We start from the raw sequence: 144,179 nt of genomic DNA, 5'->3' as shown, positions 1-144,179 counted from the left end.
TACCGAAAACGTAACTGACCCCGAAATTTGATTCGAATTCTGCACCCATTTCCGGGCCTAGTGTGAACGCGGCTTAACATTACTCAGAGGCCTCTCTACCTGGTGACTCGTCGGAAATAACACACATTTGAGTATGGCTTCAATTATTCCGGTTTCAAAAAGTAGAGAAGACACTGAATTTGGCCACGGTAACCTCTTAATTTGATTGGATTAGGCTATAAAATTCTAACAAGCTAGGTAATTTCTACTGCTCCATTGATAATGTGTTTATAGCTGTATTGCAGGCAGAAAGAAATAGAATTGTATCGTCTGTAATCTAAAGCACTATTCTTCCTCTGTTTTCTGTGTTTAATGCTATCTGAGAGTTTTGGCGGCACCCAGCTCGCTGCTTTGTCTCATGCTTTAGGGCAGAACCTACAGACGTCAGGAACATCGGACTACCGACAGGCATGGGCTGTAAACAATGTGTCGTGGTAAACTGATCCAGTGTTTTAAGCAATTACGTTATCGATTTACAAGATTCTACGCCATAAATGGTTGTAACTAGATGTATGTATGTGCTAGAAGGAGTTCATCTAAGAACTGAATGGTCTGACTGGCTAAACACAAAATTGTCTTTAAGTGCTTTTAGTTAGGTTAGGAAGCATTCCTTTCACCATTTGATTGCCAACACTAAAGTACAGTATTATTTCATAAGGGCACATTACGCTTCATAGCTCATCACCAAAAAACTTCCAGTTTACTGTTCCCCTCAAAAAATATAATCGAATGTTCAAAGTTGAACTTAAAAAAAGCAACAAAAAATAGCTTTAGGACTCCCTAGGGCTCCGAAATAAGCACTCCATTTGCGCTAGAAATCAGTACGCTTTCCCGCATCAGGTAGCAAAGATGATTACAAAAACTTATAATTAATGTATATCGTAAAAAATGTACTTTTTTTATGTAAAAGCTTCTTCCTGATATTTATCATAATTAGATGAGTTATAATTCGGCTTGTAAATTCATGGATCTTTCAAATTGGTGTTGCCAGCTTATTCAACGAATTCAACGTTCAGACTTCCCAAACACTCAGAATCAATCTAAAAGCGATGAATCAGTAACGTTTGACAGCTTAAAAGCAAAAACGATTCAATGAGAAATAGTTTTCATTCACCCGTTTCCAAAACCCTCGAGAAAAACGACCTGAGGGAATTGAATTTTGAAAGTGATTTTGGAGAAGAGTTAGCCGATTAAAATTAATTAAACTTCTCCAGAGAAAAACGAAGAAATTTAATCCTAATTACTGACAAGGAAAAACTTGAGAATTAACGACTTGCTACTTGTAACTGAGCTGGCGTCGAGGTAAAGCCAGGGGTGGTGGTGTAATTTCTGCATTTGCGCAGTTAGTCAAATTGTGAAGAAATTATACAATCTGCAGAAAAGCCTGGTGAATTAACGCCCTGCCAATACAGAATGGCTAAACACAAAACGCCCTTGTCGATTTACTTGGCACTGTATTTTCTTATAACTAGAAGAGAAGACATTATGGAAGACATTTTTCATGCAACATCAATGAAAAGATGAAAGAATGAAAAAAGATGAAGAAGAATGAAAGATTATTCTTTTTACACTTCTAGTGGAATACTTTATCGATGCACGTATAAATTTGGATTAGTGTTTTCTTTTCATTAAATCAAACAGCGAGTCTTTTACAGTCGTGCGTTAAACGCACAACAGCTGACATTTCGGTAAAGAACCCTTTTCCGTCGAATGACACATGTATAAGGCATGTACAGTACAATGTGGAAAGTCTTTGAGTTATGTCTTACCCTGAGGACGAAATGATGAAGGCAACGTGTGCCTTGTCAGGGAACTCCTGGCCACGATGAATGTGTCAGCAGTTTAGGCCTTTCTCAGGTCACGCCAGAAAATAACACAAAACAGGAAAGAATCCTGTAGGCATACATGTATGAGAGTTTAGACAAAGAGAATATTGGCTGTTTTCAGAGTATATAATGTCGCGTTAGTTAAACCAAGTCAGATTATACTAACTTTTGACATCGTATTTCCAAAACCGAGAAACAATCCAATAGAAAGCAGCATTGAAATGTGAACTTTGATATGGAATTCATGCCTGGAATATTCATTGTCTGCCCGCATCATTGAAAACTGATGACCGCTTCTCTCTTGTGTGTTACCGGCTTTATTTCTTATTTGTATAATTTCTTACATACCTTTGTATTCGGGAGTTAGTGTTAAACGTCGTTGTGGAAATGCAACTTGCGATTATCGACTTGGAACGCCCTTTACGGACTACGAATGGTATACGAATGTCGGACTTATACGCTTATATTGATACTGTTTAACAATGCCTTTGACATGGAGTTATTTTTTAAAACATGACATTGAAATAAATTATTTCTTTCTTTGATCCGATTTTTGTCTTGCTGTTCCCGTGCCAGTCTTCTTCAGATTTCTGTGATATTTCGCCATCTATAAAATAGTATGTGTGGACATGGCCATCCACTGTGGTGGCATTACCATTCACTGTGGTGATATTACCACCCACCGTGGTGACATTGCCATCCACCCGGTTGCCATTACCATCCACCGTGGTGACATTACCATCCACCGTGGTGAAATGGCCATCCACTGTGGTGACATTACCATCCATCGTGGTGATATTACCACCCACCGTGGTGACATTGCCATCCACCCGGTTGCCATTACCATCCACCGTGGTGACATTATCCCCCACCTGGGCGAATCACCACCCACCGTTGTGAGAGTGCTATCCACGGTGAGACATTGCCATCAACCGTGGTGTCTTCGCCGCCCTTTTTTTCCAATTTGCCAATAACCTTGTAATTTTCGGTCGCCAATCTAGAAATTTATTTCAACTATTTTACTAATCTGTTCACTACTAACTTTACTGACCCCATTGCTCTGAAGGTATATTAGCAAAACGACCGGCAAACTTGATGGGATGACTCGTCCTCAGTACAGCCAGCTGATTTGAAAAGTTCTAACGCAAACTTCTGTGACATATTCCCATATATAAATCATGACGATTGGAAGGATAGATATCCCATTTAAATTTGCGCGAATGTGTTCCAAACGTCACTCACGACAACTCAACGTAGACTTCGCTGTCCCATATTGTCTCTTTGCCATCCACAATGGTAATTTCTAATCCCCAATCCTCTAATCCCAGATTATGCAACTTGTAATTTGCTAACCGTTTTTCGTGTGCTTTTGAAGCGGTTCTAGCGAACTGACAGACATCCTTGTGCGAAATCCAGCTGCTTTTAACAGTTCTGACCTAAAAGATCGATCGTTATAGAAATCTAGCACGTAAGTTCTCCCAGACATCCGAGAGACCATAACGCAATAATGCCAGCCATGTTTAAATGGAAAATGATACCTCAAAATAGTACCTAGACATAAATATAGTGGTACGGAAAAAGCACTCTGTATTAAAGTCCGTACGAATTTCCTTGCGAAGGCTTGTCTTCTAGACGTATTAATTCCAGAGTACCAATGGACATGCAAAATGAATTTCAACAAAACTTACAACATTAGCAGAGGGATTCCACATAGATTGTACACATAAAACCCTTTATACATTTCTTCAGAAGACGTTTGTACTGAAAGTCGGTGATATATAAGGCTCCATCCATAACGTATGTTGGCTCAATGGTGTAAACTTCATCTTTCCAAGGATTCAATTTTCCCGAGAGCCCGCATTTAAGATGTCACGAGCATAATTCTAGACTTTTCCAAAATCTATCTGATATGACATGTGGATTTGATTACTGTTCTATCAAAGATAAACTCTTCTCCGAGATTATGTTATGCTTGGCAGACCTCAAGCGCTCTGTCTCCAGAATTATGACAGTGGTTCTTTGAATGGAATTCATGGCCTATAAAGGTCAATATTTACTCTGATTTGAGGTTATATTCCAGGTTATGTCACTGTGAAGTTTTGGCAGACATGTTACCGTGGTAATTCCAAATCGGTCCAAGTTGTTCGTAACGGTTGATTTTATCTGTGTAGGGTACGCTGGAAAAGGGTAAGAAATATCCAGAAAGGCCTTTAAACTCTTGGGAATTATATTCTTAGTTGCCGTTAGTTTTGATTTTATCCTGCGTGCGTGTCCCTCAAATGTTTGAAGCGCATAGCGTCTCCTTTTCATTCCATGATCTGAATTTACAGTATATTTTTGCATGAGGGGTGTTTTTTCCTTCTGGAAAACAGCTTTGGTTGTGTTGTTAGCCCTGTGCTATTGGTAGTGTATCTAAAAAAATTTTGATGGTATGTTGGTGAGTTTATAGCCTGAATCAGCCTATACTTGTTTGCTACCTGCTTTTTTCGTGCTGTTTTCTTGTTGTTTACTTTAGTTTCTAAGCCTGAAGCGGTTCGCATTTTCCCACTGTATACAACGTGCATAAGTAGGCAAGTAGGGACGTGTACAGAAAATAAAATGACACGGTGGGAGTAAATTTACAAACAGTTTGTTTTATTCTCAGTATATCTAACATTACATGATTGTACAAAAAGAGGAATGGCAGCGACATTAGGAGTACCAATATTAGCTTCACATATCATTTCAAACAAGATACCAACACTAAGTTTGTAGAATGAAAATGGGTACAAAGAATTTCCCTCGGATTGTCACAATCCTGTTCTTTATAGTTTTTTTTCTGTTACAACGATATTGATAAGAATGACATAGGTTTAGATCAAAGGACAACTTTAATCATTCGCGTCGACTACCGTCGTGTAACTGACTTTTGTGCCAATGGTGTAAAACAGGTTAGTTGTATAACAAAGGACTACAAATGTTGTGCTGTATATGAGGTGTTAAATGCTGATGTATATTTTGCCTTTATAAAATGCAAGCAATGGAAGAATTTAATTCAATCTTGAACAAAATATTTCATCTCGCCCATTTCGACTTATTTTATCTGATCACTCTATGTAGACTACACCGATGTAAGGCGAAAATAAAACCGTTCTGACGCCGAATACAAAACTAACGGGAATGTACATGGACATGCATAGTATTTATTTATTTATTTATTTGATTGGTGTTTTACGCCGTACTCAAGAATTTCACTTATAGGACGGCGGCCAGCATTATGGTGGGTGGAAACCGGGTAGACCCCAGGGGAAACCCACGACCATCCGTAAACCTTCCCACGTACGTTTAGAGAGGAAGCCAGCATGAGCTGGACTTGAACTCACTGCGATCGCATTGGTGAGAGACTCCTGGGTCATTACACTGCGCTAGCGCTCTAACCAACTCAGCCACGGAGGCCCTGACATGCATAGCATATATATTAGGTTTATGCATATAGCTGAAGGTCCTCCAGCAAGCTGCGGATGGTTGTGGGTTTCCCCGGTGCTTTGCAATGTTTCCTCCCACCATAATGCTGGCTGCCGTCGTATAAGTGAAATATTCGTTAATGTGATGTAAAACCCAATCAAATAAATGAATAAATACATTCTTAAAGCTCCATGGAGATTTGTCTAACCAGAAACATAATTCAAGTCATATTTTATGGACGCTTAGTACAAAATTTTTCATCTGAAATGTATGAAGAGTGTGTCTAACCAGAAAGAGATTTGTCCAACCAGAAACATAATTCAAGTCATATTTTATGGACGCTTAGTACAAAATTTTTCATCTGAAATGTATGAAGAGTGTGTACAATTGATGTGGAATTCCTCTGCTAATTTTGTCAATTCAGTTTATGTTTCCATCGGTGCCCTGAAATATAGACGTCTGGAAGACAAGCCTTCGCAAAGAAATGAGCTGTAAGCTGTTTCAGTGTCTGTAAATTGATGAAGTGCTTTGAGCAATTACATACTTAACCACAGATCGATTTTGAGCTGGTGCCAAGCCGCGGCTGGATAGTTTTGATTTACTGGCAAAGTTTCTATGAGGCCTGATAGAAAATGTTTGCATTGAAGGGGAAATGCCACGTAGAGGAATTTCAAAGTTTTATGCTGCTTTACTTGCCCAAGTAATATTTTCATTAGAGTCTAACATACATGTTAAACCCTATTTTGTTTAAAATGGCAGAAATTCATCTTATAAGGATACTACAAATCCGCTTGATATTCCAGGCCAAGCTGCAAGCAAATGTTTCCCTTGGCAAATGACTCACATTTACCTTGCCTTCTGGGTTTTTGGAAGAACATACCTCTGCCGAAATATCGTCACTATACTTAGTATATCAGTATGTCGCATCGGCCTTATCTCTCATACATAGTGTCCAGTAGCGAACTACATGTACATAGTGTCCAGTAGTGAACTACATGTACATAATGTCCAGCACCAAACTATGCCCATCATGAGATTACATGTACATAGTGTCCAGTAACAAACTATATGTACACAGTGTCCAGTAGCGAACTACATGTACATAGTGTCCAGTGGCGAACTACATGTACATAGTGTCCAGTAGCAAACTACATGTACATAGTGTCCAGTAGCAAACTACATACACGTGGTGTCGAGTGGAAAACTACATACACATAGTGTCCAGTAGCGAACTACATGTAATAGTGTCTGCTAGCTGTCTCTACAGTTGAACGATGCCAGCAACCTGCGGATGGTGGTGGATTTCCCCCAGGCTCTGCCCGGTTTCCTCCCACCATAGTGCTTGCGGCCGTCGTATAAGTGAAATATTCTTGAGTATGGCGTAGAACACCAACACAGTTGTACGACACGATGTGCAAGTCTGCCTATCTTAAACCGACAGAAAATGAATGGAGGGAATAAAATGATTGACGGTTGTATGAAAACGTCCAAATAAATAACTCATGGTTATGAGCAGAAGTTACACGCTCGGTTAAGGACGTTTTAAAATACGTACCTCTATATACATCTATAAAATACATTTTCTTAAAGGAGAAGAAAATATATAAAAAAATGATGCCAAAATCCGAAGAATATTAATATTTTTTTCGATTTTTTTTTCGGGACAAAAGGGTATGTGAACATATTTTATATGGTGGGTATCTTTGGTATTTATCGCCGTAATGCTAATGCCCTAACTGATACGTTCTAAACTGTGGTGCTTGTCTAAAATATTTATTTGATTGAAAATTTACTAGTTATATTCAAACATATTTATTTAATCTGAATTGTGATAATATTTATGAAAATATTAAAAAATTAAGACGAAAATTCTAAGGCAAATATATTTATTACACAATTACACAAAGACTATATATAACAAAAGTTGGTCATAAATACCTATCATACAAAAATAAGTTTCAAGTCTCTTTTTCTCTTTAAAGAAAAATGGAAAAAATATGGAAGGCCACATTTACGACTAATTTTTCACACCCTTTCTCTGAAGTTTATGAACTGTTATTCTTCCTCCACGTTTAACAGCTTTTCTTGTGATTAACTAACCTACTATTCCAGTAAATAGTAATTGCCAACCAGACTTTTCGAATATTTTTTTTTTTATAATTTCTTATCCCAGAGGTTATTTAAACCCAATATTTTTAATATGAGAAGATCTGTATATGTATTTGTATAAATGATTCTACACACATTCTAATTCTTATGTCTGAAATTATATTTTATATGTGTTTTAGTCGTGACCATAAAAAAATCATTGGTGTATTGTGTTATAAAATAAAGCACGGAATTGTGAATTAAAACAGAGCACTAGATTTTATCTCGTCTGAAAGGATGTTTGCGTGTGGTGACGTCACAGAGTATGCAGGATAGACAGTATTGAAGGACTAACATCGCACAGGTGTCATTTTGAGCCCAGAAGAACTAACATCGCACAGGTGTCATTTTGATCCCAGAAGGACTAACATCGCACAAGTGTCATTTTGAGCCCAGAAGGACTAATATTGCAAAGGTGTCATTTTGATCCCAGAAGGACTAACATCGCACAGGTGTCATTTTAAGCCCAGAAGGACTAACATCGGACAAGTGTCATTTTGAGCCCAGAAGGAGTAACATCGCACAGGTGTCATTTTGATTCCAGAAGCACTAATATCGCACAGGTGTCATTTTGATCCCAGAAGGACTAACATCGCACAGGTGTCATTTTGATCCCAGAAGGACTAACATCGCACAGGTGTCATTTTGATCGCTGAAGGACTAATATCGCACAGGTGTCCATTTTGAGACCAGAAGAACTAATATTGCACAAGTGTCATTTTGATTCCAGAAGGAGTAACATTGCACGAGTGTCATTTTGATCCCAGAAGGAGTAACATCGCACAGGTGTCATTTTGAGGCCAGAAGGAGTTACATCGCACAGGTGTCATTTTGAGCCCAGAAGGACTAACATTGCAGAAGTGTCATTTTGATCCAGAAAGAGTAAACCATTGCACGAGTGTCGTTTTGAGCCCAGAAAGTCTAAAATCGCATGAGTGTCATTTTGAGCCCAGAAGAACTAACATCGATAAGTCTTTGTTAGTCCGTTTGTGTCTGTGAGTTGGTAAACGTCTGTATGTAGGCCAGAGATCCCATATGAGGAAACACGACTCATGAATATTCATCAGTCTCCTTCGACTCACTTGCGACCTTGGACTGAACTTTTGTACCCACATTCTTCAAGCAAATAGTGATCCCGTCATATAGGCCTAAATTTCTAAGTCTATTCCTGATTGTTCCAGTAGATTGATAGCTTGTTGGGTCAAACATTCCATGTTACGTAAAATATTCCATATGGCATGGAGGAACAGGAATAATATTTATTCACTGGCGATCTTTTTCACCAAGGAATTTCAGGATTTAGCATCACATTTTTACCAAAATTAAACCTCTTGACTACATACAGTAATGCGATTACAGCTTCAAATATTTTGCTATGCTTTTCGAATATTTTTTGGACTTTAGCCCAGACTGGCTTTGTGAAACACATCCTTGAGACATGTCCTGCGGTGAACATAACTGCTGACCTTCAACTCACCTTATAAACTCCAACACGCATTTGGAGAATTCAGTTAGATATATACATTGCGTGAGTTATTTTACGGCTATGAACTATTTATGAAGTATTACGAGCGAGGAAGTCCGAGTTGTCACGAAAAGAACCGTTCATTCACGTTCATTTCTCTCAGGTCACATCAATGTTGATCTTTAGTCCATACCAGGGATCTCAGAGAAATCTCAATGCTATGATGCTTTGCTTGACCTTAAGGTTCACTTCACTGCGAGTTCTTAGTCACAAGCAAATCATCTCTAGATATATACCTCACTATTATAAAATATTGTTGAACATAGCCTACAACTTAGATCAAATGAACAATTCTTATAAATAATTTCCAAGTTATTTTATGTACTGCAGTTGCACACAAAATCAAAAAATGCACTACATTCCTAATGTTTTTCTTAATTAAGAATGAATGTTTGTAAACTACTAGAAACTGTACCAGGAGATTAACAACGAAAAAGGGCAATTCTATATCCCCTTCCCCCGCCCCGCCACGTTCATAATCTTATATGGCAGTCGGGGGTATCTGTTATTTATTTATTTATGTATTTATTTATTTATTTATTTATTTATTTGGTGTTTACCTTCCTCAAGAATTTTTTATTCTGTTTAGAGGAGGAAACCCACAACCATCCGCAGAGGAAGCCAGTGTGAGCGGGACTTGAACTAACAGCGGTCGCACTTTTGGGACTCTACTGGGTCATTGCGCCACTCTGGCGTGCTAACCATCTCCGCCAGAGTATGTGTTATTGATTTAGCGCGTGGTACATGCATCGTTAATCTGATCAGTCTGTCGAGAAAATGAATAGATAGAGTGTCCTGTGTGTAGATATCCACACTTACATTTCCCTCACTTTCCCCACGTCTCTCATGTGTATAGTTTCAACCTTGGTACAAAAGTCTGGGCATTTTTGATGACCGTTTGAATCCTTTTCATTACTCGTATGGTTGGCCAAACACTAATACAAGACATTATCACAAAGATACTAATTTTCCCGCGTGTAATTTTGTTCTACGGCACAAGGTCTATTTATGTATTTATTTATTTGGTGGGTGTCTTACGCCGTGCTCAAACGGGGGTCAGCAATATGGTGGGAAGAAACCTGGCAGTGCCCATGGGAAACCCACGACCATGCGCGGTTTGCTGCAGACCTTCCCATTAGAAAAAATGGCATGCATTGTTCAGGTTAAATAAACTACTAACATGCATTTAACGTACAAAACCTGCAGAAATTCCAGTAAAATCGCCAACCAAGACACACAAAACAAACTGTGTCTTTTTTATTTGAGAATGAAGAGTTGGTTACTTCTCGGAAATCTTCGACGTCTACCCATTTCTCCAGCACAATATGGTATAAAGCCTGCGATAAGGTACACTGTGGGTGTACAGTGAAAGACACGTTTGGCACTCAACATGAACAGGATCCGTATCATGTGACTGTATAGGTTGTCATGCCTGGCGTCACTTTATGGGGCTGGAAATGGTGTCATATTTGTCATATCTGGTATCACTATACCGGACTGGAAATGGTGTCGTATTTGTCATATCTGGCATCACTATACCGGACTGGAAATGGTGTCGTATCTGTCATATCTGTCATCACTATACCGGACTGGAAATGGTGTCGTATTTGTCATATCTGGCATCACTATACCGGACTGGAAATGGTGTCGTATCTGTCATATCTGTCATCACTATACCGGACTGGAAATGGTGTCGTATCTGTCATATCTGGCATCACTATACCGGACTGGAAATGGTGTCGTATCTGTCATATCTGGTATCACTATACCGGACCGGGAATGGTGTCGTATTTGTCATATCTGTCATCACAATACCGGACTGGAAATGGTGTCGTATCTGTCATATCTGGCATCACTATACCGGACTGGAAACGGTGTCGTATCTATCATATCTGGCATCACTATACCGGACTGGAAATGGTGTCGTATCTGTCATATCTGGCATCACTATACCGGACTGGAAATGGTGTCGTATTTGTCATATCTGGCATCACTATACCGGACTGGAAATGGTGTCGTATCTATCATATCTGACATCACTATACCGGACTGGAAATGGTGTTATATCTGCTGTAGCTAAATTAGGACTGGTGTCCCTGGTGTTACAATCCTGTGACTGGTTGGAATGTCAGGTGTGAAAGCCTTGCAATAATAAATACTTACGCGTTCACAAAGTCGAGAAATATAATGAAAAAAAATAAAAACAAAATCATATCTGAAAGTATTTTTCATTCATCCGAATACCCCTCTTATCAATTACTTTGGATAGAACTTCATTCGTTGTGAAATATTCCTTGTTTCTTCTCACTGTTGAAGCTACATGTAATAAATGGTAAAGCCAGCGACTTCAGCACTTTCCAAAAGATGACACAAATGCCACCGGCAGTGTTATTATTCTACCGTATGTCATCACCAAAGTTTTAGCCGACATAATATTTTGACAGGCTCTTGCCTCAGGTCGAAGATGGCCTTGTTATGAAAACTTGTTATGTAACCAGAGTTATAACGGATATGGCGCCGGCCATATCGACATAACCCACTCCCGCCCCATCGATCACAACAACATTCAATATCCAGGAAAAATATTACTTTCTTATGCTGGACAAAAAGTCTAAGTGCAGTGTTGAGTACATTTTTTAAACGTTTGTTACAGGACCTGATGTTGTCTTGTCACAGTGGCAATATTGTTACTACAGGGATCCAATGTTCGAGTACTGTAGATCCGGTGAGCTAACTGCACTAGAGATAATGAGCTGTTAACCGCAATGCAGTTCAGCTTCTAAACGCTGTGCGGTTGTGCAGCAACTATGTGACTTCATTTGTTCCACTCTTCTCACGAATATTAGAGGCCGAGGGGTCTCTCGATCAATCTCTGTAAAATTTCACAAACAAATCTTTGTAAAACTTCACAACCAAATTCTACGTTTAGATTATTGATATTAAGAGCAGGACAAAAAGGATGCAGTCGTTTACATAAACATGTTTAACGGCTATTTTGGATATGGCACATTCGACATATCACACTGCCTAAGGTCACGTACAAACCCGGGTCCTTGTTGCTGCCTTGCATGGCGCTCAACACTGAGAGATTAAAGCAAGGAAAGAAGACTTGTTAGCCTGGTGTCAGTATAATGTAACTGGATGGAGTGTCATGTTTGGTGTCTTCGACGTGATACTAGATTGGCCCAAACTGGCCTAAACCCGGTGACCCTCGTTGTCATATGACTGAAAAATTGTTAAAGAGAAGACTTCTAAACATCAAATTCGGCATCACTAAAAAGGCCACCTAAAACTATGCATACATTTATTTTTATTTATTTCGTTAGATTTTAGTGAAGAGAGTTTTTTTGAAAATTCCTTCCCTGCTGAACATCAGGAAAGAAAGGTGATGTGACGAGTCCCTAGATACCGTCAGTATGACTCATAAAACCCACCATATTATTCAAATATTTGAATGCCTTTCAACACTCTTTAAAAAATCTGAAAAAATAAATGAAAGTATATTTACGCATAGTTTTCTGTTGTCTGTGTGATGAACCTTACTTCACAGTTTAGCTTTCTTTTACTTTAAGTACAATGTTTCTTGCAAACGAACAACCTCAAGGAAAATTCAGACGAACTATCTTTATGATTTTGTAAACGGTTTTATTCCCTAAAACCACAGAAGCGTTACACTAATAAATTTCATCATTCTACCAAATGTAGAGATACATCCTCTGTATTACACAGCCAGTAATGCTACAGGTGAAGAAACTAAACTGTGCTAATCGTTGTAAAGGACCTGGTATGGTAAGGCGAGGAATCGGCCCCAGTACGAGAAACTGTGCACCACAAGTAGCGAAACTGACTATAACTGTAATTGACACTCGTAAGGCTACTTCTTTTTTCAGTTCTGTTGTACTAGTCTTTTTCTGTTGTATAACAAGCATACGATTTGTAAAGGTCCAAACATGCACTGAAACGATGTATTAATCATAAAATCGAAAAATTGTAGCCATCTCGAGTCACACTGAAATATCTTTTATTTTGCATTAGACTTTATAGAATTGTGACAATCACTGCGCCACAAATGTAACTTTCTGAAAAGTTCTTGAGCACTCAACTATGCACGAATGATTTATATAAATTTTCAGCCTTTCAGGCTTACACTTTCGCTATGCATGTTAATGTTAATGATAGCTGGAGGACCGCACGTGCTCTGAACCAGAATTCACGTATGACTTCGCTATAGTTGTTAAATGTTAAGTAATACCAGGGCTTAACCATTCTATTTCATGATAACACTTATTCGATGCAAGATAACCTTTATCTTTACCTGCAGAAAATCATGTTTTAAAGAAGAATAAAAAAGGGAGGCCGTAAAGATTCGAACATTTCCTCGAGGTGCAATCTGTTCTCAACAGCAACTTCTGGAGTCCAATGTAATATGGGGATTGCCTCACAGACTTAATACTAATAAAAATAAAATACTAATTTTATACTTGCCAAAATACAACAAAACTGATCACACATAAAGTTTATGTTTTACATGTTAAAACAAACGTTAACCAAAACAAAATTTTGACAGCGCCTAGAAATACCCACATGAAAGTTTCAGTAAATGTATTTTTCTGGGTAATATTGATCTTCATTCTGTAAATTATAAACACAATGTTTAGTTTGAACGAAAAATTTATTAAGTAAGTTATTTATTAAGTAAACATTCCTTTTATGGCCATATAACTTTTATGGTTGTTTCGACCAACATTTATACTTCTGATGTGGAAATTTACAGAATTGTTCTAGAACTTTAAAATTTTTATTACAACGAAGTACCAAAACAAAATACATGCAGAAAATATTTCCATCCTTGTGTGGAATTGAAACGAAAATCATATGTAACGACGTTATGTAACTTTCAGTTTTAGTTCCCTAGTTTTAATTATGTAATATAAAATAACCAAAATACAAGAAATTTTCCCTGACATCAAGCAAGAGCATAAACCATAATATAATACTAATATCTGGCTATTTTTTGAAAAATTTAATCATACAAATATATTTGAAGTTAACATGTGACATCTGAAGCGTCGCCACCAACGGTACATTGGCGTACGTGTATAATCCACGTTGCCATAACAGGGGTGTTCATGAGGCTTTAAACAGGAGAGGCTATTGATTTTTGTTCTGCCTTACACAGGCTATACAAACAGCAATACTTCTGCTACTTCTTCTGTAACACTGAAGCGTGAACTGTTACAAATCCCCGAGCCCGCTTCATAGCACGCTTACCTTTGTTCCCATTCAGTCTGAAACGTCCTCCTTTTGAAACCATATTTTTGTGGAGCTTTAATTAACTTTTTCATCTAACTTCTATTTTAAATGTCTTTGAGCTTGATATCCCTCGGGACCACCGGAATAGCTTTGAACCAGTATAATTTTATCTCTGTAGACGGCCCCGCTTGTAATGTATTAAGTTGGCGTCCAGTAACGGTTGCACAAAAACCTTTCTGTTTAGCAGACAGAGCATCTCTTCTGAGATTTAAATCAGCGAACTACGAAAGAGAAGGGCTCAGTGCGTCCTACTAGGGGCACATAACTCAAACAATGAACTCTCACATATATGTTTGGGAGAGTTAAAACTGAGCAGATTTAACCGACACTAACCCTAAATATTTGACATAAATGATAATATATCACAAGAGAGTGTCGCGGTACACGACACTTAACATGGATGAAATTTGGCTTTAGCGCGTAAAGCTCGTTGTTATGAGAGAAATATGTTATCTGCCAAAGAGATTTTTTGGTTACAACTGCGTATAGAATACCAGATGAATTTACAGTAACCATACAGTGTAAGGACTCCTGCATTAAAATTAAAATTAGTTTTCCACATATGTTTCATCTTAATAAAAATATTACTTGCGTAGATAAAGAACTTCCATTTCATGTACTATCCCTTTTGCTATCGTGCATGACAAAACTGTGTCAGTGAATCAACGCTACATATCGATCAAGCCGTTGTTTGATACCAAGCACTTTGATAATTTACAGACAATGAAACATCTTACAAACCATTTCTTTCCGAAGATCTGCCTACCAGACATTTAAACTCGGAAGTGCTACAGGACACGCAAGATGAATCAAACAAAACTGTCAGTGAACATCTGGTTTGTACTAGCCCATTTTAGATGTGTTGATGTTTTACTTTTTATTCATTCATTTATTTATTTATTGCCCTGCTCAGGAATACATGTTTTTCTCTTATGCGGTGGAAGGTTGCTGGATAACAAAGTATTATTGTTAACCACCGCATTCCTTGTTTTAACTCAGTAGGGCTGTTTGGAGATCGAACTCCTATATCGTTAAAGGTAAAAAAGCCCAGCTGTATCGCGTGACTTATAAAAATTCGAGGCAACTTTTGTTAACATTAATTTAACGATCACCTGTGTCGACATATTCTGGGGGCACAAATGACACTAGAAATTTATTACTCATCTCCTCAGTGTTTTTATGTGACTTGCCCGAAGTAGAAATTTGCATGGTTACTTGATTGTAGTTTTCAAGGGGAATGGAGCTTGGAAGAGTAAAAGTCCTTGAGTTTTCGTGAGCTCAAGCTAATAATCTGCGACAGAATTTCTTTCTTATGTGAATCAGTGCAACAAGCCAGAATTTTAAGAGACAGTCCATCCAGTTCTAGATTATTTCCTTGCAGGGCATACCATTAGTAGGAACCGGATGTGGCGTGGAACTTATAGCTTGACAAGGTATCTAACTGTGCACTTAAATTGTTTATAGCCCATTTCTGTCGGAAGTCTTAAGTTTCAGACGTCTAGGTTCTGTCCGGACGTAAGAGACACGCAAAATAACTGCCGCCAAAACTGCCCGCGGGTATGAGATAAAGAAATCAATGACAGTTTTATGTTGGAGTTTTGCAGATAATAACAATATAGTCTGTCTTTCTCCATATTGCCATTGTAATCATTTCAAAGACCGTGTTACCTCTCTAAAGGCCACAGAAGAAGCAAATAACGCAATCCAAACGTATTAAGGGGTTGTGATGGCTAGTTAGCTTCAGCTTAAGAAACTGGATCTAACAAGAATTAAAAACTCTACATGGTACAATTATATTTATGTTCTTCGAGCTTACTTACCACAAACGAGAATTTTGTTAAGCATTGTTAAACATTAATCATTAAGCAGAAAATATCCTTAGGCTGGAAGCTTTACTTTAGTTATTCAAAGTTTCGTTGACTGTGTTTTCTTGTCATTGTATCTTGAACGTACCTGCCAGTAATGTGGATGGCGTAGTGCTAAAACCCTAGGCAGGATTTAAAAAAAGACAAAAAAGGTGATTGACAGTGGACGAATTAGGAGTACGTTGAGATGAGTTACATTACAATAAAATGCTAATATACTCTGGTCAAGTATATACAGAGTGTCAGAGGTTAGGTTTGAAGAACTGATGCTGACTCAACCTGACATATTTGAAGGATTTCTTCCTCAAACAAGGATAAATATTCCACGTCATTGAACATATCCTTGTTTCCTCGAAAGTCGTCTTGTGACAGTCAAGTCGTTTCTGTCCATCCAGCTTAATCCTTTGACAGAACACGAAACCTTTCCAAATGTCTGAGATAATATTTTTGGACAAAATTTTAATGAAGCCCGCAATATCCGATGGTCATCATCAAGCAGTTTATCCGTCTAGCAAATGGGCTGCGGTTCAGATCTGGAACCTGTCGTTTTGTATTTTGGTTTCTGTAAACTGTTAGTATGACTGGAACAGACTGCATTTGGAACGCAAACGACTTTGGGCAACATTACGCCTTTTGTGTTCAAGTTTAAATCTGAAGCCTTTAGTTTCAAATGTTGTGACTCTTCAGCGTTCGACACACACAAAACGCAAAATCTGTTTTCCAAAGAGTTTTGCGAATGAAATTTTACCCTTGAATATCTCCACGGGATGTCGTGATATGGGGAAATTCCAGCAACAAAACGCCACAGTGAAGGCGCCACTTTGGATGATGGATGGATTTACCAAATTCAACACAGGCTCATCCCTAAGCCAAGATTTATAAGGCGGTCTATTTTTTAATTTCGGGAAATAATCTCACACCGAATGTACATTAGAAAACGCCTGCACAGTGATATTTTATTGACCGCATGTTTTGACAGTTACGATTTTTTATTACCCGGTAGTCTCTTAGCTGGAATTTATTTCCCATTAAAGACTGTCAGCGGAACACCGTCACGAAATTGTGATCAATCTTTTGTTCAGTAGCGATTCACAAAAGGTGCAAATAAATTCATTTAATACCAGCTATGTCATCGCGAAATTTATGAAAATGATTATTTTTTTTTCTTAATTCTTTCATGACGGCGTTATAATTGATTTATCGAAAACTGTTCACAGTTCTCTAAAATGCATTCTTACTTTCATGACGAAGTGTGTATGTATAGCTGTTCTTGAAAGGTAACAGAAAATAGCTATACTGATAGCACAGCTGTAGTCAATGTTGGTTAAAATTTGTATAGTTTTAAAACCTTCTGTATATATGGATTTTTAATTACAAACCTCTTTACTTACATCAAATACAGTCTACATTTAAAAGAAAAGAACGTTCAAAAAACGATCGCTGACAATGACAATGTATCTCGAAACATCTCCCATATCTTGAAAATATCTTTGGTTCATTAGAAAAAAAAGTACAGGAACATACGTGAATATCTTAAAACTGGGTTTTGTTCAACAAATTGATGATTTTGAGTACGATGACTTTCCATTGAAAATGTTTTCAATTGCGTATGTACCTACAAAAACTCATTTTTGAATGACCTTTGTCTTTAATCTTTAATGTTTCAAAGGCTGCATATAGGTTTCAGAATACTAATTTATTTGCCTAACACCAAAAAGAAAAAGAAAGTATTGTGTGTCTTGCGAAAAATAATTTAATCAAAAGTATACCAAGAAACCCAGTGTGAAGAAAGCACCCCAAATTTTGGTAACACCAATTTGGCAAAATCTTCACAGAGTGCATTAAGAAAAACAAGATTGTTGGGGTCGAAAAAACTTTTCACCTTATTCTTTTCTTCTGACGAATTTGTCAGAAAATCCACCCTCATAATCCATGCGCGGTTCAGCATGTAATCGCTCGTAGCAATTTATCAAGCTGCAGACATTGGAATTCTTTACAAGCCTATTTACTTGCAACTGATTTTTTTCCAAATACCGATGTCTCAAAGTACTTAAAACCAGAATAAAGCGCATAATAAATGTTATGTAAGTTTTAGTCGTTTACCCCAAAATAAGCCTAGGCAACTGATTGACGGACAAATGATAGGCAATTTCAAAAGAAGGTTAAAATTGTTCGTTGTACGAGTTGTAATGTGTGGCAGAAGGCATTCTTTACATGGTGGTGTATCGGAATGACTGGCAGGGAACTGGGCGTTTGACATATATTGATTTTACAGAATTGCTAAAACCTGTTCAGATATCTCCCATCAGCGGGCTTAAGCCTTGCTCTCAGGACTAGAATCGTGTTGCGACAGCCAAGCCATTTGTGGCCGACAAGCATAAGACAGGAATAGACAAGAGTTTATTATTGACTGAAAACTAATGACATCATCCGTCTGAGATGATGTTTGTGATAAACTTGTGGATGATGTTCGTGATTTGTGGCTTAAGATAATCAGGGAATCTAGCAAATAAACTTAGTCTAATATCGCAGAAACTGTGACGTTATCTGCGAACATCATCTGTTGAAGTTCGAATCCGAGACCGGCTGTTTCGTATTTAGGGTCCTGAGAGCATTTTGTCGAACTTCTTGTCCAAGGAACTCTCCGGATACGCTCCTGTCATGCTTTTAGAATTTCAAACTGCTGCATCAAGGACACACCAAAAGTGTCTTTTGTAATAAACCAAGTCCGCTTTATTCAGTTATACATATTAAGTCCAGTGTCACAGAGATTATGGAATCCCCGAGGTATAAGATCATTTGACATGCGGGCGATAAGCTGCGATTATGGAGAAAAAGTCGGTACAAAACACTCCTAACATGAAACGCTGGATGAAAATAAAGAAAGAGAAAAAGTCGAGGCAAGATGTTTTGATCTTTGCTGTCTTCGTTTAGATTTGCAGTTGGAAAACTGCTTATCTGCTCATTTTACAGAGACAGAAGACAAACGTATGGCGGTTTCAGTGGAAAATCAGTTTACATAACGAATAACATAAAAAATCCCCCGAAAACGAGAAAAAGTTGCTTTTTATTACCTAATCTCCATGTTTTTTTATGCCATACAAGAAGAAAATCTCCCAACAAAAACCAACATGCATTAGCTTTGTCATGTTTTTGAATTCCACACATACCTCACCAAGTTTTGCTGATTGTATGGGAAACTAACATTCAAATGGTTATCACTTCCACAAGTTGTACCTTTCCCGGAAGATATATTATGAGTGCAAATGGACGAGATTGGCTACCCCTTGTCCGCAGCAGCCATTAAAGTCCATTGGAGGAATGTGTATGTCTATTAAAAATATCAAAACATTATCAGATATAAGACTGTCATAATTATTCTTTTTTGTCTGTGTGTGTTTTTTTTTCTTTTTTCTTGTTTTCTTCATCTTTTTTGGAGCTTTATGACAATTAAGACTGTCATAATTATTTTTTTTTCCTGTTTTTTTTCTTGTTTTCTTCATCTTTTTGGAGCTTTATGACAATTAAGACTGTCATAATTATTCTTTTTTCTGTGTGATTTTTTTCTTTTTTCTTGTTTTCTTCATCTTTTTGGAGCTTTATGACAATTAAGACTGTCATAATTATTCTTTTTTCCTATTTTTTTTTTCTCTTTTTTTTCTTCATCTTTTTGGAGCTTTACGTTATTCCCTGGAAAGGATAACTCAAGTGCCTTTGTGTTCACGTCTGACTGAATTACTGTGCTCTTATTACTACTGTCTACCTGCGGATGGTCGTGTGTTTTCCCTGTCCGAGCTCCTCCCACCATAATGCTGGCCGCGTCGTATAAGTAAAATATTCTTGAGTACGGCGTAAAACACCAATCGAAATAAATAATTAAATATTTCTACAGTTATACCAATTGCACCAGAAACTGAAAACTTAATATAGCCAGTAGGGAAGTAGAGCACTTTATGCCAGACCCTCTCTTACGGAATTGCGATTTTTCTGATTTTCCTGGAAGAAATTGAAGACCAAATCTGATGTGACCTGTGAGACATGCACAAGCCGCTAAAACAACTGGTTATTTTTCTTGACAATTGTGTCTTCCCTGCGATCGTACGACCTTGTATACATATGAGGTAATCCGGCAGTCATCAGTTGTGCGAGTAGAATGAGACCTCTTTTATGAATATTCATGTATCATTTATCCCAATATGGAATCTCTGATCTAAACGACACCTCATAAACATGTTTAGCAACACAATCTTAAAGAAACGGGTTCATTTTCGGCTGACGGATCAATAATGCCATGAAGTGTGTAGCAAAATATTGTTTGATCAGAGAGTCTGTGTACAGTTCCTGTAAGGTCATCACGAACAAGCCTCATTTTCACTAATGCCAATTATGATTGACATAATCAAGATGCAGAACCCAGATTCTATTACATTTTTCGTATTTGTTTTAAAAGTAATTTTCCTGCCTTCTTAGGTACCACTCACAAACATACATCCTTTCCATAAATTATCAACACTCATTTGGACCTCCACATATATACAGACCATATGACATTAGCAGTGTCAATGTTTAAACCGAACTGCTTGGCAATTATTGTTCGCTTCAGTTTTACAGCATTTAATCTCGGAAACACGTTTAGAGTAAAAAAAAATAATCTAAAATCTCTTTTACTATGACAACAAAGTACGTATTTAAGCTACATGTGTCCAAACTAAAAATATTGAAAAACAAAACCACACCTGACACATTCCTCGCATGGGAAATTTGTATAAATTATTTACTTCACCGACTTTTTATAAGATGCAAATTTGACAATCAACCAACATTTTCTCATCTACACGTCATTTTAATAGATCAGTATATCTCTGCTTAATCTCTGGCATGTTAACTTTCACAATTATCAAACTGGGAGTATCACGATTTCAACGGGACATTGAAAAATTGCTGTGAACGACCTAAAACCCTTTCCTACATACATTTATAGACAATGCATATAGAAGGCAGATATGGTGATGCGAATTAAGTTGTCTGTTTTATGAAAGACGTTGCTGGCCCTAATCACGAAATTTGGCGCATGATGCCGACGAATTGACGCCATATCTAATTCTCTTCTTCTTGACAACAAAAACCTGGTACATTTCTAGAATATGTACCGTGGGTAAGCAGGAGAGAAAATGGAAGATTTATATTCTCTATAGCAAGCATGCTTAAGCTGTGCGAAGTTCTTTCGTTGGTGTGTTAGTTAAAGTCACAAATGTGATTTTTTTTAGCGCAAGGGACGACTTTATCGTCTATAAAGATCCTGGGTGTTTTTCGACTGGATTGATTGAAGTTAAGCGATGTGTGTGATAATCAATCTACCCCGACTTAATGAAAGCGCCACTCTCATGTTCCAATGTACGTTGTCAGGTATAGTAATGCTGTTCTCTTCGTCAGGTCTCATTTTCTCTTAATCTTCTTTTGGAAGCAAAGAAAGATCACTCACAAAAACTGCTTGTGCATACTTGTTTACTAAACCAATCGTTTGACATGAAGACGCTTCCTAAATTGAATGTAATATGTCTTGATGGATCGATGAATTCCACAGTGTTTTGTAACACACATCGATTTTTTTTCGACAGCTGACAGTTAATGGCAAGAACTTAACATACCGTCTCTTAACTTAGCAGCCGCGGTGGGTTAGAAGGCTTTCCTTATACGTCTCATATAACACTTTTACTGATTTTATGGTAAATGGATGACAATTATTGATTAATAGCTTTGCTATTGATTAACTGATTGGTTTCAAACACATTGACATCACCATTTTGACATCACCATTACCGACCGCATTTCTGACACAAATCAAAGACATGCACAATCGAAGGCTTAAAAATCAACATGAGTCAATTAGTTTGAATTCACACGTTTCTCAGGAAGGAAAACCCCATAATGCTACAGAAAGTATCGTCTTAACTTTGCTCCTGTATCACGAGTAAGATGTAATGAGCTTTCAAAGTAGAGCACAACAGTAAATCCCCTGAATCTATAGCCACAGTTAACTATAGGTCGTTAGTCTGCGCGTGTCAGCTTCCTCAGTGTTTATGATCTGATGACGAACCCGTGTTAGGTGCTTGGGGACGCCTGATTGTACATCACGGGGAACACCACACCTTCCGTGATTTACACATAGACATGTAATTCCCCTGATTTATGCTTCACCCACGGCGGACCCCCATATTTCAACCGTAGTCTGGTAGTGTAAAGACGTGTACAATCACAAATAAGCACTTATTAATAAGCACGTTTTATGTTCCAGACCAGGAATTATTTATTGTTTTAATTTTGCTCTCGGTGTTCTCTGGTGTATGACTTGGTCGTACATATTACAAATCCGCCATGACAATATCCGACAGCTGCGCACACTACAAGTACCTATATTTGTATGTGAAGCCCATGTTAATGTAAAGACCATGTCCAATGTATTTCACAGTTTCCCCGGAATCCCTTTTGACTTCGACCAGATGGCACTTCCTCAAATCCCTGTTTACAACGTGAATCAGTGCCAAGTAAATGTCGTATACATGAATTTACTTGTTTTATTGACACAAGTACTCAGGTTTAATTCTTTCTTTACACGTTGCAGGGCAGCTTTATAGGTGCATTACAGGATTGCCTGGAGTGCGCCATAAACATTTCGGTCTGAGACCTGTCTACTACAGTGAAATACCGGTACCTGCCATGGTGTCGTAGGGTATAGGCTCCACCTCTTAAGAAATGTAACGGTAATTACGGGGTTCAGTTCCGTATGCAGTCATACGTAAGGCCTTGCCATCGGTAATCTTGGCACTATTTGGCTTGGCACTCAGAATTAAAGATGAACTATGCACTGGTCTGATCGGTGTCAGTTTAATGTGACTGAGTGAAACGCCGTGTCTGTCGTGTTCGGCATGTCCTTCAAGTGAGGCAGCACTATAAGTATACAATGGGCCCGACCTGCTACACATTTACAGATGATGAGTTTCTACAACCAAAGAACGTCTAGGAATGCCTAGCGTCAAGGGGTCTAAATCCGATAGCAGACTTGGGGTTAAGAGTCCATCCTCATTGTGTAATAAAACATTTTATTTGTGAGTTTACCACACCAGACTTTACATGTGCTCACATTAGTTCCAAGTCGAAGCCACAGGAAATTACACATAAAAACAGGAAAAAGGCTGCTTTTATTTGTCCCAGCCACGCATTGCCCACCCTGTGGATGCACATACGCACTGATCTACGACTCGAAACAGCAATGGGGCTTATGGCGAATATAACATGTAAAAAGGAGGGGGGGGGGGGGGAATTTGTAATGGCATTTTGCGCCCCAATGGGGCGATGCACGCCAGCCAGCACTTTGAGTTCATTATCTTCGATTCAAATAAAAATACATTTCATAAAAAGGTGTTCCATACAATATGTGGCCATAATCGTTTATGTCCTTTCCTTAGAGCATAACACGTAAAACAAGTCGGTGTAAGGTTTTTAACTCGTAATACGTCACTATTTCTGTATAGTTTTGCTCGTGAAATTCACAAGCGGTAGAGAAAAATACGTTTTTTCACAGTTTAGGGGGACCTTTGTAGAAGGGAAATGTTGAAGTGAAGTTGGTTCACACGTCCTGATGGATGAAAATAGAACTTCGATAAGCCTGTAATATTCACGGAGAATATCTACGTCCGCTTTTCTTGCAGATAAAACACCCGCGTTTTTTCGAAGTCTTACAAATTCAGACGGAAACCACATGCCATATACAATTTAATGTGTACAGAAAGTATTCTATATCTTCTAGAAAGGTATCTGGGACACATGTGGCTTTTTATGCCCTTCACGAGTTTCAGATAAGAACAAAGCAAAGGCTGTATACCTCGGGGATTCTTAGACTATTCCTGCATTGACACTACATAAATCTAAAAGTCGATTCAACGTTGATAATTCTTGCCAATTCCTTGAAGCGGAAATTATCGCACAGACTTTTTGCTTAAAATGTCTTCAGTTTGTTATTCGTTAAGCAGGGATGGTGACTTCAAAGAAAACGTTTCCATTCTGAGACAGTCGGTTACATTACACGAACCTAACACTATATCATATTGATAAACTAATACCATCTGTCAAAACAAACTCACCGTGACAACCACTGAACTCGTATAACATGTCATATATCAGCGCTTGTCACAGACATCACTCAGTCGAGTTTTGGCACCAGTTATCAGCATGTAACTGTTATCAGCATGTAACTGTTCGTAGCAATTTATCAAGTTACAGACAGTGGAATTCTTTACAAGACCATTTGTTTGAAATTGCTCTTATTTCTGCCGATTTCTACCGAAGTAGGCAAAGAAACATGGTGTGATTCTCACTTATTTACCCAAGATAAGCGCTGTCAACCGAGTAACGATGAGATAAGAGGCAATCTAAAACGAGGGCTAAAACATCGTTCTTTGTATCGATTTAGAAACCCGACAAGAGTTGTATTGCATGGCATCTCGGTCAGAAAATATTCCTTACATAGTAGAGTATCAGAGTAACTGACAGAAAAATGGACGCTAGCAGATCCTGACATATATTGACTTTACCGAACTTCTAAAACCAGATCAAATATCCGCTGTCAGTGGGTTTAAATCTGTCTCCAGTGACTAGAGTCGTGTTAGGACAGACAAGCCGTTTGTGGCCGGTCTGCCCAATCTATGAGCCAAAGACATGAGTTTGTTTTTGACAGGACACTCGTAACATCTACCTGTCTGAGATGATATTTGTTGTAAAAGTTTGGATGAAACCCACTAATGTCTTGTATATGGATGAAGTTCGTGATCTGTGGTTTACTATAGTAAAATAAGCGTGCACATGTACTTAGCCTAACCTCATAGCAACTGCGACTTTATGTGGGGAACGGATGTGAAGTTTCAAATCCTAGACAGGCTGTTTTGATTTTGAGTCATGTGGAACGTGAATATTTTTATGGCCTTGTTGTTACAACACCTTTGCAACATCCTAACATGACAATATGGATGAAGAGTGGATTTGCTTATTTTAAGACAAAATCAAGACACAAATTTCGTCTTTAACTGGAAAAAAATACGTCACAGAATGTACGCAGATAACTCTGGTACATGGCGGTATATTTTGCGGCAGCGTCTCTAATGAAGTAACGATATTTGTCTTCCGTGGAATTTGAAGTGGTTAATAGATTCGCCTGTAAGCTTGTTCACACACCATCGTTACGGTGGCGAATAAGGCCTCGGAGAAGCATGGCAAACTGGAAGTCAGAGATAGTGGAGAACACGTGACAATGGCAGAAGGGTTGGTCTCCTTGAGATAACGCCCATTAGCTCGTTAATCTTCGATGAGACTAACCGGCATTTAGATGGCAGTTCCCTTTCCTCTACGGCAAAACGCAATTTAAAGTCATCCGAGTATTCTAAATATGTAAAAAACCTTTGTAAAAAAGGGTTAAAACACGTTCTTAAAAGAGATTCCACAAAATAATGACCAAAATAATCAACAAGTCAGTTTTCAAGATATACAATAATGCCTAATACATTACACTTGTCGAATCAGCTTTTGTGTAAAACAGATTTACAGAAAATATTAAATCAGTGTATTTCCAATTAAACTGTTATTATTGCTGTTAATATTCACTTTTAAAACTGAAATGAATTTTAAGCTAAACCCACTATCACGTTGATCTCTGATCTTTATTCCTGTAACTGATGACCCAGACTGATGCGATTTACGCTGTAAGCAACTCATCCGTCAAAACCCTCTAAAAACACTCGTTTATATCTCAGGGCATTGTGTCTTCCCCGAAAACACTTCGTTATGAATAATTCAACATTGCCTTCTGGCTGACGCAATGAATCTGTCCAACTGAACTGCCCTAGTGTGACCTTTATAGGCTAGGTCATCCTGAGGTCACCAGTTGCGTGGACCGAATGAGATGTCACTGATAAATATTCATGAACTGTGTTTCCCCCGTGTGGACCCTCTGATCTGCACGACCCTGTAGCAAACTGATGATTGATCGGACAGTCTCTGCACGTTCTTTGACGTCCTCACGAACAAGCCTCATTTTCAATTGTCAAATACTCTTAACACAGGCAAGGCTTAGTGCACTGTTTTTATTAAAATTCACAAAACATATATCTCTTTCATAATTTATAAAAAAAAGTAATTCAAAATTCTCAACAGTCCTTTGTACCTTGACTTTCTCAAATTAGCAATGCTGGGCAATGTTTGAAAAAAAAACTGACAGGTATCTGCTATTCACTTCAGAATTACCGTGTTTAATCACGGGAACACCCTTAGAGTAAAATAATTTCGAATTCTTCTTACTATGACAACAATATACGTCTACTCTCAGCATTGTTATAGCTACGTGGGTCCAAACCAAAATATTTAAGTCCCCAACCACACTTGCCACTTTACTCGCATAAGAATGCTCTGTGAATTATTTACTTCCACGACGTAACATGCTAATTAAACAATCATGCCACATGTTCCCTTCCACTACGTGATTTTAATAGCTCAACGCACCTCTGCTTAAGCTCTCGCCTGTTTACTTTCGCAGTTATTAAACGTGGAATGTCATCCATGATGAAAAAATACCCTGGCATTAAACCACGCTTGTCTGGAGAAAGAGCGGGCTGGAAAACCTGCTCGGCAAAGCACCGGATACATTCCACTGTCAGTTCTGAGCCTTGTTTGGGGAGGATACAAACACATACCTCCTCCAGCAATCTCACATCAGGGACGCCCACTGCATACACTTCCTCTACATCTGGGTGATCACGAAGAGGATTTTCCACGGCTGCTGGATAAACTATGAAAGTACCTCTTTTGATAATCTCCTTTCTTCTACCACTAATCGTTAGGTGGCCGCATTTTGTCAATCTTCCCATATCACCTGTGTGGTACCATCCTTTCGAGTCCAACAGTGGCGATATATCCTTGCCGAAATACTCTCTTGACAAAGAGAAACTTCTTATACAGATTTCTCCCTCTGTACCCACATGAACCACGTTGTCAGAGTCATCGACAATCTTCACTTGTATCCCTTCACAAGGCAAATATGTAAGTTCTTCCTTAGGCAGGATGTTCTCGCCAGGCTTAGTGGTGAAATACCCGAAAAGTTCAGACATACCGTAAATGCAAACAGGTTTTTCTGCAAAACGATGCAACGTCTCAAACATCTGTCGCTGTAGCACTTGGCCTCCTAGCATCACTTTCCGAAGTTTTGAACACTTCTCATCGCTTCGACTATCCAACCTGGCCAGGTCGAACAGCAGATATGGTGGGAAGAAACCACTTGTTGCCTGTTCCTCTTTGAGCGCTGACATCAGAAACTCTACACTTTCCGTTGAAGGTATTGGCATGGTTTGCACAAACAGCATTGTTATCCCAACTGAGAACACATAACTGGGAAACCCACCAGAATATCCCATAGCTCTATCCGTGAAGAACACATCCCCCGGGCTCAAACCTACCCTATCAGCAACCGCCTTGGAACCGTTGATGATGGCAAAATGAGAATGAAGCATATATTTGCTCTTCCCAGTTGTCCCAGACGTGGGGAACATCAGGCAGATGCCATCCGGATCGAGGAGAGGCAGTGTCACTTGACCCGCTGTGTCGTCTGTTCTTTTAACCAAGTCACTAAAACCCATAAAACGCCGTGATTTCGGTGAATTCTGCACTAAAATGATTGCCTTGGTGTCAAAGTTATGGGTATTGCACTGCGCCTGAATGTCATCATCCAGCAAGTGAGGATCTTGGAGCCTCTGTGCCTCGCGGATGTCCAGGATGATGAACCTACAATTCACCTCTGTCGCTGCCCGGACACAAGTGCCCGGATGGTATGACATGGCCGTAACAGCGACTCCCCCCGCCATTACAACCCCACAAAATCCCACCATCCATTCCGCGCTGTTCCGTACGTAAAGGGCCACATTTTCACCAGGTCTAAGACCCACACGCACCAAGCTCTCCGCGAATACTCTGGCATCTCGTGCTAACTGTTGAAATGTGAGAAGTTGCCTCGGTTTCCCCAAATCTCTGACAACGACAGCAGCCGTGTTAGGACGAAGATCTGCCCAGTTCTGCACCGCATCCGGAATTGTTCGGTACACGTACGGAGTCTTGTGCGGATTACTGAAGTAGCTCGGCGTGTTTTTCTGTAATTCCTTGGCAGACATTCTTTCTCTGTCGTGTTATCTGCGAAGCTCTTGGCATGTTTTCTGTTGATGACTACAAATTTAACTCAAGAAGAGTTTTGAGCATGACAATGCATATAAAAGACAGATACTGTAATGTGAAATAAGTTGTCCTAGTTTTATCTAAATCACGAAATCTAGCACAAAATGATGACGAAATGACAATACCGTTTACATGCTAAGTCTGGCTGAGGTAAACTCTTCGTGTTAGTTTTCACATAGTTTTCCTTATATTTAAGCATGGTCTATCTTTTTGGTATGACTACAGCCATTATGTGTTAAACGTGCACATGGATATGCTTATCGGTAATAACTACTGTGGTAATAAACAGCCATAAACAGGGTCGAAGGCTTAGTAATACTTCATCTTGTCCATGTACGAAATAAGCTCATTACTGCAAGTTAATTTCACAGAAATTTATTGTCATTCATTTCATTCACACGACGGCGGCCAACATTATGTTGGTAGGAAACCGGACAGAGCACGAGGAAAACCCACGGTCATCTGGAGGTAACTGATAATTGGCACAATGACGATGTACGGTAGCGTATAATGCTGTACAAAGCCTGCGATTCTACTGAACAGAAGTTTGGAAACGCCGGGGAAAAATTCGGAAAACAATACATGTACCTTGATGAAATCATACTGCTACGGACTGTTTCTAGCTGCCTTCTCCGAGTAAAAACATCAATTATTAGTAGAATCAGAGATATGACGGTAGATTCATATCCTGTGCCAACATAATGCTTACCAAGCAGGAATAAGCCTTGGGACGCTCTGTCGTAGTTCTTTACCTAAATTAACAAATGGGAATTTGGAGGGCGTCTGGGTCGGCTTCATCTTCCATAATGGTTTCGGGGGTTTTGTCTGGAAAGTTATGTGTGTTATGGTGTAAAACCCTCTCACAGTTAATGAAACTCTACTCTGATATTAACTCCAGTGCATGTTGTCAGGTAAAGTAAGGTGACACATTTTCTTACCCTTCTTTGAAAAAAAGATCACTCACAAAAACTGATTTACATACGTATAGCTGTCCACCCACCCAAACGTTTAGCTTGCAGACGGCTGGTAAATTGCGTGTAATAAGTCTTTAAAGATCGATACATTCCCCATTTTTTTTGTTTTTTTCTTTGCACGCCTAATTTTCCCACCAGATGAAAAGCTTAATATTTTGTCTCTTAAATGATCAGCCGCGGTGGGCCACAGGTGAACGTTACACGCAATTAAAGGATTTCATGAACAGGTTTTCTTCAGACGTGAAAATAACACTTTTATTGATTGTGTGGTAGACAAATGACCTGTGTTGATTAATAACTTTAGTTATTGATTAACTGATTGATTTAGAACATACTGACATCTCCTATACCGATCGCATTCCTGAGGCAGAACAACAAAGGCATGGGCAAATCTAAGCTTAAAGAGCAGAGCATTGGGCTGAAAAAGGAATATCAACCAATTAGTTTGAAATTATGGCCTTAACTTTGCTCCTTTATCACGAGTTAGATGTAATGAGCTTTCGAAGTAGAGCACAACAGTAAATCTCCTGAATCTATAGCCACAGTTAACTATGGGGCGTCAGTCTGCGCATGTCAACTTCCTCAGTGTTTATGATCTGTTGACGAACCCGTGTCAGGTGTTTGAGGGCGCCTGATTGTACATCACGGGGTACACTCACACCTCATGTGATTTACACACAGACATGTAATGGTTATTCCCTTGATTTACACTGATGAAAATGTTTCACTCACGGTGGACGACCATATTTTACAAATAACAGGAGTGTCTTGTCGTGTACGGTCATAAATAAGTAACTATTAATAAGCACGTTGTCTGTTCCATAAATTCTACATCATATTAATCATGCTCTCGACGTTCTCTGATCTATTATAAATACATCATCACAATGTTTCTAAGCTGTACAAGATTACCGTTACCTGAACGTGGAACCCACGTTAGAACAGATGACTCTTCGTCAGATCTTATTTGGGAATGTGAATCATGACCAAGTGTTCAAAATTTACTTGTTTAATGACAGAAGAAATTGGGTTTAATGTTTTCTTTATACACTGGAGATCAGATTTTAGGTGTATAATACCAACATACCTGGAGTACATTTTTGGGTATAGCGTTTTTCTTTTCTGTCAGACGTACATCAATGTACTGAACTACTGATCTCTTGGCTCTCCAGGAAAGCTTGCGCTTTCAGCAACAGATGACATGACTGCGGACCGAGTGAACCCTTAAGACGGGGTAATGCCACGTGATTCATCGAACACACGCGCTGTGGTTGTTTCTCTGATTATATAAGTAGAGATATATTTAGGCTAAATGATATAGGCTACACTCCGTTATACTGTAAACATCTTATGTGTTATAGGTCTTTTGAAGCGTACGTCTTACTTCACGTAAGACGTACACAGATCGTTCAATTCCTCTATGAGTTTTGAATGTATGTATGTATGCTTGGGGTTTAACTTCGTTGTTCGCCACTGAAGAATCATGCCGAGGACACCAGACAAGACATCTCATAAGTCATATTATACTGACACCGGGTCAACCAGTGCTGTTTCCTTTCCCGAACCTTTAAGTGCTGAGTACGAAGCGACGCAGCAACAAGTACCATTTTTAAAGTCTTTGGCATGACCCGACACTGGGTTGGATCCCGGGTCTCTCGGCTTCTGTGTGGGTTATGCCTCTATAAGACATTCAAGTCGATAACATAATTACTTCTCGGATATACTTTTATCTTATAGGCCAAGTACAGTCGGACTTGTGACAGCATAATTTGACAGTATAATAATATGACTAGGTAGGAGCGACCTGCAGCTGACTTCAGTGCATTGTTCCAGTGAGGCAGCACTGTCCGCATTGGATCTGCCCGCTGCAAAAGACCTATAACACATAAGATGTTTACAGTATAACGGAGTGTATATCATTTAGCCTAAATATATCTCTGCTTATATAATCAGAGAAACAACCACAGCGCGTGTGTTCGATGAATCACGTGGCATTACCCCGTCTTAAGGGTTCACTCGGTCCGCAGTCATGTCATCTGTTGCTGAAAGCGCAAGCTTTCCTGAGCCAAGAGATCAGTAGTTCAGTACATTGATGTACGTCTGACAGAAAAGAAAAACATTGCAGAAACCCATTCATTTAGCTCAGAAACTACATTTATTTATTTACTTGCTTAATTGGTGTTTTACGCCATACTCGATAATATTCCCCTTACACGACGGTGGCCAGCATTAAGATGGAACAGGTAGAGCCCGGGGGAAACCCACGGCCATCCGCGGCCAGATCGTGGGAACGTACGTCCGGACAGGAAGCCAGCATGAGATGGACATGAACTCACGGCGACCGTATTGGCGACAGCCTCCTGGGTCATTGGGCCATAAAACTGTACACATTAAAATGTGCAAAACATCACTAAACATAAATGATAAACTGGTGGTTTTAGCTGTGACGATCTGTGCTATGGTTGTTGCTTCATGTTCAAAGGCTTGTGCAATCCACAGTCGCTAGCTGCAACGTAACAGTAGAGGGTTCTGTGTTTTAACACAGATTGGATCCAGCGTGTTTAGGGGAGAAATTTTAATGTGATCCTGGCTCAGGCGTCCACACTGGTGTCAGTGACCACATGAAGCAGGACCTCCGGTAAGCATACATCGTATACGGGGAATATCTGCTTCTACTTTTTCCTGCAGATAGGACATGCAACTTAGGAAGTCTTACAATACATCTTACAATGACGAAAACCAAACGCATTCATGATAAATACAGTAGCTCACGTCCTCATCCAAGAAAAACGGCTTTAAAACTAAAGGAAACATCATGTCCATTGACAAATATGATCATATTAAGCATTTAATCTTTTATGGTTTCACGTCTATACCTGCATAGACTGCAAGATTATTGCTGCTTGAGAATTTCTTTGGCGATCATTTTCGTCCATGCTGGTGAGAAAATTTGCAAGTTAGGTTGTAGATATTCCTCCATCAAACGCTTCCTTTTTCGGGCTTCTCCGGTATGGAATGATTCTCTAACGCTGTTTACAGTTCAGGAAGGGTACATGTATGACGTAAGTGACGTGTAAAAATTGTTCACCTATTCTAAAAAAAATAAGTTCTCGGTTTATCGGCGGAACTATAAAATCATGTTAAATAGAGCCGTGGAAATGAAGGATAAAAACAAAGGTTGAGACGACGTTTTTTTTTTCTAACATCATTCTTGCCTTCATTTGTCTACAGAATGTCGAACAGAGAGTTTTTGTTGCTACATCCAAATTTTAAAAATCGGGATTTATCTCTCACGATGCAAGGTAATTTCGTTGTGCAAGGTAAGGACGGCCCCGTGCGTCATAATAGAAAGCATGTTGCTGACTAATTGCAGCTGACGAATATTTCGAGTAAAGTAGCCTCCCTTTGCTCGCTAAAAAAAATTTGCCAATACCATTGCCAAATTGGTCTTCCCATCTACGCTACATGGACACCGTGACTACATTGGTGTGTTAAATTTTCCAATCTGAATTTATGAAATGCATATAAGTACTTGTGACCCAGTGTCATACGGCCAAGAGCTGGCTTAAACATATCAAATATTCAACCTGAATCATCTCCCAGCTATCACATTGTCCCCACTGCACTGTTTTTACTCTCGTGACACAGTGTCATACGGCTAAATGCTGGTTTAAACATATCAAATATTCAACCTGTATCATCTCCCAACTATCACACTGTCGCCACTGCACTGTTTTTACTCTCGTGACGCAGTGTCATACGGCTAAGTGCTGGTTTAAACATATCAAATATTCAACCTGTATCATCTCCCAACTATCACACTGTCCCCACTGCACTGTTTTTACTCTCGTGACGCAGTGTCATTCGACCAAGTGCTGGCTTAAACATATCAAATATTCAACCTGTATCATCTCCCAACTATCACACTGTCCCCACTGCACTGTTTTTACTCTCGTAACACAGTGTCATACGGCCAAGAGCTGGCCTAAACATATCAAATATTCAACCTGTATCATCTCCCAACTATCACACTGTCCCCACTGCACTGTTTTTACCCTCGTGACACAGTGTCATTCGACCAAGTGCTGGCTTAAACATATCAAATATTCAACCTGTATCATCTCCCAACTATCACACTGTCCCCACTGCACTGTTTTTACTCTCGTGACACAGTGTCATTCGACCAAGTGCTGGTTTAAACATATCAAATATTCAGCCTCTGGCATCTACCAACAATCACACTGTCGCCACTGTCGTTTTTACTCTCGTGACACAGTGTCATTCGACCAAGTGCTGGCTTAAACATATCAAATATTCAGCCTCTGGCATCTACCAACAATCACACTGTCGCCACTGTCGTTTTTACTCTACATGCCGTAGCCGTATTTCACCGGTTACGTGGGACCATATGCCAACTATCACACTGTCGTCACAGCTCTGGTTTTACTCTACATGCTGTAGCCATACTTTACCAGTTACGTGTGACCATATGCCACCCATCACACTGTCGTTGTTGCTCTGTTTACACTCTTCGTGATGTTGTCATTATATCCTATTACAAGATCCATTAGTCATTAATCATTAACCATTATAACACACGCATATTATTATTATTGTTGTTATTACCTCGGATAAAATGGTCCGTTTGTAATCTCAGAAAATTCATTCAAAAGCGGCCATTACATCAATAATCGTAACCGTGAATAGAGCGTATTTTCTACATTATCGTATAATAATAGGCTTAAGAGCTCTTTCCCCAAGCCTGTTTCAACTTAATAATGGTTTTCATCTCAACCCCCTTCAGCACACCTCCTCCCGGGGCTTCCGGTGGAACCATACACTTATCTTTCATCACATCATTTTTCCGTTCCTCTTAAAAACATCAAAAGTCATATGCCCAGAGACCCGCCATCGTGTAGAAGTGGTAATCGCGGGTATTGTTTCGGGATGTAATACTTTTAGCCAATAAACATTGGTCCCTGAAATTGGTAACGGGGGGCTTCGTCCCCATTGTGAGTAATAAATCCTCAACGTTCCAACAAGAAGCGTTTTGGTTCCATTATTTGTGCTGTTTTCAGATAATTATATTTTTAATGGGCCAATCTTAAATGCACGTGAAGATAACCATGAGGTTTTAATAAACCATCCCATATTATCATTAATATTCTTGAACAAGCACTCATTTTATCCGCTCCAAGTTGAAATACCTATATACTCTAAACAACTGTGTATGTTTGCCAAAGAAAAAAAAAAGACGTTCTCTTAAGTAATTTGTTTTTGACCTCAGCAAAATGTAGTTTGCGTATTTAAGTATATTCTTCTTTAAATACTCCTAGGTATCCTTGACAGAGATAGTCAGTTCGTCTGGAATGTACCTAATTCTGATTAGGTCATGATGTTTGTGGAAGTGTACGTTGATACTCGTGTATACCTAATTCTTCACAGGCCATGGTGTTAGTGGAAGTGTACGTGGCTACTCGTGTATACCTCATTCTGATTAGGTCTTGGTATTAGTGGATGTGTACATTGCTACTCGTATATACCTGAGTTTAATTAGGTCTTGGTGTTAGTGGGTGTGTACATTGTTACTCGTGTATACCTGATTAAGTCTAGGTATTAGTGGGTGTGTACATTGCAACTCTTATATACCCGATCCTGATTAGGTCATGGTATTAGTGGATGTGTACATTGCTACTCGTGTATACTTACTTCTGATTAGGTCTTGGTATTAGCGGGTGTGTACATTACTACTCGTGTATACCTTATTAAGTCTTGGTATTAGTGGGTGTGTACATTGCAACTCTTATATACCCGATCCTGATTAGGTCATGGTATTAGTGGATGTGTACATTGCTACTCGTGTATACTTACTTCTGATTAGGTCTTGGTATTAGCGGGTGTGTACATTACTACTCGTGTATACCTGATTCTGATTAGGTCATGGGATTAGTGGAAGTTTACGTTGCTATCAGTGTATACCTAATTCTGAAAAGGTCTTGGTATAAGTGTGTGTGTACATTGCTACTCGTGTATACCTACTTCTTATTAGGTCTTGGTACAAGTGGAAGTGTACATTGCTACTCGTGTATACCTAATTCTGAATAGGTCACGGTGCTAGTTGAAGTGTACGTTGCTACTTGTGTATACCTATATCTGATTAGGTCATGGATTTTGTGGAAGTGTACATTGCTAATTGTGGATGGGTACATTGCTAATTGTGGATGTGTACATTGCAAATTGTGGATGGGTACATTGCTAATTGTGAATGTGTACATTGCAAATTGTGGACGTGTACGTTGCAAATAGTGGATATGTACATTGCTAATTGTGGACGTGTACGTTGCTAATTGTGAATGTGTACGTTGCTAATTGTGGGTGTGTACATTGCCAATTTTAAGCATTTTCAAGAACGGTTAAAATAATACCCGAACTGGTTTAAACTGGCCAGAGACCGGGTTTCATCGTGTGGCCATTTCACTCACCACTTCCGTCGCTGCTCTGGCTTTGCTCTGTATGCAGTAGCCTTTTATAGAATAGGTCCTCTATGTGGTGTCAGTCCTCTAGATCAATGGACAACAGTGGAAAGTAAAAACAACTTGAGGTCAATCATATAAGCTCCAATCCGACACAATGGACAATGTTATGTTTGCCAAATCTTGGTATGGGCCTCGATCGCCAGACAAAGCCCGTCTGCCTAAGAGCCTCGTTAACTGTTCCAGCTGAGACTATAGTTATAACTTGAGATGTCTGGGTCATCCCGATAAATCTCAAGCGGACAACGTTTATGCTAAGGGTTACCACAGGTTCTGGTGATTTTCTCTTCCCCTAGTTACACATCCTAAATCTATGTCGTGGAACCGACAATTGTGTGAAAGAGGTAGTTGTGTGGAAGTGGTAATCGTATATATCGTTCCTAGATGTGATACCTTCAGCTCATAATATACTGGTCCATCCAATTATTCACATTGGATAATTTATGGGATTGGTCAAATTATGTGTAATAAATCTTCAACGAACCGACAGGAAGCGTATGCCTCCATTTGTTCCATTGCATTAAGTAAACCGAGGACTGTGCCAATCATTTATCATCAGCGCGTGCTGCTTTCAAGTAATTGTGCCTTCTAACGACGCTAGCTAGAGTTGTTTAAGCGGATAGCCAGAGTTTAATATAGATACACTATCTCACAATCGTATATTCCCCTAGCAGTAGTGAATAGACATTATTTCATATCCACCGTGTGTTAGACTTTACATATATTTGTGTGTGTGTGTGTGTGTGTGTGCAAAGAATAACTTTATGTTTGACAGAAACAAATGCCCATCCTGTTGTATAAAAAAATTCATCTTAGTAAAATTAGTATGCACATTTAAGTATGTTCGGCGGCTAAAGAAATAACCCTGACAAAGACACCAGTAGTGAATTAATTCAGGACAAAGATACTAGTAGTGAATTAATCCAGGACAGATACTAGTAGTCAATTAATCCAGCACAAAGATACTAGTAGTCAATTAATCGAGGAGAAAGCTTAATGCGCCAGAGTTTCATTTCTGCTTTCGAATATGATTGGAATCAGGAGAGATGGCATAGGCCACGATGACAGTGTATGTATCGTCAAATACTGGTCAGTCCCACTCGTCTTTCTTTCTCTATGCTCTTCCTTGGCAGTAGACAATCTTGGCCATTGAACGCCAGTGGAATCCACTCAGAGTATGGTAGCTTCATTAAGCTGACGTCAATCATTCGATCCAATCCGACACGTTGAACAAATGTTATGTTGTCACTGTTCGCCAATTCAAGTAATGGACATAGATTATGTTAGACTTCCTTAGAAGTTCACTAAATGTTCCAACTGAGACTGTTATCGCTAGCGACGTCTGGGTCATGTCCCCTATAAATTCCAGTTGGACAAGATTTACGTTCACGTAGGTGTTACCACGGAGTCTCTCATTTGTGTTACCAGAAACAAAACAGTCTACAGTTGTCACAGGTGAGGATGGTTGCGAATATAATCGGAGGCCTCCGGGGCCGGGGTGGTTAACGTGGCAAATTGCATAATGACTCAGGAGTCTCTCACCAATGCGGCCGCTGTGAGTTGAAGTCCTGTTCATGCTTTGCCTCCTCTCCGGCCGTACATGGGAAATTCTGCCAGCGAGTTGACGACGGTCGTGGGTTTCCTCCGAAGTCAGCCCGGATTCCTCCCACCATAAAGCTGGTCGCCGTTGTATAAGTGAAATATTCTTGAGTACGGCGTAAAACACCAATCAAATGAATAAATAAATAATTACGCAGAACAAACGTTTTTAAAGATTGGGAAACATATGGGATACACATGCTGACATTAAAATTTATATTAAACAAAGCATGGCTTTACAAAGCATTCATTTAGATTAAAAGTTGATCGTCACCATAAAGCTGGTCGCCGTTGTATAAGTGAAATATTCTGAGTACGGCGTAAAACACCAATCAAATGAATAAATATACTCTAAGGCAGTCACTTTTCCAACTACAGCATTTTCATATACTTCTGCAAACTGCCTTTGTTTGCTGTGTTTTGTTTCACTGAAATTTTACGTGACACTTTGCTGTTCTCTATGTTCTCTTGAAATTCGTCTATATACCAGATCATCACAGTAGAATTGCGCACATAACCACAGAGAGTATAAAATACGTATACAAAACCCAATGTTATTCCAATGGAATGTGTTGACATTCTGTCAACTGTTTCTGTCCTCCATGATAATATGTGACTCAAAGCGGCCCTCGTTTGGGAAATGGCGAACGCATGGTATTTATAACTAATGGCAGAGTGGGCGTTTAAAGATCTTTTCCATTATGTAATAAATGTACATAAATAATGATTTATAGTGATTTGCTCATTTGCTTCCGCAACACTCAATGGGACATTGGGCGATTTTGTGCCAGTTCTGTATAGTGAAGGTGCAGCTATGGCAGAAGACTTCGATAAAAACAATAATGTATCATAACTGAGCCTAAAAAGACAAAATATTGCATAATTTTCTTTGTGATCCACTATTTGCATTCCATAGACCATTTATATTTAAAGACGCACAGCACAGAGAGTAAAACAGGAGGGGCGCAGACAGCGTGATAGTTGGTAAATGGTCATAAGAAACCGGTGAAATACGGTCAAAAAATGTGCTGTGCTGCTTGGTTGTTATATGCTTGTTGGTTCCCTTACGGGGTCAATAATGTTTCTATTGAGCGTGCATGCTGAATACAAACACTAAACATATGGTACCTGGATATGGCATTGCCTCTGGAGAAGTCTGCCAAAGGCGAGGTACATAACCTTATTAAAAGTCCAGTCGAATTGCTTTTCCATTTGAATGTGACGGTAATAAATCTAAAAATACCAACAAAGTGTGCTATGCCCCCATTTGTTCTATGGCTTCACCCATACCGTGAACCAGTTACCCCCAGGTTCTGGACCATTTTCTCCCACCATCATCTGGCCGCCGAAATATAAGTAAAATATTCTTGAGCACGGCGTTAGACACATATCGAATCAGTAAATACCCGTGAATAAGAATTACATCCAACTTCCCAAGACCAAAGATCTTTCCGAAGCGCCAGTAATTTGGGAGATGCGATCGCATGGAAGTCGTGATTATGTGAATTGTTCCCAGATGTTATACCTTTTAGCCGATAACACGTTGGTCCATCAAATTGGTTAACGGGGGATTCTTTCCCACTGTGTATGATAAATCTTCAACATGCCGACAAGAAGCGCTTTGCTTTCATTTGCTCCAATGCATCAGGTACGTCAGGCTGATCATTTATCACCATCGCGTGACGCAGATTAAAGTAATTATGTTTTTAGGAGGGACGAACGTGTGGTTGTTTAAGAGAATTGCCATTCTTAAAAGAGACAGCCCTCAAATCTCATTCTCTTCAAATCGGGCGTAGTGACAGGACGTAAAAAAAAATTGCCACATTTATTGCAACCGTCCCGCTGGTTAAAATAGTAAAGACCTTTAATATGTCCAAACCCTATATTATTGTATCTAGTAGGATATTAATTTACATACCTAGCAAAGACTATTTGACTTTCACAACCGCAGTGAATTTTATGGGAGCAGGAAAAGGATAGAGCCTAGAGAAAATCCCCGCCTTCGGTCAGGCCTGATAACTTTTGCAAATTATCACTGTAAAATATACATGGTGCGTCATTTGTACATTCTGCGAAATATGAAAGATGCTTGATATACACACATAGCTATAGTTTTTCATTCCACTTCAGGATACAGACTGGAAACCATTGGAGATTGCATAAGCCAAGGAAAGTATATGTTATCTGAGAAAGCTTGCAAATACAATTCGTACTAGGATAGATATCCATACTCCATGAGATCAGTTGCCATTAGTTGATTAACGTGCCAGCGCGGTACATTGACTCAGAGGCATCTCACCAATGTGACCCCTGCGAGTCCAACCATGTTAGCCTCCTCTTCGGTTGAGAAGGTCTTGCAACAACCTGCTGATGATCGTGGGTTTCATCCAGGCTCTGCCCGGTTTCCTCCCACCATAATACTGGCCACGGTCGTATAAGTGAAATATTCTAGAGTGCCCTACGTCGTAAAACACTTATCAAACAAACAAGTAAATCTGCGAAATCTACTGATCTTGCTGAATACACATACTTATGGCGCTTCCGTAACCTTATACCTACCCACCAAAACGGCCCTATTTAAATGTTTTTACAGTGGGTTGTTCTTATAGAAATATCTTTTATATGTTCTTTTGTAGGGCAATTTGCATGTAGATGCGAAATTTATTGAATGGCCTAAAAATCCCAACACGTCTATCTCAATTTTTCATACAGTCTTGGATTAATTACGTAGCTCATGCTGGCTTCCTCTCCGGTCATTCGTGGGAAGGTCTTCAACAACCTGCGGATGGTCGTGGGTTTCCACCGGGCTCAGCCCGTTTTCCTCCCACCATATTGTTGGTCGCCGCCATATAAGTGAAATGTTCTTGAGTATGGCGTAAAACACCAATCAAATAAATAAATAAATAATTACGCAGAACAAACGTTTTTAAAGATTGGGAAACATATGGGATATGGGACTTTCAAATTTATATTATACAAGGCATGGCTTTATAAAGCACTCATTTAGATTAAAAGTTGATCGTCTCATGTATATATAAAGTCACATCATTAGAATAGTCCCTGCCACTTGGTCAAGCGTGTTTGGTGACCTCTTATCATTGCAGTGATAAATGCTTTGTGGAAAGGTTCATGTTGTTACAACGTTTTGGTTCTTGGTTATATATAGAAACATTCATACAGTTTTCACCTACGCTGATTTGTCGAATAATTCTATACCAACTACACTGGGAAATCTGATTTCGAATTAGACAGATAAAGCATGTCGGCGAGAACTTGATATGAATTGAAAATCGATGCTTCTATGACAGGTTAAATGACAGACTAAAAGCTTTGAATGGGACGGGCAAACATTCAGAGGACAAAGTGCGAACAGGCAAACAGGTTGTGCTTAGTCACAAGAACGATTTCTTCTTCTGAAAGAGAATTTCAGTATATCCAGTTTCGAGAGAATAAAGTTACCCGATCTCCCGCAAAAAAATAGCGTGGAACGTTCTATCACTTCACGTTTGCATCTGTATTTCACAATGAGCTTCCGTGCTGATGCTGGCTTCTCTCTCTCTCGTACATGGGAGGGTCTGTCGGAAACCTGCGAATGATCGAATCCCCCACCCCTGCCCTACGCCAGGTTTCTTCCCAGCATATAACGCTTGTGATTGTCGTATGTAAGTGAAATATTCTTCAGTGCGGCGTGAAACACCAATCAAATACATAAACATAGTTTACAAGCACTCGACAATGAACTTTCCCTTTTAAGACTCAAAGATGGGAGATTCACCACGATTGTATACAATCTACGTATTATAAAATGTATAAATCTTCCCTCACTAGTCTCGCTGGACCACTGGTCACCATGCAGTGGGAACATTGCATCCAGTGGACATGGAGAATGGAGAATTTATTTATTTATTTATTTGATTTGTTTTTTATGCCGTACTCAAGAATATTTTCACTTATACGACGGCGGCCAGCATTATGGTGGGAGGAAACCGGGCATAGCCCGGGGGAAACCCAAAACCATCCGCAGGTTGCTGCAAGACCTTCCCACGTACGGCCGGAGAGGACGCCAGCATGAGCTGGGTTGAACTTACAGCGACCCCATTGCTGAGAGGCTCCTGGGTCATTAAGCTGCGCTAGCGCGCTTTCCAACCTGGCCACGGAGGCCCCGAGAATGAATAATAACAGCGACATTAAATGTTCCAACTGAGACCGTCATAGTTTGGAATGTCTGGGTCAGGACCTCGATAAATCCTAATCAGACAAGATTTAAGACAGCTGTTCTCCTGTGTGTGTGATGTATATTAACTACTGCTGCTGTACTCACATTTAGAAGAGAATGATTCGTTACGTCTGGTGGTGTAGTTAAAACAGTGACTGTCTTGGTCTAATGAAAGGTCTAGCGCGCCTGGAACATCATAGACTGCGTCCCTTTACAAGACTCTGTCCCAATGTTTTGCATTACATACTTTTCTAGTTCTTTCTTCGTTTTGTCTTAGTTCGTGTTAATCTTGGCTTTAAAAACTGGTCTTGCGATTATTGACTTGGCGCCCATTAAGGTTCACGGAAGGGAAACGAATTTCTTATCTATCTATCTATCTGATAAGTGTTTTATGCCGTATCCAAGAATATCTCATTTATGGTGGGAAGAGACACGGGAGAGCCCGGGGGAACCCACCATCATCCGCATGTTGCTAGCAGACCTTCCTACGTACTGCCGGAGAGGAGGTGTACATGGGCCGGACTTGAACTCACGGCGGCCGCATTGGTGAGAAGCCCCTGTGTCATTCAACCGAGTAGGCTTGCTAATCCCTTCGGTTACGGTTATTATGGAGTGAAGCCTGAATATGCCCAGTGATGTTCGATACCATACATACAGCAGCGGTAGAAACGATGTGCGGTGTTGTGATCTTGTACGAGAAAATGTACGTCATTAGAGTATAGTATCTGGGGTAAAGTAACTAGCTTTAAAAAGAATTGCAATATAACGTGAGGATCAAAGAATTACTATATAACGTGAGGGAAACAACGCTCATGTACATTTCAAAAGGTGATATATAACCAAACGATAACACAACTAGCGCCTCTCGCCAGTGCGATCACTGTGAGGTCAAGCCCAGCTCATGCTGGCTTCCTCTCTGGGCGTACGTGGCACGATCTTCCTCAACCTGCGGGTGGTCGTGGGTTTCTCCCCGGGCTCTGCCAGGTTTCCTCCCACCATAATCTTGGCCCCCGTCGTATGAGTGAAATATTCTTCAGTACGGCGTAAAACGCCAATCAACAAAATAAATAAATAAATAAATAAACAAATAACACCACAAAATCTAATTAATTATCTTGCTTCGCAAAACACCTTGAGGTCTTAATTATTGCAACAAAACGCCACGTATATACCATGTGGTCATTACGTTTCTTGTAGAATGTAGTGGAGTTCATATTATATACATGCCTTCCCCGTTAAACATCAGTACACAGGTTTTGCTTCTATTTGTACTTCCATGGAAATAATCTCAGAGGGACTGTGTATCAGATAAAGCCAAATTGGACGTATTTTACTGGGTGCAAGTTTTGACAGCTACGTTTTTCTTAGGTCTACTTTTTGTGGCGTAATACTACACGGCTTGAGATGATTAATTGGAAAAATGGCACGAAATGCGGATCGATACGTCGTAAAAATGCCAGTACAAATAATAAATAAAAGTGATAGGATGAAGTAATTCGGTTGAGATGTAATTTGATACATTGTCGTCAGGATCAATTTTCGCTTTCTGAAGATGCCATAATTTTGTGCCACTATCGATAATGTAACCGTGTTGTTTGTGGATTGAAGACATGTATACGGTTTTTTTCAACGTGCTGGAAGCGAACATTTTAAAACAGAAAAGGGGAATATCGCGAAAAAGACTTTTAGAGACACAATGTATATATTGCATAAATGTCATAGGCTCTCAGAGATACAAAATGAACACCGCACGAAGTGAATATACTTTCAGAGGCACAAAATGAATACTGCATGAAGAGACTATCTTTTCAGAGGCACAAAATGAACTCTTCATGAAGTTAATATACTTTCAGAGGCACAAAATGAATACTGCATGAAAGCCATAAACTTCTAGAAACAAAGACGGAGGATCGCTTCACGGTCAGAGACTTCTAGAGGCACAAAATGAACACTTCATGAAGTTAATGTACTTTCAGAGGCACAAAATGAATACTGCACGAAGGCCGTACACTTCTAGAAACAATGACGAAGGATCACATAAAGGTCACAGACTTCCAGAGGCACAAAATGAATACTTCATGAAGTTAATATACTGTCAGAGGCACAAAATGAATACTGCACGAAGGCCATACACTTCTACAAACAATGATGGAGGATCACATAAAGGTCACAGACTTCCAGAGGCACAAAATGAATACTTCATGAAGGTCATACACTTCTAGATGCAAAAACGGAGTATCGCCTAAAGGTCACAGACTTTCACAAGTACAAAGAGACATAGTATACCCGTAACAGAATCGTGGCATGTAGGTAACATCTGGAAGTATAAAGGAGTTAAAGCAGACAGTCGGCAGATTAACTGTATGTATTCTGAAACTCGGGGTTTGACATCATGTATGTTTGGTCTTCAGTTTCTGTATCATACTTTTTAAAGATGCCGCAATATAGATAAATTGTCAATACAATCGTTGTACTACCAGAAGCTGGTCCTTAACTCAGGGTTAACCCTAAAACAAACAGTTGTAAAACCATGTGTCTTGGCATCCAAGAACCTGTAAATTAAGATCCATGTGAAATCGAACCGGTTGTTCTCGTTGGTTATTCGCTTGATGTCGGAGATGTTCGCTTGGAAGCCTACTTTCACATAAATCAGGAATTCCCATATCGGCAGATCTGATTCCCTATAACCTAAACCTTTTAAAAGCCGCTAGGTTATGGAATACCTGCAAATGTTTATCATTCACCGTTTAGTAATCCCGTGACGCTGCACACGAGCAAACGTCTGAGAAACCGCTTGTCTATGTGTATCCACAGAAATCTCTCCGAGATTCCCTAGCCTGCCAGAAGCGATCTGACAGTTAATTTTAGGCTAATTCCGAGGGTTGGGACTCTATGGTCAGGACAGAGGGCTAGCTCTGTTGGCTGTTCCATGGAGTTCCCAAGGAGGCAATATGCTCGATGGGGGCGCCAGCCCATCAGTGACTGGGGAGGAGTTCTGAAGAGACACGTTGTCTGCAGTTACTCAGACTGCACTAAGTCAGTAGCATCCATTAACCCTTTGAAGAAAGAGGGCGTGTGTTCGAACCCATCTCTGGCTGCTCCAGCAAACGACCTTAAGTCACGAAGTTTGTCAGGTACCGGGTGAAGGCTTTAGTGGTTTAATTCGAGAATTCAACTGACAAAGTCATGAAATCAAAACAGGACAAGCAATCTGTTTGGTTAGTTTTGGTTTTTATTACCCAGCCTAACATATGGCAATGTACCAGCGAGGAGATATACACAAAAATGATGAGGATGACTGCTGGATATTTATACATTATCAGACGACATTTATGGAAATGCACCGATGATCAGATTAAATTTTCACAAGCACAACTGCCATTGATGGTGAATCACATTATGCACCAATCAGATTTCTCCAAATAAAATTCAAAAGTAACATTGGTCCAGCTGTGTATGGAGTCTTAGATATGATAACACTGACAAACAACTGAACCTGTGCATGATGCATATCTGTATGATGTGAACGATAATACAGTACTTTTAGATTAAAACATTATGAACAACTTTAATACAACACTATCTTTTTAAATACATGCGCAGCAGATCCAGGGCAGGGGGCTGTTGTGTATGGAGGACTCACTTCTTTCAAGAGTAGCCTAATTGGTCAGGCAAAACTAAGTGCCCTCCCTGGCTTGCTTTGGAACTGGTTCTTCTGACCCAGTACCATACAACTAATTGTAAATATTTTCACCTCATAGTTACCATTCAATCACGTATGGGATGATTACCACATGCTTTCTCAATCACAACATGATTACAATTGATGGAAGGACAGGTTAGCCAACTGAAGCCAGCCTGGCCTACTCAAATATGACAAACGCACCAATTAAATTAAGTATATGCACTGATCTTGGTTTCTTCTGGGTTATCATGGTTTTGTTAACATGATTATGTATAAGTTTTGATGATCATGATGACATGCAATAATACGATATCATTATGGTATATCATCATGAAGGTATCGTTTTTTTTTATACCTCCCTCAGGTATGAGTTATAGTACTGGTATTATCTGCTCAAATCGTATTGAATTACAAACACAGGTACATTAAAATACTTTATCATGAGATAACAGAAACCAAAATATGCACTTTACTGTGATTGCATTATGTCCCAATAATGATTGTATTTATACTTCTGAGGTTGGATGATGTATATGTGGCATATGCAAATATGGTGCATTAATTAGTGCATCACATGATATATTTCCGTGAGGTGATTGGCCAAGGGTGGAGTAGCTTTGTGAAAGCCTGTGATTAGGTAAAGGTTTCTTTTTCTGAAATGTTATATGGACAGCTGTAGGGGATATAATTAGTGCTGTTCTCCTTGTTGGTGAGACAGCACTTAATTCTCCCTCTTGTAACTGCACAGTGTTTTAAAAACAAAAACATTTATAGATGCAATATTCATGCTAAAAGATGGAGGTAGAAATAGTTATAAAGGAGTCCCGGAGTACAGACCTGACCAATAGCAAATATATTTCCAAATCAAAGAGGGATAGGACATAATCATACATTTCAAAAATGTGTCCTAATAAAACTGAAACATTATTATCATGGAATCAGATATCCTATTATGATGTAGAGAAAAAGTAAAACAGCAAATACGCACAATCCATGTTTCTGGAATTACATAATACATTTTGACAAAACAACCAAAAAATTGGACTTTAACAACGTCTTTCCTCACACGACTAAAACAGGATTAAACAAACCATTACTGATCAAAATCTGTGGAAAACAGAAACAGAAGAAAGAAACGGCAATACTAAATTGTTTTTTCATATGAAAACTAAAGACAAATAATGACGAATTCTCGTATATTTTATGTATTTTTTCACCAAAGTAAGCCATCTTTTCTCACATGTTACATTGGTATAATACACATCATAATGACATAACTCAAAAAAAAGTCTTGTTTATCAAAAAAGGTATATCTTATCAACTCACTTCCATAGACCAAACTATTCTAAATAAAACAAACAAATGTAGCTTAATGTACCAAACACATTAAATACTATGATACAGAATTCAACAAGAAGTTAACGACTAGAACATCTTTTAGCTGCTTCGACAGTGGCACCATTTTATGCTACATTTAACTGATAGAGCAAACAACAAACAAATTATTATACAGGACCCATCGATTTAAAAGTATCCAGATGGTAGATATGGTGGTGATTAGGCCTACACAAATCAACAGGCAGATTTCTGCCGTATAAACTGGTACATTAACTCAGAACCACATTTATTTTGCATGTCTGCCACAGCTTGATAAAGGGAGATAACTTTAGTATTCTTATTCAACCATCACTTCACCTCTCACTTGAAGTAGTGTAACTTAACCAAATGTAAACATCAGGTTACTTGTAAACAAACTAAGTCTTTTATGATCTTGTAAATCCAGAACTTGCTGCAGACGCGAGTCTTGAATCTTTGCTTATCAAACCTTGAATCCAAGCATTGTAGATTTCAGAACAACTGTTTGGTCAACAGACCCTGTTCTTTTATTGTAAGATTCATAACCATTACCTTCACCAATTATCTGATTTATGAACATTTTACAAAACTTGAGTTAGTAACCTACAATATTTTTTGTAAGTCTTTCCAAATGAAACTTTACTTGCACTAATAGATTTTTCTTCAATGCCACATGTAGCTGTGTTCGTGCTCTCAGCGTTGTTTGAGAATGCTTGAAGACATTTGAAATGAGGTTGTTCCTCAACTCTTCTTGTTTTTGTTTTGTTTTGACACCTTTGACTTTCAAGAAAGCTAATAACAACATCTACACAGCTTACACCTTTCTCATTCATTCATTTACCTTTCCATTTATCCCCTCACTTTTGCCATCATTTATTACCTTTTCATTCACCTTGTCAGTGACTCTCAATCACTGAATCTAAGCACACTCACAATACTAGATTGGCCAACTGGATTTCTTTCTCAACTTGGTCCTGTCCTGTTACAAACTGGGCACAAAAACATCCCGCAAAACCAAGAGCTCTGTGACGATGATTGTACCAATTATAAATATGGTATATTATGCATTAATCACTTGTCTGATCTCAAAGGGCCCAATTCTCAGGGTATGATGAATTTGCCATTGTCAAATGCAACCTTGATCATCAAGGAATCGTCTTTTATGTAGGAGCGTAATTTCAAGGCCTCCAAGGAAATGAACTTGGGGTACCCAAACCCAAGAGAGTCTATGTCTTTTAATGGTTTCTGAAAGTGTTTCCATGTCGGATCTGGGATGAAACTTTCTTTGATGTTGATGCGTTTCTCCGGATCTGAGCACTGATCAAACAATGTGATGGTGATGGGCAAAGTGAAAGGCCAGTCTAAAATATTATCATACTCTCCGGGCAAAAGCTTGATGTACACTGACAGGAATTTGCCCTCACCTGTTCCGTTGCCATTTAGAAATGCAGACATAATCATCTTGTAGCCATGGCGACTAGTGTAAAATGGCTGACTAAAGATTTCACGCTTTTCTCGGTTGTTTCGCATCATGCACTCCATCAGTTTGGCCTTGTAGTCATTGATTTTCCAGATGAACACGCCGTTAGTGACATTGTTGACTGTGTGGACAGTCTCGGTCAACTGCTGGATTTGAAGTGCCTGTTTGTGAACGAGCGACCAGGCAAGTTCCAGGTGTGTAGCCAGATTGTCCTCAATGTGGTTGTGCAGGCCAAAGCGTGGACCCTGAAACAAGTAGGTCAAATAAACAAATTATTTATTTACTTGTGAAACAAGCAGGTCAATCATTTATTTACTTGTGAAACAAGTAGGTCAATTAAAGAAATTATTTGTTTACTTCTGTATAAGTAGGTCAATTATTTAATTGATCCTTGTTTTAAGCTGTGCTCTGAAAGCGGTCACGGAAGTGTGACACAAAGAGCAGACAGCATGTAATGAGGTCAAAAATATGGCAAAATACTTTGATTTTTATTCAACGCAAAATAACAGTTATATACACACCAGCCTGAGTTATGATTATAAAATACCACAGGACAACTAGATTCATATGAAGGAAGACTAAAAATATCAACTGTAACATTCATGGTCACAGATAAAATGAAACTTTATCAATTTTTGCCAAAAAATATCTTGGAGGCTTTTTTAAAAAATTTTGATGCCACTGTATATCCTCAATTTATAGTGCATCTATGAACTTAAGTATTGTCTTCAGTTCCATAATTACAAAATGTGACACAACTACGGAAGCTACCTTATACTTGCAACCGGCAGGTTTGAACTTGCAGCTGACAGTTGCGGAAGGGCAGACGTCTTGGACATGGTAATCCACTTCCTCACGAGGAATTTTTGTGGGGTCACAGCGATTTGGACACATGACTGGATAGCGAGGACACTGGTACTGATGGGTCTAGGAACAAAACAGACCAGGAATCAATGAGATCAGTAAGCCTATGGTTAAGAACACTGAAACTCACTGTAAAGAATCAGGATTATAAAGCCCTAATTAATCTGAAATAATACATGAAAAAGAAATTGTACAGTCTTTTGTTTGTAAGTTACTGACCTAGACCTAAGAGAACCCCTGCCATGAACAAGTTTTATGAAATATTTGTCGAGAGGGGCAAAATGATGCCTGATGGGAAGCAGGGGGAATACCTCTGCTGTAAAGGGGGGACAACTCTTCCATCCAAATGGCGAATTCTCCAGCCCAGCTGAGGTTTCAGTAAATTTTGTGATATTATTTAAAAGATTACTGCAAACATGTATTCTACATTGTTCATGTCATCATTCGTGCATGCCTCCAAATGATATGTAACAGAAAAACACCTCCTCATACAATAAAGCCACAATTTACAACACAAAGACCTCCTCATACAATAAAATCACAACTTACAACACAAAAACCAATACTATTTATTTTACATTTATAAGGAAAAGTTTACAAATTACCCTTATAAGTATCAATTTTCAGCCATCAGCATGTACAGTGTCATAGCACTACCCAGCACACCTGTGACGTCACTAACATAAGCCGTGACAACGCACCTGTAAAGTTTCCTCCACGAACTCGCGCTGACAGTATTGACATGTGACGCAGCGTTTGTGACACTCATGTTTCATGTGATTTTTCAGGTACTTCCTCTGTAACTTGGCACCACATTTATTCTCGCACCAAACCACCTCCATAGAGCAGTTACCTGCGTGCGTGTCCTACAAGAAGAACGGTGTACTGTTAATTACAACATCCATGTTTTGTTGTGGCATTGACTTCTTGGCTTATTTTCATCATATTTTCCCTAAACCTGATTGCTACATTTATCAAAAACACTCTAGAATCACTTTTTATACCATATCAACGTAAGTCATTAATTTCTGGCCTACTGATAGCAGATCTCAAATATTCACTTATGTAAATATATATTACTTGTAGAACATTAATGTATTCAATCAGCCCTGTACATCAGTCTTTCACAAACTTTGGACATGAAATTTACTAACCACACTGTGGCAAATTTGAAGCTTTCTCCATTATGCTCTAATATCCACTCACTGAGCAGCCAGAAAGTGGTAGAATTACACTGGTATTTTCAGTAACAAAAAGACAAAATTTTACCTCCAGCACTTCCCCATAGAACTCGTTGCCACAGAATTCGCACTTGACTCTGCGCCGGGGACAGGTAAACTCCAGGTGATCATCCAGACACATTTGCGAGACTTTGGCGTTGCACTTGTTTGGGCAACTGAGGGCATCGTAACGACATATGTCCAGGTGAGACTGCAAATTGAACAGGTAAGACAGGGTTCAAGGTGATTCTACCACAAACCGGTCAAACTGACCAATGTCATTCTTCTAGAAATATTACTGTATCTTACATGTATGCTAAACTGGCTCATAATTAACCGCATGTCACGCGTATTCATTAATTACTGGTTCATAATTAATGGCATGTCATATGTATTTATTAATTTAATCAACCTGAAATTTCTTTTTTGAGATTTAACAAACTGAAAGATTCACCATATTTATTTTTAGAAAACTGAACTAAAACCAGGTCTTGTTTATTTCACAGATGATAAAAATGAGCTAACATCATATTACATAACTTTGAACACATAAAGCTATAGACAAATATTTCTATATCATTACCATTTCAAAATCAAATTCTTGCTTACGGCTATATGTCACTATGTATGTGACGAACATAAACGGAACAGATACAAACAAACACAAAGTCAGATAGTGTGTTTTACCTGGAGATTTTGTGCTTTGTCCGTCCACTTGCAGCCCTCTTTGTAATGAGTACAACGGATGATGCTGGTCATGATTTCCTCATCTACCTCTGGGTCGGGGTAAATCTGAATGTAATTAACACACCAATTAACCATTTGATTGACATACAGATCAAGTACTGGGTTGATGGGAGGATTGGTGTTGTTCCCGGAGTCAGATTCCCGACAATTCCCCAGAAGAGAGTGTTAACATGGTCATGTATGCATTTATTTATTTATTTATTTATTTGACGACGTTTTACGACGTACTCCATAATATTTCACTTATACGACGGCAGCCAACATTATGATAGGAGGGAACCAGGCTCGAAACCCATGACCATCCGCAGGCTGCTGACAGATGTATGTATGTATGTATGCTTTGGGTTTAAACACCATCGCATAAGTGACATACTCTTAAGTGCAGTGAAAAGCACTAATCAAGTAGATAAATACACAAAGATGTATGCTTGTGTTCTTACTCCATACTTAACAATTTTTCAGTCATATGATGAGGCAGAGTCAAGTACCCTGTTAAATTGAGGATCCTCTAACTCAAGCAAGGTTTGACTCCAGGTCTCTCCACTTTGAGGAGAACATCCCAAATATTACTCCACAACGGCCATCGCACGTGCATCAACATGTTACAGAGCAACAGAATTGTGACTGATGCAGCCATCACACATGCATCAACATGTTACAGAGCAACAGAATTGTGACTGATGCGGCCATCACACATGCATCAACATGTTACAGAGCAACAGAATTGTGACTGATGCGGCCATCACACATGCATCAACATGTTACAGAGCAACCGAATTGTGACTGATGCGGCCATCACACATGCATCAACATGTTACAGAGCAACAGAATTGTGACTGATGCGACCATCACACATGCATCAACATGTTACAGAGCAACAGAATTGTGACTGATGCGGCCATCACACATGCATCAACATGTTACAGAGCAACAGAATTGTGACTGATGCAGCCATCACACATGCATCAACATGTTACAGAGCAACAGAATTGTGACTGATGCGACCATCACACATGCATCAACATGTTACAGAGCAACGAAACTGTGACTGATAGGTTGAACATGAGCTGTTCAAACAGTTTTGTAGCCATAAGTAACATTTCCAGATAATGGCTAAATTGAATCTAATGAACTGTTTTATTTCACACAGCTAATTAAAACACCGATACAGCATGAGTATAAAATCTGTGTATGTGTATGTAGCCATATACTGGCGATTAACTAAGGAATTTACCTGTAACTGTTAAAAAACACACCTTGACCTAATTACAGGTGTGGTATGAAGGAGAACATGCCAGGTACAGGGCAGGTAAAAACACTGTAAAAACACGGCCTCCGGCTGCTGGCATGTAAGGCATTAGGTAAACACTGATGGCAACCTAATGCTAATGAGGGAAACAGCCATTAATGCCACGCAGAGTGCTTTATTGTGAGGCTGAATCAATAAAACTGAGCGATCAGGCTTTCAACTAGGTCACGACATGTTTGCCAACATCAACCTGTCTTCGATTCTTGTTAGCAACACATGCGAGTTTACGCCACACACAATAGCCAGGTGTGGGGACTTTTATAAGGGTTATCTATAACCTACCACTCTTCCATTCTCATTGCTGCTAAAAAAAAATCAATTATGCGGGAAAAAAAATTAGGACAAAAATCTGACAGGTAAAATAGATTAAAGGAAAGATAATGCTCAACCATTATAGACGTGACATCAGCCACAGCTATAATACAAGATGCTGTTGACATCTGGCCTTGTTTTTCTCTCTGGGAATTCCAGCCAACAACATCTACAAACTTTATAAATAGAAAACGGGGACATGATGCAAGCCTAGCTAGGTTACACAGTGACACATTGAGTCTTTTCTCAGATTATTCTCAGTCTATTCTCTGTTTTTGTGTCACTGCACATGATATAAACGGAGATCATATCATCATAGATTTACCTGATCAACATGACAGAGAAAAAATAAATCCAACAGCTCCTAGATCACATGAACAGAACTCATTTCTTTCCCAGTGTGAATTTTACCCATGTGGAAAATGGCAGCATTACCAGTGGGTTGGAAATATATGTCTTAAGATGAACCCTCCTAATGTCAGTTAAATCCTTATCCAAGTCATTAAATCCCAGTCAGCATTTTTTCAACAACTTCCAAGCGAAACATAAAACCCTTCATTATCAGTATTCCTAAAGATTAACTGTAATATTTCAAAAACCTGAAAAAAAAAATTCATGGGAATGTTAACAGGTGCTGATTCACTTATCACTGGTGCTGTAGATAAAGTATATATATGTATGTATTCTACAGATGTTTACTACTGTTGAACTGTTTTAGCAGTGTTGAAGTGTATTAGCGATCAAGACTAAAGGTTGCATGTTTTAACCCACCAGTTGGCCTATGTAGCGTCTCAGCAATTTTCAGATCACATTTCAGCCTCTAGTGAATTTTTCCTAGCTGACTGGACTTTGACTTTTTGACTCCAGTTAAAATCTTCACAAGAATCAAGTTTCTCAAACTCTTAAGCTAGTGGGAAAAAACATCTGTGTCCCAAATTCTGAACATTTCCTTTATCTACTTCAGCAGAAAAAAAATAACCCTAGCTACCACATGGCATAAGCTTAGAGAGGTGGGTATTTAGACTGAAAAAGAACAAAGAAAACTTTAAACTCTGGTCTTCTAGAATTATCTCCTCCAAAAACCTGATTTTTATCAAGTCGCATTCCAGAAAAACAACTTTCTTTGACAGTTTTTAAAAGCTTTTATCAAATGTACATTTGAACACTTAGTATCAAAAGTTCCAATGATGCTATTCCAGCCATTAAACAGAACAAAACCAGAGTGGTTTTAAATCAAAAATGCAAATTCAAAAAGCAAACGCCTTAAATGTTGATCTGTTGGAAACAAGATAAGCAAGATTTCTTCACCATAATTAAGGATAAATATTATGGACTGATGGATTGGTTTTGCTTATAAATCTGCAAAAGATAAATGTTTTACTTAACCTCAAGACTAACGTCAACTGTCACGTCTTTAAATCATTTAATGTACCTGTACCTATGCCTTTGTTCAGACCTAAACAGGTAAAAAAATACAGAAAAACAAAATATACAATCAGATGCTGTTGTATATACAGAAGCTTCGTTTACTTTCCACTTTTTGTCATGACCGATTTACCTGACAGTTTAGACCTATATATGTAGATTTGTTGTAATTTGCCACTGACAGGTAAGTGTGGGTGTGATCCGTATGCTAGCTCGTTATCCTGTTAGCTGGACAGGTGGGCATGTCAACTGCATCAAGGCAAATACCACACACTAATGTACACTGGACTTTGATCTTAAATTAAACAGGCATGTCATCGTTATGGTTAACCATGCCTGCAATTAGACACACAAATCCGCCAATATCACATGAAAATATCACCAGGAAATACCACTTTGGCATAAACATTACCTTGGAAGTTTGTGATTTTAAAAGCTTCCCGTGTTTATAATATACTAAAAGTTACACCTAATTGTTTATATACTCAATGAAATTTGCATTAATTCGCATACAAATTTGTCTCATCTAGATCTGAAATTTACCAGTAATACTTGATATTTTTCATGTTTCCAGCTCAATTTAGACCAATTGTTAGTCAAAATAATCGCCAGTGGTTGAAATTTTCATACAGGATTCCACAAAACTGAAATGAATTACACCTAGGCTTAATTATAAATTAAGCGGGAGATATGAATCTTGAAAATCTTATTCAATGACTTAAGTATACATATTAATTCTTTTCTATTCAAGCTTTAGTTTCCTGATATGGTGATTCCAGATTATTTTAAACTTGTGAGGCAGATTTATACGAGACAATGAAGTCTCATTTTAAACTTGTGGTGGCAGATTCATACAAGACAATGAAGTCTCATTTTGAATTTCTGGTGGCAGATTTACACGAGACCATGAAGTCTCATTTTAAACTTCTGGTGGCAGATTTACACGAGACCATGAAGTCTCATTTTAAACTTGTGGTGGCACATATATACAAGACAATGAAGTCTCATTTTAAACTTGTGGTGGCAGATTTGCACGAGACCATGAAGTCTCATTTTAAACTTGTGGTGGCAGATTTATACGAGACAATGAAGTCTCATTTTAAACTTGTGGTGGCAGATTTGCACGAGACAATGAAGTCTCATTTTAAACTTGTGGTGGCAGATTTGCACGAGACAATGAAGTCTCATTTTAAACTTGTGGTGGCAGACTTACACGAGACAATGAAGTCTCATTTTAAACTTGTGGCGGCAGATTTACATGAAACAATGAAGTCTCATTTTTTGTGCTAAATTCACAACATATCAACATTATATTAAACAAGGCCTTTACTTTAGTAGACAACACTTAAAATTTTTTACACGCTTGACAGCTCTAAAATCCATGCGTGTGATACACGATACATCCTGCCTAAGCCATGCATGACCTGTACATGTCTGTAAACTTGCATGTCATATCTGATTCTCCACTGGAGTTTTACAGGCAGAGTTACCTGAGCATGAAGATGGTTTAGAGCTGATAGTGTACCTGTACAGGTGTATTCCATGTGTACGGGTAAATTACAGGTATAGGGCAGGTGAGAGGTTTTGAGTAGGTATTGTTGGCCAGCTGTGAAGCGATCAGTTCTAACAGTACATTTAAGCCTATAACCACACATCTGTCACTTCCACAGTTAACCCTTTGTCAAAATGGAACTGAACAATGCAATGAATTTGTTAATCTATGAATGGCAGTAAGCTCTAACTGTTAAATCCATACTGAAAGCCATTATTATTATTGAATAAAATATGGCACTTTTGTGATTTGCTCAAAATCTTCGGTGTACTATAGTAACCAAAGAATTAAGTGAAAGATTGTTCGAAAATTATAGACAGAATTCAATTTTTTAACAGATAGTGCCATTCCTATTTTTTAAATAAAATGGAAGTTTGCTTGAAGTTCTGTGTTTTACAACATAGTATTGTAACTAGGAGACAGAGAAATTTGACTGATTCCCATAAAAAAAAGGAAAAAAATACAGATTAGTGGAAAGTTATCATGTGCAGGGGGTATCATTTAGGGGGTATCATGTACCCCCTAAATCAGAACATCTCCCTTAGATATTTACAGCTGATAACAGCATGTCAACTACATAGACTCCATGTCACATGCCCCCTTCCCCCCCACCCCCACCCCACCCCCAACACACTGCTTGACCCCTGGTTGTATACACATTTATCAGAGGTTATACAGGGAGCCTCAGGAAATACCAGGCACAGTCAAACTAATGTACTGTCCACTGGTCTGCACACTGGACAGTGTGCTGTACAAAAGCTGTAACTCAACACCTACTACCTGAGTATATCTAAAGCAAACTATAACAGACAGACACCTACCAGCACGGTTTTAAGAATGGCTAGTTTTCCCCTGATTATATATTTCCAGTTGCTCAAAGTTTTCCCAACTCAGTTATTTCATTAAGCCGACATGGTGCTTCAATTCATTTTGCTAACTATACCTGTAATTGACAGCTTTTAACACAATAAACACTGAATGATAAGATCCTTGAGTTATTCAAGAAACTTTGGAAATAATTTATTTATTTATTTGATTGGTGTTTTACGCTGTACTCAAGAATATTTCACTTATACGACCGCGGCCAGCATTATGGTGGGTGGAAACCGGGCACAACCCGGGGGAAACCCACGACCATACGCAGGTTGCTGGAAGACCTTCCCACTTACGGCCGGAGATTGTCCAGCTTTTTACAGCTTGATTGTCCAGGTGTGTTTCAGCAAATGTCACAGGTTGAAATGAAAATGTCACAAGTGTTAAGATAAACATGTATGTACACATTTGTAAAGATCATCAACTCGGTTGAAGTACATGTATTTTATGTTTCCACCACATCAGCAGTATGACATTTCTGGCCACAATTCCTGTTCAAAATTCCTCATACCCTTTGTCCTGGTATTACTATGTACATGTAAATATATAAAGTTTATACTTGTACACATAAAACTATGGTTTAGACAAACTTCTGCATTTTCCCAGTTCAACACGTTACACCTGAGTTTTACCTAAAATAACAAATACTCAGTGTACTGGCTGACCTGGGGTATTAATACTTCAAACATCTGTTGAGTAACAGGACCAGGCAGATCAATAACTGCATGGATACATCCTAAAGTTAGTAATTATCATAGGTTGATTATTTTCTTGAAATGCTTATGTAATGTACTGCTTACCTTTGCGTAATCTAGTGGGGTCTGATCTTCTGGGCATGTGAAAATACCATCACTGCAATGGAGAATAACAACGGTCAAAGGTCAATTAGAAATAATCATACAAGTAATCAATGAAAACTTTTCCAAGATCTTCCGGAGAAGCTGGAGGTAAATCAGTAAAAAGGCATCACACAAACAGGTACATTGTGGTAAAAACTATGCAAACATCTTCTGAGGATGCCAAAAAAATAAAAGGCAACAACCATTTGCATCAACGGAAATGAAGCAAAGCTTACTCAAATTTACACTTTCCAAAGTGGGTAATGCTGTGTTTGCCCAACATTACTGAATCCTCAAGGCAGCCAAGTTCAGGAAAGCGTAAAATAAACACCAATTTTAAAGACAAATTGGTTTAGCAGAATATTTACAAACAATCTGCTGATCTAATCTAGAGGAAAACACAGCAAGTAGCTGGGATGAAGTTCTTAAAGGGTATTGCACCTGTAGAGACATCCGCATTTGTATGTGCAATGCCCGCACATACAAAATACAACAAGATGCAGCTGGCTCCATGAACAGTACAATTAACAGAATGGATAAATGTGAAACCATTTTAACGGTAAATCAATGCTAACACAGAATTTTCATTGGAAACTGTTACAGCCTTTAAACATAACAATTTCCACCATAGTGTAAACATCGGTGCTTTCGCAGAATAATGCATACTTGTCATTACAGAGTCTGATTAAAGCACCCCCTTATATTGATGGACCAAGAGAAAACATACAAAACCCATCTGGAAGCTAATAAACATACCCCTACTCTAAGTTACCCTGATAAAGTCAACAGATAATCTCTAACAAGCTGCAGGAACCTTCCACGCTAAGTTACGTAACAGCCAATTCTGAGGACTAATGGAGAGAAAAGTACTAAAAACTTTTAAAACATCACGATAAAACCCCTGCAAACACTGGCTGGTTATAAACCAGCTGTGGCTTTCTCCTAAAATCATAACTCTGCACCTCAACTTAGTTTTTATCATCAGCTGTATAGAGCGACAGTTTTCTTCTTGATTTTCCCACACTTTCACTGCCTATCCTGGGGTCACCAGTTTGAACTATGACAGTTAGTGAAAGTCAAACCACTATTCCCTATCTTGTTTTCCTGTCTCCAAGAAACTCATTTTTTGTGTTTGTGTTGAGTTTGGTTTCAGGGCCTTGTCTAGCCATATAAGCATATACAAGAGCCAAAGGCTGCAAGTGTTCTGCCCACTATGGCATCCTATAACCTCAATGATAACCCTCTGGGGGGCTAGAGGGGTGAGAGGATGAGGGCATATACCCCACCATACCTGGTAGTGAAACTTGCATAGAGCCAAATGTATCACATCCAACACCCCTGGGGGATCTAACCCACATGTTTTTAACTACCACTGATGAACTAACCCTATTACATTAGCTGCCAAGCACAATTCTCCTCATATTTACATCACCACAATGGAAGCTCTATACCATGGTAAACTGACAGCTCTGGGCAACACAAGTATTACATCCTGTACACACAGACTGTCAGTCATCTCCATATTTCATTCTAATAGCAAGTTTGCAAGTTACACATTCTTGTTAAATCATAAACCTGACAAGCAATTATTATATTCAATGTTGAGACAAAGTATTGTCAGATGATTATATTAAATGGCTATTTAATATGAGTACATACATAAATCTGGACATAAAACATTGCACTAAAATAATGTAGTTACATAGAATTAACATTGCAGATGCCTACTGGTCAGCAATTGCCAACATGTACAACATTAGCTTAGTTTTTACATCTGATATGCTCATAGATTTCTTAATATAAATATAGGTCTATATCTTAACTTGACAAAATCAGAACTGCAAACATTAAATTATACATGTGAAGTCCCATATATGATAAAATACACACCTGTATGCAAAGTCAAAATTAAACAGGAAAGTATCTACAGTTACCTTTTCAGTACCCATGGTGACAGCAATGCCAGCCTCTCTCCCCAGACAGGTAACACCTGAGTCATGATTCACAACTGACCACTGTCCACTACAGCCAAAACAACCACTGACCAGTGTGCAGTTTGAAATGCTCCTGTTCAAGGAATATATCTTTAACTAAATCCTGATGCATCCAGTGTAGGGTTTTTAAATGAGATGGGTGCCAGCCGTGTGTCTTGTCTCACTCCCTATTTCTTTGCTGAACCAGGTGATTCCTATCAATGAGCATAGATGACAATAGAAGTAGTTCCCTGTTAAGGAATGCCCATAGAGTTCAACAGGCTAGCCTTTATCCTGAACAACTGTCATCCCCTCAGCAGATGCCCGCAGACTGAACAAAGGAGAGTCTGGAAGCTCAGTTATAGGGATGGTATAATGTTGTGGTCAACCAACCAAATCTGCCGGCCAGCCTATAAGCTGTTCTTTGTTTGAGCACCTTATACAGTATTCAGTAGCTCTTGATAAAAATTTCATTGGAGCACGTGCCGGGCACACTTCAGAAAAGGTTTAAAAGTTCAGTGTTTCCTGGGGCATAATGTTGAAACACCCCACTCTTTTGTTCCTGGAGAGATAGGTAAACTTTGAGCACAATTTCATCCCACCCCCTTGCCCTCGTCCCCTACCCACTTCCACGCACACGCGTGCTGACACCTGCCTAGGGAGATTCCCCAGATAACAGTCTCAGAATTAACATTCAATTCTGCGAATCACGGCCTCATAATTACACACCTGAGGGCCACACTGCTACGTGTATGAAAATTTAGATAGATTAAAAAACATCATATAAATTAGCATTAGCTTTTTGCAGACTGGCATGGTTGATGAGTGAAAGGCAAAAACATTTACAACAATATCTTGCAAAGGAATTCCACTAAAATGGACTTTCTTGACAGAAAGAAGAAAAATATGTTCAACAGTTGGTGTGAGAGTGTGTCCCCTTGTAGAACCCCTGACCAGTGTAAAAAGTCAGCTGCTGGCTAGAGTCTTGCTGTAGGAGAGACAGGTGGTCAGCCTGTCAGGACAATAAGAGACGACTGTCTTCATTTCCTCCAGTCCCGCTGCAGACTTCTTTATCTACTCGCACCTTTAGAATTCAGCACCTGTCGTGTGCCCATTGTAGAGGTGGCGGGAGATTTTCACACACTGCAGTGACTTCCTTTGACACACTGCAGGCCACAGAGCAAATAGAGGGCCACATAAACAATTTGTAAGAGTGAAAGAGTATTGCACTTTGGCTCAATTCTAATTACGACAGGGGTAAAGATCAGAGGAGTTAAAGTTTTGTGTGCCAGGTGAAATTGGCCATACAAATAGAGCTGTTAAACTACAACCGGTCACAGTATTCTCAATTAATGTGTACCTTGGAAATTTTTGAAGAAGCAACCAAACGGGTAGCTTACTATTGTTGTTGTTGAACTGGATACAGCTGGCTGAGACTTCTTTATGCTCACTCAATACTTCATGTATTTTTTTTCTAAAACCTCTTCACCACTATATACAACAAATATTTTTGTGTGATTCACCAAAAAACCTAAATTTACAATAGCAAGGCAGCATAACCACTTTAAAGACTAAACCCATCCCTGTATATAGTACACCTGGTCACAAATGTGTCATGTCACACAAAAAATTCCCCTCCATTATCAATCTTAGTAGTGACCACTTAAAAGGACCGGAAACTGTTTGCAAGAGCTGTGGTATCATCAGTACCAGTTTATCCGGCTCAGGTATGTAATGTGGCTGAGTAGAGCGCCTGACCATGGTCACAACTGGAGGCCAGCTGGCAGTGTCTGACATCAGCTGGACATGAGCCATACTCTGCCCACAGAAACCAGCCATATCAACAACAATCCACACAACAGCTGTCCCTCATACTCTACTGGCCTAGCTGTTTATACATAGATGCTTTATCAGCTATTTATGCATAAATGACATATAACTGTGGAGAAATACAATGGCCGGGTACAGTCGGATACCTTGTATACATATACACACAGGTGACAAAAGGCTGGTGTTCTGCAACAGTCATATCACTACCTGGATATACCTGTATATTTAACCTTTAATCTTCCCTCGGTATTGCTAAATAGTAATGCCCTCTACAACCTTGATTTCATGTCTATGAATACATTACTTCACAGTTTTCTCTAAAAATTTTAACAAAAGATACATATAGTTTTATGTTTAAATGTATCAAAATCAATTCTTCCTTCTGTTATTACTTTTTTAAAATGTAACTTGATTACAACTTCACTATCCAGAAAGTGCTCTGTCTGTTTTGGCAAATCAACACTACTATCAAATATAATTATACATACAATAAACAATAAACACATCAAGTACTTTTGCTTTGGCCTTCTGCACAGTGCTCAGCTTTCTTCACAGTTTATAGTTAATATACTACTTATTAAAAATGTTCAACGATTGTAATTCTGCAGTATTTTTAACCTTAAAGCAGTTTCTACAATGGAAATTATGCTTACAGTTATTATGGCAATGAAACTAAATATGATTTGCTTGTGTCAATAAAGATCCAGCTTCATAAAACCGTGCAAATTATTTCCCTACACCCTATATTTCTATCAGAATGCTTCGAAAAATTGGTTGCAGAGGACAGTTGAAAAGGTTGAATAATTAGGGTGTAACTACTGTGTAGGCCAGTTTAACATAACATATGCCTTTGGTGCTGATAAGTGTATTTTCATGAATGGAAGGATACCTAAAACATCACTTGATGGAGTAGCACATATGGAAGGATACCTAAAACACCACTTGATGGAGTAGCACATATGGAAGGATACCTAAAACATCACTTGATGGAGTAGCACATATGGAAGGATACCTAAAACATCACTTGATGGAGTAGCACATATGGAAGGATACCTAAAACACCACTTGATGGAGTAGCACATATGGAAGGATACCTAAAACATCACTTGATGGAGTAGCACATATGGAAGGATACCTAAAACACCACTTGATGGAGTAGCACATATGGAAGGATACCTAAAACATCACTTGATGGAGTAGCACATATGGAAGGATACCTAAAACACCACTTGATGGAGTAGCACATATGGAAGGATACCTAAAACATCACTTGATGGAGTAGCACATATGGAAGGATACCTAAAACACCACTTGATGGAGTAGCACATATGGAAGGATACCTAAAACATCACTTGATGGAGTAGCACATATGGAAGGATACCTAAAACACCACTTGATGGAGTAGCACATATGGAAGGATACCTAAAACACCACTGGATGGAGTACCACATAACAAAGACGACTTAATTTTAATCTATCATACTAGACAATATTATTAACAAAGACATTCCATGCTCAAAATTTTTTTTATGAAATAAACCAGCTGTCTCTAACATTAAGAAAAAAAATGCACCAACAATACGACCAGATTTGAATAAAAAGGAATAAATTTAGAGAAATTAATGAGCTGATCATTATGGAAGTATGTCATAATAAATATGTAATTAAGCATGCACTTGCCTTAATGTATGGAAATGTAAATCACACCACTGACAGGTTCAAAGTTGGACATTCTCATGAAGTGAATCACCCTGAAATTACACGTACAAACACAAGGTGCTTCCTGCATGAACATCTAACCTTTCACAAGAGTCCTCAAAATTTAAAATGCTGGTAATGTGGATACACACAGGTATAAATACAAACAGTTACGCTATTAAGTTGATGATAGCTTAGTTGGATGGCAGACACATCTCTATAGTAAATTATGTACAACACTTTGTAATCAGTCTGAAGCAACATCTGCATTCATGAGTGAAGCTACCTGTTGTACACATATGTGGGAAAACAAATATCATCTTGTGATTTTTCATGAGAAAAATTTTCAATTCAGCTCTAAAAACCTGTTTTTTACCCCCCAAATTTCCCATGAAATACCGTATGTCAATCTACTGTCCTCAAACTTTAATAATTCTCTTTTGAGACAATTAACACCTAAATTAACTTCAATTTAAATGTGTTTCAGCTCGCTGAATATAAACCACTGAATTTATTATGCAGCACAACCCTTAGCCATAGGGCATCTCAGGGGCAATCTGTGTGATCAGCTAAAAAGCAGAAACATTCTTGTATAAGCTTATATGTGAAATTCACATTTACTTGTATAAGTATTTCAACTAGCCATAATTTTATTGTTCAATTGGGAGCAATTTTTAGATGACACTAAGATGACTTTTATGTATAGAAACACATACATCAATGTTGTAAATAGCAACAGACATAATGTCATTCAAATCATGTCTTTATCACTTACTGTACTTACAGTCACATTCAGAAATCAATAGTCAAAACTCTATATATTGTATGTACTATACTCTATATACTGTATGCACTATACTTTATGTACTGTATGTACTATACTTTATGTACTGTATGTACTATTCTCTATGTACTGTATGTACTATTCTCTATGTACTGTATGTACTATTCTCTATGTACTGTATGTACTATACTCTACGTATAAGGCCTTACTGTATGTACTATACTCTATGTGCTGTATGTACTATATTCTATATACTGTATGTACTATACTCTACGTATAAGGCCTTACTGTATGTACTATACTCTATGTGCTGTATGTACTATACTCTATATACTGTATGTACTATACCCTACGTATAAGGCCTTACTGTATGTACTATACTCTATATACTGTATGTACTATACCCTACGTATAAGGCCTTACTGTATGTACTATACTCTATATACTGTATGTACTATACCCTACGTATAAGGCCTTACTGTATGTACTATACTCTATGTGCTGTATGTACTATACTCTACATACTGTATGTACTATACTCTACGTATAAGGCCTTACTGAATGTGCTATACTCTATGTACTGTATGTACTATACTCTACATATAAAGCCTTAAAATAATACTTTTGATGCCAACACACCTTTTTTTTTGTGACAAATTTGTCACACTTCAAAGTGGCCTGATATGGTGAATGAATCAATTTAGAAAGAAGAAAGGTGTGTCGCTTGAAAAAAGCTAAAATTTTTGGTGAAATACAATAAGCTCCTTCTTTCTTTCCTACAGTTTCATTTTTCCCACTATAGTGCTATAAATATATATCATGTCCTCAATTTAATGCTCCATTATATCAACACACATGTAAGCATACAACTTAACACTATTCCATGGAAATAAGCTGTATGTATTGATCACTTCAAATGATTTCCAGAGTTTACGTGTCACTATGACAATTGATTAGCACAAGCTACTCGGCTCTACTGAGTGAAAATACACTCTTTTAATCAAGAGTTGATTAGTTATAGATTTTTGGTTTCCACGTATCAAAACAAAAACACCCGAATAGCTGTCAGCTTAGTAGAATTATGTTACCAGGGTGACCAATCAATTAGCAACCATTGACAGCATCTTCTATATCATGTATATCCACCAGGTGAACATGTCCTGGATAGGTATGTCTTTTATTACCTGAGTTTACTAATTACAGCTAAAACAATTAATCAAATAGAACAATTCGTGACCACAGCACACATGACCCTGACTGCTAACCCACATATGCAGATTTACATATCCACTACAGCAGCTTAACAGACTATTTTTTAACCATAACCCCATCAAACCAGAATTTATTTATTTATTTGATTGGTGTTTAACGCTGCACTCAAGAATATTTCACTTATACAACGGCGGCCATCTTTATAGTGGTAGGAAACCGAGCAGAGTCTGGGGGAACCCACGACTATCCGCATCCGCCATATTTTTATATATAAATATAATTTATACACATGAATGCATAATATATACAATTTTATCTTTCAGTTTACTACAACTCATCCTAAATGTTTTTGTCAGAGGACAAAGATTCATCTCAGATTATAGATGTTTATGTGGAATTACAGAGTAACCTCAATATGTGCACACATTTATATGTACAATCATGCAAAACACAATTCACAGTCTACTCATGTAACACCTTGCGTTGATCCAGGTAGTAGAGATAAATACAATACCTTGAAAATAAAAGGTGTAATGCCAGGTATCCTGACAGGTACAAAATCCAGGTGAGGAGTTTTATATAATGGCTCTCACCCTCTACAGGTGAGGTACTTGTACATCTATCACAGTCCCCACCCAGGTTCCAGCGTTATCATCACTAACACAACCCTCAGGGTAGCCTGCACTATCACATCACTAATCAATAACAACAAGGATTTCAACCAACCAGAATCCAGATCAGGCAACGGCTGCAGCGTTCCACAGCTGTTGCTTTGACATTAGGTACAGCACACTGAGGGGATCGGAGCCGAGAACTGATACATTAGCATACTGCGTCTGGTCAGCAATAGGTAACTAATGGCAAATCCATACGGTTGACAAATGACTGTAACTTGGCTGACTGACACACTGCGTGGAGCTGTTATATAATTTCTCTGTGATCCAAAAAGAGCTGTTGTTCACGACAATATGTATGCAGAGAAGCATCGATAATGACAGTTCAATATGATTTAATAGCTGGCACCACCTGAAAAAGTTACAACGGACAATGACACCTGCTGTCATTAACAACAACAGCAACAACGACAACAGACAGCAAGTGCGTAACAAACTATGTTGATGACATGCTTTTACACGCAATCTTGGCGTTAGATCCACTGATGAATCAGTGACCCGTGAAGTGATACTTGATACCCGATCACATTACAGGCGAGGTTACAGTCAGCGATCACACCATATCAGGGAACCCAACATAAATATGCTTCAAGAACCACGGCAGATATCACAATACTATCACCACATAACTACTGGGCAGATAAAGCATCCAAATCGCCCCGCAATCGTCCCCGGAACCTGTCAGTGAGATCGCCACACAATCACAGGAAGTTCTAACCCTGATAACTTCCACATTCCTGACATGTGCTCCATCACACATCTAACATGCATACTGGCAGACATTAAAATATCCATATCAGTATGCTGATATATATATATATATATATATCAAACTACATGAATTCAGATTAGGCTTTTTCTTGTACAAAAAAACTTATATGTAAACCTTCATTCCAATGTACACATTTAGACCTCTTACAGAAGAACCTAAGACAATTGATTTACCAACAACACAAATATCTTAACACATGACTGTATCTGACCTGAAAATTTACACCTCATCAGGTGCATTTCAGAGGCAATTTAAAGTTTTCAAATTTTACTTCTGCTGCTAAAACTTACAGGTACATTTTCTCCAGTTGTATACCACTCTACCCTCCAAACAAGCCTTGGGGCACATTTCTAAAATTAATATACATGTAACTTCCAGAAATGAGCAAACCAAGTATATTTAAACGATTGATGAAATATCAGATCATTTGCAGCATTTACAGAGCCTTCTGAACTCTAATTTACTGCAATGTTTCATTGTGAACCATTAATTTGTATCATTATAATAGTTCTGATTTAATGATCTGGACTTAATGCGCTACACTTATTGACAGAAAGTAACATTTGTCTTATTTGTCGAGATAAATATTATAAAATAAACACACACAATATGGCAGTTCTCTACTTATGCTCTACTTATCTGTCACCAACACAAGCAGTCCATTTGTACACAAATAAATATCTCTGACAGTTACAATATCTATGTGTGTATATATATATATATATATATATATATATATATATATATATATATATATATATATATACATATGCATGTGTTGATATTAATATAAATATTGACACCATTGTTCTAATTGCAAGTGGGTAATTGGACAACGTACTTCTACACATTTACTACATACACATGTATATGTGTACTAAAAGCATTATAGAAAATTATTTATAAGGCATTTATCTATTTTGTAACAACAGTAACACATTTTATAAATAACCTATTCAAATCCAAAGCTTTTGCTTGAATATTAATGCTGTACAGCGAAAAATAAAGACAAAAAAAAACTGCATCCACAGCTGTAGACAGAATGAGTTTTATTCCTTCATACCTGTTTAGAAAGTGCATTTCTAGCAAAGAAATTTATGAAAAAAACTTAATCCTTAATATGGCCTTAATTTATCTCCACTGAAAGTTAATGTTAAAGCTCTTGTGAGGCCAATAATCACAAAGGAAAACACTTACCCTGAGCCATGAGCTACACTATACATCATTCAGGACAGCTTGGGGTTTCTTAGTTTTATCAGTCAGCCACCAGATGGCCATAACCACTTCAATCATTACCTATAGTTTACCCGAGTATTTCAAGCACTTAAGGTGTTACATCAAGTGAAATAATCACCCAGACTAGACAAGTTATTGTGAAGTCATGAAGGTGAAAAGACCTCAGCTCCCCTACAGAGACTTAACTTCAACACCAAATGCTTAATTCCCTGTCTTTGTCATGGCTTTGAGTGTTAATGTTATCTTTGATGAGATCCATTAAGACAACAATTAAAATTCTCTCTACCTGGAGAGAGGTTTATAGCAGCACAGGTAAGACCTGGCCAAATTCTGCTCAGATTGCCTATCGCCATGTGGAGAAGCTGGAATTAGTCTCTGTTACCCACCCCAAGCCCTCAGACGGACACACCCCAAACACCCAGGAAGGGGCAGGAGTGATAAAGGTGGTACTAGACATCTGAAAAGCTGAGAAAAACACAGCTTTTATTGTCCTGAATAATTGCCTGCTATTTATGAACAAAAATTAAACAGAGACTTTGTCACATTAATCAGATGGGTGTTTTGTGGTGTAGGGGGGTCATCCTGGGTGTCTATCCACATGCTACTGCAGGGCATTATGTTGTGAGGGTACAATGGTTTCATGGGAGGGGGGGAGGGGGGATATCTGACATCCCAGGGCATTGCCTGGAATCCAGATGTGGTCAGATCTTCCTTTCCCACCACAAGGCTAATGTTATCTAACCATTCTGTTTTCTCACCAACAGGGAGATTTTAATAGCCATTGCCTTGGGAAGTTCCAGATGCAATGGTGACAAGAGACTTGACATATTAACTGTACCATTGTGCATGTGCTTCCAAGCAATTCTAAGTTCTGTTCTGAGAATTACATCCATATGATGCCTTCTAGAAAAGTCTGAGCATGGTCAGTTTGAAGAAAGCAGTTCCCCATTCCTAGCATGAACCACCATCCTTGGACAAGTACCTGGTACAACCCATTTCAGCACAACAAAAAGTTTAAAATACCCCACCCCAATATTCAAGATACAAAATGCATCCACCTTTGATTTTTTATCAAATTTTATCTACCTTAGTTGTGTACAGCCGCATCTAACGGCCTGATTTATTTCCCCTTGCTCCTACAATTTCCTCAAATTGGAGCTTATTATGTTATACTTTATAATCAGCATGTCACATTTCTTATGGGAATCAAAACAGATAAAGGCCTTTCCAAAGAGAGACCAATACACCTTTTGCATAGAAAAGGCAGAAATTACATGTAGATGCCATTCTATGACTCAATGACATAAAAGAGGTTACTATGATCTAATGCATTAAAACTACTCATGGTGTAGCCCCAGATTCTTCGGGCCTAATTTTGATACAATGATCAGATCATATTCCCAGTGAAAGTGTATGCCAAACACCACTGTTAATGTCACTTAATCATCATTTTTTCCCCACAGTATGCAGTTTCCATTTCTGAGTAGGTGGCCAGACTCAACTAGAAATCTCCATGGCTATGTGGCATTCTCCACCACTCAGCAGAAACCATTTGCTGGTCTTATCTACATGTCATGAGGGTACTTAAGTAGAGGGTAATCAGCCAGGGGAACATCTGGGATTGGCAGGGTTATCACCCAGCAGTAGCTGTTTGACAAGGTGGCACACTTCTTCCCTTTCCCTATCACCAGAGTTGGGGTAGGAATGCTGAACAGGCCTGAGTACAGAGCCATATGGTCAGCCTGGGATAACTGAAACAATGCCCTGGTGATATCAGCTCTTCTAGGTTATCCACAGGCATGATCCCACAGCCATAGAACACTTATCATCCCCAGAATGGTGTACAATTTGACACTTGTGTTCTACAACACTTGGAACCTTAACCATTCCAAATTCCAAAACCACCCATGGGTAACAATGAATGGATAAGGATATTTCCTAGCACCCTATGGAAACCTAAGATTTGTTACAGGCACATGTATGGGCCAACAAAGAACACTTGGCACTAGTACTGAGCATTCGTATGTGAGTATAGAAGAAACCCGAGTACAAAGTCCCAACCCACTAAGTTAATGGCCAATTGAATCAATCAACAAAGCTGCTGAATCTATAGAGATGTCAGGTCAAGTGTGCAAAAAGATTTAAAGGGGTTGGTGGATGGAAAATAGAAATAGAAAGCTCATGAGAGTGCTAATTATGCATTTCTGAACAATTTCTTTTCACATAAAAAGCGTGACTCTAAATTCCTAAACAATCTGTTGGAAAACTGCCTCTTTTCTCTTCCAAAATCCTAAAATTTTCCATGAACAGGTTTACAAATGAAGAAATATTGCTAAGAGGCCTGGCAGAAGGGAAAACAGGTACCAGAGGACCTCTACTAGAGACCAACTGACCATCATGGCCCATCTGAACTGGACACCCATATCTTCCGAGCCAGACAGTTTACTAATTTGCTTTGTTAATTGTGCCACAGCAGCTAGGATAATAAATAGCTGCCCAGAGGAAATGAGGCTGGTAATTTCTTGCCCAGGGGGTGTAACATTAATGGGCCAGGATGGAGCCAAGGGACTCTTAAAGGGGTATCCTGTCACAATAGGGCATCTGGGCACCCCTGCTAAGGGCCTGGCATACAGAAGAGTTGAGTTACATGTACCCTTGGTCCTGAAATCTGCTTCTGATTCCAGTAGGGCAGGAAATGGTATATCAGAATCCCACGCCCCAAGGGAGGTACTGGGTAGGGGCAAGGGTATACCAAACTTATCCTGAGAACTAAACTAAAACTTAAAAGTAAAGTTTCCTGCATATGAGAGGGACTTCTATGTTCATTAGAGTCTTATACACTGTAGTATCCAGAGGGGTTTCAATAATAAATTATACAATACAAATGTATCACAGCAAATCGCTCACCGTTTGCAAGAGCATATCTGCTTGACAAAACTTGTCTAACAAGGCTGAGCCTATTTCTCAAATTCTGAAAAATAATGTTTTCCTTTTGCCCTTTTGCTCTAAGAAATGGGGTGAATGCTGAATACAGATTTTTCCACACAAATGTAGTATAAAATCAATATTATCAAGTTAAGGTGACATAAACAGTTTGAACATGTGGTTATATCTTATTCTGGGGCACAAATGAGGAATCTTTTCAAAAACATGATAACCTTTGTGAGTGATAAGATGAAGATGAATAGATTACCCGTAAATATGATACTCACAAATGCCTGATGTTCAACAGGTTGATGAAGCATGGATGTCACCCTAAGTCTCAGGCGGCTGAATTACTAATGTCCATTGTCCCTGGCCATATCATGTCTGGACAAGCGGGTTATCACAGCCGATTTGGCCACCAGTGTTTATGTAGCTGGTTTATTTTGCAGCCTCCACAAGCCAGGGCTAAATGTTGACCAAGTTTGTCTTCAGAGAATTCTGTACCCGATGGCACTCATTATCTCCCTTTGTTGTGGACAATCTCAGGGGACAGAAATAAACACCAGATACCTCCTTATATTAATACACATGGCCACAAAATAACAGTTCTCAACATTATCTGGTTGACTCTGAGAAACAAGACCACCCCTTCAAATGTTAATGGAAGAAACTTTGGGACAGAGCTTTGAGACAGCATACAGAGAAGTCCATTCCATCTTCTGGGAAGGTGAGCTGAGTTTAAAGGACACCTTTTTAAGGAACCTGGTTTAAATTTAACATTCTCAGAATTTTTTTAACACAGCTCAGAAAACTTTCAGTCTCCATTGGCAAAAAATAATCCCTAACTTCCTCAGCTGCACGTCAACAGTGATTTTCTGAGCGTTGGATGAAAGTTTGATGGTTATGTTAGCAGAGGCATGCTGGCGTGTGTTGACAGAGCATTTGAGGGTGTCTCTTCAATCCCTCCCTTCTCTGAAGATCCCAGATCTCCTTATTTAACAGTTTGCTCTAACATTTTCCCGCAGTTGATTCAACAAATCACAAACGCTCACTGACCCGAGTGTCTGACTCGGCAAAACAAATCAAAGCTAATCATCCAAATGAGAAGCCGAACTTGCAAATAATTTCTTAGCAGTTTGGAATTTGGGATATGGTAAAAATGATTTGGGTGGCCTTGTTCACCTCTTAAAAACACAAATATAAAGCACTCATATTTCTTCAGGAAAAAAAACGCAATTGCCATAATTCCAGTACAAATATCCTACATTCTCACTGAACCATTTCAAGGCTTCATTATGATTTATCCACCCTATCTCAGCAAAAATGTTCAACCTGCGTATTCTATCCAGATCTACACAGATTAAGCACTTCTTTTAATAAAAGCTAATAATCCATCTGATTAGAGACTGTAGCAGAATTGAGTAAAAAGTACAAAAATCTTCATCCATGTTACAAAATACATGCACTGTATTTTATGTAAGTCTTCATATAAGCCTTAACCCCTTCTAATGTTTAGGACACCTGATCTGCTCTTATTGGCCGATAAGTATGTAACTGTAGCACAAATATTTAGGCTTTTTCGTATGGTTAGTCCATCTGTGGAACAGCATATTCACTCCTAGACTATTCCAAAAAAAAAAAAAAAAATGGGAGAGAAACGCACTGGGAATTCTTTGCTTTCAGCTCTACTAATATCTTTCCTAAAAATTAGAAAAGTGAGAGAGTGAGTGAGTGAGTGCTTAGGGTTTAACATTGTACTTAACTATTTTTTATTCATATGACGACAAAGGAAGCCTTAGAGTGCATGCAATGTGCCTCCTCATTGCAGGACAGATTTCCATCGCTCTTTATCTAGTGCTGCCTCACTGAGATGCCTGACCGAAGGCAAGTCAGCCTCCCCGCCCCAGCCACTGTACTGCTACGGGTCAACCAGTTGTTGCACTATCCCCTTAACTGAACGTCAAGTTAGGAAGTTACAACTTCCTCTTTTAAGGTCTCACGTGTGACTTGACTCAGGTTTGAGCCAGGATCTACCTCCCCAGAAGTGGACGCTCTACCAACTGAGCCATCGTGGCCGGTCAAAAATCAGGAAGAAGGGAAAGTTAATAAAACATTAGCTTTGATGCTGAAACTTGCCCCTTTCAGCCAGATACACGTATTATCCTATTTTCTATAAAATCATAAAGTACATTTTTAAAACTAAGAATCAGGCAAAACAAGTAATTTAGTCTGGATAAAATGAAATCTAAGAAAGGCATCTGGTCATACTTGGGCGGTCCTGACCATATATCTTCATCAGGTAAGTGCAATCAACCAAGTCTTAAACTCCTCACCTGTGATATAGCTCCAGTGCGATGACAGTCTTCACACAGTAGCTAAATACTCATTTTTCAGGTGTATGGCACAGCCTCGCCATTAGTCCACTACAGTGGTATTCTAAATGACGCCATGTTGTTTTTTTAATCCACAGATTCACCAACAAATTAGCAGGCATGTAAATCGCCAACTCAGCAACAAACATTTGATCATATGGATTTTCAGTAACACATCTTTACAGTTTAAATGTTTAAAATCTCTACTTCCAGGCAGAATCAGATTATGTCGTTTGTATACCTCAAAAAGAATGACATCTGAACTACACAAGTTCACCTGTGCAAAGGCTGAAATATTCATGTGACAAATTGTACCTGTATGTGTACATTAATCTGCCAATAGCATAAGAAGTGTCTCATTATTGACTAAATGACATCTTTTCTCACTTTCTGACAAAAACTCTGGTGCAAATGTCAAATTTCAACTCTTAACTTGCATTAAATTTTGCAAAGACAGCAGATAATGAAAACATATAAAGAATCATATGTCTGTTGTTAAAGAACATCACAACAACTTGACCTTTAAGGGTTGGATCAGTCAATATCTAGATTTGACAATGTTCACCATTATCTCTTTAATCGTCTCTCCCTTTTTCCTGAGCTTAGATTGGACAGTCTAACTCTAACATGATGGACTGTTATCGCATTTAACAACCCATTATAACTTCTATGTAGCCTGAAATTTACCCATGTACCACACACAGACTGCAGATCAGGTCAATTGGACGGAAGAATTTTGCTAAGAGCCATGGTACACTTTACATTCAGTTCACTGGGCAGATTAAAAATAATGTTAGAGGACTGAGAAATCAACTCTACACAGATTTTTTACAGGCAGTATGAAAGGCTTCCTTGAGAGACATACTCTATTATGTACTATACAAATATTATCCCCTATACGTAAGGAAAAAGATTGGCTGTACACAAAAGATCATTTTAGAGAACAACAACATTGGAGCAAGCATGAAACCCTGCACCACTCCCTTCCTGGGTGAACAAAGACCAGGAAGCCAGCACTTACACGCAACTCCCTGACCAATGTAAACTTTAGAACACTAAACTAAGGTCAGCCGTGCTTGTTTGGATGGCAACATACAAGAACATGATGTACAAAAATTTCAACTCTTATCCTGATCTTCTCCCATTCATTACACTGATTAAAGTTTTAAAAGAAATTTTGAGTTCTTTTCATGATGATAAAAAAAATACATGCACTATATGACTTCATTAACTTTGCAGGATAAGTGAATAAATTTTTTTAAGTCAAATATGTTAAACAGAAATGAAAAAACAATTTCTTTAGTGTCTTAAAACAATCTCACACCTGTTTATCTTCAACCATCAGGATTACATGTGGAGATTATCTTAAGACGGGTGCCTGGTTCATGTAATGTAAACACTTAAACAATCCTTGTTTTCGGGAGGGACTAAAGCCTTTGATCATAGCCATTTGTACCTGAAGTCACCGTACTAAAGCTCCCAATGACAGGCAGGGACATCCAACTACAGTCAGAAGACACAACACCAACAGCCAGAGAGCTGAGCCTCAAATACCAAAGTTGTTGCCAGTTTGTTACTTAGATAAATATCCTGGAGAAGAGACTGGAAGCTAATCCTCCCTGTGAGTGGGAACACATGCCCTCTGCAGTTGGGTAAACTTGAGATTAAACAAGCCCATGTTGCTCCAATTTCCCCTTGAAATCCCTGAGGAGCAGCGACAGCCAGGCTGTCTGCTTTTTGCACCCGTTCTGTGTTTGAGAAAAAAATTGACAGACACCTTCCACATAATGTACAAGGCTTCAGGCAGATTAGCACAAGATTTGAAGAATCCTTTTGTGTCTTATTTTTTTTATCCCACATAACAAAATACACATGAATCCTGCTAGGGAGGTGGGGTAAAGGGGGTTTAACTGGCATTTTTTAACATATTTGATTTGTAAAGCCTGGCAAATTACAGCCAGTATGGAAAACATGGAACTGGGTTAGTAGACAAGCAAAATGTTTTGACAAACTGGCCGTCTCTGCCTTGTTGACGGACTGATTAGAACAATTCACTGATCAAATGTTTCAGTTTCATTTTCAGGAATTCTGGACAAAGGTTCACAGGGACAACATTAAATGTTTTATGACTATCAAACAAATTGTGCTCTTAGAAACAGTTCCAACTGTTTGATCTGATCCAGGTATTATCGAGTCACAAGTATATGCAGAAAAATAATCAAACAAATACCACATACAAAATAAGTTTATACAAATACAAACAACAAATTTTGTCAATTATGCTCAAATGTAGCAAGTTTAAACTATCCTCACATAGTCGCACCCTAACACTTTCATTTCTTAAACATAAAAATCTGCATGTAAATTGTGTATTCATTATAAATTTTGATTTCAGAGATGACACATCTACATATTTGTTTACAAATATATTTACATATTTGTTGCCTAGCATCATGCGGAGCATAATTCCAGAAGAAAAGGTGCTGATTTATAAAGGCACCTCACTATGCACCAGGATACTATGAGAGAAACTTGACAAGTGACAATAAACATTCTGTATAGGTCAACAAGAGGGTCAGTCTTAACACTGGCTCAATTTTCATGTTACATGTCACACCCTACATCAACCATATAACTGTCAGGAGCAAACATTCCCGCATTTAATGACAGGTATTGTTTGACACAAAACTGACAAGGGCTTGGATTAAAGAAATCAAACCTGTGCCTTGGGGCTGAATCTGCTGAGGTGACCGACAATCACATAAATGTACAGCCTATAAAATCTCCCCCAAGGGCATTAAGACATATGGTGTATGTGCCTGTTAGCTTTTCACACATTCAATGTTGTTAATGTGTGCTAGTAATGGAGCATTCTTCTGCACCTCTCATAAAGATGAAAAAATTAGAAAAATTTGATCTATGCACATGTCTAAATTACCTTCCATTTTTACAAAATATAGGTGTTCATAATGACATTTCAGACAAGGAGTACAGTTTGGCAAGAAAACACAAACAAATAAAAATTGGTTACATTGTAGTATAAAGCTAAACTATTGCAGGTTTTCCAGTAAATTCCTGTTGTTTTGAAGTTTTCAAAACATATATTTATAGATGTTTTTGTAAAATTCCACGGCCTCTGGCTGTCAAGACATTATCTGTAGGCCCTTTTATACCAGTATGTGTATGGTAACGTCTCAGCGTAAGCTACATGTTCACATTCACACAGCTGATTCTGTGTGTACAGGTAAACTTGTAAAACACATTCATCAAACAGGCAAATGTTAACCATATATTATGCAGGTAAACACTGACAGCACTACCTGAATCGGAACAACACAGTATCCAAGCTAAGCACCGCAGCCTCACTGCTTTGATATGTTTATACTTGCAGTATTGCAGTTTATCTGAGAACTGCTTCCTCATATTTTAGGTTGTGAGTCTTTTGAATTCCAATAAAGATATGGAAAAGGCCAAGGACAATTGCTAACAAAAAAAAACCCCATTAAAATCATTATTAATTATGCATGTTTAAGAATCTGAGAATAGACCTCTGAAGAATACTGATAGAGGTTTGTACAAGAGTGTAATAAAATATTCACAAGAGCTAAGTACACCAGGGTAGGCCAGTGCTAATTCACGTTGCTACCTGTACCTGCCCATATATGTGCATGTATATTACCTAAACATGTCAAATATGAACATATATACAGATATGCATGTACATCACTATTTCAGTACTGTAACACAGTCTATCATATGTCAGATAATTCATCATATTGCTCACTTTTACATGCATTTTTTACCTGTACATGTAAGTTGTTGGTTCAGCTCTTATCTCACACTGTACGTTTGAGGTCAATTCAACTCATTTACCTGTACATGTAAGTTGTTTGTTCAGCTCTTTTCTCACACTGTACGTCTGAGATCAATTCAACTCATTTACCTGTACATGTAAGTTGTTTGTTCAGCTCTTTTCTCACACTGTACGTTTGAGGTCAGTTCAACTCATTTACCTGTATATGTAAGTTGTTTGTTCAGCTCTTATCTCACACTGTACGTTTGAGGGCAATTCAACTCATTTACCTGTACATGTAAGTTGTTGGTTCAGCTCTTATCTCACACTGTACGTTTGAGGTCAGTTCAACTCATTTACCTGTACATGTAAGTTGTTGGTTCAGCTCTTATCTCACACTGTACGTTTGAGGGCAATTCAACTCATTTACCTGTACATGTAAGTTGTTGGTTCAGCTCTTATCTCACACTGTACGTTTGAGATCAATTCAACTCATTTACCTGTACATGTAAGTTGTTGGTTCAGCTCTTATCTCACACTGTACGTTTGAGGGCAATTCAACTCATTTACCTGTACATGTAAGTTGTTGGTTCAGCTCTTTTCTCACACTGTACGTTTGAGGTCAATTCAACTCATTTACCTGTACATGTAAGTTGTTGGTTCAGCTCTTATCTCACACTGTACGTCTGAGATCAATTCAACTCATTTACCTGTACATGTAAGTTGTTGGTTCAGCTCTTATCTCATACTGTACATTTGAGGTCAGTTCAACTCATTTACCAGTAAATCATATTTGGGGTCAATTTATATAACAGCAAGATCTTTGTTCAGCTTAAAATATTCTTAAAGGATGGATGGACTCATATAAGATTTACATATTAACAGTTCCAACTTAAGGAAACAAAAATTTACATTTTCCAGGAAAATGACAGATCATAATTAAATATCCTAGACTAAGGAATAAAATGTGTCAAAGAACAATTTTTTTTACTTAAATGTAATTAATTTTATAATAGGGGAAAATGAGAAATGTTGATAACTCATTACTTCATGGTCTTAAGGTAAAGTTTTATTCCTATGAAAGCCAAGACATTATTTAGTGTATTTCCCAACACTGGCCTATGAGGCACATAAAGTGTATGCTCAAATCCAGCAAGGCAAGAGATGGCCGATTATGTCTTGCCGATAAGGCCACAGTACCTGCATACATGTAGGTACAGGAACATGTACAAGTTCCGGAGAAAACCATGTCCAATAAAAGCCTGGAGATCAATTCCTTAGATTTCAACCTTTGAGACAACTTGCAGGACAACAGAAAACTGCTGTTGCTAAGATTTCAACCTTTGAGACAACTTGCAGGACAACAGAAAACAGCTATATCTCCAATACAGTGAAACTGGAGAGGCATTAAAGCCATGGGGATAAAACACAAGGGTTTAGCCAGAGTAAAGGTTTCTGGTTTCACTTTGTCACAAGGCCAAAGAAAAGCTATTGTCCACAGAATGTGAAATAGATTAGAGGGATACCTTATAGGCCTGAACAATGCAATCTTTCATAGGAATTTAATATGAAAGTTTACACCTGAATGGTGAAATATTACACCACAATAATGAAACCTTAAACCTGACAGATGAAACCATACATCTCAACAGATGAGAAACAGCAAAGTCAGACATGTTACTTACATAGGGGGTAAAACTGCCCAGATTTAATTTCCTAATCTTTTGACAAATAAATGTATCTGTGTAACTCCAGAGGCACTTCGGAACACAGAAAAGTTTTTGTCTGAGGACAGTAACATGTTTTTGTGAACATTTGCTGTACACAGATAAGGTCAAAATATTGAAAACTTGCCAGAAAATGAAATTCAATACAACAGAAAAATGTCCAATTTGGTATTCACTTCAATCTGGATTGAGAAAGTGGAAGCTATGTCATTTAACAGACGTTAAACTGAAAGGCTTACTATGTTATTTATTGTGTGGTCCAGTGGTCATCCAGTTAAGATGAGCACTGACCACAGTTCACTTGTTGACAGGTATGTCTATACTTGTGTGACATGTTGGGTTTAGACCGGAGAAATCTACCATACTCTCCACCACCCACATGCAACTACACGGTTATATAGATCTGGGTGCAGTTCTTAGGTATGCGCAAACAAATGGCCCACTCAAACTACATGAAATGCCCAAAATATATGAAAATAAGCAAAACTAGAGCAAATATTCAGAAGTCTTAGTTAACACTTACCAGTACCCAAAATATCAACCTTATCTGTTTAGAATTTCTTACCAAGCCCCGTTCCAGAAGAAAATCTCACCTGTAAGTTACACCTGGCTGAGTACAGGTAGATAATCCTGTCCGTTGTTTGAGATGTGTTTAATGTGACGGATCCTAACCAGTGAATCATGACACTGACGTTTGTGTTACAACCAGTGTATACCCACGGCCAGCCATCCCATTGACAGCAGATAAAAGCATGAACTACAGATGATTTTCTGCCTTTTAAAAGCTCTGTTCAGACATGCACACACAAACTTGCATGTACCAGGCCAGGTTCTGCATACAAAATACAGATCTATTTACTTGTACCTAAACACATCTTTCTGACTTACTGACCCAAAGAGCTCAGTCTCCGTATAACAGATTTACACATAGCTACAGATAAAATACATGTACAACGATCCAAAAGCTGTGCAAAAGCCCTCACCCATAAGTTATTATCGTGGGAATTTCATGCCAACTGCCCGTCATATTTTAATATCTAACCATGTCAATAAGGGGTAGCCAATAGTGTCTACCATACCAGGGCATACTATAGGCATTGTGACAGTCAATAACATGTCAACTGATGCTTTTGTTCTGGCTGTCACTTTTATCAATACATTAAATCGGATCCTGGCAGATGAGTCTATACAGCCATACAGGGAATACCCTACTTCCTCTAACATCTGGGACACCTCGTCTGCTCATTTTAGTCAATATATAAATAAATTAGTCAACAGTACCAGGAATAAAGAGTTTCTTTTTTCTCAAATGGCGACACCATCTAATGAACAACATGCTCATATCTTTACTTTTCCAAAAGGCTGATAAAGGAATATGAAATTCTACTTTCAGCACTGCTAATGTCTGTGCCAAAAATGAGAAGAATTAGGGTAGATTGTTCCAGACCAGCTGATATATACTGTATGTATACATGTATTATACTGAATACGGGAGTTGGCAAGGGATCAAACCATCCAAAATCAGATAAACTTGTATTAGGCCTAAATTTTAAAGCCCTTTCATAAGATGAAAGCGCACTTTCCAACAACAGCCTATTTATTAACTAGAAGGTGAGAGATATGTCAATACCAACAAGATAAAATCTGAGAATTTTCTCTGTTGATGAAAAACTTACTAAAAATAAATATGAACGCAAAACCTTTCTGTTTGCTCTGTCACCTGAATAATCTCACTAGATTCTGACAAAGAAAGCAGAAAAAACAAAATTATTTTTTATCACAAAAGTTATATATAATTAATATTTATTAGTAATGAAAATGATAGTGAGTGCCTGTAGACACACAGGCTTCTGCACAAAAGTTTATAGCACTCTAAGCATCATGGGATACCATGAAAGTTTGGACTAACTCATCATCAATCTGATTTTAACCACATCATCAATCTGATTTAACCACATCATTAATCTGATTCTAACCATATCATCAATTATAACCACAAATATGTTATTTATTACATACAAGTATACAAAGGCAGGATAAAGACTGTAACATACAGTTTACTTGTTTTGGCCATTCACATCTTTGTCATTCAATGTATACTTTACCCTGAGCTTTAAGCTGTTACTGAAACAGTAAACATACTTTTAAGAGAGCATAAATATATATGTATATATGAGTGTAATTCTCTGTGATAGAAGCTGTCTAACCACATAACACAAGTCTGTATATGTACATTAGGTTTTACTGTGTATGATGAAGTGCGAACTGAGAGCAGCAAACACATGGTATTGTTCACTTGATATTATGCGTAATTTGAAAATCAAGATATCATCGAAGATAGAATGAATGTGTAAAGGAAAATGATGCGTATTCACGCAACGAGCAGGATGACATTATATATATACATACATCCTTCCGTCTAAATTAGGAGAAAAAAAAACTACCAGATTTTACAACCCCATAAAACAATAGGAATAAAATTAAATGCTATGGGCTATAGATAAGTACTCCAAAAAAAAAAAAATTGCAGAAGCATGTGTAAATTCCTACAGATATATGTAATTTACATGACTGGACGTGCCATTTGCTGGCTTGTTCAGTTAAACAGGTTGTTCTCATACTGTGTGTAGTCAATGAAGACGCAGGCTTCAACACAACATAGGTTCTAACCTTACAAAAGGGCAGTGGATTGGATCCGAAATTTTAGCTTTTCTCTACCCATCTCTGCTGACCAGCATCATACAAGCAAATGTGGCATGCAAGATTAAACAATGATTCAATAAATATAGAAATAAACACAGAAATAAATATATAGATACTGCACTTCATGTAAAGTTTTGTTGTTTTCAAGTGAAACATTTTGCTTGATTCAGGTTCATTCATACACCTTACATGGCCAAAAAAGAAACTGATTTGTACAAAGATTGATTATAATTTTTTTTAACAGAAAAACTTATGTGTTTGCATCAAAAGTATAATTTTATGGCCTTTTTGTGCCTCTAAATGTACATTTTGCTGGTCAAACTTTAGGTGAAATATATCAAATGGCTTGATTCTTACCTTCCTCATGTCAAGTGAGTACAAGAACAGATTAGGAGTTTCAGATGTTCAAAACAGCTTACATGTATGTCTTCCTTTGATGGAGCCCTGATAATTCACACACAAGTCTGACAACTACTGTCAAGCTTACATAACTCGGTTTATGTTCTTCTCCACCACTCATAATTCAAAGCCGTTCGCAAAATAAGGACATTGCATCTCATTACCGTACCTTTGCACTGATCAGTTTAACTGCATCACAGTAATGAAGGTAAGCGGACATGAAGGAATGCAAAAATTACTGACAAATGCAAGTCAATGACCAATTCACTCTTGATGATCGGAGTTGCATACTGATAACGGCTGCCTACAAGCCGCACACTTATGGTAATGAACAAAATTAAGTATTAAAACTGCACTGGAAATGTTAAGCCACTCGCATGTATACTTACGATTATTAAATGTACAAAGCACAAGCTAATAAGTGCGCATCCATAAGTTTAACATATTCATCATGGAATGGCTGGATTTTAATGTCTTTATGCCATACATATTCATGTGAAGCAATGTGTGGAATTAGAACTGTTCAGTGGGGTTGTTGTATAAAGCACTGATATTGATGTAAATGTAGCTTCTTTTTTCTTCTGTTACATCACATAAATAGCAGTTACAAAAAAAAAACAAATAAGAAAAACAAGCTGTGCACAGAATTTTGATCAATTTACAACAAGTTTATACAATAATTTCTCAGTTGTTATAATAGCTATAACATTATCAAAACAACGTAATCCATTTCAATATACACATATAACCAAGTTTAAACCTGTAAAATGAAGCATCAGCTTTTAGAGTTCTGTTCCAATTTTGCCCCAAATGTATGCATGTGTGATTATGTCCTATCTGAATGCTTCTTAAGGGAATCTTGATCGGTTAGCCCCCCCCCCCTCCCCGAAGCGCATCCATTTCACTAATACTCAGAATTGATAGGCTATGCTTGACTATTAGAGATACAAGGAATGACTTGGTTGAAGCCATCAACCAACACTGAAACTTGGCATAAATGTGACAAAATCAACGCTATGAAAAATGCATTTGGTAAGTATTAAGCTGTATACTGACAATTTTCAGGGGAAAAGAGGCTGGGGCTATTGAGTGACCCCATGACCCCTATGGATTTGTGCCAGACGCCCCTCCCTGATATACTGATTAGGATAATACTCAGTGGAATAGGGAGGGGTTGGTGGGAGGGGGAGTAGTTAATCCCACAGCCCGCCACACACACCTTAAGCAGACACCTTACCTGACCCCGTCTGTCGCTAGACCAACACTGATTAATAGTTTGATTGGGCAGATTAAGGTCCTACTGTAAAGTGCTTAATCCGGATAATCAGGTGTATTAAAGACAATGAGATCACAAGGCTGAAAAGAATTCATCCTGATTGTTTAGCTGTATGTGGTGATTTGGGGGGTTCTACAAAGGCAGTGCCAGACCAATTATCTGAACTCGTTAGCTATAAGTACATACACAGGTAAGTACATGGCCTTTCATGAATGCAAACAAAAAATCAAACAAAAACAATGCTGCACAGTTTTTTCAACAACACCACAACTGTGAGATTTAGTCAGTACACAAGCTGTTTGTGCAGGCAGTGAACCTTGACAGGGTTGCCTGTTCAGACCCCTTGTTTCTTCATTTTTTTTCTTTATATTACCATGTTGGACAAACAAAACAAGAAAGATGCAGCACTTTAATAAGCACTACAGCAGATATATGGGCTTTACAAAAAGATGAAAGGACCCTCTGGCCATTTAATCACCACTCAGACAAGCCAAGCTGACCATACTACCTTCCTTCTAAATCAGTCACGCATGCAACATCCGCTATTCTGTTTTTAGTTGCTTTTTTTTCCCCATTTCATTACAGACTGAATTCATTTCAGCATTAAATGGCAATAAATTCACAGCGATCTTGCATGAAAAAAAGAAGTAGTTTTTCTAAAGCAGCATCTGCAGGACAAATAATACACCGCATGTGACTGCATTCATCAATATATAAATATGTTTTCATACCGCAGATTATGTGCCTGATGTACAATTGTCATGCCTGACAGCTAAATGCTTCACTTTTCATACAGTCACAATAAATCCATATCAATCCCTGTGAATGTGCATACAAACAAAACATTCACACAAAAAAGTTATTTTTTCGCCATCACACTAATATACTGCACATTCAAGTTCTACAACTCTATGAGATGCAACACAGGTAGCCACTGAGATGCAACACAGGTAGCCACTGAGATGCAACACAGGCAGCCACTGAGATGCAACACAGGTAGCCACTGAGATACAACACAGTCAGCCACTGAGATACAACTCAGGCAGCCGCTGAGATGCAACACAGGCAGCCACTGAGATGCAACACAGGTAGCCACTGAGATGCAACACAGGCAGCCACTGAGATGCAACACAGGTAGCCACTGAGATACAACACAGTCAGCCACTGAGATACAACACAGGCAGCCACTGAGATGCAACACAGGTAGCCACTGAGATGCAACACAGGTAGCCACTGAGATGCAACACAGGTAGCCACTGAGATGCAACACAGGCAGCCACTGAGATGCAACACAGGTAGCCACTGAGATGCAACACAGGCAGCCACTGAGATGCAACACAGGTAGCCACTGAGATGCAACACAGGCAGCCACTGAGATGCAACACAGGTAGCCACTGAGATGCAACACAGGCAGCCACTGAGATGCAACACAGGTAGCCACTGAGATACAACACAGTTAGCCACTGAGATACAACTCAGGCAGCCGCTGAGAAACAACACAATTCACCACTGAGAAACAACACATTTAGCCACTGAGATGCAACACAGGTAGCCACTGAGATGCAACACAGGTAGCCACTGAGATGCAACACAGGTAGCCATTGAGATACAACACAGGTAGCCACTGACAACTTGTATAATAATGACGGTTATACCAGACATGCATGTAAATACCACACATGCAGGCATAACTCAAAAAGGTTATAAATAAACAACTTGTAAAAATATAAGTGGTAAAAACATAGGATCACAGCCGGGTAACTGGGTCAAACTTTATCACTTTACTCCCAGTGTTATCTCTGTGCTAGTACACAGATAATTGTTTTTTCCACTGGCTGAATATATCTGGTACCATATCAACCAACACTTGAAACAGCTGTTACTGAATGTATAAAATAGCAAATGCTTGTCAACTGCTGTAAATTTCTAGTACTACATCAACCAAATCCTAACTGCTGTTAGTGAATGTATAAAATGTGTTTTTCACCTGGTGGGTCAAGAATACCCCTATTAGCAGCGAGCATGATTGGACTTGGTGTGCATAAACCTCACGCACGGAAACGGCACACACCATGACACAAACTAGTTCACTTAAGACACTGGAATAATTTCCATTCTGAGTGTTTATAGCAAATCGTCTGGGTTTTCATTTATAGCAAGTAGGTATGTCCTTGGTTCAAGAAACACAGCTAGATATATACATGTAGCTGGTGCGAACATGCATGTATGTACAAATATTAACAGTTAACTCACATAAACAAGAAATCAACTTACTTTGCTCACTCCATGTGTTTTTTCTCATAGGATCATGCAAACAAATCAATATGGTCGGGAATTGATCCTCTAACCCAACCGGTGAGAGACACAGTGGACTCACAGGCAGCCATGTACTATTCTTAATTCTACACACAACGGTGCGGAAATTAGCATGAAAGTAATTCACACCAGGAAATAACTAAAGTGGATTTTAGCTACATGTATATACTTTTTCATGAATAGAATTTAAACACACAGAGCAACAGGAAGACGCTAGCAAATCATCATGACATTGTACTTCCCTGTTCTTATTTATAGATACTCACCACTTGAGTTGTAATTCAGCCTTGTGGTGTTAAAGACTAACCTTACAAAATACATTGAAATTTAAGGCAAAATGGGTAAACACAGGCAACAGGAACAAGACGGCCATAAAAGTGCTTTGAAGGATTGACACCGGGTGCTTTCAACCTAGTCAAAGGTTCAGTGTCTCTTAACATGAATATGGAACAGCCCAAGCATTGAAAAATTCTTTTCAAATTTTCTTCGCAAATCTAAAGATTATCTCTATCAGGCAACTGCAAAAGTTGTTTACATCTGTAGGTTCATTTTAAGACCATGTTGTACAAATACGACAGTCAGTACGACAGTCAAACTAACTGGCTTCAATTATGATTAAATAAGATTTCCGTTCCTTGCACTAAATTCAATCGACACAACTTCCCTACATAGCAGTTCTCATTTCATTTATCAAGATTACAAGTTCACTTACTCCCATCCTACTCTGTCAGTGTTGACATCCAATACCAGTGACAAACTCACTCAGCTAATTACCATGGCAACAGACAAATGGACAATCCATTTGTGTTATTGTGATATTCAGCAGAAAATCAATGTACATGCCTTGAGAGCAAGGGCCTACATACACAGGTAGTTGCTTTCTATAGACAAGTACCTATACCATATCAGAGAGAGAGCGAGACTTCCCGTCTGGACATCAAAACCAGGCCACATCATGTCCCAAAACCGTCAACATACATGCAGTATGTAGTACTTTTCTGTAATATCCTTCATTATAAATCATGTCCTGAATGTACATGTTACGCTACTTTTAATCATGTCCTGAATGTACGTTTTATGCTACTTTTAATCATGTCCTGAATGTACGTGTTATGCTAATTTTAATCTGTCCTGAATGTACGTGTTATGCTACTTTTAATCATGTCCTGAATGTATGTGTTATACTACTTTTAATCATGTCCTAAATGTACATGTTATGCTACTTTTAATCATGTCCTGAATGTACGTGTTATACTACTTTTAATCATGTCCTAAATGTACGTGTTATGCTACTTTTAATCATGTCCTGAATGTATGTGTTATACTACTTTTAATCATGTCCTGAATGTACGTGTTATGCTACTTTTAATCATGTCCTGAATGTACGTGTTATGCTACTTTTAATCATGTCCTGAATGTACGTGTTATGCTACTTTTAATCATGTACTGAATGTACGTATTAAGCTACGTTTATATGCCTCATGATCAATATATTAAATGACTTAAATTTCACCTCACAAAGTACACTTTACAGTTTCAACCTTTTTGCATGTTTGCATGGTGTTTATTCAAGCATATTCCGAGGGCGTTATTCTATGTTGACTGAGAAAAAAATAGCCCTGAAACTGGCCAATCCAACCAATGATGTGTTGTCTCCAAAACCAAGTTAATAATCTGCATAAACTGCACTGAAAATTGCTCTTCAATCTGCAAAACTGTTGATGAATTTGAGTACACGCTAATAAATTTAATAAAATATTACTTTTAGAATAGAAACACAGGTATATATATATATATATATATATATATATATATATATATCATTACTTCAAAATAAACCTGAAAACACCTTTATAAGATTAATAGAACTTTTAAAATCAGGCAAAATCCAATAGGCAACTTATTATTAACATCATCCATATTTCCACAGTTAATATGTAAGGTACATACAGAATAATGTCCAGCACACAAAATGATTAATGACAATCAATGATAGTACATTATCGATGTTTCTGATAAGGTGTTCAAACAACTCAACGCATTAGCATAGTACTGTTCTTCTCCTAATTTGAATACATGAATATTTAAATTAAGACAGCCACCTGTTTATAGGTAGGATGGGCTTATACGAAATACCAGCTGTATGGTGGTACCCCATATATAATCAAGTTTCACCTTCATAAAGTTGAAAGATGAAATTTAATTTGAGAGCTAAGGGAAATCTCAAATGAGAGCCTTTCATAATGACATCATTACTGCCACTGATATACACACACAGGGTTACGTTCAGTGGCAACTTCAGCAGCAAATGATGCAGAAGAAAAATCAATTGACATGTTTGGTACATTATGTCATTCCGTAGATAAATACATGGAACAAGAGCAATGCTCTTAGGCATATACCCTCTAACCCATATGTTCATGTAAATACAAGCGTTTAATCAATAATCAATATTCTTGTTCATTTTGGTCTCCAGGCTTGACCACATTCTTGTCTTGATACATATGGCTGCAATATTTGTGGATGTCATGTTAACTTTTGATTAATCATTCACTTTACGGTAGGTCGATAAAATTCTTGAGCAAGGCATTAATTTATTTCCTTTGTGTCTTTTCATCCGCAGGCTGCTGGCAGACCATTCCATGTATGACCGGGGAGGAAGCCAACATAGACTGATTAGTGAAAGGCTCCTAGGATATTGGTGGCAAAAAACAGTGAAGCTCTTACCTTAGATATTCTTGTAAGCAGACGTCACAGAAGCGGTGCCCACATGTGGTGATCTGTACCGTATCCCTCATGGGTAACCGACACAAGGGACAATAACATCGTCTCCTTGGTCGCTCCACGAACATCCACGGTAGTCCAGGCATGGTTTATTTCCTGTATTACCCGTCCTTCTCTGTGTCGCAGGAATTTCTGTCTCTGTATTTTTAAACCAGGGGAAGCAGCCCTATGCACGAGGGTATATGAACACACTTCGCCTTAGGGGTAGGCCTACCGTAATAATGGGCCAGAACCAGAGTATATAAGGTTGTCCTTTTTACCACCTATTAATATAAATCCAAAATGAACTCTATTAATAAAATGATTAGAGGTCGTCATATACACAAAGATCGAGCAGTACGTTCGGATTATAAGGCAGTTGTCAGCCGTGTATCGTAAATCTCTAACAGCTTCAAGGATTGTGAAATTATAAGCTAAAGCTAAAATTATCTGGGGTTTTCCTCATCCACGTGGTAAAAATAACGGAGCGCCTGTGACACTTGACAGTTTAGAGCTGATGTACATTCAACCGAGGTTTGAGTGTCACACGTGCGTGAAATACACACACCATTCACATATATATCGCTGATGTCAAGCCTTTCCTTTAACGCTGGCATTCGACCCTTACTTACAGACTTCCGCACTTCGTCTGACCCACTCAGAAACGGCTCGTGGGGTTTGGCTGGCACCCTGTAAGCTCTGTCCTTAGCCGTCCCCTCCCCCTAAAAAAACCTCCTTAAAACTAAAGCCAGGGAGGCTCAGCTGAGCGCCGACACCATGCTGTGTTCGTTTCTGCCTAAGCTGTCAACACGCACATGTGGCCAGCTGACTTGGATGAGCACCGACTGGTGAAACAGGGTCCCAAATCCGACAACACGCCCTTCTAGAAATGAAGGCTGTTTTACAAACTTTTTAATTTTTCACCACGTATGTCGTCCGTACCTAGGGAAGACGTACAGATTAAGCAACCTAATGAATTGATACAATGTCCCGCTATCGATTTTTGCCGAAATTTAATAATTCGATACTTCTTTGACCTACAAGAAGATCACTGCGCACGGATCACGTGCTCTTCGTGACGTCAGCTAATCCACTAGTTGATTAGATATGATTGACAGATCAAAGAGATTGACTTTCCCTGGCTGTACAAAGCCCAGCTGATCACTGACTATATGGGATTAGCTGATAGCCCCACCCGAAGCTCATCCAACCCCTTGCTAACACAGCTTAATGAATACATGCGTCTATAAAAGACTGTTCCTTTTTTGTACTGTAGGAAATAAAAGCGCTTTCTGATCAAGGGTCTTAATTCCAAAGATTTCAAGTGCTTAGAGATTTTCTTCTAGAAAGGAATAAACAGAAGACTGAGTGCTTGTCAGGACTGATATTCACGCTAACATCTCTACAATCGACACAAGACGAGCTTATATTTCGGGGGTAGGGGGGTGGGGGGTGGCATGATTGACGTTGTAATTAAATGTCGCGACGGATGGATTAATGTCATTACATACATGTTTCTAGGTAAATTTCAATGACCAGCGTGTAAGGATCACCTTTTTTCCATGTACATGATGTATTTTAAAGAACAACGATGATTTTGGGAAAGTGTGGTTTATGTACCTTCGTCCCAGATCGCTCTCACGTAGGTTTAACAACATTACGTACGGTCAAACATAGTCCAAAACCAACATTAGGACCATCCTTGGCAGAACAATGTTTCTGCCAAACCTAAGGTCAGAGCAATTTCGGACTATTGCCCGTGACTGAGTGCAGCCATTGGAAGGGCTAGACCAAGATTGCTCTGACGTTCGGCTTAGCAAAACTTCGTTCCACAAAACTGGGCCCAAAACCTATGTTTTGGAGCCATCTTTGACCGAACAAAATTTTGCCAAACGTAACATCAGTTCAATCTCGGACTACTACACTGAAGTATATTGGCTACGTAGATGACGTAGATATCACCCCAAACATGAACAGGCCTATGCACGTTTTTTCCGCACCGGTAAACTTTATGTGGACCATGTAATCAATTCACAAATATTTATTTATTGGTTTCTTACGCCGTATTCAAGAATATTTCACTTATACGACGGCGGCCAACATTATGATGGGAGGAAAGAGGAGCCCGGAGAAAACCACGACCATCCAGAGGTTGCTAACAGGCCTTCTCAGGTACAACCGGAGAGGAAACCAGCATGAGCTGGACTTGAACTCACGGAGGCTACTAAGTCGTTACCCCGCGCTGGCACGCTAACCACCTCGGCCACGGAGGCCTCCAAGCTTTCAACACAAAATCGCAATTTCGGAGGCCATCATCGGATAACAAGCGTTTACGATTGTGTACAGCTTGAGGGCTTCCGCCATTTGAGCTTCGATGATCTCACTCCCATCTTGACATTTCGCTACATCCACTCCTGGTTACGTGTTCATGTGCTGTTTGTCTGGTTCACTATATCGTTCAGATTTGAAAACCACGTAATGAAAAAAAAAAAAGAAATGCGAAACTTTGTCAAGATGCTTTTAATGGTTTTATCAAACGGACAAGCACAGGATTTAAAACTACCTATACCGCCTCACCAAGTGAACTGTTAAATTAACCATCCTCGATTATCAGAAGAAATATTACGCGTAAGGGTGTTTACTCACATGTACATGTAGCCATCAAGAGTTGTCCCTCTTGTTGTGTTATGCCAACGGGAGCTGTCTCCCTTGGATTGCTATAAACTTGAGCGCATCGTTTTGTTGACTGAATTAATGTTTAAACTACTTTCCACGCCCATTTTTCAAGGAATCAGAGTGTGAGAGATAAATATGCACAGCTAGTACATATTAATCTCACAGATATCTGATGTACACAAGAGATAAGTTAGAAACAAGTTAAAGCTTATATGTAGGCATACATTTTCCGGAATGATTATTCGAAATCACAAGCATCTATGAATGGCAGTATTGAGAACAAGTACATGTAGATGCTGTCTCACAGGCCTAATAAACTGAGAACTGGCCAGTTGCGTCAGAATGTTGACGGACAAGTGGTGTTTGAATATTGGCTGGCCTGTGGTGTTTGAATGTTGTAAGTGACCAGTGGTGTTTGAATGTTGACTGGCCTGTAATGTTTGAATGTTGTAAGTGACCAGTGGTGTTTGAATGTTGACTGGCCTGTGATGTTTGAATGTTGTAAGTGACCAGTGGTGTTTGAATGTTGACTGGCCTGTGATGTTTGAATTTTGTAAGTGACCAGTGGTGTGTCTAAATTTGACTGGTCAGGGATGCTTTAATGTTACAAGTCACCAGCGGTTTGTTACCGCCTTGCTTGACGTCGGTTTGTATCTGCTTTGTCTCTGCAGCACTCGGCATCTGGAAACATATACTGAAATGTACAATGTAGGGCATGAATGTCAGCTTATGTCTGTACCATTTGATCACATCACCACTCGAGCAGCAGAGCCACAGATCCTTTAAATATATTTATTTATTTGATTGGTGTTTCACGCTGTATAGAATATTTCACTTATACAACGGCGGCCAGCATTATGGTGGGAGGAAACCGAACAGAGTTCTCTAAATGTACATCCAGTATATAACCCAGTGGCGTTGGACGCTGCTCCAGGGTAAGCGCCTAAAGTTACATGTAGGGTCACGTACTTTTTTGGCCTCTTCGGACCACATCACTTTCCTCATACGCTTTTGCCCTATTTGCCCCCGGAACATTTTGAAAACATTTAATTTTTGTGAATATATATCTTATGAGCTACTTTAGGAACACCTCATTAAGACAACGCGAAAAGTTTTTTTTGGAAAGTATTGTCACAAATATCCACTTTATACAAAATTGTTTTCGTGGACATTCTTAGTACGGGGAAAATGTAAAATAAAATAATTTAAGTTTTTTCTGAGCATAATTCTCTATTGCTCTTCATTTGAGGCACACATTTATAACATTATATGCACATTAAGATTGGGGGCCTCCGTGGCCTAGAGATTTAGCTCTCCCACGTGGCGCAATGACTCAGGAGCCTCTCACCAGTGCGGTCGCTGTGAGTTCAAGTCCAGCTCATGCTGGCTTCCTCTCCGGTTGTACATGGGAAAGGCTGTCAGCAACATACGTTGGTTGATTTTTCCACCTGGATCTGTCCGGTTTCCTCCCACCATAATCTTGGCCGCCGTCGCGTAAGTGAAATGTTCTCGAGTACGCCGCAAACCACAAATCAAATAAATAAACAAATCACTTTAAAATCAGAGCTAACACACTGAGCTGGTCGTATGATCACCCAAACCTCTGGATATCAGTATTTCGTACATCACAGATTTGTTGGTAACATTATCACCCAGATGTACAAGTCCATTTCCGGAAAAAACGTTGTGGTAAAACTGGATGACACTGTTAGTCCGGGAACTAAAGATGTGAAAAAATGTTGACCTTTGACCCGTTCCTAACTGGTTTTTTTTGCATCGATTTGGAACTTAATCCTCGTACGGAATCGTGACCGATAAAACTAGTTTTGGGATGCTTTCCATCTCACTGTGCACGGGAGCCGCACTGAAGAATCCCCATTTTGGCGTTTTATCACACAGTTCTGTATGTCGGATGTGTCAAACCTTTCGTACGCGGCCTGACCGATGAACCTCTGCTAGCTCCCGGATAATAACCAAATGAATAAGTTTCACCGCGAAGCTCCACTCTTCTCGCTGCTATATGCACCAAAACAAGTAAACCACTCTTCTTGATTTGCTTCCATAACCTAACTGCTAGTCTGTTGGTTTATTTTAATCGATCGTTGCAATTTGTCTCAGAATATTTCACAGTCAGGCTTACACGTTGAGGAGACCAGAGAGCCACCGAACGATGCCCGCCAACTGACAAACCTCCTGGAATGAGACTGGAGCCGATCAGTGAGTCTTGGAATCAAATACCCGATTTTGTTCTCCAGCGGTCTATTATCTGCCGAGAAAAACACAGTGAATTCCAGGTACAAAAAGGGAAGCCAGAATACACGCAGCTTTTCTGATTTAAACATTGTTTTTTTTTATGATTAAAATACATAACAATACACACAGCTGCAGCAATGATTAGTGAAGCAATAAAAAAGAAACAGTAAGAACTCATGACTATGATTTCATCATAATCTCTACCACTAAAAACAAAATAGGCAAAAATTTTGGCACGGTAAAGCAATGCTTCCTAATGACTGAAAAAACAGGAACTTAGTAACATTTATTACATCCGAACTTAGTTTGAATGGTGACCTGCAAATGTCTCCCACTGTCGTCCACAGTTCGAGAGATATAAAGCTCTTTTGATTACAGAAGAAAAAAAAAACGTTTCATAGATTATGTACAGCTTTTCTAGGGGCCATATTTATCGAACGTCTTAAAAGTAAAGTCAAAAATTCAAAGACAGCTACAGTTAAAATATGTTGCTGAAGGAAGTTTAAAATGTGTACACTGATTCTTTACTATAGGACGATGTGGAAACCATGTGAAATCTGAGTTCTTTCCTGTTCTCAGCTTGGCATTTTAAGCCCCTGCAGTTTCTGTCTTAAGTTGCTTGACAGATACAGTCCCAGGCCACGGCTTTGTTCTGAACCACGACTTGTTACGTGTAAGGAGTTGCTCAACACCGTCTTGTAGAAATCGTCCCTTCATGTGTGAAACGACATGAAGGAGCATGGAAATCTACTCGCAAATTATCTTTAATATTTTTTTTCAATATTTTCTTTTGAGAGAAAAGGGTTTTTGAAAATAGTTGTGCATGATGTTTATCTGGGACCACTTCTTGGTATTTAAGTATGTGATGCATGTCTAATGAATTGATTTGAATGTAACTCTGTGGTTTGTACTCAAACACATGCACTTAATCTAAATCAGGTGGTCACGAATACCCACCGTAGAGAAATTGTTTTAAAGTGACTTTTTTAGCTTTAAGAAAAAAACTATTGAAGACTAAAAAATATTGAAGACTACAACTTTTCCCACTCCTTCATATGAACTTTGTCATTTTATTTTTTGCTTTCTCCACCTCTAGGTCATAAACTGCAAAACTGTGTTGAAAAAGACAAACTGAGAACAGGACAGATTGTGGCTGGAACATTGTTCCGCAATAAAGAATCAGTGTACAGATTTGAAAACTTCCTAGAGTGAAATATTGTAATTGTGGCTGTGTCTGAAGGTTTGACTACGTCTTTAGACATTTGATAAATAAATACAGGCCCTGGGAACAGGTGTTCAAACGTGTGCTGAAAGTTAACCCAAGTTTAAATCTTAACACCAAGTCTTGGTCTAATACAAAACCATTAGGACTTTAGTCCTGACTGAAGTTAATGTCGGGAGTAGCTGCTAATGCACCTTTGACCAATTGGGCCCAGGCTTTCGGTGGCACGTCCTCGGAAAAGTGAAGATATACGACATGATTTTATTCATTACATGCATGTAACGAAGAAACCGGCCCTCAGAGCACAGTTGGTAGAGCGTCCGCTTCGGGAGCGGATATTTCATGTACAAGCATCCGCTTTTGTTACAGGTTTGTGAAGCGGTACATTTAATTTTGGGCTTTCATTTTTTTTTGCGTAACTCACATAAAGTTCCCAACCTAAGCAGTTTATAAAACATTGAATTTTTGAAAATAATACAAAGCAGTCATTTATGTAAATGGTGAAAACTTCGCCCCTTGGATTATTCCTAACTATTCAATAGAACAAATACCTGATGTCAGTGTCTTTATGTCATTGTGCAACATCATTAATTTCCTTTCAAAAACAAAAGTATAATTTTGCACAAATGTTTAAAATAATATTAAAATTTTGCAGAGATAAATAAATGTCATGAAGTATTACTTTTGGTGCTGGGAATTGGGAATGGTGGGTGAGGGGGGATCATTTAAATTCAAGAAAAATCAAAAAGAAAAAAAAAATCACTGAAGTTGCTTTGAAAAACTCAGTGTAGTTATATAAAGTGAATAAGGAAAAATATTTCAGTGTACTTAAAAATAATTGACATAAAACTGACATATATAGTACTTATAAACATATCTGTAATTCATATAACTTTTGTTTAATCTTAGAGATAAGAAGGCATTTCGATCAGTTAATTGAAAATAATACAGAGTTGCACTGGCTTCATCTACACATGCGTAGCATAAATATTGCACTAAATCTTCATAATAACTTAATGCATTTATAATATACATAAATGCACAGCAAGGTAATGAACCTATATCTACCAACAAATGGTATGCTCATTAAACATAAATAACAATTAGCTTAAACAAATTAAAAAACAATAGTTATTATATATGTTAACAAGATAAAATTAAAGGCTTCAGCTGGCTTCGAGCACTATTATCACGATTATGGATGGTTTTCTAATTTGTTCAAAACGTAATACTTTTGTGGACATTTCAACTTAATCCACTCTAGACTGATATTTCAAAGTGTGCACAAAATTTGCTGCGAAATAACTGGTGTCATAAAAAAGAAATGAAAACACAAACACAACATTTTACTAGGGCTACAATATCCTACACTGAAATCATTACAATACACAGTAAACTCAGGTCACTTCTAGCACTGACTTTTGTACCAATAAAAACATACATATCTACATAACAATATAGATAAAAATATACAGTACTTTAATACAGAATTTGTCTACTACATAAACATATTTTTGTTGAATTTTGAACGACTGAGTTAAATTGTTTGAAATTTGTTCGATCAGTCATCAAGGCAAGAGAGAATATCACAGGTAGTGGAAGGTAGTGTCAATATGCACTTACTGCAATTCATGCAAATTACAGTTTTATTTCTTCACATTTTAATGAACATCTGAATCAAAATGAGCTCAGGCCCTTGTTGCCTGTAGACCTTGTATACCTCTGCATCAGACGCTATACGATCAGTTTTATTTTCGTTTGCAAACCCAACTGCTTGGTCAATGAACCACTGTCCAACAGATTATACAACACCCCACCCCAGACATGCCAGAGTGTAAAGAATGCTCTGGCTGTATTCAATGATCACAATCCAAAATCGCACCAATTTTCAGCTACATGTACGTGCTCCTTGTCCTTGGTTTTTTCAATAGTACATCTGCACAAGACGCCTGACTGCAAAGGGTACATATGAAACATCTCTGATCCACGTGTTGAGACATCTGAAGTCACCTTTTGTTCACCTGTTTAATGCACTGCGGGGGAATGCAAAGTAGTTCTTGCTTTTGTCTCTTTCAGTCAAGGCATGAAAATGCTAAATGAGTCCAAAGCCAGAACCAGTTCAGCCAACTGAGTCAAAAGGCTGATTTTGGTGACAACTGACAACCTGACAACTGGCAAGTCCAAAACACTTTTGAGCAGTCCCATCCCACAGTCACTTGTTCTGAACAGCCCACCCCACAATCACTTGTTCTGAACAGCCCCATCCCACACTCACTTGTTCTGAACAGTTCCATCCCACAATCACTTGTTCTGAACAGTGCCATCTCACAATCACTTTTTCTGAACAGTTCCATCCCACAATCACTTGTTCTGAACAGCCCCATCCCACACTCACTTGTTCTGAACAGTTCCATCCCACAATCACTTGTTCTGAACAGCCCCATCCCACACTCACTTGTTCTGAACAGTTCCATCCCACAATCACTTGTTCTGAACAGCCCCATCCCACACTCACTTGTTCTGAACAGCCCATCCCACAATCACTTGTTCTGAACAGTCCCATCCCACAATCACTTGTTCTGAACAGTCCCATCCCACAATCACTTGTTCTGAACAGCCCCATCCCACAATCACTTGTTCTGAACAGCCCCACCCCACAATCACTTGTTCTGAACAGCCCCACCCCACAATCACTTGTTCTGAACAGCCCCGCCCTACAGTCACTTGTTCTGAACAGCCCCATCCCACAATCACTTGTTCTGAACAGCCCCACCCCACAATCACTTGTTCTGAACAGCCCCACCCCACAATCACTTGTTCTGAACAGCCCCATCCCACAATCACTTGTTCTGAACAGCCCCATCCCACAATCACTTGTTCTGAACAGCCCCATCCCACACTCACTTGTTCTGAACAGTTCCATCCCACAATCACTTGTTCTGAACAGCCCCATCCCACACTCACTTGTTCTGAACAGTTCCATCCCACAATCACTTGTTCTGAACAGTCCCATCCCACAATCACTTGTTCTGAACAGCCCCATCCCACAATCACTTGTTCTGAACAGCCCCACCCCTCAGTCACTTGTTCTGAACAGCCCCATCAGCTTGTCTTCTGCTGTTCCAATGAGTAAAAAAGTTGAAACAGCTCTGTATCCAAATGACTCCTGTACATCCCACTCCCAGAACTGCTTGTGTTGTCTAAACCAGTTGAAAACCAGTTGCACCTCAGATCCAGTCTACTTCACAGCTCAAATCAAGCAGTAAATCATACACTTGCTTCCCTCTAGCTAAGCCAGGTTAAAGCCTGGATCACCATCTGATCAGGGAGTTCTTGTCAAGTTGTTGAAGAAGGAAAACAGACTAGACTTTTTGTTTGGTGTATCAGTTCGAGTCGGCTGATTCTCTATGAACTTTGATCTCTCACTAACAAATGCCTTGGATGTTCTGTCCCAAGAGGACCTTTCTCGAAGTACCTATATCAATAAAAACAGAAAAATATATGAGAAAAAAGCTAGGAATAAATTAATTAATTGTACATTCAACTGTTATGATGATGAAAAGCAATAAAATTTGATAGAGATGGAGCAATACATGTATGTGACGCATTTAAACAAAAATCATTTACTTTAAAGGATTAGTGTCCACATTTATCATCTACTCGTAATTAGCTAACCCTCTATATACTGTTAAACTGAGATTAAAAAATTACGAAGAAAAGGCTCATTAATCGAAGTAATATGGCACTTAAAATCACTAGATAATGAGGCTGGTTTAATGCATTTTTCCGCCCACACTCGGTAATCTCTGCCGAGTTGCGTCATAACCCTTATGACCTGTCAACTTTGTCACTTAATTCAGTGTTAAAAAATCTACAAGAGTGACAACAAGCCAATCAATTTTCTTTTCAGAAATCGTTTGCTGCTCTGCACACGGTTATGAAAACAGGTCTTCAAAGAACCCTAGAGTTTTTTCAAGCTTCCAGAGGATTTGACCATCAGGGAGATTTACAGAAGACGGAAAAGTGTATACCCGCGAAAGATGGCCGCATCGGCTGTTGCCATTTTTCAGGTGAAAGTTACGAGAAGAGTACAGCTGGCTGAACTTGAAACATTCGGCTACTATAGGGGCTGCAGTTGACTAAAACCTCAAGCTTAAATGAGCTTAAAACTGATAGACAGCAAATCTCTGTACACTAATGCCAACATCCACAATTATATTGTACATGACTACATGTAGACATAAATTTAGACTATGCGGAATTCCGACAATAACACGCAGTAATGTCTTCACACACGAGTATGACTTCAGAATACTTTGGGGGAACAGAACGATATATATTATAAAGCGTACAGAGGGAAAGAATAGCAAAGAAATATTACACTCTCAGTTAAACACATGAAATGTACAGTGGAAGCTATGGCTTAACACTCCGTAAGGTCAGTGCGATTCAAAATGCCTTGACAAAGATCAAATTCACCGTCTGAAAACTCAGAATCTGAAGTCTGGCCAGAGATACCACTGTCATAAATCGGAACTTCAACATTGTTCAGTATGGGTTCAGATTGATACAGCAGTATATCTGCTTCTGTGCAGTTAGAATTCTTGTTGAAAATGACACAGATTCTGACAGGAATTCCCAGGCTTTAAAGGCCAGTCAGACTGGAGTTGGTCATCTGTGACGTCACCTACTGAGCTGCAAAGGGCGGCCGGCTGGAGATCAACTAGGGCAGTAAATCTATTGTTTTGGTGGATTTAAAGTCATTAATACGTTTCTCAGAAGCCCTCCTGTTAAAGTGCTGCTTGAACAGATCATAACAGATTTATAATTAGAACCACTAGCTAAATCTGGACACTAATCCTTTAACAGTGTAGAAATCATATATTTGACTTCATTTGAATTCTTCAACAAATGATATTAGATCCTTTGCAGTACACTGTCTACAGTATACTTTAGTGAAGTGAGAATGAGAAAATTTCCTCCATTCAGTCACTGCTCATAAAAAAGGCGATCTGAACTAATTTTATTATGTACAAAAATTTCCCTAGATATAATTATCATAATATCTTTTTTTATTGAAGGTAGCTCGGTCAGTTTACAATGAAACAGATCTTCCCCGAGGTCTTCACAGAAAAAACAAATATATATATGACACATGTACTTCAGAGTTCAATCAAAAAATACATCAATATACATGTATATATAAAACAAGATAAAGCACCATATAGTTTGAAAAATGAAGTTACATACATTCATACATACAAAAAGCAACAACACAATCAATAGTGCTGTCCCCACAACTATCCTAACTAGCAGGAGAAGTAAGGTAGTGGGAGACGGCCCATTACTGACCCCACCTGTTGGCTGGAACCCCCTACACACATGTACAGAGATACAAACCAAGTGAATGGGAGTGGTCTCATCTATATCTCTCTTTATTGCCAACCTACAAACTCATACCTGAAAAGCTCCCCTCTGATTGGTCGGTCGTTTCACAGGCATCATGACAACTTGTAGTGTGTCTACTGATTCATGCATTCCGATTGGCTGAATGCTTGAAAGATGCAGGATGACCTCCCCTGCAAAGTCGTCGGTGCCGATGTGATCGTGGTCCATGACGGACAGCAACATGACAGCCCCCTTAACGGTCAGGTGATCCTTGGGGATGTTTGTGCTGAAGAGGAATATGGTAAAATGAATCTCGTTCAAACATACTCTCCTCACCCAGAGGCCCCTAGCCTTCTGTCTACTACATGTGCCTCTTCTAAAAGAGCTCACAAATCCAAGCCATTGGAATGACCAATGACCACTGGAAATAATCGTAATATTGTAAACCATATCAGGTTGCTGTGGCAGAGTTATTGTGAAGGGAGGAAGCAACCGGAAGGTGAATATGAGCCAAATTTTACCAAATTCATTGATGGAGATTTGGTTTTAAGTATCAAGCCTATTTATGGTTCACTTGTAAGCGATCCGCAACATCAGGTATTGCTGAAGTTGTTTGTATTTCGTCGGAAATGCCAGATTCAGTAGTCAAAACCCAGTCCCTGTGTAAGTTATGTGACACACCTTTACTTCCACCAATGAAAATTTCTACTTGTTTACAAAGGTATTTTTCTCCAACAGAGCACTCGTTGGTCATTAAATATGGATTACGCCACTTTTCACTCTGATTAGAAAACCTTGTGTGTTTTGACAGACTATAGAATCAACAAATTCAAATGGTCTGTCATAGAGAGGGTAGAACCGTACCACAATCCTGCAGCAAATGGCCAGTATACTTACAACTGAAACGTGGTGTTGAACACTGGGTTAAGGGTTTTCTCCTCAACCTTCGTTTTTTGTGTGGGATGATGACCGAACATGGCAGCAGGTTGCAAGCTGACCTCTACATAGGGGTCACTGAGTCCACTGGGGTCAAGGCCAGGCAGGTCACTGGCACGGATTACTGAGGAGGAAGAGGAGGAGGTCAGAATCAGTGTTGATCATCTTTCCCTGATATGTATACATGGACTATATCTCACCTAAAGCTTGATATGTAAACACGGGCATAATTAATCAAACTTTACAAACAATTCATAAGTGGCCCGACAAAGTGGATGAATGAAGCACAATGTGTCACAGAATGAAGCACAATGTGTCACAGAATCTGAAGCACAATGTGTCACAGAATCTGAAGCACAACGTGTCACGGAATCTGAAGCACAATGTGTCACAGAATCAAGCACAATGTGTCACTGAATCAAGCACAATGTGGCATTGAATCAAGCACAGTATGTCACAGAATCTGAAGCACAATGTTTCACAGAATCTGAAGCACAATGTGTCACAGAATCTGAAGCACAATGTGTCACAGAATCTGAAGCACAATGTGTCACAGAATCTGAAGCACAATGTGTCACTGAATCAAGCACAATGTGTCACAGAATCAAGCACAGTGTCACAGAATCAAGCACAATGTGTCACTGAATCAAGCATAATGTGTCATTGAATCAAGCACAATGTGTCACTGAATCAAGCACAATGTGTCACAGAATCAAGCACAGTGTGTCACTGAATCAAGCACAATGTGTCACAGAATCAAGCACAATGTGTCACAGAATCAAGCACAGTGTTTCACAGAATCAAGGACAATATGTCACAGAATCAAGCACAGTGTGTCACAGAATCAAGCACAATGTGTCAATGAATCAAGCTCAATGTGTCACAGAATCAAGCACAGTATGTCACAGAATCAAGCACAGTGTGTCACAGAATCAAGCACAATGTGTCACAGAATCAAGCACAATGTGTCACAGAATCAAGCACAGTGTTTCACAGAATCAAGGACAATGTGTCACAGAATCAAGCACAGTGTCACAGAATCAAGCACAATGTGTCACTGAATCAAGCATAATGTGTCATTGAATCAAGCACAATGTGTCATTGAATCAAGCACAGTGTGTCACAGAATCAAGCACAATGTGTCACTGAATTAAGCACAATGTGTCACAGAATCCGAAGCACAATATGTCACAGAATCAAGCACAATGTGCCACAGAATCAAGGACAATGTGTCACAGAATCAACCACAGTGTGTCACAGAATCAAACACAATATGTCACTGAATTAAGCACAATGTATCACAGAATCCGAAGTACAATATTTCACTTAAAAATGCAAAAAATGAATGTATGAAATCACACATTCCATAAGAAAAATTACGGAGTATGCATATAAAAATGTTACTTTGAAGTCACTGATGGATTCAAATATTTGGCCTAATTTAGCTTCCCATGCTAATTAAGAATAGTAGTGCTGACTTGTAAACTGACCCTAAAATAATAAATAAAATTTTAAAATTAACATCTTTACTCGTCTAGACACAATCACACTTCTACAACATGCATTTCACCTTGGCATAGATTTATCAATATATGTCAATATTATGAAGAAATTAAGTTCTTTGTGATTCATCTGGATCTGTGCCTGACTTCAATGTCTCATGCCTCTATTTTTCTTTCTCATTTACATTTATACTACAGTGTATTTGTGAAGTCTAGGTGGAGGTGATACAACAGATAACTGCATCAAATCATGATGCAACGAAAGATAAAAGACTTCACAGTCAACATATAACTTTTATGGTTCAATGTATGTCGATTCAATAGAAAAATATGAGACTGTCATAAGTTTTTTCCTAAAAATACTCATCAGTATTAAAGTTTTGTACGTATCATGACAAAATTGTATACATGATGTCCAGCTGATGGCAATTTAATAATTACATGAGGCATACAATAATGACATCAAACTGAAATGATACCTTGGACAAAGATGGTAACTTTTCCTCTTGTTTCCTCCATGAAGGCTGTTTTCAACGCCAGATGACCGTAGTAATCTACTGGTGTGCCCTGCAAGTGAATACACATAAAAATCTTGGAAACTTTTACTTTGATTTACAAGTATGTTATTGTGTATGCGAATAGTCTTCTATTTTGTAACCGTGAACATGTTTAATGTGGCTCAAGGCAAGCAACTAAACCACGGTACTTCAACTATATTGTAGCATTCAAAACAGTTGCAATACTAAGTGTGACTATCAGGTCAAGCCATGTCATGTCCACAAAGCCCTTCCTGTCAAAAGTCAACAGTTAAACACTCAACACAATTCCAAAATTTTGATACTACAAGCTGAAATTTTCACACACGTCTTTGTTTTAAGGTAAATTTATGAGGTGGTAAAAATTTTCATTTCTAGGGTTCAAAAATAAGCGTTGAAATCATATTTCAAATTTTTACTTAAGCCAGATAAAGTTTTGCGCCATTTTGACATCTAATGTTACATAAAGTTAGCCCTGTCATAGAAAATAATAATCAGGATTACTCTCCTGAAAACTTTACATGCAATCTCATTGGCTAATTCAGATTTATTTATTTATTGATGTCATTTTATGCCATACTCCAGAATATTTCACTTATACAGTGCACGACGGCAGCCAGCATAATGGTTGAAGGAAACCGAGAGAAAATCGGGGAGCCCGGGAAAAGACCAGGATCATTCATGCCATCGCAGATTTCTGACAGACCTTTATGTACTTCCCGCGGCCAGGGGGCTAATTAATTCTCAGTCATATGTTTCAGTAATTACTGAGTTCACCCAAATTCTGACTGATTTTGAGAAGTCTGATTAATTTATTGTCAGAAAAGCTTAAGTGTTGGCATCAAATGTTATCATTCTAAGGCCCAAATGGGTTTCGGAAAGTGCAGTTTTACAGCCCAAATCTGGCAATAATCTTCAACCATGTCAAACCATGGACACCCGAAACTCTCTCCACACCCCACCTATTTATTTTTTTTTTCTCCTGTTATTTCCTTCTGTTTGATCGAGTGCTATAAGAGAGACTGAAGGTAAGCAAATACCATGTTGTCAGCCATGTCCTTGTAGTATTGTAGAATGAGGTCTTCCGAACTCATACAGTTGAGCTCTAACCGGGTCCTCAGTGTGTCGCAGACAAATGTGTTAACCTTCTCTTCATCCACACCGCCGCGCACAAAATACATGGACAGAGAACGCAGGTGCTAGAGGAAAACAATACAATGACGGCATGGTTGATTTAATTGTTCCCTTTCATGTATACAATGATAGCCACAGGTTTGGTGAGCTAGTAACTTCCTCTCATGCCACTTACACAGACGTGTGTGCCCAACACTGATGGAACATCAGCTGTCTTTACAAATGTTGGACTACACAAATAGCCATAAGATTTGGTGAGCTAGTAACTTCCTCTCATGCCACTTACAGAGACGTGTGCGCCCAACACTGATGGAACATCTCTTGTCTGGAATGTTGGACTACGCAAATGGCCACACAAACCTCATCAACCACTTGTTGTCATTATATAGTTTAAGTCATCAAGGACAGTAAGAGCACGGCAATCAACTAATAAAGATAATAAATGGGTAGCCTTTTACCAAAGATATATCACTAATTAAATAGGAATAGACCGATATTCAGTGTGTCACAGACCCTGTTCTAATTTTTGGGACACCTGATCGGCTCTTTTTAGCCTGTATACATGTAATTGTAGCGGGAAGATTTAGTTTCTTTTCACACAGTTAGTCCATCTAATGAACAACATATTCATATCTTTACTTTTCCAACAAAAAACAAAAAAAAATCAAACTGGGTGAGAAATGTAATTTTTTGCTTTCAACACTACTAATATCTATCTTAAAAATATCTATCCTAAAAAATTAGGGTAAGATATTTAACTCCAGCGGTCTACAAAACTCACCCGTCTCATGGTGATGTAATACTCCGCTGGTCTCTGAAAACAGGAAAATGACCATCAGGTATCAATACCACTGTCTGTGTACATCTTATAATTATACAAAACCATCAGTATATAAAACCATATGCCATCAATATCATGAAAGGATCATCTTTATAGATACCCTATTTCTTCTCACTTTTGGGACACCTGGTCTGCTCTTTTTAGCCAGCATACATACAATTGTAGCAGGAATATTGAGTTTCTTTTTTCTCACATGGTTAGACCATCTAATGAACAACATACTCAGATCTTTACTTTTCCAAAAAGCTGGGAAGGAAATATAAAATCTGTTTTCAACACTACTAATTTCTGTCCCAAAAATTAAACGAATTAGGGTATTAACAGATGAATGTAGTAGCCAAATTTAACATAAAGATATCCAGAATCTTGCAATAAGTTTATACTTGTATTGTAGATAAAAAAAAACCATACAATAATGCAGCACGATGTTAATCCCACTAAAAACCCAAAAATGGAATAAAAATGAAATTGAAATTTCATCTTTTTATTGTGCCTGATCTGAATGTTTTATATCGTTTTCCTATTTTACAAGAATTTTCAATCACATAAATATGTCTTCATTAAGACCAATTGCTGGGACAGTCAACATTTCCCGCAAATTAGATGATTTTTCAGCTGTATTTTTTATACCCTTGTCCGGCACTGAAGAGATTTATTCGCTTAAAATGGTGTTGCCTTATCAAAGTAATTAAATTAAAGCCTGTTTCAAGGCCTTGAATCACTTTCATTTTCCAGAAGTTTTCCAGTTTTCCATTGTCAGGATAACAATTAACTCACCCCAATCATGAGCTGCTCATCAAAACAGGTAAGCACGGTGTGCCACAGGTGTTCAATGAATATAGGATAGATGGTGTTCACGAGCCGATCAAACAGGGTCTTAGTGTTGGTAGACAGGTAGTGCATCAAGGCATCAATGGACTGAAACACACACAGTATATTAAACATTCTGCAACTCTTGGCTTCACTTTACGCACCAAATGAAATGACTTTTACATCAACTAGAATGTTGTCTTTTTATTTATAACACCTGAAAGTAAACTTGTACTTCAAGGTAGGTTTGTTTCAAAGCATGTGTTGTTTCATTTAAAGTTACCAGTACTCTAATTCCTCAACCTTTTTGAATATTAAAGAGAAGCTTTCAGAGCAGTTTCTCCATACCTTTAATATGATTTTGGAGACAAAACTACACTGGTTGGATTGGCCATTTTCAGGGCTTCACAAAAATTATCATTTTATCAGTCTACAAATAATAATGCCTTAAGAATATGCTTAAAAAACACCTTTTTTTTGTTTTCAATACAAAAAGGTTGAAGAACTACAGTACTCAATTTGCCTGATTCTCAGTTCTTTGGTGTTCATAGATAGGTGCTTTGAGGTATGTTTAGAGGTTAAGATGATATCCAAATGGAAATACGAATTTTTCAGCACAAAAAGGAATATTCTATGACCTTTATTTGCTACTAGAAGTGACATTTGGAGAGGGGGAGGGGAGGCTTTTAGGCCAAACAGGAAAACTAAACACCAAGTATAATTCTCACCGACAGTTTTTCAGGTTCAAGGCGCGTGAACTGCTGCATGTAGCGCTGTATCTCCAGCCTCATTCTGCCTGTAATCTTGTCAACCAGAATGAGGCTCTTCATCAGCATGTCACCGTGGGCGGTCTTGGTGAGGCGGCGCAGCGTCATCAGTGACTGCTGTCCCACCTTGTCGCTGCCGTGGCGCATGGACACCCCCTCCACAACGGCCTGCCACTCCAGCAGGCTGGGAAGCTCATTCAGATACTGACGTACATGCTCTATGTTGTTCAGTGTGATGCACAGCTGAAATAGTGAATCACACAATGAGTCATTGAATAAACAGACAAATGTATGAAATAATGAATGAGTGAATAATCGCATCAAAAGATGAATGTGTAAATAAATGAATGACAGAATCAACAGACAAATGTATGGATTAATGAATGAATGAATACTTCAATAGACAGATGAAAGTATAAATTAAAGAATGAATGAATAATTGAAACTACAGATGAATGTATGAATTAACTGAATAATCAAATCAATTAATTACTGAATATGGTTAATAAATGCACATGAGTAATAAGATGTTTTCAATAGGATTCAATATGTTTGTGAAAATCAAGCAATAGATCACTTAATATTTTGTTAATTCTTTGTTTATTTATGTTGGGTTTAATGCAACATACATGTATGTAGTTAAAAATATTAATGACAGACATTCCAATTTTCTCAGCACAGTGCTTAAAACTTTTCGCAAAGCAAATCGGATTATTTCAGAAAAGAATGGTAACAAATGTTACAAGAGAAAGCAAACATTGTTAAAGTCACGAAATTCTACTTAGAAAAAGTCATCAAAATGAGTCAAAGAACAAACCATTTGTGAAGCAAACATTGTTAAGGTCAACATTTATTTTATTTATTTGATTGGTGTTTTACCCCGTACTCAAGAATATTTCACTTATACGACGGCGGCCAGCATTATGGTGGGAGGAAACCGAGCAGAGCCTGGGGGGGAAACCCACGACCATCCGCAGGTTGCTGCAGACCTTCCCACTTACGGCCGGAGAGGAAGCCAGTGTGAGCTGGACTTGAACTCACAGCGACCACATTGGTGAGAGACTCCTAGGTCATTACGCTGCGCTAGCGCGCTAACCAACTGAGCCAAGGAGGCCCCATTAAATTCAAGAAATTCTACTTTGAAGAATTCATGAAGCTTAGCCAGAGAACAAAGTATAGTTTACATAGACTGTTATGAGAACTGGATGAAGTTTCTGATCTACTTACGCTGTCTGTGACATCAAACTGTCCTTCGCAATTGTCATAGTAACAGTTTCTCTCCAGGACAGTATTCTGTATTTTGTCGGCGTAGAGACGGGCACTGTCACAAATCAGCTGAAACAAAGATCAACACCACATTTATTTGGCAAGGATACAACATTTTACAACTGGTTTTTGGGCTGGACATATTTATTTATTTTGATTGGTGTTTTACGCTGTTCTCAAGAATATTTCACTTATATGGCGGCGGCCAGCATTATGGCGGGAGAAAACCGGGAAGAGCCCGAGGGAAACCCACAACCATGTGCAGATTGCCGACAGACCTTCCCACTCACGGTCGGAGATTAAGCCAGCATGAGCTGGACTTACAGTGACCGTGTTGGTGAGAGGCTCCTGCTTCATTACGCTGTGGTGCTGGACATAAAATTTGTAAATGCCCCAACTCTAACTGTTAGTACGGGCAGCATTAGTCATCCATTCTAGGGACATATGCCAATATTAGGTGCCCTATCGGGTTTTCTCGGCCAGACAGACCATGTGACTTGGTTTGCAGTCTATGACCCATTATTACAGATTTCGTGGGATAATGTGTGAAAAGCCAATAGTGCACCTAGCTCATGTATGCGTAGTCTTATGTTTGTTGTACACAAGAGATCTTTCACAGTTACCCATGTATATAGCACGAAAATGTGTACACCACACAGCATACACCTGGGAAGCTTCATCAGCAATATGACAATGGTGTCCCAAGGGCAGCCATAACACTGTCATTGTATGTGGGCAAGATTCTTCAGTATGACATTAAGCAAGCCATCAATCAATCAATCAATCGATATTTGGACAATGCTGCTTTCTTGCACAAGGACATTTCAACTGTTAAGCATAATTATTATACCTCATAGGGTAATTCTCTGTTTTCATTGGTCGAGAGGCGGTCACATGATATTTCACAAAAGATGATGTACAACGATCGCTTATGCGCCAAGGAATCCACAGCAGTTATCTTACTTTAAGAGCTCTCTGGTGTGTTAGGTCAGGCATAAATATGACCAATTTGTGGACAGGGCCTCATGCACATTAGTGCTACTTACATCTGTGAGTTTAGTGACGCCCATCAATACACAGTCAGCATCATGAAACTTTATTTCTCGCCACTCCTCTGTTATCTGAAAAAGCCCCAGTAAACACGATTACTCCCTGTATTTCGCTTCACTTTTAGCATTTTTCAAATGTCGCATTTTGCTTGATTCTGAATGCATAATTCATCCATCTGATTGGGTCACTTAAGAGGGGTTATTTGAGGGTGAAGTTTGATTGATTTCTGATCAGAAAATGTTGGCATATGAAATATTGTTACATGTCCTTTGTGTGCTTCTGAATGCACATTTTTACATACAGTCAAACCTTACATGAAATACAGTATCTAAATTTTGGTTACATACAGTCAAACCTTGCCTCCAAAATTAAATTCTGCTAAAAGTTAAAAAAAAGAGAAAGAACTTTAAGAATCTTAAAAATTCCTAAACTTGGATAATCTTGTCTGAGATTTGTGGTACTAACAATTCAACTTAGCTCTATCCGCTGTTTACTTTCATTGCACATGTCCTTATACAAGCGCACGTTACAAATCTTCAATTGTTTCGATCTCTGAAGTACTGTTCTCAGTATACTTCATGCATACAATTACCATGCATAAAACCATAAAAATGATTTGTTTACTTCATTAAAGATGCAAGCTTCATAAAGCTGTGCAAATTATTTCTCAACACCCCCACTGTTCTTTCAGAATGTTTAAAATATTGGCAGCAAGTGGTGGTTGAAAAGGCTGAAGAATTAGGGTATTAACAATTGTATAAGTAAATATGTGAAATACACCTATACTTCAGAATCAGAATTCAAGTTTCCATGGGGTAAATGTAATTCCTGTTGTTACCTTTGAGAAGCAAGAGAGCACATCTACTGAACTGTTAGAGTATTTCACCAGCGTTGTCACCAGCACCATCTGAAACAAAAAACAGAATTCAAACAACTGTCAAAAACAAGAGCAAGAAAACAAAAATGAAATGAATAACAACTATGTGAAACAACCCTCTAATTCTTAGCAAGTACAGGCATGTAGTTTTGTAGAAAAATAAAGTGGACACAGTGCTGCAACTATTCATCGACCAACTAACACGTTTTGATAAATACAAATATACCATAGCATGTGGCTGTATGGGTTATCCCCCCTTAGTCTGCTTATAAGGATAATGGATTATCTCCCTTGACACTGAGGCGACAAGGTGAGCCTGGTGATTTCAAACGCCTTATTAAGACACATAAACACGTAACAGTATCACAATATGTTGATGATTTATAGGATAACCCTCATAAACTGAGGTAAAATGTTGTGAAAACATAAAATAAAACACAGCATATGCGAGTTGTGTTTTTCATACTTTCTGACTTGCTGTAGATACACTGTATACTCACATCCTTGTCAATCTCCAAGGCTTTTTCCAGCCTTCGTGAACACTCCAGTTTGAATGTCTGCAGCCAGAACACCAGAGATTCCTGGAACCAACTCTGGTACTTAGAGATCGTCAGTTTAAATATTTCCCTGAAAACAAAACACAGCAAATTATTACACACAGAGGAAGGACCAATTCATATATACATGTAAGAGTAAACTTATTTACAAACCAAATTTCAAATAACATATATCTAAAAAAAACTGGAAAAAATAAAATAACAAAACTTTCTTCTTTACACAACTCAGATTGACATGATTGGTGCATACCTATAAGTGATGTGCTCCTTTGCCGTGTGGTACATCTTCCTGAGGGCGAAGTACAGTGTGAGTGACAGCTGGCTGCTGGAGATGATGTTTTCATAATACTTGTGATATCTGATCTGGTACTTATCCATCTGCTGCATCAGATCCCTAGCCTTCCTGGATACCTGTGGTCAAAACAAGTGTTGTTTATGGGCAAGCCAATGCCAAAAAAATATAACTGAAAATCCACCTTTTTATTTTGTTTCATCTTAGTATTCAATATGATTTTCCCACATTTTTACACTTTTAGATCACATAATTATGTCTTTAACATGAACAACTACCAGAGCAGTCCAAATAAGATAACTTTTCAATTTTATTTTTACATATAGGATTCTTTTTCACGAAAAGAATGAAAAACTTTGCTTTGCTTGAAAAACAAAAATTTGAATCATTGTGGCCTTATGAGAAAACTATGCACTAACTGCAGTGGTTTCATATTTAAACAACCAATACAGTGCATAGTTAGCTGCTCAGTAAGCTTTACTTGTCACATATAATTTACGTTGGCAAGACAACTTTTACGTGTTCCCAATAAAAACCCTTTAAAGGATCTAAATGTAAGCTTCTCAACCAAATTTCACACTTTTATCTTAAAGAGATAAATCAATGTCCAAACATTTCTTTCCTAAAGGCAAGTTTATAGGTTAAAGGTTTACTAAATTGTAAAACAATTAGACTGTATTAAACCAGTTTCAGAGGATACAAATGAATGATTATACGGTTTAAATCAACATTTGCAATATTTCAGCCATATTGTAGTGATTCAAAGCATACATGTAACAGGGAAACAAAATGTTTGGCATCATGTCAGGCAGGAAACTCGATGTCACATCTTGATTCAGTGTTAAACATAATGAACATTATCACACAACACCTGCAAAATATTGAAGTTTTATACAGGTAAAAACCAACATGCTAACAACTGACTAGTTGTGTACGGTACCTTGCTCTCCAGAGCAAATGAGATAAGCCTGTAGTACTGGATGTCGAGTCGCAAGAAGAACTGACGGATCATCTCAATGGGCTGCATGTGTGAGGTGGCCTGGCTGACTACGTCGAGAAAGGTCGTGACCTCCGGGATAACCGTGTCCTTGACCGTTTCGTCGATTGTGATTTGACCGAGCTGCTCCAGGATCCAAATGGCCGCATCCGTCTGTCATTAGAACCAAAACAAACAAAATCAAAATTTCAATAATTTTCCAAAACAAAGTAAAATTCACTGTACAGAGGAATTTTCTAATAAAACATCTCTTGAAGAGATCACGAGAAGTTGTTGTTATTTCACGAAGTATATTTCACTTGATTCACTTTTGAGTGGTGTAAAGTTTTCTTCACCAGTCCCCGTAAAGCATGAAGTTCCCTCTCTTGTATTTCACCCATAATGTCATGTTCCCTCACCTGTATTTTACCCATAATGTCATGTTCCCTCACCTGTATTTCACCCATAATGTCATGTTCCCTCACCTGTATTTTACCCATAATGTTATGTTCCCTCACCTGTATTTTATCCATAACGTCATGTTCCCTCACCTGTATTTCACCCATAATGTCATGTTCCCTCACCTGTATTTTACCCATAACCTCATGTTCCCTCACCTGTATTTTACCCATAACCTCATGTTCCCTCACCTGTATTTTACCGTCAATGTGTATTGTTCCTCACCTGTATTTTACCCATAACCTCATGTTCCCTCACCTGTATTTTACCCATAATGTTATGTTCCCTCACCTGTATTTTACCGTCAATGTGTATTGTTCCTCACCTGTATTTTACCCATAACCTCATGTTCCCTCACCTGTATTTTACTCATAATGTTATGTTCCCTGACCTGTATTTTATCCATAACGTCATGTTCCCTGACCTGTATTTCACCCATAATGTCATGTTCCCTGACCTGTATTTTACCCATAACCTCATGTTCCCCCACCTGTATTTTACCGTCAATGTGTATTGTTCCTCACCTGTATTTTACCTACAACGACAGCTGTCAGCTCCTTCAGTGGGAATGATTTTTTATCCCACAGGTCAAAATCAGAAAGCTGGATTAAAACACTGAAAGAGACCAATCACAAAATACAATAATTCAAAGTCTGTTGCTAGACATTCCAATCACAGTTAATTTACAAGTGTACATATTCAAGAGTGGCAACCATAAGACATGGTTTCTCACACAAATTTCAGGCTCAGAGATGTACACATACAGCCTTCAGTTAAGCAATTTCACTAATCAGTTTCACTCATCAGTTTCACTGATCAATTCCACTGATCAATTCCACTAATCAGTTTCACGAGTCAGTTCCACTAATCAATTTCACTAATCAACTCAAATGATGAATTCCACTAAGCAGTTTCATGAATCAGTTCCACTGATCAATTCTACTAATCAGTCTAACAAATCAATTCCACTAATCAATTCCACTAATCAGTTTCATATATCAATTCCAATGATCAACTCCACTAATCAGTTTCACAAATCAGCTCTACTGATCAATTCCACTAATCGGTTTCACAAATCAATTTCACTATTCAGTTTCACTAATCAATTCCTCTTATCAGTTTCACAAATCAGTTCCACTAATCAATTTCACTAATCGGTTTCACTAATCGCTACATAGCATATTATTAACCTACCCAATTTTGTTTTTGAGTACATTCACAGACTCCACATTTGGTGGGAAAAGATCCGGAATCTCAAGGTTGCTCATTGTGGCATTGAAATATTTGCCAGCAGTCATTCTGAACATGGCAATCTGTAATGTGAAACATAGAAAATTTAAGTACAATATACATGTATGTGTGTACTTTTATTATGAAAAGTCATGCAGCAGAAGTCATTATGGCTGTAGTCACAGTATAGACATTAAAGCCTATTCTGTTATTACACAGCAAATATTTTGCAAACAAACAAGATATTTGAGATCAAAGTTGTGCACTAAAGAGCTAGTTTGGGTTAGATGGGTTTATATTTCCTTAATAGGATTGTGAAGTGAAAACCTTAAACCATGTACTTACATTGTGATAACTCCCTCCAAGCAGAAATTTTTGCGGGTAAAACTATGCTTTTAAGCCCAGACAAATCTTTATAAAATATCAAATACATGTAAGAAAGAGAGGATCAAAAACACACATGTTTATCTAACATTGACTGAACTGTAATGAAAATCTAGTCTCACCTCATTGTCAGTGAGCGGCATCTTGGCCGACACCTCTGTGAGTCCAACCTGCATGGTGATCCAAGCCATCTGTACAGCTTCTAACGACTTCTGCAGAGCCACTTTGGACAGGTGACAACTCTCGTGTCCCACAGACCACTGCAGGATGACCACAAGGTGACTACACAAAATACAAATACAACATAGGTAAATGTTCTGCGGGGCCACTTTAGACAGGTGACAACTCTCGTGTCCCACAGACCACTGCAGGATGACCACAAGGTGACTACACAAAATACAAATACAACATAGGTAAATGTTCTGTGGGGCCACTTTAGACAGGTGACAACTCTCGTGTCCCACAGACCACTGCAGGATGACCACAAGGTGACTACGCAAAATACAAATACAACACAGGTAAATGTTCTGCGGGGCCACTTTAGACAGGTGACAACTCTCGTGTCCCACAGACCACTGCAGGATGACCACAAGGTGACTACGCAAAATACAAATACAACACAAGTAAATGTTCTGTGGGGCCACTTTAGACAGGTGACAACTCTCGTGTCCCACAGACCACTGCAGGATGAACACAAGGTGACTACGCAAAATACAAATACAACACAGGTAAATGTTCCGCGGGGCCACTTTAGACAGGTGACAACTCTCGTGTCCCACAGACCACTGCAGGATGACCACAAGGTGACTACACAAAATACAAATACAACATAGGTAAATGTTCTGTGGGGCCACTTTAGACAGGTGACAACTCTCGTGTCCCACAGACCACTGCAGGATGACCACAAGGTGACTACGCAAAATACAAATACAACACAGGTAAATGTTCTGTGGGGCCACTTTAGACAGGTGACAACTCTCGTGTCCCACAGACCACTGCAGGATGACCACAAGGTAACTACACAAAATACAAATACAACACAGGTGAATGTTCTGTGGGGCCACTTTAGACAGGTGACAACTCTCGTGTCCCACAGACCACTGCAGGATGACCACAAGGTGACTACACAAAATACAAATACAACACAGGTAAATGTTCTGTGGGGCCACTTTAGACAGGTGACAACTCTCGTGTCCCACAGACCACTGCAGGATGACCACAAGGTGACTACGCAAAATACAAATACAACACAGGTAAATGTTCTGCGGGGCCACTTTAGACAGGTGACATAATTAAGAGTGAAATATGCAGAGTACTGGATTACCTCAATTTGGACACATTAAGCTTTGGATGTTTTGGGTAATTTTTGGTCTTAATTTGGGCATATCCAAAATCATGGACGTCATTACATGAATCATGTGGGTCTTTAACTCATCACGTTGGGGAGATGAAATGAACATCTTTCATTTCAATATTCAATGCAGTGAAAACATATCAAAAACCCTGAAACATACATGTTTATGGGTTAAATGTGGAGACAGCTGGTTTATTTATTTACTCAAGAATTTAATCATATCCTGGCAGTCAGTTTCATTTGTGTCTTCTGTGAGTGGAACCAACTGACGTACTTTACCACGATATTGCTGGAAGACAAGCGATCTCTAACACATGTTAGACCGTGCACATGGATACCAGAGCATCCTCCACTGCTTATTGTCACCCACGCCACAGAAACAGTAAGAGAAGGTTAATCTACAAATTCCCACCCAAGGTCAGGTTTGAACCTGCTCCCGCTGTGTCCCATCAATAGAAAAGCAAGCACCTTTAATGACACATGAGCATAATGACACCATGCTCCAGATTGTGATGTTTGTAGAGGAATATCGTGCAACCCAAACAGGCAGAACACACTTGAAATGCTCTGGCTTTTCTGCATTGATAACATAACACTGTAGGATCTAGTTAAAACATCACAATACACTGGTAAATCGGTCCAAAATGAGCAAAATCTCTCTATGGACCTACATATTTGCATGTTCATGTACTTACAGCATTGCCTGTGAGAGTTTGCTGATGTTGGAGGACACTGCAAACAGATCCATGATTCTGCGCTTCTGCGTGCTGAGCGACCCGTCAATCTGCTCCGTGCTGACAGCTGCGGACTGGTGCATTATGCGTTGCACCTTGACGGAATGGCGTAACATGTGCTGGAGGGCGTGGAAGTAACTGTCCGTGGCAGAGTAACCACTGCCTGATGGGGCAGAACTGTCCACGCTGTCTACATGATCAATCTGCAGAGGGACACAGATAGATATTTAAAGGTTACTCCAGTTCCAGAGAAATAAACCAGGTGTAAACATTCCAAAATCATATTAACAATTAATTTAAAAGACCATTATTTAAAAAAAAAAGAAAAGAAATAATTTAACCATAGTTATTTCAGAAGACCTAAGGGTCACTCTATAAATCCACTTTTACTCTGGAATTCTTACACTGACTGAGTACTCCACCATCAGCACCCACAGATTCCACTTTATCCCCCAACACTTCATCCCCAGACACCACAATTACCAGGGCACCTGACCTACCTGAACCTCCCTCGGGGAAATGGATAGTTTTATTTTAATCTGACCAGCTGGTTTGAGTCTGCCGGTCACTTTACACTTGTCTGTTAAGTCAAACCACTGTTCTGCACCATTGCACGGAATATCCTACAAACAGAATCATGGAAAGTCCTTCAAACAGAATTATGGAATATACTACAAACAGAATCGCTGAATGTCCAACCAACAGAATCATGGAATGTCCTACAAACAGAAATATGGAATATACTACAAACAGAATTGCTGAATGTCCAACCAACAGAATCATGGAATGTCCTTCAAACAGAATCATGGAATGTCCTACAAACAGAATCACGGAATATCCTTCAAACAGAATCATGGAATGTCCTTCAAACAGAAATATGGAATATACTACAAACAGAATCACGGAATATCCTTCAAACAGAATCATGGAATGTCCTACAAACAGAAATATGGAATATACTACAAACAGAATCGCTGAATGTCCAACCAACAGAATCATGGAATGTCCTTCAAACAGAAATATGGAATATACTACAAACAGAATCGCTGAATGTCCAACCAACAGAATCATGGAATGTCCTTCAAACAGAAATATGGAATATACTACAAACAGAATCGCTGAATGTCCAACCAACAGAATCATGGAATGTCCTTCAAACAGAAATATGGAATATACTACAAACAGAATCGCTGAATGTCCAACCAACAGAATCATGGAATGTCCTTCAAACAGAAATATGGAATATACTACAAACAGAATCGCTGAATGTCCAACCAACAGAATCATGGAATGTCCTTCAAACAGAAATATGGAATATACTACAAACAGAATCGCTGAATGTCCAACCAACAGAATCATGGAATGTCCTTCAAACAGAAATATGGAATATACTACAAACAGAATCGCTGAATGTCCAACCAACAGAATCATGGAATGTCCTTCAAACAGAAATATGGAATATACTACAAACAGAATCGCTGAATGTCCAACCAACAGAATTATGGAATGTGCTTCAAACAGAAATATGGAATATACTACAAACAGAATCGCTGAATGTCCAACCAACAGAATCATGGAATGTCCTAGAAACAGAATCACTAAATATCCTGCAAACAGAATCACTAAATGTCCTACCAACAGAATCACTGAATATCCTACAAACAGAAATATGGAACATCCTACAAACAGAATCACTGAATGTCCTACAAACAGGATCACTGAATATCCTACAAACAGAATTATGAAATGTCTTACAAACAGAATCTCAGAACGTCCTACATGTATAAACAGAATGTCCCACAAACAGAATCACAGAATGTCCCATGAATCACATATCATACATACCTCTACTGTATTTATCAACAGCAATTAGAATATCCTTGCTACTGCTCAGGCTGGGTAGTAACTAGCTTTATTATTTTGATAAACAGTTGAATTTTGATAAAAGTTGATAACCAGTGGTTTTCTAAACACCACCTGGAACAACTGGCTAATTTGAGCTTTCAAATTCTGAAAAAGTCAACAACAACTACCAAATTAGGTTATAAGCAGATACATGTAACATTGTAAATCCCGGCTTACCTTGAGAGGTATGACACACATGCCAAGGTAATCTTGTCCCGTCTTACCATGCTCCACACTGTGACGGATGTAGCGGAATATCCTGCAACCCAAACAGGCAAAACACACCTGTATAATCTAGCTTTTCTGCATCGATAACATAACACTGTTTGATCTAATTAAAACATCACAACACCTTGGCAAACAGGTCTTCGATCAGTGTGGCACAGCAGGCTTGAATCCAGCTCTTCCTGCTAGGATTCCTCATTAAACAACAACAACGGCGACAAAAAAAGCAACACTAAACCATCTACTGTTTTCTCATAGGTATATATGCCAGGGGCTAACAAAAAGAGGTACATACATTTAAGTTTGAGCTGTAAAGTTCTCAATATATTGTACAGCTGTACATGTAGCATTGTCCATATGTGTGTGTGCAAATGGCCATTAGTAAATTAATAAATTATACCAAGAAACAGGACCTGTAAAAACAAATATTTAAGTGTACATAAAGCCAAATAAATGCTGAAATGAAAGCCATCAGAATTTCTTTTTCTGCACTAGGAATTATTTTCAAAATGTCCTTGTATGTGAAATTCTCATCAAAAGGTCACTATTTTTTGTAATGCCTTTCATGGTCCTGAATAAAAGTTTAAAAAATACAGAAATATAATTTTAGGACAGTTTTGCCTGGCCTTTTGCTTTATTACCGACTTTGACACATCATTTAAATTCCTTTTGAGAATATGGTATGAAATAAAATTCCAAAGTGTTATCCCATTATCCAAGAATTGGCCAATTAATCTGTCCGTCAACAAGCATGCAGAAGAATAACTGGATGGTTACGTTTTAAATCCGAGTGGTTTTTCGGAGGTGGAGGGGACACAGTGGTTAGTCCCGTAGAGCGGAGAGTCTTTGGTGTTGTCCCACACATACACGTGTAGCTCATCTCCTGTGTGGTCGTATAAGTCACTGAACAAAAAAGACAACAAGACAAAACAATGTTGATGAGAACTATTCAACACTGCCTCTGGAACATAGAGTAGACAGCAGAGGATCTTGACACACAATGGCTAACTTTAATTACTAGCTGTTTTCGTGTACCCATGTAAAATGTGCTAGTATTTTGACAAGTTGTTTTCTCAGGAACTCAAGATTTTACATTTCTGTCAATCTCAACAGGTTACAATGATAGTGATAAAATGCTAAAATGACTTCACTTTGTGCAGCATGATTGCTAAAGGAATAATGGTTTTAAGCTATGTTTGATGATATGCATGTATATTTTCTGAAGAGTTGAGGTTGATAAATGTATGTTACTAACATGAAAGAAACATGTACTCACAATTCAAACTGTTCGTTCCAGCGTGGGTTGTTACCTCCCTTCGCAGACTGGGTGTACCTGACCTCGCTACTATCTGTGGACACATTGGATGTGTTACTGGACTTCCGCTTGGGTTTGGGAGAACCTTTGGGTGATACTTTGGGTGAGGATTTCGGGGAGCGCGAAACGTGTTTCGATGTGGATACAAGACTGAGGATGCAGTATGGTTCGCACACGCCTGAAAACAATGAAGCATGTACAGTGTGTCAGATTAAAGAGAAATAGTAAAGGTATGGGTTGGTTATATTTACCAAAAGGCTCAAATTTTAGCTATTTAGTTTCGCCACCATCAGCAGTTCTGAAATACTGATCATCAAAATGTAGCACAAGCTTTCGTTTTTTAGCTGTGCACTTACATGTAGATGTATATGTAATTGTATATTACATGAAACATCAAGTGGATGATGTGTGTATTGGATGACGTGTGTACTGGATGATGTGTGTACTGGATGATGTGTGTATTGGATGACGTGTGTACTGGATGATGTGTGTATTGGATGATGTGTGTATTGGATGGTGTGTGTATTGGATGACATGTATACTGGATGATGTGTATTGGCTGATGTGTGTACTGGATGATGTGTATACTGGATGATGTGTGTATTGGATGACGTGTGTATTGGATGATGTGTGTATTGGATGACATGTGTACTGGATGATGTGTGTATTGGATAATGTGTGTATTGGATGATGTGTGTACTGGATGATGTGTGTATTGGCTGATGTGTGTATTGGATGGTGTGTGTATTGGATGACGTGTATACTGGATGATGTGTGTATTGGCTGATGTGTGTACTGGATGATGTGTGTATTGGATGACGGGTGTACTGGATGATGTGTGTATTGGATGACGTGTATACTGGATGATGTGTGTATTGGCTGATGTGTGTACTGGATGATGTGTGTATTGGATGACGTGTGTACTGGATGATGTGTGTATTGGCTGATTTGTGTACTGGATGATGTGTGTATTGGATGACGTGTGTACTGGATGATGTGTGTATTGGATGACGTGTGTACTGGATGATGTGTGTACTGGATGATGTGTGTATTGGATGACGTGTGTACTGGATGATGTGTGCATTGGATGGTGTGTGTATTGGATGACGTGTGTACTGGATGATGTGTGTATTGGATGATGTGTGTACTGGATGGTGTGTGTACTGGATGACGTGTGTACTGGATGATGTGTGTACTGGATGATGTGTGTATTGGATGACGTGTATACTGGATGATGTGTGTATTGGCTGATGTGTGTACTGGATGATGTGTATACTGGATGATGTGTGTATTGGATGACGTGTGTACTGGATGATGTGTGTACTGGATGATGTGTATACTGGATGATGTGTGTATTGGATGACGTGTGTACTGGATGATGTGTGTACTGGATGATGTGTATACTGGATGATGTGTGTATTGGATGACGAGTGTACTGGATGATGTGTGTACTGGATGATGTGTATTGAATGACGTGTGTACTGGATGATGTGTGTACTGGATGATGTGTATACTGGATGATGTGTGTATTGGATGACGTGTGTACTGGATGATGTGTGTACTGGATGATGTGTGTATTGAATGACGTGTGTACTGGATGATGTGTGCATTGGCTGATGTGTGTATTGGATGGTGTGTGTATTGGATGACATGTATACTGGATGATGTGTGTATTGGATGACGTGTGTACTGGATGATGTGTGTATTGGCTGATGTGTGTACTGGATGCTGTGTGTGTACTGGATGATGTGTGTGTGTACTGGATGATGTATGTACTGGATGATGTGTGTATTGGATGACGTGTGTACTGGATGATGTGTGTATTGGAGGACGTGTGTACTGGATGATGTGTGTATTGGATGACGTGTGTACTGGATGATGTGTGTATTGGATGATGTGTGTATTGGATGCTGTGTGTATTGGATGCTGTGTGTGTACTGGATGATGTGTGTGTACTGGATGATGTGTGTATTGGATGACGTGTGTATTGGATGATGTGTGTATTGGATGACGTGTGTACTGGATGACGTGTGTAATGGATGATGTGTGTATTGGATGATGTGTGTATTGGCTGATGTGTGTACTGGATGATGTGTGTATTGGATGGTGTGTGTATTGGATGATGTGTATACTGTATGATGTGTGTATTGGCTGATGTGTGTACTGGATGATGTGTGTATTGGATGATGTGTGTGTATTGGATGATGTGTGTGTGTATTGGATGATGTGTGTGTGTATTGGATGATGTGTGTATTGGTACATGTATCAATATCAACAGCTTGACTGAATATTGATAAACTTAAATACACATAATTATGTGAATTTGCATCCTTACTTGAGCTATCTGCAGGTCTCAAACCGGAGGCCTCTGATACTGTGAAATGTAGGCGGAGATCCTGGGGCTGGTATAAAAAACATTTAAATTATACCATACATGTAAATTCATTTACAATTTGTATTAAAATTACAAATAGTAGTGCAGTGGTTAGTAGCGCAGATTACAATCCCACACCTCACTGGTTCAAATCACGACACGGTCGTTCCATAATATACAGTTTCATCGGGTACATGTATGACTGACGCCATGTCTGGATGCGTGCCGTAAGAATCTTAAACTTTACTACACTTGTATTATGACACCATCCCACTCAGATTGGAGCGTCATAAAACAAAATGGTTCTTTTTGACATCCTGACATCTGGGTGTGAAATATCAAACTGTAACAACAAAAGTGATTTCTATAACTGAGTGAAATATCACTTTTATCAGTGAAGTAAATCCTGACATTTAACCTTTATACAAATAATAAATACAGTTTCAAATACAGTCTATAGTAGATAAAATATGTCAGTCAATCAATGGCAATGATCCACTAAGTATTAATTTGATGAACATGATTTAATTCGATGCATTTACCTTTTGTATGAGCTCTTCCCTGATGAACACTTCATGTTCATCTCTGTCCAAGTCAAATATCTGAAAATAAAGTTTGGGAAACTGAAATAAGAGTATGGAGTTGAAGATCAATACACAGGCAGCCGTACCGGGGAGGAGGTTTTCTACAGGCCAAATGACATCGGCTGAGTGCTTTGGATGAAAATGATTTTAAAAAATGTGCATCTTATCCCAAATTAGTCACCATTTATTTCACCAGAAATCGCCTAACTTGTGTCTCCAGCAATATAAATGGTGAAAGCTTTATTTTCAGTTAGAAGCTAGGCTACCCATTTCTACTTCAATATTGCTTAATTTACAACTCATATTTAGAAGAAATTGTTTATATTTTACACATAAAAATTCATTCTTGATTTGGCCAGGAAAGTTCTTCAAAGAGGCGATACCTGAAATCTTTAGCAAAAGCTTCCATATTCACTAATCAAATCTAACTTTGTGTATTTACCAAGAATAGCTAAAGATTATTGCCTTTCAGTAAACATTAGACTCTTACCTGTACTCTTCATACTGGTAAAATGATTCTCAAGGTTAAAAAAATTATAATGTGACCTGCCTTTCAAATTGTAGGACATTTATTACCGGATTTGAACTCAGTAGGACTTGCACAGAATAGGCCGATATTTTGTGAAAGGTAATTATTTGATATATTCTATAATATCAGAAAGAATCTAACTGGATGGATGCTGATTGATGTTTTACATACATACAGGCCTACATGTACACAGTATAATACACCATGTATTGTACAGGCCTACATGCACACAGTATAATACACCATGTATTGTACAGGCCTACATGCACACAGTATAATACACCATGTATTGTACAGGCCTACATGCACACAGTATAATACACCATGTATTGTACAGGCCTACATGTACACAGTATAATACACCATGTATTGTACAGGCCTACATGCACACAGTATAATACACCATGTATTGTATAGGCCTACATGCACACAGTATAATACACCATGTATTGTACAGGCCTACATGTACACAGTATAATACACCATGTATTGTACAGGCCTACATGCACACAGTATAATACACCATGTATTGTATAGGCCTACATGTACACAGTATAATACACCATGTATTGTACAGGCCTACATGTACACAGTATAATACACCATGTATTGTACAGGCCTACATGCACACAGTATAATACACCATGTATTGTACAGGCCTACATGTACACAGTATAATACACCATGTATTGTACAGGCCTACATGCACACAGTATAATACACCATGTATTGTATAGGCCTACATGCACACAGTATAATACACCATGTATTGTACAGGCCTACATGTACACAGTATAATACACCATGTATTGTACAGGCCTACATGCACACAGTATAATACACCATGTATTGTATAGGCCTACATGTACACAGTATAATACACCATGTATTGTACAGGCCTACATGTACACAGTATAATACACCATGTATTGTACAGGCCTACATGCACACAGTATAATACACCATGTATTGTACAGGCCTACATGCACACAGTATAATACACCATGTATTGTACAGGCCTACATGCACACAGTATAATACACCATGTATTGTACAGGCCTACATGTACACAGTATAATACACCATGTATTGTACAGGCCTACATGCACACAGTATAATACACCATGTATTGTATAGGCCTACATGTACACAGTATAATACACCATGTATTGTACAGGCCTACATGTACACAGTATAGTACACCATGTATTGTACAGGCCTACATGCACACAGTATAATACACCATGTATTGTATAGGCCTACATGTACACAGTATAATACACCATGTATTGTACAGGCCTACATGCACACAGTATAATACACCATGTATTGTATAGGCCTACATGTACACAGTATAATACACCATGTATTGTACAGGCCTACATGCACACAGTATAATACACCATGTATTGTATAGGCCTACATGTACACAGTATAATACACCATGTATTGTACAGGCCTACATGCACACAGTATAATACACCATGTATTGTATAGGCCTACATGTACACAGTATAATACACCATGTATTGTACAGGCCTACATGTACACAGTATAATACACCATGTATTGTACAGGCCTACATGCACACAGTATAATACACCATGTATTGTACAGGCCTACATGCACACAGTATAATACACCATGTATTGTATAGGCCTACATGTACACAGTATAATACACCATGTATTGTAAAGGCCTACATGTACACAGTATAATACACCATGTATTGTACAGGCCTACATGCACACAGTATAATACACCATGTATTGTACAGGCCTACATGTACATAGTATAATACACCATGTATTGTACAGGCCTACATGCACACAGTATAATACACCATGTATTGTATAGGCCTACATGTACACAGTATAATACACCATGTATTGTATAGGCCTACATGTACACAGTATAATACACCATGTATTGTATAGGCCTACATGTACACAGTATAATACACCATGTATTGTACAGGCCTACATGCACACAGTATAATACACCATGTATTGTATAGGCCTACATGTACACAGTATAATACACCATGTATTGTATAGGCCTACATGTACACAGTATAATACACCATGTATTGTACAGGCCTACATGTACATAGTATAATACACCATGTATTGTACAGGCCTACATGCACACAGTATAATACACCATGCATTGTATAGGCCTACATGTACACAGTATAATACACCATGTATTGTACAGGCCTACATGTACACAGTATAATACACCATGTATTGTACAGGCCTACATGCACACAGTATAATACACCATGTATTGTATAGGCCTACATGTACACAGTATGATACACCATGTATTGTACAGGCATACATGTACACAGTATAATACACCATGTATTGTATAGGCCTACATGTACACAGTATAATACACCATGTATTGTATAGGCCTACATGTACAGTATGCAACATTTTTAGAAAATTTGACTCTAAAATGCTTTATATTAAGAATAGAAATCATGACAATGTGAAAAATCAAGCATGTCACAGAGGCAGAATTAAAGCATGGCAATGTGATATAAAGTTCAGAAATCCAACAAAATGCAACGTGTTATACCTCTCTGAGATGATCGGCCAGGTCTCCGGGCCTGAGCCCTATTGTGGCATCAGGGGCCCCCAGTGGGTGGATAACACTCCTCAGTAACCCTCGGTACAGATGTTCCGTCTGAAGCAGAGAAGCAGAGGCTAACTAATATAGTGTTAGAGCTTGTATGTAAGAAAATCTGCTGGCCTGTAAAAGAAAACAGTTGTAGAATTTCATTGTCTTTCTTCAGTTCCTTTTTTCTGTGTCCAGCTTTAGATGACTTCAGTTATCAGACACACATACAGACACAGCTCACTGTGCTGCTGCTGCTGCTGTTGATGCTGATGATGATGATGATGATGATGATGATGATGATGATGATGATGATGATGATGATGCACACATTACTGACAAACAAATTAACTGTTATTCAGTTATATTTATTTATCTCACTGGAGTCCAAGTCCAGGTGTATGGCACCAGTGAAATGTAGAAACCAAAATTCACCCTATTCTAGAGAACTAATTGTAAAACAAATTTTAGCTAAAATAACTGAAAGGAAGTTTGATGACGGAAATTTTGACTTAAGTCTAAGATCGCTTGGTGATCCCAGGCCTGGTTTGTTTTTTTTTTGGTAACCATATTAATTTGTAGTTCTTCAACCTTTTTCCGTGTTTGCAAAACATTTACTCAAGCATGTTCTGAGGACATTATTTTGTGCAGACCATTTCAAGAAAACTGAACATTTTGTAAAGCCCTGAAATTGTGCTAGCCATCCAATGTAGGTTTGTTCCCAAAACCAAACTAAAGAGGAGCATAACTGCTCTTTCATATGCAAAACGCTTCCGGATTTAGGGTAGCCCTTGACAGACCATTCATCTGCAATGGGAGACTACATCTATTTTAACACTAGCAAACCATAAATGACAATAAAATTGATGTTTAAAACAGAATAGATAAAAACTATATCTACAATTTTTCACTCTAACTTACACAGAAAGTGTTTAAGGGGGCGCTATCACCTGCATGCAAGCAGGATGGGCTACACTTAGCTACACCTATGAGCTAAAGGTTTCAGTGTACATGTACACTATATATATATATATATATATATATATATATATATATATATATATATATATATATATACACACACACTCCACAATGCATGTATTAACGATAGTGTTACACTTGAGTGTAACTATATCCTTATATACATAAATCTACAACTACATGTATGACCTCAAGTAAGTTTTCCTGATAAGAAGAAAACCATATACACTGATAAAATTAGAAGCCGATATACAGCATTGCACAATCTTGACTTTATACCCATAAAATTACAGCTACAGACAAAATGTCAACTTCCGCTTGGCCTAAAAGTTTGTTTATTCTGTGTGTAATAGATTATCCTCTGTGACAAGAATACGGAGATACATACATATTGCTATCATATATCACTGGCAGTGGGATTTTACTACACGGAACTATTTGATGTATATTAATTCTACTTCAGTTGTCAGCAATATTTACTAAATAATAACACAAAAAAAAGGCAAAATGAAATCCACTTGTAGAATGTAATTTAATTTATTTGATTAATGCTTTACGCCATACACAAGAATATTTCACTTATATGACTGCAGCCAGCATTATGGTGGGAAGAAACTGGATTTCAATGTAATAAATCATCGAATCTTTACACAATAAATATTGCCCACCTTAGCTTATGGACTATATAAAGACATAAATGCACTAGGAATATACCAGAGAAATACACCGAATGACAGTTGAAGGCTAGAGCTGAATCTATGTACATGTACACTATCTATATGTACCAGCCGGGCTACAGATTCTTTATTTGCTAAGCATGCGTTTTTGAAGATTCCAGACGCAAACTAGCCTTGATGAGGAAGTATAGTTGTGGTTACCCGCATTTTTTTTTGTTTGTTGCCTGGGTCAAGAAATCCTGTTTTCGACAACAAATGTTGTTGGGCTTAAGGGTTGTTGAGCTTTCCTGAAATGACGTACAGCCTTCGTATGTCGATAAGGTTTCTCTTGCAAAAGGTTCTTTTGGACGGTTATGGCTTTACTGGCACGTCTCAAATGAAAGTGTTCTAGAAACATGTACACGTATATGGCATGGATAAGGGTTCTCTGACATGGCTACAAGTTCTCATGGCATGGCTGGCTGATGGTTGCTGGCATGATCAAGTTTTCTTTAGTATCTTATGCGTGGAAATCACTTGCTTCAGCCGTTTATCCCGGCCTCTTCAGTTTCCTCCACAGATAAAACTAACCACCAGTGTACACAAAGTAAAATATTCTTGGGTATGGCAAAGATCAAATCTCAATAAATAAATAAATAAAGCATGGTGAAAGGAAAAATATTTTGCTCTGCTCCGCCAGATAGTGCACAGTTGTGTGAGATTATAACAAGAGAATCAAACAGCATGGGATATGTCATGCCTGGATGAACCTCAATGATTACAGGGTCCCTCCCACACCAAGCAGTGCCTCTAAGGCACCTGTCCACCTGTAGTATGTGGGAGTTAGGAATGTGTGACAGTCTCACAATATTATAAACCCTGAGAGAAAACATCCAGGTGTGTAACAGAAAACATCCAGGTGTGTAACATGTCTAACAACGCAGAAGATCATAAGGAATGTCCAATGTGCATGGATATCTTCTCACACCTTAGAGACACTAGTGATCATAGTAGTGGTAAAAGCTAGACCTAAAATATCACCCCATTTCGACTATAAGTTGCACATTTGCCATGATTCTAAGAGTACTATACTGATCTTAGAAAAGTTCGGGTGATATTAGCAAAGATTTGTTTGGACGATGTATATTTATATAACTTCAAAGTTTGTTTGGACCATGTATATTTATAACTTCAAAGTTTGTTTAGACGATGTATATATATAACTTCAAAGTTTGTTTGGACGATGCAACTGTATATATTGGCCTATAACTTCAACATTTGTTTGGAAGTTTTAGTATCAGAAGTAATATTTAATGCTATTTATTGACCTCTTTTAAAAAACACACTTTTCGAGGACAAAAAAACGGTTGTTCCCTTAGCAGGTATTTACAGACATATCACAGGTTCAGATCCAGTTTTCGATGCTGCGACAAGTCAAGAGATTTGTGGGACAAAAATGTATTCACTATCGGGCACAATTGTTCCTACTGGTCCATATGTAAGCCGAAAGATTTTTGAAGCAGTATAGACGGCGTTAAACTGACAGCCCTGTGGGGTAGAAGCATGATTACAACCTTCACTATTTAAAATGCTATATATACACTGCATCTATTCCCACATGTACTTAGCCTAATTACATGTAGTACATTCATACTCCACAGCACAAACTCTCCCTACTCTCACTCCAATTTTGTTTTCGGGCAATTTTGTTAAATATGAAAACAAGCACAAATAATGGTACATACACACGCAAGAAAAACATTACTTACGCCCATGGCACATGTCAGAATTAAAAGTATTAACATGTACTAAGTTTGAAGGTTAAAACACACATATGTAAGAACAAAATTACTCACAACCATGGAACAATGTCAGAATTAAAAGTATTAATGTGTTGTAAGTTTGAAGGTTAAAACACACACATGTAAGAACAAAATTACTCACAGCCATGGAACAATGCCAGAAATAATAGTATTAATGTGTTGTAAGTTTGAAGGTTAAAACACACACATGTAAGAGCAAAATTACTCACAACCATGGAACAATGTCAGAATTAAAAGTATTAACGTGTTGTAAGTTTGAAGGTTAAAACACACACATGTAAGAACAAAATTACTCACAGCCATGGAACAATGACAGAATTAAAAGTATTAATGTGTTGTAAGTTTGAAGGTTAAAACACACACATGTAAGAACAAAATTACTCACAGCCATGGAACAATGTCAGAATTAAAAGTATTAATGTGTTGTAAGTTTGAAGGTTAAAACACACACATGTAAGAACAAAATTACTCACAGCCATGGAACAATGTCAGAATTAAAAGTATTAATGTGTTGTAAGTTTGAAGGTTAAAACACACACATGTAAGAACAAAATTACTCACAGCCATGGAACAATGACAGAATTAAAAGTATTAATGTGTTGTAAGTTTGAAGGTTAAAACACACATATGTAAGAACAAAATTACTCACAGCCATGGAACAATGACAGAATTAAAAGTATTAATGTGTTGTAAGTTTGAAGGTTAAAACACACATATGTAAGAACAAAATTACTCACAGCCATGGAACAATGTCAGAATTAAAAGTATTAACATGTTGTAAGTTTGAAGGTTAAAACACACATACTGTGCATTGTTTGTAGAGATTACATGTACAGGCATATAAAATTATGTGTGCAATTTTCTCTAAATGTACAGGGTGATTTTTACAGTGATTCTAGCCTAAACAAAGATAATTGTACATAATGAATGTAATGATAAACTGTTGCAAACTGTCTGTAAGATAAACTGTTGTGAACTGTATGTGAGAAACCTGAGAGCATGGAGCTCAATTAGTAGACACATGATAAACCTTAACTTTAAATTTCCCATTCAGGTATTTCACAACAGTCAGCAATAATTTCCTTGACTATATGGTTGTAAAAAGTAACCTGACACCCCTCAACGTACCACTGGGCCAGTTCACAGACATGCCTTTTAGTATTTACACTGAGTCCTAGCCATTCCTTTTACAAGGGGAGGGAAAAGGTACAAGGTCATGGGAAAATCTCAGTGACACGGTTTATCTGTTCTTTGTAGCTCAAATTCCAGTCAGCATAGTTTTCTTAGTGCGTGAACTTTGTGGTGAAGAGCTGTGTGTATTAGGACCAATCATTGCATTTTACACAGACATACTAGCCACAAATTTCGTCCTTGAGTAACTTGATCAGTTTTCCTGATTTTGAGAATTCCATTGATTTTAGAAAGCTGTTTTGAGGTTTGATTGGAACATGAGATGATATTCTACTGGAAAATTGTAACTTTCAGCATCAAAAATAATATTTTGTGACATTTATTTGCCTCTAAATATGTGCTTTTGTGGGCGAAATTTTAGGTCATTTATGGTATAGTGTGGAATACAGTCTGTGAAATGTAACTCACAGGAACTTCAGTTATCTATTATCAATGTCTATTCAGGTAGAAGCACACACTGTCCTGGACAATTCACCTTAACGGTCAATCTGGTTGTATCATTAGTGTAGTAAGTGGCAAGCATTCATTGGAATCGTTCTAAAAATTCACCGCATAAAATGCCCTATCAGTGGAAGTACTTGAAAGCAGGTCACCAGGGTTACCTGTAGCCTGTTTTTTGAGCAGCTAGCCACCAATTCTGACCAAAGTTACTACCTTATTTCATTCTGGCTACTTTTCCAGGGTAACCTTTTACCCAAAAAGACAACAAAATCCCTGATCTCAGAGAAAAAATAATTGTTCATAACATATATGTACAGTAATACTTCTGGTGCTAAAACTGAAAGACTTTTTTCTAGTTGGATATCACTCTACAAGCATATTTCAAACAAACCTCAAAACACCTTCCAAGGTCAAGAGAATTCTCAGAATAGGGCAATAAATGTGCAATTTTGTCAATTAATTCACAAAATTTTAGGTCATTTACCATGCTAGAAAAGGTCACACACACAGGGACACTGAATACAGTTCTCAGTGTCACACACACACGGACACTGAATACAATTCTCAGTGTCACACACACACGGACACTGAATACAGTTCTCAGTGTCACACACACACGGACACTGAATACAGTTCTCAGTGTCCACACACACACGGACACTGAAAACAGTTCTCAGTGTCACACACACACAGGCACAATGACTACAATTCTCAGTGTCACACACACAGGCACAATGACTACAATTCTCAGTGTCACACACACACAGGCACAATGACTACAATTCTCAGTGTCACACACACACGGACATTGAATACAGTTCTCAGTGTCACACACACACAGGCACAATGACTACAATTCTCAGTGTCACACACACACACAGGCATAATGACTACAATTGTCAGTGTCACACACACACAGGCACAATGACTACAATTGTCAGTGTCACACACACACAGGCACAATGACTACAATTCTCAGTGTCACACACACACAGGCACAATGACTACAATTCTCAGTGTCACACAGACACGGACACTGAATACAATTCTCAGTGTCACACACACACGGACACTGAATACAGTTCTCAGTGTCACACACACACAGGACACTGAATACAGTTCTCAGTGTCACACACACACAGGCCAATGACTACAATTCTCAGTGTCACACACACACGGACACTGAATACAATTCTCAGTGTCACACACACACGGACACTGAATACAGTTCTCAGTGTCACACACACACAGGCACAATGACTACAATTCTCAGTGTCACACACACACGGACACTGAATACAGTTTCTCACTGTCACACACACACAGGCACAATGACTACAATTCTCAGTGTCACACACACACAGGCACAATGACTACAATTGTCAGTGTCACACACACACAGGCACAATGACTACAATTCTCAGTGTCACACACACACGGACATTGAATACAGTTCTCAGTGTCACACACACACAGGCACAATGACTACAATTCTCAGTGTCACACACACACACAGGCACAATGACTACAATTCTCAGTGTCACACACACAGGCACAATGACTACAATTGTCAGTGTCACACACACAGGCACAATGACTACAATTCTCAGTGTCACACACACACAGGCACAATGACTACAATTCTCAGTGTCACACACACACGGACACTGAATACAGTTCTCAGTGTCACACACACATGGACACTGAATACAGTTCTCAGTGTCACACACCCACAGGCACAATGACTACAATTCTCAGTGTCACACACACACAGGACACTGAATACAGTTCTCAGTGTCACACACACACAGGACACTGAATACAGTTCTCAGTGTCACACACCCACAGGCACAATGACTACAATTCTCAGTGTCACCCACACACAGGCACAATGACTACAATTCTCAGTGTCACACACACACAGGCACAATGACTACAATTCTCAATGTCACCACACACACACAGGCACAATGACTACAGTTCTCAGTGTCACACACACACGGACACTGAATACAGTTCTCACTGTCACACACACACAGGCACAATGACTACAATTCTCAGGGGAATATTTCACTGTGGTCAGATCAATTCAAACAGGCTGATTCAATGAACATGGACCAAAGTAGTCGCATTCCATACTCAGTGTAGCGTATATTTCATCAAAAACCCATTTCACCCACATGTACATGAACATGCATTATCTTGCCTTTGAACTTGATGTCCATTTAATGTATTGAATCTACATATTGCTTCGTCTCAACACACTTGTAAAACTTTCCTTCACCTCATACCATTTTTCTTGTTGAGACTTTACCTGCAAGTTGAATCTCCATCAAAAATCCTGCTAAAATACCCTTAAATGTACATAATTTGACAGTCTAAGCACAAAGATTGAGTGATGGAAAGTCACTCTGTGCTAATTCACAACAAGCATGCATGCACATCTATTTATCCATGGAGGCCTAAGTAAGACTGCTTAGATGGGTGAATGGTGAATATATGGGCAGATTGGAGAGGGGAACATATGGGTGTACAGTCAAGCAGGCACTCACCTGTTCCATGGGTGTGTAACACACTCAGATCCTCACCCCCACTCTTAGTTGTGTGCCAATCCTATATCCTGCTACATTAGGCTCATTAACACTAAGTTACAGGTACAAGTGGTAAGGCTAATTAGCACTTATGACGATTCTTACATTAAGGCACGTTTCTTGACAGGTGCCGGTACATAAAAAGAACCTTCCAGCACCAGACTTGTAAAACATATCCGTGAAATCTCATGTATAAGCATGTGTGTCATTTCTGCAGGTACTGGCGAATCGCTAGAAGTTGAGAATAATGTTACATATATGTACCTGTGCTGAAACCATCCCCAGACAAATGTCCAAATAAAGGTGTGCAAACGTTGTCCTTTGTTAGATACACATGCCGCATATAGCGTAAATTAAGTTCAGAGGTGTGGACAGGTAAAACGTCAGTCCTTAAGGCCTACACTATCTCCACCTTATACAAACTCTACGCCAGGACATTGTTGACGTGCGTATGATTTCTAGGCCAGGCCAAAGTGTAGGGGTATACCTATTTCACACAGGTTCTGTATGTATGTGTGTGTGTGTTTCTCTTGTGTTTACATAGTAGTAAAAACTGAATGACTTTATACATGTACCTGTGTGGAGATAAATCCCTGTGTCAGGACTGTGCACATATACCTGTGTGGAGCTAAATCCCCGTGTAAGGACTGTGCACATGTACCTGTGTGGTGCTAAATCCCAGTGTCAGGACTGTGCACATGTACCTGTGTGGAGCTAAATCCCCGTGTCAGGACTGTGCACATATACATGTGTGGAGTTAAATCCCTGTGTCAGGACTGTGCACATGTACCTGTGTGGAGCTAAATCCTCATGTCGGGACTTTGCACATGTACCTGTGTGGAGCTAAATCCTCATGTCAGGACTGTGCACATGTACCTGTGTGGAGCTAAATCCCTGTGTCAGGACTGTGCACATGTACCTGTGTGGAGCTAAATCCCTGTGTCAGGACTGTGCACATGTACCTGTGTGGAGCTAAATCCCTGTGTCAGGACTGTGCACATGTACCTGTGTGGAGCTAAATCCCCGTGCCAGGACTGTGCACATGTACCTGTGTGGAGCTAAATCCTCATGTCAGGACTGTGCACATGTACCTGTGTGGAGCTAAATCCCTGTGTCAGGACTGTGCACATGTACCTGTGTGGAGCTAAATCCCCGTGCCAGGACTGTGCACATGTACCTGTGTGGAGCTAAATCCCTGTGTCAGGACTGTGCACATGTACCTGTGTGGAGCTAAATCCCCGTGTCAGGACTGTGCACATGTACCTGTGTGGAGCTAAATCCCCGTGTCAGGACTGTGCACATGTACCTGTGTAGAGCTAAATCCCCGTGTCAGGACTGTGCACATGTACCTGTGTGGAGCTAAATCCCCGTGTCAGGACTGTGCACATGTTCATGTACCGTAATTCCTGCCAGAGTTCCTCCCCAGGAGAAGGAAGGCATAAATACATGTACAATCCACTCACCTGGACAACATGCTTTGCAATAATGAAAATTAATTATAGGCTTAAGTTGATTACATGTATTTATTATTATATATAAAGATGAAATATCAGGATTTCCTTCACTGATAAAGGTGATACTTCACTGTCCAGAAGAGACATCACTTTTCTTATTACACACCTAGGCGCCATCACGTCAAAAAGAAACATTTTGTTTTATGATGTTCCAATCTGAGCTCAGCGGAGTGATGTCATAATACAAATTACTCAACTTTAACATGTCCTATGTCACGCATCAAGATACGATGTCATACAGGATGTCATGTGTGACATCATGCTATATACACCAGTCGGTGAAGGCATCCAGCTTAAACTCGTTCAAATACACAAAATCACGATATTGTCAAAGTAGATCATCACATGCAGAATGTGAAGTATGCACATCTATGTCATCACATAATATTGTGTTATCCTTCATGAGAGAAGGTCATCACATGTAGAATGTGAAGTATGCATATATATATATCATCATATAATATTGTATTATCCTTCATATGAGAAGGTCATCACATGTAGATTGTGAAGTATGCACATGTATATCATCACATAATATTGTGTTATCCTTCATGAGAGAAGGTCATCACGTGTAGATTGTGAAGTATGCATATATATATATCATCATATAATATTGTTATCCTTCATATGAGAAGGTCATCACATGTAGATTGTGAAGTATGCGTTTGCATATCATCATAGCATATTGTGCTATCTTTCATATGAGGAGGTCATCATGTGTAGAACTGTCAGCTATTAACATAAATTTGCACACGTATGTATACACATACCTAATAAAGTCAGTGTTCACACGTACCTAATAAAGATAGTGTTCACACGTACCTAATAAAGCCAGTGTTCACACATACCGGTACCTTTTAATACGGAGTTGTACATACAAAATACATGTAGATCTGAATGATGTTTATACAATATATACATGTACTGTATATCCAAACCCCTTTAAATGATGAATCACTAATGCAACTGTACAATACATTTGACAATGAGTTGGGAAAATGTGCCCAGTGTCCATGCATGCACATACATATAATTCCATCTCCGCCATTCAATACAAGGTTACAACTTTATGGTGGACTGTCACTACCCAACAAATACATCTGTGTGTCAAGGTGAGCAGACTGCAGCTTATATACTTACCGTAAACAACTGAATATTATGGGTGTGTTTGTGTATAAAAAGTGAACTCTGCTAAATCGTGTCATTTTACAGTTCTGACAGCATCAATTATATTACCTGCATAAACCGTGATAAAATTTTTTTTTTTTTTTTTGGCCTTGAAGGTTTACTTGTAGACAATCTCACTCTAGTTAAGCCAAATGGTATCATTTTAAGGCCTTTACATGTATGTACTTCTGTAAATGGAGGTAAACTCCTTATCCCGTGGCACTATGTAAATCAAATTTTGAAATCACATAGCCTGTTCCAATTAATATGATTTCAACAATAATTTCAAATGTTGTTACAACTCAACTTATTTGTAACAACAGCAAAAAGTAAAATGCAAGAGATTAACATAAAAAAAATGAATTCTCAATGACTTATTGGAATAATTAGTTATTTACAGAAACACATTGATGCCATATCTTTCATTTAAGCCACTTAAATGATGTTGAAAGAATAAGACTGCCTGACAAAAAATACATACATACAACTGACTTGTTGAGGTAAAAACTACCTTTAAACTACCGTGTTAAAAAATGATTAAAAAAATTACAATATCGAAAAATAAGAACAATGAAAAATATGGTACATACAGATTACCTTCAAATCACCATGTTCAAAATAACTAAAAGAAGAGGAAAAAGTTTATAATATAATAGTGCAGTTTAAATTTCATTAATTATTTCCTTTCTAACAAAGACAATCACAACCTTTGTTTTTCAGAATTCAGTTAATTATGCTAATTATGTTAATAAAAGCATGACTAACCTCAGGATCAAGTTGAAGGTTACAGAGATCATCCCTGGATGCACAGCTCAGCTTCCTTCCCACCTCGCCAAACAAACCCTCCAAGTTCAGAGAATTAAGTGAAGTCTGCGAACTTTTGCGGCGCCCAAAATTGTGGCGTCCTCGCATGCTGAGGCGACGCTTAACACGGGTAAAAAGGCTTGATGGAGATGTGGGGCTCAGACTGGTGCTGCTGCCACCATTGTCAGTGCTCACGTGAGATGTGTACATCGCATTTAGCATGTCAGTAATGTCTGGACTATTGGGCACAGAACGACAGTAGCTGTGCCGGCGTGAGATATGGTCTGTCATCATGACCGGAACTCATCAGCCTTTTTATAGTCTGCCTGCTCCCGCCATTGGTTGATTTTCATCAGATAGCCAGTGTTGGTTTCCTGGCATTGTCAATAGGCAGCTAAGCCGGTACAGGAAGTCTTGGTTGTCTCGGGTTGTAGCTGGCACGTGCCCGTTTCAATACTTCGGAAGTTGAGGAGACAAACATGTGACGACTTGTTCCTCTTGTCTCCTGATTTGGGCTATGATTTATTTCTGGAGTTTACATCACTGCATGACACTGAACGCGTGATCCCTGTGATCATGCAGTGGTGTACTGCTGGGAGATACACTCGATCCAATGTTATTTCTCAAATATGCAAAGGCATGCAGTCTGAAATATTAGTCCCAGCCTTCCTGTTGAAGAAAAAAATTGAATACTCTAGTTATAAGAGGCTAAGAATGAAAGCTATCCGCTGATAAAACTATCAATCTTCACTTCTTTAAGTTTTTAACAGCACAAAAAGTTGCTTCAACTTGTCATGCTTGTGGAACTACAAGTGATTGAAGCCTGAATGTCAGGTAACTACAGGTGTCAATACTGTCCTGCTAGCCTTGTATCAATAATGGGGCCAACAACTATATATCTACAGGCACTCCACCTTATTTATCAATAGCTTTAAGCTTCCTTTGAAACTCCAACCCACACGTGTATGTATTGAAGACATCAGATAGCCGTATATCTAGTGGCCCCCCAAAAACGCTGTGTGGTAGAATACTTCTGCCCAGGCCTGTCAAATGACACAGATCTGATCTGGGGCAAACCAAGGACGAGTACACAGGTGACCACAGCCACTACATGTGAGCCAAACGAACACAACAATAAACCTGGCAACCTTAACAATGTTTACACCACAACCTAACACATTAAAGGTGTTTGTCTTGATTAGTACACACTTAGTCTTTTTAGTTATACTTGATAAGAGCCTGAGGCTATCATCCTTGCTTGTTGTTATAATTACAACATTACCAGTAATTAATATTAAGTAATGGCACTGGTCAGGCAGTCACTGATTCAAAGAACAAAAACAAAAAAAAATTACTTTCTGCTAGAGTGTTAAAACCAAGTTCTCCAGCAATGGTTCTAAATATTACAGTAATAAGATGCACACATGCAATACATGTACATGTCTGTGACCTTCAGTGGCATGTGCTTTATAATAATTACATTACTTTTAATTACATTTACATGTTTTTGATTAGGTTTAATTAATTAATAATCCGTTTACTTGCACAGTTATTTTAATGACAAATTTATTGAACACGACAGAATTAAAATTTTCTACTTTCAGATTTAGAAAAGAAAAAGAATCTGAAGCACTGAGCAAAAATTTCGCAATACACAGATATAAAGACAAGAGAACAAACGGCTCAAAGGTAACCTCCCCTTCCCTCCCTGACCCTGCCAAAAAAAAAAAAATGCTGCTGAGTCTTGCATCAGGGGTCACCTGGGTTATTTATAGTCCACTCTTACAATTTTGGTGATAATAGTAGGTTATGTTTGGCTGTGAATGGGAACTGCAGACAGCTAGGAATCAAAGGTAGGGCTAATGTACACATCCTGTCATGAATGTGGCGCTGTGACCCTTCTGTACAGGGTCAATAAACATTCCTCACATATACTTAGTCCATATGATGCACACATTTTAGTATTTCACGCCTGAATTCCAAAATAAAATAATTGTTAAAAAAATATCATCCCACAGGTGTAGAATTTTCTTTCCCCTGCACACTCAAGGGGAAAGAAATTGTGTGAATGAGAACCAAAATAAATAACTCAATAAAAGAAAAAAATTAACTTTTTGGAAAATGTGAACTGTTCCAGGCATGTATCACTCCTAGTGAAGTCATATTTACATGATCAAAAAGCTTAAAAAAACAACAAAAAAAAACAGGAAAATCATAATAAAATCAATATCAAAATAAAACTTATGAACTCCATTATTTTTTTATTCCCTTTTTTTGAATTTTTTGGTATTGGCTCACCCCTAAACCACACAATAAAACTGCTGTTGCATCAACTGCCTATAAAGCATATCATTTTATACATTTTACACACAGCCCATTGTAGTCAGACTATTAAAAGGGAGCTTACACCAAAAAGCTGTATTTAGCGTGTAAACACATGCACCTGTACCTTGGAACCAATGAACAGTTTTGGGGAGATTATTTCTTTTGGATTTGACTCTTGTTATTCCTTTTTTTTTCACTCTGCCTGGCATTTAGATAAGTGGATTATTGATAAAAAGCTTTTTTAATACATATTCTTGTATAATACCCTTCCACTGAGGACATGTAATGTAGACGTATACTTGCATAATACATGGTGTAACACTGACATTTGAGCTTAGTTAGTTCATTATGCTTAAGTCAGCATAACAGAAAATGTACTTACCCTAGACAGCTTTAGTCCTTGTATTGTCAGCACAGGTAAATGTAAGAGATACAAGGTAAATCTCCCTCCCACACAAACAGCTAAGTGTACAGTATAAAGACACACAAGGTGGCAAAGGGCCAGCAGAATAGCAATGACGGACTGTGCTGAGGCTACAACAGTGCTAGCGGCATTGACGATACCACAAACTAGTGTTAATTGTTTCTTTAAAATTGCTAAACAGTGAAATCAGTTTGTGTTCGTGTTCACCACGTTGTGTTTGTGTTCACAATGGAGAAGACCAAGTGACCAAATGGCTGGCATGCTAGCACAGCCTAATGACACACAAGGCTCTGGTGTCTGAGGTTGCCATGAGTTCAAATCTACATGTGGATCATGCTACGCGTAAATTCCTCTCCAGTTGTACTTATAATTGAAATACTCTTGAATAAAGAATAACACACCAATGAAATAAATAAATAAGTCAATAAAATGGATAATATGTGAACAAAATTTGGAAGCTCTATCCCAAATAGTTTTTTAGAAACAAGCATGCACACACCCAGACAGGCAAGTGAAAACAAAGCAAAGTCCAAATTACTGTAAAAAAAGTAAATTTCTATTGTGATGCTCTGGTGCTTCTGTACTAAGGTAATTCTTTAACTTTTGGTATGTTTGTAAGGTTTAACCATATACTGCAGTATTACTCTGTATGGCCTAACAAAAATACTTTTTGTGAAGCCCTGAAGTTTACCAATTCAACCAATGTAGCTTTGTCTCCAAAACTGAATGAAAAATGTGCATAAGTTGCACTGAAAGATGAATTTTCACATGTGAAAATGCTGAGAAATTGGGGTGCCTAGGTTAAGTACACACACATGATCCCATAATTGTGAGGTAACAAAGGAAGAATAATAGAGTTCAAAGCTTTGGACGTCACCGCTTTTATAAATGCGAGAAGGCGTTACAAATTCACCTTACATGGGATCAAGCTAATTACAATCTCGGGAAAATAAGTGAAAAAGCGTAAATTTATGTGACGCTCTGACATAAAAGTAAGGATAAATCTATAATGTCCACGGACATTAGTCACTGATATATTTGTTTACAGATGGTTGAATGAATCATCATGGGGAGCTCACATTTTTTGAGGTCAGACAAACATCTACATGCTTGTTCTGTGCCTTATTAACTCGATACATGTACCTCTCTTTGCTTTTTTCTTTTTTAATACAGATCTCAGAGTCATTAGGAGATGGTACCAGAGACTTAACCGCAAACAGTCTACAGACCATCACATAGGCCTACATGTACCATACAGCACAGGTGACCCATTCATCATCCATGTGATAAAAATAATTGTAGAGTAAGCAAACAGACTCCAGCCTTGGATTTTGCCTTGCTGTAGAAGCTTATCGCTGATAGCCTGCCGGCATATTCTATCATTTTACTATCACCAAGCAAACTCAAAGTATATTATATTGACTGCATGCATGAGGTACCATAGAGCAGATGTTAGGTTGTATGGTTCACGATCAAGTACACTGAACATGGGAATGATGAAATGGGAATCATATCTCAATAGCAGTGCTTCAGAAAACACACAAAAACACTGACAGCCTTGTATAACCTATGTACTTGTTCACGACCTCAAGCTAAACAGGTATACTGAAATGGGGTTGGGGGTTGGCAGGTGAGATTGAGGGTGGGGCGAGGCATTCATCACTATTTATTTATGGTTTCTGACACAAATTTCAAAGAGCCTAAATCAGTGGAAAAACATGATGAATAATACGCACTTAATCCTCCACCTCTTTCATATTTTTGGGGGTAAGAAAACATCGCATCACTATGATGGATGAGCATGAATATATTCTGAATTTACCACAATGTACAACAGCTCATCTCCATCTGATTGTTTTATTAATAAATCATATTCTTGAGTATGGAGTAAAACACCAACCAAATAAAATAAATAAATAAATATTAATAGATTATGTGATTCATGTGGTCTCAGAAAAGGTCATTCAAGGAAGATAATCCACTGAGTCCTAATCTGATTATCTCCATTTAATTAGTACTTACTCAGTCAAACCCATTTTTCTCAGAATTGAAGCAGTGAAATGACTGCAGGTTTGCCACACTGAGTTTGATTGCATGGATTACACCATGCAGATTTTATTATAATTCCATTATAGAAGCAACTAGTAACAAGTATTAACAATGATTTGAAATGATTCATTTGTTATTCTCTTGGGTTAAAAAATTGGTTTGGTGGCTGGATTTTTAACTAAGTCAACAGGATATGAACTCAAATGTCATTAGCATGCTGAACATTGTGCAGTCTTACTTTCAAGTATTTCATCTTCATGAAAAAATATATATATATATATATAGTTTTTGGGTGTTCTGTGTTGTCCTCTTCCAACACAATTTTACAAACTGTTACACAGATATAGAATGCTAGGTACATGTCACTCTCCTATATTCTGGTGATATATATGGAGAATGGAAGCTGCATGCTGGGCTATAATGAGGCTATATCATACATGTACAGGCCCATATGGCAGATTTCAGTTGAGGACACTTAATATAAAGTGTGGTGAACTTTTATTTATCTATATGATTGGTGTTTTCCACCGTTCCAGTACTCAAGAATATTTCACTAAGTATGTGTATTGGGTAATGTCAGCAGATCTCTCAAATTTACTCACTGATTTATCTGACTGGTGGTATACGTTGTACTCAAGAATATTTCACTTAGACGATGGGATCCAGGATTATGGTGTGGGAAACCAGGCAAAGCCTGAGTTTAAGATGAAAAGTACAACTATTCTGAGCTGTTATTGTGGATGAGACGCTGATAACATCTCAAAATGATCTCAGAGCGATCATTCCGGAACAAGTAACAACACAGACAACACCGGGTGTTCAATCATCACAACAACAACAACGAACTGATCTTTTCGCTAGCTTTCTCGGGTAAGGATCAGTGTTTAAGGGTTATACATGCGGAGGTAATTACCAGAATTTATATGCATGTTAAAAAGCTACTTTGCATAGAATATCTGAGAAATTACATCGAGTCATTTGCTTAGTCAACCTCATCCTGATGAACTCATTTGCAGACTTACCCGCCATTGATACTTTAATCAAGTCAAGGGACGTAACTGTGGACACACAACATTGTCCACGAACAGAATCTTCAGTTCCCTTCCTTCTTCCATGTTAGCTTTGATAAGACTGAATCAGGAACATTTGTTGCCTGACTTGCTTGAAGTGTTTTCGACATTTCTAAAGTCAAACCATGACGATCTTTCGCTGTAAATCGATCATAATGTCACAAAATTGATGGACTGTCTTATTTGACTGTTTACGCCATGCATATACATGTACGTGGATACCGCTGTAGGCCTATCACTATTCAATTCCTTGCTAATGCGGATAGATGAGGGCAGTATACATATGATCGAGGCTCATATCTTAATATTTGCTTTCTGTCTTTCCATTTCACTGCGGCATATGGGAACATGCATCACCCATAACATTATTGTTCGATTTATTATTGCCGATTTTTTTTTTTCAATTTATACATGTTGACCTAGGCCTGATTCACGAGGTTCCCATTTTGCATCGTGCGTAGGCCAACTTGGGATGGTTGTTCTTTTTCTTTTTTTTTTTGTTTTTTTGTTTTTTTTTTTGTTTTTTTTTTTTTGTTTTTTTTTGTCTTGCTTTGTCTGGTACTCTACTTTCCAGCGCGGCGCAATGACCCATGAACTTCACACTATTGCTGTCGCTGTGAGTTCATGTCCAACTCATACTGGCTTCCTCTCCAGCCATACGAGGGAAGGCGGGTTTCGTGCAGGCTCAGCCCGATTTCCTCCTACCATAATGCTGGCCGGCGTATAAGTGAAATAGTCTTGAGTGCGGTACGGCGTAAAACACCAATCAAATAAATAAATAAATAAATAAATACTTTAATTCCATCCACAAACTTGACCGCATTCACAGAGGTGAAAAAAAAATTGTGTACGGCACGGCAATGGCGACCAATTTGATAAATAAAAACATATGTCCCAGTAGGCCTACTGATTTTTCAACTCCTTGATTGTTGATTCGAGCTTCTGAGTGGAAATAGTAATCAGAAAGGAGTATGTTTGTATAAAAATACAGTAGGCCTAAGGGTAATGGCGATATACGTGTAAACCTATTGGGGTATTTGTGGAGAGGTCTGTGGATTGGGATATTACTGTTAACCTATAGGTCAACAGGGAAGTTAGACAGGTGTTCTGACTGCGACATGTGTCATTAATGTTTCTAAAGACGACAATAATTCAAGTATAGACAATATATATTTATTTATTTCTTTGAGTGGTGTTTTACGCCATACTCAAGAATATCACACGTATACGACGGCGGCCAGCATTATGGTTGGGAGAATAGACGCTACATAAGAGATATGGGTACATACAGTGTATGTGTATTTGTGGTGTGAATGTTTGGTCATCACAAGGCAAACACGACGTTCTCAGTGTCCTTTTCGACTGATCATGCAACGTTGTGCTGGCCGAGGCCCATTGATTCTTGATATAGGAGGTCAGAGGTTAGAATCTAGTTGTCAACGATAACTTCCAACTTTTAACTTAATTCAGTCTTGAACTACTTTACCTATTCTAGTTGGAAGTTACAAGTTGCTCGTTGAATTTTTAACTTCTAACAAAAGATCTCTGTTATACCACAGGACTTGACAATACTGCTAGAGTTCATATTATAACCTTACCTGCACCAGCAAATGAAGAAGTTGTTATCCATACACAATGTATTAGATATATTCACAAACCAACTTCTTAAATGTCGCTCAAAAAAGTTTTTAACAAATGATTTGTTTATTTACCTGTATTTATTTCATTGGTGTTTTAGGCCGTAGACAAGAATATTTCACTTACATCGACGGTGGCCAGCTTTATAATGGGGGAAAACCGGACAGAGCCAGACAGATTGCTGGCAGACCTTTTCATTAAATAAAGGCCATATGATATAACGTTGGTTCATGCATAAGAGTCGATTCCGCAAGTTCGAAGTTTTGAAGTGTTGAAATTTGAAACGTCACTATAAGGTTGATTTTTAGAACCGGAAGTGCACAGTTTGATGGATTTGTTTTAACATCCAATTTTTTGTTTGATTACCCACCAAATCAGTCAGTATACCAATCAACTGATCAATGTCGGATTTACAGACAGCAGCCTGTTATAAGCAGAATAAAGAGACGGGTATCAAACATTGAAAAATGCGTAATTTAATGACTTAAATTTAATAAATGCGTGCTCGACAAAATCAGCTCTGTCGTAAGTCAAACAAAAATGAGCATAGAATTGTAAAGCTTTTGTGGGAAAATGTCACTACATTTATATATGTGGAAATATTCAATGGTCCACGTGCGCGATTAAGGCTTGATTGTTGATTTTTGCCACCGGCAGTGAAAATCAGACTTTTCAATTTAATAAATTATTAACACTTTAGACTTTGAGACTATGATACCTATTGGCGCTACCTGATGGCGGACTTCAAATCTTCATCAAGAAGATTTCAAATCCCGTTTAATCTATTGAGTTTTTCTTTTCTTAGTCAATAGATTAATCGCTTTGGGAAAACTTTACACA

At 38.5% G+C, this 144,179-nt stretch overlaps 3 protein-coding genes across 6 annotated transcripts; all 3 read right to left on the bottom strand.

The window, feature by feature from the left end:
• Positions 1-26,641: 26,641 nt before the first annotated feature.
• LOC135477089 (3-[(3aS,4S,7aS)-7a-methyl-1,5-dioxo-octahydro-1H-inden-4-yl]propanoyl:CoA ligase-like) lies at positions 26,642-28,366 on the bottom strand. The gene has a single exon (XM_064757243.1). It carries the CDS (start codon positions 28,364-28,366, stop codon positions 26,660-26,662), a length of 1,707 nt encoding a protein of 568 aa, XP_064613313.1. The 3' UTR covers positions 26,642-26,659.
• Positions 28,367-44,965: 16,599 nt separating this feature from the next.
• Positions 44,966-88,067, bottom strand: LOC135476563 (TNF receptor-associated factor 4-like). 4 transcript variants are annotated; one of them, XM_064756624.1, is made up of 7 exons: positions 87,829-88,067; positions 57,373-57,424; positions 51,042-51,146; positions 50,404-50,565; positions 49,836-50,000; positions 49,042-49,197; positions 44,966-48,515 (listed from the first exon to the last, which is right to left on the bottom strand). In XM_064756624.1, the coding sequence occupies exons 1-7, from the start codon at positions 87,969-87,971 to the stop codon at positions 47,892-47,894; spliced, it is 1,407 nt and encodes a 468-aa protein (XP_064612694.1). In that variant the 5' UTR covers positions 87,972-88,067; the 3' UTR covers positions 44,966-47,891. The 4 variants fall into 4 exon arrangements, with proteins under 4 accessions (XP_064612694.1, XP_064612697.1, XP_064612696.1 ...); XM_064756627.1 differs by lacking the exon at positions 87,829-88,067 and adding an exon at positions 78,931-79,009; XM_064756626.1 differs by lacking the exon at positions 87,829-88,067 and adding an exon at positions 70,803-71,572.
• An 8,849-nt stretch (positions 88,068-96,916) lies between these two features.
• On the bottom strand, positions 96,917-141,664 carry LOC135477088 (protein unc-13 homolog D-like). The gene is made up of 27 exons (XM_064757242.1): positions 141,654-141,664; positions 135,795-136,502; positions 124,627-124,734; positions 121,470-121,529; positions 120,889-120,955; positions 118,515-118,731; positions 118,016-118,141; positions 117,191-117,272; positions 115,609-115,731; positions 115,070-115,311; positions 113,143-113,302; positions 112,601-112,719; positions 111,931-112,021; positions 110,912-111,121; positions 109,930-110,090; positions 109,623-109,749; positions 109,084-109,152; positions 108,242-108,316; positions 107,157-107,264; positions 105,891-106,172; positions 105,130-105,270; positions 104,293-104,325; positions 103,418-103,576; positions 102,321-102,408; positions 100,301-100,463; positions 99,476-99,689; positions 96,917-97,490 (listed from the first exon to the last, which is right to left on the bottom strand). Exons 2-27 carry the CDS (start codon positions 136,122-136,124, stop codon positions 97,338-97,340), a joined length of 3,708 nt encoding a protein of 1,235 aa, XP_064613312.1. The 5' UTR covers positions 136,125-136,502; positions 141,654-141,664; the 3' UTR covers positions 96,917-97,337.
• Positions 141,665-144,179: the final 2,515 nt, after the last annotated feature.

The sequence above is a fragment of the Liolophura sinensis genome, chromosome 10, assembly GCF_032854445.1.
Source record: "Liolophura sinensis isolate JHLJ2023 chromosome 10, CUHK_Ljap_v2, whole genome shotgun sequence".
Classification (NCBI taxonomy): domain Eukaryota; kingdom Metazoa; phylum Mollusca; class Polyplacophora; order Chitonida; family Chitonidae; genus Liolophura; species Liolophura sinensis.
The sequence above is the reverse complement of the archived record's forward strand: the minus strand, read 5'-3'. Positions and strand labels throughout refer to the sequence as shown.

What these genes read in the sequence shown, in the direction of transcription:
- LOC135476563 (XM_064756624.1), bottom strand. Translation starts at nt 87,971, where the DNA reads ATGCCTGGACTACCGTGGATGTTCGTGGAGCGACCAAGGAGACGATGT. An exon ending in TGCTTACAAGAATATCTAAG is followed by an intron (nt 57,425 to 87,828) that starts GTAAGAGCTTCA and finishes TCTCCATTGCAG; the next exon opens with TGATGGTATTTTCACATGCC. An exon ending in ACAAAGCACAAAATCTCCAG is followed by an intron (nt 50,566 to 51,041) that starts GTAAAACACACT and finishes TTCAATTTGCAG; the next exon opens with TCTCACCTGGACATATGTCG.
- LOC135477089 (XM_064757243.1), bottom strand. Translation starts at nt 28,366, where the DNA reads ATGTCTGCCAAGGAATTACAGAAAAACACGCCGAGCTACTTCAGTAAT.
- LOC135477088 (XM_064757242.1), bottom strand. Translation starts at nt 136,124, where the DNA reads ATGACAGACCATATCTCACGCCGGCACAGCTACTGTCGTTCTGTGCCC. An exon ending in TCGTTGTAGGTAAAATACAG is followed by an intron (nt 111,122 to 111,930) that starts GTGAGGAACAAT and finishes TTCTAATGACAG; the next exon opens with ACGGATGCGGCCATTTGGAT. An exon ending in TTGAACCTGAAAAACTGTCG is followed by an intron (nt 105,271 to 105,890) that starts GTGAGAATTATA and finishes TGTGTGTTTCAG; the next exon opens with TCCATTGATGCCTTGATGCA.